Source organism: Scleropages formosus, chromosome 2 (assembly GCF_900964775.1).
Source record: "Scleropages formosus chromosome 2, fSclFor1.1, whole genome shotgun sequence".
Lineage (NCBI taxonomy): Eukaryota > Metazoa > Chordata > Actinopteri > Osteoglossiformes > Osteoglossidae > Scleropages > Scleropages formosus.
In genome coordinates, this window is record NC_041807.1 from 9,852,144 (window position 1) to 9,972,426 (window position 120,283).

The 120,283-nt window shown below is 40.6% G+C and overlaps 5 protein-coding genes across 5 annotated transcripts; 4 read left to right on the top strand and 1 right to left on the bottom strand.

Annotated features, from left to right (window-relative positions):
* The first annotated feature begins 44,111 nt into the window (after positions 1–44,111).
* On the top strand, positions 44,112–48,969 carry commd3 (COMM domain containing 3). Its single transcript, XM_018762852.1, has 8 exons — positions 44,112–44,512; positions 46,358–46,469; positions 46,631–46,694; positions 46,787–46,821; positions 47,139–47,199; positions 47,283–47,339; positions 47,419–47,478; positions 48,766–48,969. Exons 1-8 carry the CDS (start codon positions 44,374–44,376, stop codon positions 48,823–48,825), a joined length of 588 nt encoding a protein of 195 aa, XP_018618368.1. The 5' UTR covers positions 44,112–44,373; the 3' UTR covers positions 48,826–48,969.
* A 723-nt stretch (positions 48,970–49,692) lies between these two features.
* LOC108940586 (polycomb complex protein BMI-1-like) lies at positions 49,693–57,274 on the top strand. Its single transcript, XM_029249853.1, has 10 exons — positions 49,693–50,264; positions 53,321–53,452; positions 53,679–53,775; positions 54,142–54,197; positions 54,293–54,343; positions 54,600–54,708; positions 54,921–54,966; positions 55,061–55,159; positions 55,762–55,842; positions 56,109–57,274. Exons 2-10 carry the CDS (start codon positions 53,335–53,337, stop codon positions 56,436–56,438), a joined length of 987 nt encoding a protein of 328 aa, XP_029105686.1. The 5' UTR covers positions 49,693–50,264; positions 53,321–53,334; the 3' UTR covers positions 56,439–57,274.
* Positions 57,275–63,224: 5,950 nt separating this feature from the next.
* Positions 63,225–74,145, top strand: spag6 (sperm associated antigen 6). Its single transcript, XM_018760957.1, has 11 exons — positions 63,225–63,361; positions 63,582–63,677; positions 64,920–65,086; positions 66,415–66,598; positions 67,238–67,443; positions 67,688–67,861; positions 69,546–69,698; positions 71,576–71,767; positions 73,202–73,318; positions 73,542–73,687; positions 73,788–74,145. The coding sequence occupies exons 1-11, from the start codon at positions 63,337–63,339 to the stop codon at positions 73,849–73,851; spliced, it is 1,524 nt and encodes a 507-aa protein (XP_018616473.1). The 5' UTR covers positions 63,225–63,336; the 3' UTR covers positions 73,852–74,145.
* A 5,526-nt stretch (positions 74,146–79,671) lies between these two features.
* Positions 79,672–101,474, bottom strand: LOC108940432 (phosphatidylinositol 5-phosphate 4-kinase type-2 alpha-like). The gene is made up of 10 exons (XM_018762597.2): positions 100,985–101,474; positions 90,719–90,816; positions 90,299–90,395; positions 86,131–86,283; positions 85,735–85,881; positions 85,030–85,068; positions 81,354–81,467; positions 81,023–81,263; positions 80,743–80,846; positions 79,672–80,652 (listed from the first exon to the last, which is right to left on the bottom strand). The coding sequence occupies exons 1-10, from the start codon at positions 101,141–101,143 to the stop codon at positions 80,572–80,574; spliced, it is 1,233 nt and encodes a 410-aa protein (XP_018618113.1). The 5' UTR covers positions 101,144–101,474; the 3' UTR covers positions 79,672–80,571.
* Positions 101,475–102,786: 1,312 nt separating this feature from the next.
* armc3 (armadillo repeat containing 3) lies at positions 102,787–119,441 on the top strand. Its single transcript, XM_018760900.2, has 18 exons — positions 102,787–102,859; positions 104,066–104,114; positions 104,325–104,442; positions 106,777–106,902; positions 107,190–107,258; positions 107,439–107,614; positions 108,026–108,220; positions 108,446–108,629; positions 109,673–109,825; positions 110,256–110,364; positions 112,950–113,199; positions 113,815–113,951; positions 114,661–114,829; positions 114,923–115,023; positions 116,951–117,046; positions 117,469–117,669; positions 118,776–118,938; positions 119,197–119,441. Exons 2-18 carry the CDS (start codon positions 104,067–104,069, stop codon positions 119,383–119,385), a joined length of 2,484 nt encoding a protein of 827 aa, XP_018616416.1. The 5' UTR covers positions 102,787–102,859; position 104,066; the 3' UTR covers positions 119,386–119,441.
* Positions 119,442–120,283: the final 842 nt, after the last annotated feature.

The window sequence follows — 120,283 nt, forward strand, 5'->3', positions numbered from 1 at the left end:
TCAGTTTTGGCTTCAATGTAGTAGAATGAACTCCGTCCCTCAGAGCTGCTGATTCCCTTACAATACTCAAAAGAGGTATCAAAATCCATTCATCATTTAATCTCCTGAAAACTCCATAAACTTGCATCACACCATTCATCACAATAATCTTTGAATTTCCTATGAATTCCATATGCTGCTACTTGTGTAGTCTGTACCGTAAATGGTGGTATTGGACACACTATTTGTTTTTCAGCAATTGCATGTCCGTATCTAAAGCTCTGTCTGTTGGTGAAATCTGCTTTTGTTTATTCAGAGTTTAATGTCACTTTGGTAAAAAGCATCTGGTAAATGACCACATATAAATGTAAATGAGAGCTGCATTCAGTCCTTCTTCCATTGTCTTTGCTCACCCTCCCCTTGTAGTGTACCTGTAATTAGCGAGAACCGGAGCTCACCAAGCACAGATTGATCAAGGGACTTCGTAGTGTTGTGTCCTATATGTTGCTGGTTATGAACTGGGCTGATGCTCCACTGCTGAACCTTTATTTTTATGCACTTTAACCTGCACAGAGTAATCAAGAAGTCCAAAAGGCTTGCAAGGCCACCAACTTCACTTAGCCACCCAAGTGGTCGATTAGCAGTGGCCTGACCCCTACTGGTCTTTCTCTTACATTGCAGCTGGAGTGAGTGGGACAGGGTTTCATTTTAGCGACTGAGGTGTGTAGCCATGGCCAGCAAGACTCATATTTCTAGGCTCACTGTCTCAACAATACAAAGACTGACTCTGTTACTCATAAAAAAGCTTCAGTGCATGGCCTGCAAATAAGCAAAACTTTTACATATTCATGTTCCTAGTGCCCAGAAAAAAAGGTTAATGCAGGAAGTGGTTTAATGCTGCACTAGTAAGGAGGATTGGGATGACATTTTTCAGATGACTGCAAAACTGTGGTTCTGGATGACTGTCCAGACTTAAGACCCTGAAACTATTGTCTTGGGCTGAGGATGATCTCTGCTTTGCTTTGGCCTGACACCCAATCTGACACATAGCTCTATCATTGATTCATGTCCTAGCTAGGCCAGCTAATGAGAATCTGTTATATGAGCACTGAATGACACTATGGCAGTGTTATGAGCTCCACTGGTCTATTGTCTGGTGACAACCCCAATAGATGGGAGTTACACATCTAATATGGAGAAGTTCTGTATCTGAGTAGCTCAATGAGCTGTATGACAAGAATTAAAGGGCAGCAGGTGGTGTAGTGTTTAGAGCTGCCTCCTTAAAGTTGGAAAACTGAGGTGCAAATCCCACCTTCTGGTGTAGTACCCCTGATCTTGATACTTACTCAGAATGGATACAGTAAAAATTGTTCCTGCAAAATGGAATTGTTCGCAAAACTAAAAGGGCTCTAAAATCTAGGATAATTGAACACAAGTGCTCCACTGGAAACAATGAAGTACCTTTGGCCAGAAATTTCAGTATGCTGGGACATGATATGGGTGCTCTCTAGTTTATGGGTACTACTATAAGTATTAAAGTTATCCAGGAGAGATGGTGACAGGGACACACTTTTGCTTTGACAGGAAGCCTGGTAAATTAATTCTTTAAACACAGTGTCATCAAATGGGTGCAATGATGAGATGTCTTTACAGTGTTTTTTGTAACCCACTCTTTAATGAATTCTGTAACTCTGTTTTTCACCAATGTTTCTTCTGCCTTATCTCTTTCAAGACTACTCTTTGTTGGCTCTTCTTCAATCACTGCTCCTTCCTAATATTTAGATGATCACTATACTCAAAAAATAGTTTATATTATTTGTGCTAACTTTACCTGCTCCTAGTTCGTGAATGACAACATCACATTATATACGTCATTGTTTATGTAACATACATAGAATGCTGAAGACAACAGTTCTCTGTAATGTCTGTGCGGTACAAGTTAAAACATTCATTTTGCTAAAGTGTAAACCCCTTCTTTTTTTCAGATTTGCAGTAAAAAAAACACAGCTGTATAAATGGGTAAATACAGGTAAGTCACTTTGGAGAAAAGCAGGAACTAAATAAACAAATAAACTTTCACAGATGTAGGAAGTTGCTTAGGATTCTTGCCAAAACAGTAAATTTCAACATATTCCATTCCAAACAAAAACTCAGCTTTTTCATTTCCTATTAAATGGGCAGATTTTCTACTGAGAGGCAGGACAAGTGAAAAAAAAAATGTAACATGCTGTATAACATATTGTTACAGGATAGGAAGTACAACAGTGGTCAAGAAGGTGGACTTGAAGAAGAGTGTAGCATCAGTTTTCAAGTGAATATTATTGCTGTACTCTTGAAATACTTAATCCGAACTGGTCCAGTAAAATGTGTTCCTTTTTCAAGGGGCAAAATTAAAGGGTTCTGTCAGCAGAAGTGTCTGTTGAGCAACGTCACAATAATAAAGTTCTATTTTATGAAAATGTTGGTCAGGTAGTGAAACAAGGCCTGGCAATGAAATAATAACTTAAAAAGCAACAATTACTGTTGTTTTTCTTCATTAATTAGCATCACAGCCAGTCTCAGTGGAAATATACAAGTGATAAATAACTCCAGTTAAAACTGAAAGCAAATGCATGTGCCGTGTAGCCCTCAACTGCCTTTTCTCTGCACAAACATACACACAGGGACACAAAACCCTGCCGACACCCTGCTAGTCAATCCATCCATCTGCTTTCATTGGGCAACCCATTGCTAGGCAACCATGTCAACACTGGCGTTTCAGCCCCTCCCCCACCCTTAGCCAGGATGAGCTGTAGGGCAAGTTCTGCCATAGTGCATCACATTTCCCTCTTATTTTCCTTTCTTCTTTCTTTTAATGGAGCTCTGTCTGTGCTCCACATTCGTCTTCCGCCCCTCCAGCACCTGTTGCTGTCCTTTTGTGGGTTTTAACATTTTGCCAGCAGCATAGGAGCCCAGTGTCTCTTCCACACTGCCGCTTGGGCTATGTTTTGACGGATGACCATTTTATCATGCCAGGTCGCACAACCATTATTAAAAGCAAACAATCATCTTAGTGGGGAGGGAGTCATGAACCATCATGCTGCAATTTCTCTAAGGGGCAATATGTCTCATGCTGGAAGAGAAAAGTTTAAATGAGTTTTGTTAGTACACATCACCAGACATTTATTCCTTTAGCTGATCCTTTTCCTGAATGTATGTTGCAATAATTTACCCATTCATAGAGTTAGATAATTTTTGCTACCTGGCTCAAGGATATTATAGCAAAAGATGGGATTTGAACCTTCATGTCCAGAGGAAGCCATTGCAATATGAAACATTTATGTTAACCAATAATGGCATACTTTCATCATTTTGGGCCATTTTAAATGTCTCTATAGTTAAAATTAATGAAATATATTAAAATACTGAATCTTCTATCTATATGCTTGTATCTACTTGTGAAACCATAAAAATGGGTTTGCAAAAAATTGGCAACAAATTTTAAAAAATAAATTTTCAGTTTTTCCATCAAGGGGTACTGTGTGTCAGTTGATGGCAAAAAAATCAGTTCATTCCATTTTGAAGCGTCTACGTCCAACAAAGTGTTGAAAAAGAGAAGAGGTCTAATTCTGGCTTTTTTACCTTCATACTGAAGATTTTTGTCATTATTGCTAATGATGTATCGTGATTCCTGTTGCTTACATTCCAGCAAATTCCTGACTCTCAATCTGAAGTGATCTCACGTCATGTGGTGTGTCTTTTCTAATGTTATGAAGCCATTATTTTTATCAAGAGTTTTACCCAAACATTGATGGTTGGGTGTTGCTGCATAGTTCAGCATCTTGCACAGAGTGAGGAATAAAAAGATGGTGAAGGTTACATTTTCTGTTGTTCTAAATTGTTTTTTTTTTCCAGACTGCTATTGTGCCAGACGTTTGGTCTTCGTGTGTGACAGATTCCAGCAAATGATGTTTCTCCTACGGTTAGAATTCTCTTTCACTTGGAATTACTGTTTTATGGAATCTCTTGAGTCTTTGCATTAAGATTTCACATAAAATATCTAATTTTAAAAGGGGAGCGTGGTGGCGCAGTGGGTTGGACCGGGTCCTGCTCTCCAGTGAGTCTGGGGTTTGAGTCCTGCTTGGGGTGCCTTGCGGCGGACTGGCGTCCCGTCCTGGGTGTGTCCCCTCTCCCTCCAGCCTCACGCCCTGAGTTGCCGGGTTAGGCTCCGGTTCCCCGTGACCCCGTATGGGACGAGCGGTTCCGAAAGTGTGTGTGTGTGTGTGTGTGTGTATCTATCTAATTTTAGATTCAGCATAAATTACAGACTTGCAACTGAGATATGGACATTGAAATGCTACAATTCTTTTTGGAAAATTGACAAAGGAGTTACTGCTTGAGGAGCTATTCCCACCAAAACTGAAGATTATTATTACTTGTTTATTAATACTTTATTATGGTTATGTTTTAGTGCTTTCACTAATCTCTAATGTTCAAAAGATATGCGGAATACCACAGAGTGTTTTTCCTTGAAGCATCCCATATATTTAGTAATACCACGCAGCTTAACGTAGCCAGGCAGGTTGGGCGCTGTTAGCGAGACAGCAGCATGTTGGCAGGGCAGCCCATGATCTGAGAGATGTCCACTCCTTGTCCTTGCAGTCCGCTGTAGAAGCTGAAAGGAAGGCTGAGGGAGTTGCTTGAGTGGGGGAAGGGACTGTTGTATAGAGCAGAATGTGACCAAAGGGGAGTAGGGGATACTTCACTTCTTTCACAAAACGGAAGAGAGCTTTTGTTGAAATGAAAGAGGAAGACAGGAAAAAATGCAGGCAGCCAGAGCTGGACTCTTCCCAACTCCTCCCAGGAGCTCCATCTTGACTGTATTAAAGAAGAAAAGGGACCACCAAACCACTTCTGTGTCGTAGACAAGAGAAACATCATATAAATCAGCTCCTCTAAATTCAGAGGTGATGTGATATCAATTTCTCCATGAGCACTCTGATTACTTGCTGTGATGTGGCATGAAGATACATGTGGAATTTGTGGTGACATAAAAGAGAGCAAGGTTTTCTGTGTTTAGGACAAGTAAATGTTCTTAGATGGTATCTTTTTGCTTCGACCTTCAAACCACGTGGAAATTTACTAAAAAGCCATTGCCTAAGGGTAATGTGCACAAGAACCAAGTGATTATTGTTATCATTTTAATTAATTTATCTGACACTATTTTTCTCCACAGTGACTTATGATGCAAGGTTTTTACACTAAACAACTTACACTGATTTACCCATTTACAGAGCTAGATAATCAATTAAGGGTAAGTGCCTTGCTCAAGAGTACTACAACAGGAGCAAGGGATCAAACCCATGTCCTTTGGCTGCAAGGCAGTGTCTGTAAGCATTGGATGGTCATTAACACTCTGGAAACACAGGCCCTGAAAAAAAACACATGTCCAGAGCTGAGGTGTGTTGCAGTGCTCAGTTATGTAACAGATAATGGATCACTGCATATCATGTTGGTGTTACCCTGCAGACTCAGTGTGGTATTGCTGGCAGGTGTTCCAGGTAGGATTGGGGGGGTGCATGGAGGGTTTCTGATGAAGGAAAGAAGAAAGACCTCATATACTGCCTCTCTCTCCTTTACATAAACACACAAGGCACGAGTTTTCAAACTTAAAGCACCTAGGTTTGAATCCCATCTCCTGCTGTAGGACTCTTGAGCAATGTACTGACCCCAAATTGCTCCAGTAATAACTTTAAAAATGAGTAAATTGGTGTAAAGTGGCTTAAAATTGTAAGCTGCTTCGGGGAAAAGCATGTAAATTAACCCCTAGCGGGGGAGATGGAATAAGGTGAGGCACCAAGAAGTCACTGGGCAGGTTAAGCCCAATGGACTGCCTTGTTGTGTTAAACACCAGATGTTTGTCTGACAGATGCCATCTCATTCTGTAGACTCTCCCCTCCAACATACCACAGCCACACCACTTACACTTATTGAGGAAATAGTCTAACTGGATTAAACAAGTGCAGGCAGTTACCATCTGTGCTGCTAGGTGCCTTCTGCTGACACTTTGCAAAAAGGGAATGGCTCACCAGGGTACAATTCTGAGTGACCTTTGATGAATCACTGAGCACTACTTGAATTGGCGACTTTAGAAGATAACTGCGGAAGTCCGCACATACCTCACAAAACTTTTAACTCATACTCTTTACATCTTAAATATTGTAGGCATGAGAGACCGTCATGTTTTTACTGTTAAAAATAGTGTATGTTACTTAGTTAAGCTACGGCAGTTTCTACTCTGTGTAGTCCTGGTACCAATGCCTTCATACACTGAAATAGTTCATCACTTTACTCCATTACAAATGTTTTAACGTATTCTTATTTTTTATTATAACTGTATTGCTCTGTACAGCAACAGCTGTATTGTGGCAGACATGGAGCACTACAAGTGCTTTGTATAAATATTCATATGTCTGTCAGCAAGTTACTATATTGATCTGACGCTTTTTTTCATTGCACTGCAATAAAATGATTTACCACTCATACAGCAGGGTAACTTCTACTCTGCCAATTTATAGTAACGACTCTGATCCGATGTACTACAACTGGCAGTGAGATTTGAATCTGGGTCCTTCAGGTACAAGGGCTAACCACTTCACCACCTGTTGTGGGATTTACCAGCCCATTACTCCACTAATGTTTGCTGCACAAACCTTATAACAAAATTTGTGGAGTTGACGTGGACTCCCTTGCTGTCTCCTACTTTATTGTAAGAGACATTGTTCTAGATAGGACCCATGTGATGAGTAAGGAAGCTGAGTTACTTGATTGGTGTTTGCAAAAAGGGTTTCATAATAAAATTAGTCATTGGCAGATTATGACCACAGGTTTGTCCCAGTGGGGGATCTAAGGGGGCGCTGCTAGCCCTGTCCCTGTGGAAACGGACGTGGAGACAGCTTCCTAGACTCAGAGGCCTGTCACCCAGGGGCCCCCAGAGGTCAACTTGAAAAGAGGGTGAAGTTCTAGCAATATGTCCTACATGATGCTGGGGGATGGTTGTGCAGGTGGGCGGAGATAGAAAACATTAAAACAGAAAAGAGCAGAGAGTGAGCTTGGATTGGCTGTCTTTGCCAAGTGTGTGTGTGTGTGAATGTGAGTGTGAGTGTGAGTGTGGGAGGAAGGGATGTTTTGCTGGCTGCATGTGTGACTCATTACTTTCACTGCAGAGAATGGAAAAGAAGGGGCCCAGGGGGCCGGGAATGGGGCCTCTTTATAGAAGGAAGGCGGAGGCTCTGTTTTTTAAAGAGAACAGGGAAGGTGTGCAAAAACACAGAAGGGACTCAGTGCGCAAACAGCTGCCAAAGATGACACTCAAAGTCCAAGATGGATTTGTCTTGGTGGAGGAAGCCAGGGGGTCCGCAACCTGTAGCCCCTGGCTGGAGACAGCACTCTGATGCATCCACCCTGGTTCAAGGGTCTACCTGCGGCGGAGATGCCTCCTGAGTCAATGCTCTAGAGCTCATCCTGAGACAACTGGCCAAGAAGAGGCTCGGGTGAGTGCTCTTCATATGTCACTTCCGGAAGATTCCCTGCCACCCTGCCCCATGCACTCCTCTAAAGTCTGACCTCTTATGCAGCTGCATTGTTGAGAAGTTGCTTCTCTCAACATATTTATTACTGCCGTTTTTGAAGTCCTTTTAGTTAAAGTTTTATTTTAGCTGTTGATCTTTCAAACGACTGACATTTTCTCATTTAAGATCAATAAATATGTATATGTAAGTGCTTTACATATATATTACCTCTTATTTATGCGTCCATGTCTTTTGATGGAGAATTATAGGCAGCCAGAGTGTGACATTTATATATGCTGATGAACAAATCTTTGTCAAAATGTACAGTAAGCCACTATAATATCCCATGTAATTGCATTTTAGAAATTCTGGAGTGTTTTTCACCACTTTATGAGAAATGTTTGTCTCCAATTAATTAGCTGGCAAAGATTTTTTGGTACTGATAAATGTAAAGTTGATAGCTTCCAAGCGAGCACTTTATATCGCATGATATTCTGCATATACACTGTACTGAAAATGTTGTACTGCAGTCATATGCAAATAAGCTTTTATTTTAAAATGTATCAGTTTGACATGTGATTGTAGAATCAATTACTTACAGAAATGTTTTTTTTATTGTAATATTTTTGTAATTAAAGACAGTATACTAATTTTACTGTATTGAAACAATAGAGATGTACAGTTGCGTGTTTTTCCATTACTAAGTAAGAGCATTATTGAAGAGTTGGCAGTCATTTCTTGTTAAATTATTGCATACAATGCAAAAAATGGAAATGTATATATTGTTCTTTAAGCCAATGCGCTTCCTTTTTTTTGGTGCTTTTGTACTTTTGCCTGGGGTCAGCTGGTAGCATAGTGGTTAGAGGTGCTACCTTCAGAACCAAAGGTTGCAGGTTTGGCTCTCACCTCTCGCTGTAGTACCCTTGCGCAAGGTACTTACCCTGGATTGCTCCAGTAAAATAACCTAGCTGCATAAATGGGTAATAGTTGAAAAGTCAGCTGAATGAATGAATGTACTAGAAGAAACAAACTTCAGTAATGAAACTGAAATATCCACAGAAAGGGTAAACTGTGTAAAGATGTAGGTCACTGTGGATAGAATTAAGTAGGTAAGTATATTTAAAAAATGAAGACGTAAGAGCATTAATGTGCTGCATAGTACTGTAGTGTTTGACTGATGAATATTGCCGTGATCCAGCATAAATCCCAAGAAGGCACAATAGATTAAACATGAGCACCCCAATATTCTTCTGTTGTCTTTATTTCCATGCCTTAACCCATAAACCAAAAGCTGTGCACTGTCTTTTTTCATCTACTGGAGGGCAGAAAGGGGTATGACTGGTGCCCAGCTGACATGAATACAGATCCAGCAGAGCTTTTGGAGATGAATGCCTGGTCTGGGGTAATTACTGTGGAAATGGGTCCACACACGCTTTCTGTATCAATGCGGTATCTGAAGCCGGACACATTCATAACAACACAAAACCGGACCTGTCCAAACAAGGATATGGGGGAGATTTACCATCGCTGAGCTCCCCCCTCCTTCCATAAGTGCCTTTTCATTTGTCTCTGGAAATGTATACAGTGAAGGGCCAAAGTGCATGCTGGGAATTATTCATTTTTGACACCACTATGTAATGTGTCACTGCACTGCCTCTGACATTGTCTTGCCTGTATTTTACTTCACATTTGAAATATCCGTTGGCCTAAGAGAACTTTTTCAGACATTGAAAGAAAATGTGGTACAGTATTCAAATGACAAATGTCTTGCAGGATCCTGAGAATAACAATAGTCTCAAACGACTGCATACCCTGAACAGGACTAAGTAGGACGTGTATTTTATAGCCTAGTTTAGTGGTTATGCAATGCTGTTACTTGTTTTTCTAAATTTTAAATGTTATTACTTCTGCTTGTTTGAGAAGCACACACACACACACACACACACACACACTGTCTGAACCACTTGTCCCATACGGGATCATGGGGAGCCGGAGCCTAACCCAGCAACACAGGGTGAAAGGCTGGAGGGGGAGGGGACACACCCAGGACAGGATGCCAGTCCATTGCAAGGCACCCCAAGTGGGACTTGAACCCCAGACCCACCGGAGAGCAGGACCCAGTCCAACCCACTGCACCACTGCACCACCATGCCCCTCCTTTAAGAAGTACTAAAGTAGAAAAAAAGCAGTTTGGTAACATTTAATTTGCCTCTATGATTTTCCAAAATAAGGTTAAGGGCAGCTGATTACTGTTTCTTTAATTTAATCTTTTCATTTACACTTCTCAAATTTTAAGCTATTTTTAAATTTCATAGCCTCCACTCAAACTCTCCTGTGGTTGCCTCTCTCACTCACTTGGCCTTGCTGTCCAGCTCACTGTTTCTGATGGCCAGACTGTCTTTTTACAAGAGGGACAAGTTGCTCTCCATTCCTAGGACACACTCTTAGGCACCTTCTGATCCTCTTTGATACTGGAACCCCACCCCTGTGCTGTTGAGGTGTCTCACACTCCTACTGCAAATGCTGTAAAAACCATGTACTGTACATTGTCCTCCTGGGACAGGTTTCTGCATTCCTCTCAGTCCTCGGGGTAATTTAACACTGCACCGTCTAGCTGCTCACCACCGATCATGGTCAAATGAAGTGAACGTATTTACTTTATGGGGCAAGCGGTTCTGAAAGTTTGTGTGTGTGTATTTACTTTAAATAAATGTCGGTTTAGTTATTTTAGTTGTGCAAGCTGAAATTCAACAAATCTTAGTCTTGTCACGTCCGGACCGGAATCTGACACGGATGTGTGTTGTTGTCATGTCCGGACACAGATATTAAGTATAATGACCCCGTGTGCAGAGTGTATTTTTAAGTGTACAGTGCAAACTGTTACGTACAGTGTAGAGGAGAAACAATGAACATGGGACAAAGAGACACACAGTGTTTTCTCACAAAAATGAAAAGTGAAACATGAAGGTGTGATGAAATACTGGACTGGAATTCTGGACCTGGAACACAAAAGACAGGCTTAGACAGGACAGGCACTTGGGACTGGAACATAACACCTGTGGAACAAGACTTTGGAAATAAGTTGCATAAGCAAGGTTCACAACAGACCGCCGATTAAGAATCCACAACCTTGCTCCATTTATCTGTGACTGATTTTCAAATTGTGAACAGGTGTACGGTTCTGGATTAGTGGAACTGAGTGGCGCCTCCTTTGGTCACTGGGGGTATTGCCCCCATAAGTCACGACAAGCCTTTTAAATGAATTTTTAAATTGCTAGCTGGTCATAAATCAAATGGCATACTATGTCAAGAAGTCCAGGAAAATTACTTCATTCTCAAAAAACATATTTCATTTATTGTGATGTGGAATCATTTACGATTATGTGTGTGGATTTTCTATAAACTGTATTAAATAATTATGCAAGCTGAAATACCAAGGCAATTATGCAGTTCTTTTAATTGAGTCACTGGGGAAGCAGATAGCAAAATGATTAACAGTAATGGTTTTTCCATTTAAATGTTATGAATTTAATACATTTTGAATCAATAATTGAATAATGTATTATTTTTATTATAATGTAAAGATGTATTATTTATTTTTTAGAATTACACATTCTGATAATGATTTATTTTACCCTGGAGCAAAACACATATCCTGAATACCTTCAGTTAAATAGCAATCAGTATAAATGGTTAAGAATTGTGAGATTCTTTGGATAAAAATGTTGCCTCACTGGTGAAATTGTGTAACTATGGTACTTTTTCATTTAAAGATGTTATGTTCATTTCATATCAGATAAATTAAACAGAAACAAGGTCTTGTAAGAAGGTCCAGAAACAAGAAAGAGACCCTTGCCTTGTTATTTCACTGTCCTAGAAGCACACATTTAATCCTCTTTTTTATTGTGAATTACAAATATTGTAATTGTATAACAGTATAGCTGCTTTATGCAATTGATATGTTGTGTCTTATACAAAAAGTATGGTTAATTAAAGTCTTGATCCCCCAGATGACACATTAATAATGGCAGCTCTCTCTGCCCTGGAGCTACTGAATGTTACATTGATGTGTACGTGATGGAGATCAGAGGACTTGAAAGACATTGGAAGACTTGTGACTGTCCTAATTTCCCACAAACCACCCACTGACAGCATTTCCCTGTGCACTGAAGTGCTGTCGGAATCTGGAGGGCCGCCTTTCCAGCTACATAATGGAATGCAGATGTTTGCTCAGAATACCAATGCACTGTGCGGGAGGTCAGAGAGTGGATCAGAGACGAAGGACATCTGCTAGACGTCACCCAGTCCTTCGAAGCCTTTCACGAGGCCCTGTGACATAAGCAAATGCACCATCAGCACAGCTGCACTACTCAAAGAGCCCAAGATGTTCTCATAAGATACAGTCAGTCAGTTAGGTGTGAATACAGTTGTTTAATTACTGTTCGGCTTTCCTATAATATTGAGTTTTTTGTCTCTGTGAAGTCTCCCTTTTAACACTCTCCAGTATTGAAGAAACTGTGGAATATCATATTTGGCACATCTATACAGTGCTGCTTGAAAATACAGTATGTGAATAGTTTTACCATGAAATGGTTATCTAATGAGAAGCAGTTTTTCTCGTGTGACATAATAGGTATATAATGACCAATTCCATATGTTGCTTTAGAGGAAATCATGTGTGTCCTAGAAACATGGAAGTAAAAGGTGTTAAAATGTAAGTAAAGCATTAAACAAATTGTTACACCATTTGTAGTAATAACTATGATGATTTACATGCAATTGAGTCAAGCCCCCATTCATAGCAACCACTCGCATGGTTTTAAAGGCAAGAGAGGAACAGATGTGCTTTTAATTGATTGATTGATTCATTCATTCATTCATTCATTTTCCTAACCGCTTATCCAACTAGGGTTGCGGTGGCAATAGGGAGAGCAGAGAAGCCCAGACGTCTCTGTCTCTTGCAACTTCCTCCAGCTCAGTCCAAGGGATCTCCAGCCACATAATCTCTCCATCGGGTCCTGGGCTGACCTCGGGGCCTCGTTCCAGTTGGCTGTGCCTGGTATACCTCCAAAGGGAGGCGCCCAGGGGGCATCCTTACCAGATGCCTGAGCCACCACAACTGGCTCTTTTCAGTGCGGAGGAGTAACGGCTCTCCTGTCATGGACAGTGAGTCCCACCACCCTCTGGAGAAAACTCATTTCAGCCACTTATATGCTATCTTATTCTTTTGGTCATTACCCAGAGTTCATGACCATAGGTGAGGGTAGGGACATAGACCAACCGGTAAATAGAGAGCTTTGCGTTATGGCTCAGCTCCCTCTTCACTGCTACAGTCCAATACAGCGACCGCATTACTGCTGCTGCTGCTGCTCTCAGTCTGCAACCGATCTCACGCTCCCTTCTCCACTCAATTGTGAACAAGACCCCAAGATACTTAAACTCCTCCACCTGGGGCAAATTCTCTCCCCTTACCTGAAGGGGGCATGCCATCCTTTTCTGTGAAAAAACTATGGACTCAGACTTTAAGGTGCTTATCCTTCACACTTGGCTGCAGACCGTTCCAGTGCGTGCTGGAGGCATCATTGTGACGGTGCCAAAAGGACAACATCACCTGCAAAAAGCAGATACATCACTTTCCAGCCCCCATATAGAATGCCCTCCTAACATTGGCTGTGCTTTTATATCCTGTCCATGAAAACCACAAACAGCAGTGGGGACAAGGCACAACCTTAGCGGAGTCCAAAACCCACATCGAATGGGCTTGACTTAATGCCGAGTATGCGGACACAGCTCTTGCTCCATGCGTACAGAGACCAAATGGCCCACAGAAGTAGCCCTGGCACCCCATACTCCCTAAGCACCTCCCACAGAATTTCTTGGGGACAGTCGTAGGCCTTCTCCAAGTCCACAAAACACATGAAGACTGGATTAGCGAACTCCCATGCCCCCTCAATTATTTGTGAGAGGGTGAAAAGCTGGTCCACTGTTCCACCACCAGGACGGAATCTGCATTTTTCCTCTTCAATCCGAGGTTCAACTATCGGCCGAAGCCTCCTTTCCAGTACCCTGGCATAGACTTTCCCAGGGAGGATGAGAAGTGTGATACCCCAATAGTTGGCACACAGTCTCCAGTCCCCTTTCCTAAAGATAGGGACCAGCACCCTAGTTTGCCTATCCAAAGGCACTGTCCCCAAGGTTTATGCAACATTGCAGCAACGTGTCAGCCATGACAGCTCCACAACATCCAGGGCCTTAAGCAGTTCCAAGCAAATCTTATCCACCCCCAGTGCTTTGCCAATGTGGAGTTTTCCAAACTATCTCAGTGTGACTTCCTCCAGGAAAATGAACTCTGATACCCTGGAATCCTCTGGCCCTGACTCCTGTAAGGGAGGCATGTCTCTCAGGTTTAGGAGTTCCTGAAAGTGCTCCTTCTACCTATCGACAATGTCCTCATTTGAGGTCGGAGTTTCTCCACCTTTGCTAAGCACAGCTTGAGCGAAGCTCCTCCGACCCCTCCTGAGCTGCTGGATGGTTCTCCAGAACCTGTCTGAGGCTGACCGAAAGTAATTTTCCATGGCCTGTCCAAACTCCTCCCATGCTCCGGTTTTTGCTTCTGCAACCGCAGCCACAGCTGCCGTTTTTTGCCTGCTGAGTCAGGAGTCCTCAGAGCCAACCAGTCCCTAAAGACCTCCTTATTCAGTTTGATGGCTTCCCTCACCACCAGTGTCCACCAATGGGCTCTTGCGTTGCTGCCCTGGCTGGCACCAACAAGCTTTTTGCCACAGCTGTGCCTGGCTGCTTCCACAATGGAGGTTTTGAACAGAACCCTACCCACTCCGCTGTTGGGAGCATAAGCACACACCACAGTCAGAGTTTCCTCTCTGCGACCTTAAGTTGCATTGAGGCGACCCTCTCGTCCACCGGGACAAACTCCAACTGTATGGCAGCCAGCTGGCGGCTTGTGAGTATCCCCACACCTGCCCAGCACCTCTCATCCTGTGTAACTCCTGAGTAGGAGAGAGACCACCCCCTATCGAGGAGTTTGGTTCCAGAGCCGACACTGTGAGTGGAGGTGAGCCCAACTATATCTAATTGGTGTTTCTTTACCTTCTGCACCAGTTCCAACTCCTTCCCCCACCTAGTGAGATGACATTCCATGTGCCAAGAGCCAGTTTCTGCCGCGAGGATCCATGATGCCATGCACCACCTTGTCCATGCTGCCTGAAAGGCATTGAACCCAACCCCCACATTGGACCTTGCGGATGGTGGGCCCACGCGGCACCCCAACGTTTCCTTTTTAGGCTGAGCCCAGCCAGGTTATGTGGGCTGCCCAGTCACCAGGCGCTCGCCCAGGAACACGACCCCCAGGCCTGGCTCCAGGGGTAGGTCCCAGTGACCCTATTCTGGGCAGGGTACACATTGTACTCAATATCATTTTTTGTAGAATTATTTCTAATACATTGAAAAACTGTTCCATCAAATGAAATCACAAGGAAAACCATAATCTTATCTTAACTACAATAACAATAACAATAATACACATTTCTGATACTAAAATATTCTGCACCAGTGACAAAAAATTCATGAAATTAGACCTTCTTGTCACATAATAATTACTCTTATTATTGTATAACTGTGACAAAGACACACACACACTTTCAGAACCGCTTGTCCCGTACGGGGTCACGGGGAACCGGAGCCTACCCGGCAACACAGGGCGTAAGGCCGGAGGGGGAAGGGGACACACCCAGGACGGGACGCCAGTCCATCACAAGGCACCCCAAGCAGGACTTGAACCCCAGACCCACCGGAGAGCAGGACTGCGGTCCAACCCACTGCGCCACCGCACCCCTTGTGACAAAAACAATACACTCAAATAAGCCTTCATAATCATTAACATCCTTTCCTCACCTCTCACCATCCAGTCTCCGTTTTTCCTCCATCTTGCTCCCATTTACACACTAACAATTTCACTGTCGAGATTCTTCATTGTCGGTTTTTCACATTTCTGTGTAACCTATCCAACCTTTTCCTCATTACCTTCAACATTTATACTATATAATACACAGATTTATGTCCTTTTCTTATCTGTTTTCCAATTTTTTGTTTTTATTTTCATTGTATTTGTTTGGGGGGGGTGTGCAGTGGTGCAGCTGGTTTGGTCGAAGCCTGTTTTCTGGTGGGTCTGGGGTTGGAGTCCTGCTTGAGGTGCCTTGCTATGGACTGGCATCCCGTCCTGGGTGTGTCCCCTCCCCCTCCAGCCTTGCGCTCTGTGCTGCCAGGTTAGGCTCCGACTCACCACAATGCCGCTTGGGACAAGCGGTTTCAGATGATGTGTGTGTGTGTGTGTATTTGTTTGAAATTAAGACATAACTATACTTACTTTTATTGTAGTTTCTGTTGTATCTATTTTTGCTCTTTTTTTCCAATTTGCCAAAAAAATGCTATTTATTTACTTCCAATGTGATTCCCAGTCTTTCCAGTCATTTTTCATTTCAATTTCTGTGAGCAAATTGTTGTATGTACATGGCTGTATCACAGTGCAATGTCTTTCGGGATCCATAAACTTCTCATTCATCTTTTCATTCACTCTTTACAGGAAGTCACTCTTCATTTAGTCATTCTCTGGCTGCTTGAACATTTTTGTCCACTAATATTGTTTTGATCTGGAATTTCGCAGGGTAAGTAAAAAATTTTGTTTATTACAAAAATAAAACATTACAAATAATGTTTATTAAATAAAGTATTTTTTATATTGTTGGCTGCAGCAGTAGTTGCGTGTGAACTGTTTGTGTAGGTTGCTGTGACTCTGGTCAGTTTTTGGTCTCTTACACTGTTGTTGGCATGGCTGCTCCCATTTTTGTACTAAGCAAAGAACAACAACATGCTGTTATCTTTTTTCATGGAATGAAGACATACCTGGACCACAGATCCACTGTCGACTTTCAAGAGGTTTTGGAATCATCATTCTACCTCAGTGGAGTGACTACAAGTCGATTGAAAAGTTCAGGAATGGCCGTACAAGAGTGTCACAGTTGAAGGATAATCAGATCACTCCTCTTTATCTATTGCTGCTGACAATATTGAAGATGTCCATGACATGGTTCTGGCAAACAGACATGTAACCACTGATAAGGCAGTGACTGCAAACCAGTCACAATTTCATTTATAAAATTGCCCAAAACAATGTTGGTTTTCATAATGTTTGTGCACATTTGGTTCCAAAAGCCAAAAGAAAGATGCTCAACTGAATTCTGTGTTCCTTCTTCATTCATTTCATTAATATAGTGGGGATACTTTTTAACTTACACTCGTATTTCCATGAGCAGAATTTAAGAATTAGCTTTAGTGGCCTTTAACCGCTTGGTTTCTGGCTGGGAATGCAGCAGTCTCGGGCAGGCGTCCCTTTACCCTCCATGTCCCTCATCTACAACCTCTGAGCTCATCTCTTTATCGCTCTTGTCTCGCACACTGAGGCAGTTTAAACAGGTGCCCTAGCCGCTGTCCTACCCTAACCCCATCCCACTCCAGTTCAGTGCAGCTTTGTCCTGCTGCCCTCCTTCTCTTCATGCCTTTCATTCACATGCCGAGTTTGGACACACTCCTTTCACCCACCAATTCAGCTATGGAAGCCGCAATATTCCCTCATTGGCTTGGAAAGCCCCCCAGGGAATTGCCCCCCTGACTGAAGACCTCCGCCAGGGTACTGATGGGAAACTGGCACAAAGGCAGCCAAGTTTTAATTTTACACTGAAGGAAAACCTTGGAGGAGACAGTGATGCAGGAAGGCTAAAAGGAAACATGGGCAGGAAAAATTCTCTGATGAGGACAAGCTATTACTCAAAGCAACTGCCCGGACATCACCACCGAGACAACTAAGTTATCCCAACAACTGTGTGCAGTCAGGCAAACCACAATAAACAGGCAAGTGGATGCATTATTCACGATAAAGTCAAAACTGACACTGACAGCAGCTGGGCAGCATTGCAGACAAGACAGGAATTTTTACCACTGCTACAAAGATTGCACTGTGCTATGCTGACATATGTGCAGACAGTAATCGCCACATATTTCTTTTGGAAAATAATTTCACTATCACTAACTGTTCCCACTTGCTTAATTTTAATTAGTATTATTACACACACACACACACACATTTTCAGAACCGCTCGTCCCATACGGGGTCACGGGGAACCGGAGCCTACCCTGCAACACAGAGCGTAAGGCCAGAGGGGGAAGGGGACACACCCAGTACAGGACGCCAGTCCGCCGCAAGGCACCCCAAGCGGGACTCAAACCCCAGACCCACCGGAGAGCAGGACTGTGGTCCAACCCACTGCGCCACCGCACCCCCACATCAGTATTATTACATCAAAGGCTTAATTTACCATTCCTGCTTAAATGACTTCTATAATTACGAAAACAGCTTGATGTGGTAACATACAGGGCCTGCTATTGTTAAGTGAGACCGACACAGACGTGTATTACTGTAATGTCTAAACACAGATGTAAAGTACAATGACCCTACATGCACAGTGTATTTGTAAGTGCACAGTGCAAATGGAAAATATTGTGCAGATGTGATATAACATAGACAAAGGCATGATATTTGTGCAAGTTACTAAATGAATCAGGAATATGTGATTAGAACATAGAGGCATCACGAAATACAGGACTGGAACATGGGGACCAGACACCTGTACGGAATGGCTCGGAATGGACAGAACTTGGGACTCGAACACAAACATCCATGGGACAGAACTTGGAAAACAGTGAGTAAACAAGGATCGCTAGGCTGTGACAAGAAAGGCAGTAGAGCTCTGATCAACAATCCACAACCTTGTATATGTTCCTTTTTTATGTTCCTCGTATTGTTCCTTTTGTAGCTGTTGATTCTTGACTACCATATTATAAACAGGTGTGTGGGTTTGGGCTGATGAGACAGAATTAAGCCCCCTGTTGTCGCAGAGGTTACTACTCGTCAGATGAGACAACACTAGTTTTATGCAAAAGTTTGGGCGCCCCCTAGACAAATTACATATTTAGTCAATTTTGTAAGTGAAACGTATTAACTGCTGCAGAAAACCGTGTATTAAAAACAACAAATTTGCACATTTTATTGCAGTTACTTTTTATTTCATGAACTTTGTAACATAAGAGCAAAGAAAATAGTAGTTGTGGCATGTACAAAAGTTTAGATACCCTGATAATCAGTATTTAGTAAGACCCCCTTTGGTAGGACACAAAGACATCATCCATTACGAACATTTATATAGAACACCAGCACACAATATGAGGAATAGGCGCAAACACAAGGAAATAATGCTCTTGGTCCGAGGACCCCTTTTCCTCTAGGACCTGCACCTCAAGCCAGCTTTCCCACCCTTTTTATCCTTTTTCAAATTTTTTAAAATCTCCTCACACTGTCCAAAAGGCACTCACCCCGTTGTAATCCTTATCAACTGCCACAGCAGTTGGACATTTATTTTACATTTTTCCCACAGTATCCAACTACATACAATAAACATCTGTTCCTGCTCCAACATGACACCCCTCAGTAATGAGGGTCGCTACAATGTATATTTTTTAATTTAATTAAAAATAACAAACATAAAACTAGTTAGTTTAGAGGAGTCCAGCAACCACTTCCCAAATGGATTCTTCCTGGTGGGATCTAAATGACTCAAATTCCCATAATTTCCCCTTATGCCATCCTGGCCATCATGCACTCATTTTACCTAAAAAGGAGGTGTGGGTTGTTTCATGTTCTCTGTTCCATAACACCAAACACATTTTCTATAAATATTACTCACCATCTCTCTGTGCATATTATTATTCCTTCCGTTTACATAATGCACTTATTCTATTTTTCTCTGAAATGTTCGTTGCTTTGCAGAAGAGCATCTGCTAAATTAATAACTATAAGTGTATTATAAATATATCCATTAGATTTTTTTATAAATGTTTACAGTCACTACAAACAGTATGTATGTTGTATGGAAGAGCATTAGCTCCATCACAAGCAGAAATCCAGCAGCTTGCTTGTTATTGATGGATGCCTTCACAGCATATTTGAGCAGGATCAGCTGAGGTATTCCCATGAGAATACCATGTTGGATGCGGAAGGGCAAACCCCCAGCTGAAGCTTCACTACACCAGACTTCAACCCTTGACTCTCCAAGAGAACCCAGCATGAGGGAAAACAGATCAATTGCTCAGAACCGTGGGCTTTGTTGCCTGTTTCACAAAAGTCTTCATGACCAAGCAGCAGAGATATGAGCAGCACTGTGGCTCAGGGTGACACAGGAAAACGCGAGGGTTCTCAGTGGTGACCCTGCATGCTGAGATGCCCAATTTGATGTGGCACAAACCCCCATTGCCACAGACCCCCTGCAGCAGGGGAAGTTTGGTCAGAACTCAGCTGAAACTTGACACCAAGGTCAAAGAGCGGGGCGCAGAGAGCCATCTTCAAAAAAGGCACTGAGCAGATTTTAATTTATTATGGTACAGACAGCAACTCAAGCCTGTCCCTTTCCAAGTGCTAGTAACATGACACCAGAAGGGCCCGAAGCCTGCAGCTTGTAGCCTGCCTAAAGAATCTTCCCTTCCGTATTCATACTGCTGCAGTGTGCGCTTTTTCACAATACTTTCATCCAGATACATAAATTGTGTTTTTTTTTTTTCTTAAAAAAAAAAATTTATTTGTGTAAAGAATGAATATCCATTGATGGTCATTTGTTTCAATTTTTACATTTACATTTATTCATTTAGCAAATACTTTTCTCCAAATGAACGCACAGTGGTTGTTACCTAATATTTCGCTGATGACTTTTTCATGTAACAGTGTTCGATATTGCACTGAATTCTTAATGCATGCATGTTTTTCTGTTTTGCTACAGTCCTGAACTTCCAGTTTGATTATGGAAGATTTGAGAAGTTCATAGGGAGGAGTGTAAGATTGCAAACAATTTCTCCTTCCCTATTTGGAATATGTTGGCCAAATCGGAATTATTTTGAAGATTTTTCTTTCTTTAAAATACTTCTGTACTTGTGAGGATCTTGCAGATCATTGCCAGCCATTTGCTCAAGGTTGGACGACACACTATAAATTAACTCAGTTCAATAAGATAGTTAAAAAACAGCAAGAAAATACCAATGTCCTTTAAACTGGGATATCCCTGTCCAGCAAGATGATCAAGTGAGTCATTTTCTGGGTCTGGCCCAGCCTGGTTCAGATTAACCAGCGACAGGAACAAAGGAAGACATATGAGGTGATTAATGACGGCCCCCGGGGGAAGGGTGTGTAAAGGAATGGATGGCAGTTTACACAGTCACCCAAAGTCCTCAGATGGCACTAATCCACCCTGTTCTCACTCCCTCTCATACATGCGCTCAAATCCATACAGTTCAAAAGCAAGTTTTAAAATATTCTGGTCCTTACAGTTCTTTCACTACAGCTTTCAGTACATAAAATACAGACATCCACAGGTGCGTAAAGTTGGTTTCTATTAAAAAAGCTAACTATTTTATTAACTAGTGTACTTGTCCCTCACATATCTATGTTAATTTGTTCTGTGAAATGACACCATTAGGCAAATTCTCATTTCAAGGAGGTTGAATTGCTTTTATTTCTTGTGGAAAAAAAGGTTATTGAACAAAAAAATTGAAACATGAATATCTATTAAATGAGAGGAGTCCAGCTACCACTATTCAAATCAAACTTCTATAATAATAGTCACTGTTTCCAGGGTATTTTAGAGATTAATACTGTAGATTTAGCTAGAAAGTAGCAAGACTGACACCACTGATGAACAAAAACTTTAACATTTCAGTGTATGTATCTGTTCCAAAACATCTGACATAAGCCATTGGAAAGAACATGCCTGCCAAGGAAGTAAAATGACTACAAAAATTCAGTTGTACTGAATAATAAGCCTATTGTATGAAAAATGGTATATATTTTCATTAACTGTTGTAAAGGTTTTTCATCATGCTGGGCCCTATTATATGAGAGATATGTGTACTTAGCTGGCATCTCTGTCCAAGGTGACTTACAATATTCAGTGTACAGTACGACTCATAATCATTTACCCATTTATACAACTGACTAATATGGCACACAGACTAAGGAAAGAAAATGTAATGATTACAAACTGTTTATTTATATGTGCAAATATTTTAGGGTTCTGTTTTTTAGTTTTCTTAGAAGAATCTAAATGAGGTAATTAGGGATATAATTTTGGGATGAGTATGAGTGTGAAAATACCATCTTTTCAAGAATAAAAGCAAAAATGCATTGCAGTGTAAATTGATTACATATTTTGAGGCTGTTAATGGATTTAGGCCAAAATATAAAAGCTGAAAATTTTTATTTAGTCTAAGAAAAAAAATTTCTATAGCATACATTCCTCATACCAAATTTAAAAAATAATATCCCAAAGGCCCCATCAAAATGGTCAAAATTTGACCCGACAATGGCTATGGTCAGCCCTGACTGCAGCACTCCAGGAAAAGTGTCCTGGGGAAAACTGTGGAATAGAAACATGCTTCTTAGGGTTGCAACTCAGAAGGGTAAGGGGCATGCACCCTTCTAATGTTTCTGAGACATGTAGATGTGAAGCAAGGTGGCTGATGCACATGTGGCATGGAAAGCACAGAATCATAATACCACACTGCTTCCTATAAGCTTATGCCTCTACCTCTCTCTCCAATGCCACAAATTTTTTAAACAGTAGTCAGGTTTGTGAGCGGAACATTTACATTTTACAACCATATGTTTTGGAGAAGGGGGGCATGGTGGTACAGCGGGTTTCGCCAGGTCCTGCTTTCTGGTGGGTCTGAGGTTTGAGTCCTACTTGGGGTGCCTCGCAATGGACTGGCATCCTGTCCTGGGTGTGTCTCCTCCCCCTCTGGCCCTGTGCCTTGTGTTGCCAGGTTAGGCTCCGGTTCCCCGCGACCACACTTGGGACGAGCAGTTTCAGACTGTGTGTGCTTTTGTGTGTGTGTGTGTGTTTGTGTGTGTGTGTGTGTGTGTGTGTGTGATGTGTGACATGATTCTTGAGCACAATCAATTTGTCACATACCACAGTATAAGCCAGTATACATTAACCAAGTGGCTACATATAAGCTTTTCTGTTGTTAAAGAAATTGTTATTAAAAATTATGAAACATAACAAATGTGTACACGATTATTAACCACTTAAACGATCAAGGAAGAAGTGAGTCCAAAAAAGTGATTTCTGAAAGCATGTTGGAGAAATGTGAAAACTGATGGGGAAGGAACCAGTGGCAAGAGTTGGCTGAACCCAAGCCAAGATTAGGAGCAGCTGTCTGCTCAGTTTCAATGGGTGGCAGGCTCAGTGACCACTGCTGAAGATAGGAAAAGGACCACATCAGCATCTGAAAGGTTGAACCATGGCCTAATTTCATAAGAAATCATTAGAAAATATCCCTACCAGTACTGAATTCATGAAAGAAAGATTCCAACACAAAGTGAACTTTTATGACAAACAGGTGCAAAAATTCAACGACTTGCATTCTTTCTGATTTTTTTTTTTTTGCACATACAACACTGTTGGCACATTCTGGAAACCATGCATGTTACAGTACTGATCTCCAGTCCTGTAGACACAGGGAAGAGGAGATAGCCATGCTTCAGTGGCAGCCAGATAGATGAGGGCAGTCCTCTTCATCTCAGCTACTGACTGCTAGGATGGGGCAACCTTTCACTTTATTTATTTCAAAATCCAAACTCAAATGATATAACCATGACTGATCAAACACAGAAGCACTGATTATTGGAAGTTTTACACTGACTGCAGGTATGGTCTCTGTTTCCAGTTTCCTCATAAGCAGGGTTCTCCTTCTTCATTCCTTTTACCCGGCTGAATTTAGAAGTGAATTAGCTGCACTTAGCAGACAAAGTGTGAAGCAACATTATTTTTTTTTGCAAAAATGAGCAAGCTGTTATCTAGTTATCTCTTGTTCTTACACTTTCTTCTATGTTTCAACTCTTAAGCTGTTTTATGAATGTTTTCCATCACTCTCCTTATTGTCTTTTCTCAACAGTCCATCTGCGGCCTAGAAAATCAAATAACTGTTTTTAGCTCGCAGAAAGGCAGAACTCGTATGCAGCCTCCATCTAAAAATAATAGCTGCACTGTTTTCATTTTGCAGGAAAGTGTGCGAAGACAATCGGCCCTGAATGCGGTATATGCAAATTGAATCCATCAACAGCTCAAAATGAAGAGGAATTGTGCTCTCAAAATTGTGAGATCTGTTGCCATGGTTTCCCACTTTCACTTTGCACATGACCAGAGAGAACATTATATGGAGAAGATCTGTATATTTCCACAGCCTGCGAGATACCTTACTAACCTATCGCTCACCATGGCAACGTCATCATTCTATGTCCAAGAGGAACTTCAGAAATGTCATACTCGATGTTTAAAAATAAGTATGTTTTCAAAGTGCGAGACAAACATGAAGAAGAGGTTTGCTTTTCAAAACAAGTGTTTTCATTTTAACAGATCTGACACTGCTAATAGAATAGTAATTTCTTTAGGGTCTTCATCAGGAATCAGAATCTACTGAATGTGTTCTTTATTAAAATATGCCATTGGAGACATTTAAGCACAGCTATTGTCCAGGGTGACTCATCGCAAGAAAGTTCTTCATCTTTCCAAGTTCCCTACACAATATGAAGGTTGACCCTGGGTGATACTGTGGAAACGTAGCACAGATTACCGCACAAGAACATGCATGATGTTAGCGAAGACCTGGAAGAACACTGTGCCAAATTTAAGTGGACAAAGTCATATCAGTTAATGTGAGGAAACTACAACATTATTTATTGCAATCTAATGATACTAACGGGCAACCTTTGTGCGAAAAGCCAGCCATATCATTTTTAAATATCACTATTTTGGAATGCTGAACATACATTCCAATGCAATAATTAGCTTTTGAATTAGCTCATCAGTAAGTGGTGCATGAGTGAACCTGAGGAAGTGTCCAATAAATCTTCATTCAGGAGCCTCACTGCCTTCCTCAGGCTGAAAAGATGCAGGAAGACGTAACACACTTCACCCAATCTCTAGAACGCAAGGAATAAAAATGACTTTGTAAAATTCCCCTCCACTCAAATCCCATTTGAAGCTTCCATTTCAGCCCCCTGAGCATCTTATGCATTTGTGAGTGGGAAATGAATGTGGTACTTAATGGTTCTTTCACTGTCCTGTTAGTGGAAATTAACATGACTTGGGCTGTTATTTGCTTATAATAAAATAAAGATATGCGTGACAGTCCAGGATACGAAAAACTATTGCAAACTTTAAATCCAGTTGAAAAATTTCATGTACTGAGTGTCCTCAAGTTATAGTTAATACAGTTACGGGGCAGCTGGTAGCATAGAGGCTAGAACTACTGCCTTTGGATCCAAAGGTTACAGGTTTGCTCCCTAGCTCTAGTACCCTTGCTCCAGTAAAATTATCCAGCTGTATAAATATACAATATAATTGTTACCTTAGCATTGTAAGTTGCTTTGGAGAAACATGTCCACTACATGAATAAATGTAGATTGTTCTCATACAGAGTATGAGACATAGTACTGTCTATTTAGTTATACTGCGGACACTGACAATAAATGTTCCTGTAGAGCAATTTCCCACAAAGCCTGTGCCTGTGCACTACGGGACAGTATTCCTTCCTTCAAAAAATAAAACAGTTCCCCAAGAAAGTCTGAAGCTATTTAGCAAGTTTAATGAATAGTGTCAACTTTCTCTTCTGCATCACGGATTATATATTTCCTCTGGAAAGTGTCCTCTGAGCACCATTTTTGACAATATACTTTAATAGCAGAGAAATAAAGGGCAGCACAACAGGTGACTACCGGGTTCAGAACCTCTGTATTTTTGTCTATGACTTACTATTTTCTTTTGTTTTTTAGTGTTTCATATTTACTTCATAATGTCTTCTTGCTGTATGTATGTTTTTTATGACGTCTTGCAACAAATGCAGTTTTTTGCTATGATTAATAAAGTTTTTTTGCTGAATACATATATCCATAGACCTCATCTACAGTTGTAAATTACTTCTACAGTCCTTCCACTTTTTCAGAACTACTGATATGAAAGGCCTTTCACCTGTGGCTTTACTTATATTGGTGAAAGACATTCATTTTTTCATTGCCCATTTTCAGCACTGATTTGTTGCACATGCAGGAGAAACCAGGCTACCAGCAGCCGTACCTAGAGCTCTTGCATTTTACCATGTCACTTTTGAACTCTTCTTCTATCTGGACCTGTGATCAAAGTTATTTGCACTGTCAACAAGGTGAAGCAGTTGTGGGGCAGAAGTGGTGACCACAAATGAGACAGGTGAAGCACCTGGCACTATTATCACTCTCAAACTTGGTCCCCGAAGCCAAGATCACTCTGAGTCCTCAATCAGAGAGACGGGATGGCACCTTGGGTTGGAATGCGTGCGTACTGAACCTTTCACTGTTCTCTCACTTTGTTGTGGGCCCTGTGTTTTCACTCTGATATCTTCATCCAATTCCAAGTGATGCAACAATAACTGGGAGGTGTTCCAACTTATTTACTTATTAGGGGGAATCTTGTGCAGCTCTGAAGCCTCACACAGGCAAGGTGAGATGATCAGTATGACCTAACCGTGAATCTTGTTCATATTAGCATATTCTGCAATTTGCACCATGACAGAAATAATACTGCTGCTGTTGGAATCAAGTTGTTAAATGCAATATAGCAGGAACCTCAAACAAGGGGCTCTCCTACATATGCAGTCACCTTACAGCCAGTGATGGGTCTCATTTCTGGGAGGTTATGTGCGCAACAAACATAGCTGAAAATATGTACCATGATGTGACTCTGGTTATAACCTAGAAGACAGTTAAAGGATCTGTTCTCTAATACTTATTGGACCCAATCACTCTCTACACCCCAGCAAGAGCACCATTGTCCTCCTCTTCTGGATGCTTTATTGTCCTGCTCATGAGGGGTGCAAAATCAAAAGTCTGAAGGTTTTCAGTTTTTGCCCATAATATGGTGAAATGCACTTCCTCTGTCCCTCAGAGCTGCTGAACTGAACTCAGAATCTAAGAAGGGTCTCATGCATCACTTGTCAAAGCATCTCTTTCAGACCCACCTCTTCCCTTTTTCCCTAACTGCTTCATAAACTTGTAACTGAAATATTTGCATAGATCTTTCTATTTTCATTATACACATCCTCTCCATCACAAAGGGTAAAGAACTTCTCCTTACAGGCTTTTGAAGATGAAGAGAAAGAGAAATGAACAATCTGACATGTCAGAAATATTGTCACGTTGACAGATGACGAAATTTGAGTGTTGGATTGTAAGAAACACCATGTTTAATTATCAAGTACATTGTGCATAAAGCAAGGCTTCACTCCTTAATTTTCTGGTTTATGTGAGCCACATCATTGTGTGTATGTATTATTGCTTCTAATCTACTCAGTTTCGTTATACAATGGAGAAGCTTTCCAAACTGGCGAGAACACGTTTATATTTTTCATTTAACATTACGTATATTCAAAAGTAAAAAATACTGGAAGAGCAGTTGTTTCAAAATGCAGTAAACAATTTCTTTGATTTGTCTCTGTATTTTGGAACATCCCCCTTTATCTGTCTGCAAAAAAGGCATGAGCACGTTAGAAACACATCGAAGAGTGTGTTACACTGTGCACAGTGAGCCTTGTTGTCGCCTTTGTTCATGTGGGGATTTGAAGGCAGGAGGAGCTCACAGCAGAGCCTCTTGGTGTGTTGAAGAGGCACTGTGAGACAAAGCCCCTCCTTGGGCCACTCTGTTCATCCATCAGGAGGGGCTGCTGGGTAACCTGAGAAGGGGAGGTTGCCGCTCACTCTTCCATCTTCCGAGAAAAATTGAGAGGCTTCCATGACTTACTAAACAGGTCACAAAATTATTCATACTTTTTCATCTGTTATTACAGACAGTGCATAAATAAATGCAAAGGATCCATAAAAATATAACTTAATGACTATAAAACACAAAGAATTAGTATAAGAAATGGGATGATCACATATTTGTATTATGCATATTCTGGTAGATTTTACCGCATTACCTCCTGAGTCAACCCAGTAACCAGAACTGACATGTAAAGGATTGTGAGTTGGCATAATCTCTAGTAAAGGTTTCTCAGTGACAAAGGCTGTGAAGAAAAACAGAGACGACTGTTTGCTTCAAAGGTATGATGCCACACTGAAAAAAATGGAAAGTAGCTCTACTGAAAATACTAAAACAATACATTTACAATCAACTTAATACATATATGTTTGAGATGAGAACTTAATTATATTGCATAAAGTCCAAGTGAAATTCAGCACAGTCATCAAAAAGTGATATGATCACGGTGCAATAAAATGTTCCAATCTATTTAGACTTCTAACAGACGGTGTTCACTCAACATGATTGTTACTGCTTGTTGAATTTACTGAATTAAAATTAGTTAATGCAACACTATTCTTTTGCATTTTGTCTCAAATTAATTTCATTGTGTACAATCCATCTACGTTTACTTAATCCAATTGTGTTGAGACTATGTTGGGTCAGTGTATTGCTGAAATTGAATTGAAAAAGGGAGGCTCTATTAAAAATATATATATGTTTATTTAGTATATTGTATTATATATAGTTATCATTTATTATATAGTTTAAAATTCTGTCACTTTATTAAATATAAATGAATGACACGTAATTAATAATATAATTAATAATGTTATGCCGATGACATAGGGATACATGTTTTTTTCTGTCTTGTTTTCTCGAAAAAAAGAGAAAACCTCAAGCTTCTTTTCGAGATGATAAAAACAAGACAGAAACTGTTGGCTTCAGTGCTTCCGGGTCTGAACTGTTTGCGAATGCGATGCCGCGTGTTTCCACTAAGGTTTATCGCAGCTTCATTTTTATGGGGAAAAAAATTAGATGGATTTCTGTTAAAACGCTGTCCATATATTTAGCCTGTATTCAAGAAATATCAAGTTTATTCCTCACATATTTTTATCTCTGCCTTCTGCGAGTTTTTTTTTTTTTTTCCCGTTTGCGCGGGAGCAACTTCGAAGTAAGCGAACGCGCGTGCGTTGGACAATCGCGATCGCGAGCGCGCTAGTCGCGACAGTGACGTCATAGTCGCGACAGTTGATCACGATCGCGATCGCAGTGGTCGTGATAGTCGTGACATTCGCGATAGTGGTCGTCGCGGGGAGGTTGGCGTGTAGTCGTGGGAGTGGTCGTCGCGGGAGGGGCCGCTCGCTGCTGGTGTTCCAATGAGAGCAAATGGGTCATGTGTCCATGTCTCCATACCACACCGTTTATTAAAGAATATATTCTGTATTTAATCATTTACTGTTTCTCATGGAAAATGCTCATTTTCAAAAAGTCACCTAAAATTTAAATCTTACTTGAATTCAGTTTTCTTGTTTCATTCCCATAGCATCGTTTATTGAGTTTTATGCAGCTACTCGTGTGATGACGATTTGTGCATAAAGTGGAACGAAATAAACTAACATTACTTAAGAATCACACGTCTGCAACTGTCGCTCTCTTTATACTGTAATACACAAATTGTATTCTCTGAGATGTACGTCACCTTGGAGAAAAGCATCTGCTAAATGAATAAATGTAAACGTAAATGATGGCAGGTGAAAGGAAGCATAAATAAATACAACAAATTGTAGGCAGTTCCAAAATATTTGTGTATTTTTATTATTTTCCCGTTGATGATGGATTCTGTTGTGCATTACCAGACTATGATGTTGCTTTACTTATAGGATTTAATGACCACATTTACAGAAAATATTACAAAATATTCAGTTACTTAATTTATCATAAACATCATGCCAAGACTTCTATTACAAGGTCTGCCAGTATTTAGACATAAACATTATATTGAGGTCTGCGGTCACAAAAAATAACATTTCGCTACTTCCATGAATATCAGTTTTTTTTTTTTTTTCTGATAGTCTCAGTCCATGTATTAAATAAGATGAAAGAGGTATTCCAGCACCACAGGACATCATTCTGAGGAATCATGTACACCACAGGATCCTTTCATCCTGGAGAGATTCTTCCGGAATCTCTGTCTGTAGGGGCCCTTCTCTCAATAAGTTGTTGAGGGACTAACCATCTTTCATGACCTTCTCAACAACCAGACCAAAATCCCATCATGCACTTGTACAACTGGATAAGAGGCAACAGACACAATTTTCAGTTCCTTCAACGCTTAGGAGAAGAAGGCTAGATTTTGGACATACCTTTCTGCATTTTTTTTCTGATTGTTTTCATGACTTAAATACAACCAATTATATAGGAGGAATGTGAGAAACAGCTTGAGTTACTGTCTTTTCCACAATGGTCTGCAGTGAAGAGCAGTGTTGCTTCTCAATACAGTCATCCAACAACCTGTAGGTAAGTGGCACAAGTTGCTTAAATCCTGCAACTGGCATCATAAAAATGGCACTTACATTTCACATCTGTGGAATTCCTCGCAACAGTTAGCAGGAAGCAAGAGCAAATTGGAACTGCATCCTCAGACATCTCATCAGTTACTTTCTTTTCATGTCCAGGATATAGCCTTCATTGTTGTTATGTTAATGACATTTGGTCCATCCCCACTGTATACAACAGTTACTGTTCAAATTGAAGTAGTAATGTATTACATTCCAACTGACATTTTGGCCACTAAGGGATTGCCCTGGAGTCCAAATGTTTCAAAAATAATTCTATGCATTAATTGTTTTTATCTTTGATGTCATGTTGTAATATTATTAACAGTGGCCTAATGAGTGATCCGGTCTGTCATCATTACCTAACATTTTGGGTTTTCAGCAGTTATTCTATAAGGCATCAGACTTGTGAATATTGGAATTAATGATGGATTTGACCCCAGGATAAAATGGGTTAATACAATGTGCAGCTGTCACTCAAGGACTGAAAATATTGCAGGGTAAACTACTAATTTGAATATTTGGTATTTTTATTTGTTTTTCAGTATGATTTGCACCTTACTGTTTTCTGCCATGTATGATTAGCATGTAAGACTTTACTTAAAATGACTAATAATGAAGAACTACTTAACCTTAGTAGAAGTATTATATAGTGAAATAGTATATAGTGATATTTGAAAACCATCAAAAAATGTCTCCATATACAATCTTTTAGCAAAATAATCCTGTAAGTAATAATTATTCTGAGCCATTCAGTTTTACTGAAGATACACCATGCCAAAAGTGGAGAGCACAATGTAGACCTGGGTGTCCAACTGCAGCCTGCAAAAACATTTGTAAAATTATACACTATGCCTACAATAAATATTACACATTCTGTAGAATCACATGGTAACACAATTATAACACAGTTGTTGTTAAACACAATTAAACATTAATAATAATGTTTTTGTTTCTTTTCAGCATAGACATTAAAGATTCAGTATGTCACTTACTATGATTTTTACACATATGGCCCTCTGAACAGTTTACAGTAAAGATCCTTGGCCAAGAAAGGATGGACATTGCTGATGCGGACCGTGTGACGTTTGAAGACAAAAGCCATACCATTATTTTTGGGTCTTTTTATACTACTGCAAACCTCCTCGTCCCGCTCGAATCCTTTCTCATGATGGACACGCCAAGTTTTAAAAAGCAGAACCAGTTTTCTTAGATGTCCTTAATCACAAAAAAAGGGTCTAAATGCGGGGGGTCTGATTTGTTACTCCTACGGACCCCCCGCACTCCTTCCGCAGCACTGCCATCCAGTGGCCAAGTGCGCGTGGGCGTGTGGGGACCCCCTCCGCGCGCCTCTCCTGAGGGGCCACGTGCCCCTCTAATATTAGCGATCACACACAGATACACACACCCACACACTGTTTTTCTTTCTCCTGCCTCAGGAACACACCTGCAGACAGCAAACACAGTATTATACCGAGGACTTGTTGCTTTGTTACTTCCCGAATAATTTTTTATGTATGTTTCAATGAACATGATTTACGCGATCATTATTTCGTAAAACTGGGTGTCGCATATAAAAATCAACGATAAAAATTAACGATAAAATGGGACACAGTTAGTTTTCTTTACATCACTATGGTAACATAACCTACACTTTTCATTTTGTTTTCTCTGTGATCTTCTTCACGATGCCTGACAGACAAAGAATAAAATGTTTTTTGAAAAACTGGACTTTTAACTCAATTCACTTTAACACTAAAGGATATGAGCGTGGACGTTTACTTGTTGTTTGCTTGATTCTACAAAATCAGGGAAATTCGTTTTGGGGCATATTTTGCATTAAATCTGGCACATAATAGATTGCATTAAGCTAAGGAAGCGCAGGAGGCAAAGGTAAGTAGGGTACACCATGGATGGGACTCCAGTCCATTGCAGTTGATCGTAATGTCCTGTATGTATGTACGTGTCTGTTACTGATTGCATTGCGTTATTATTTGCCGTTGTTCTGCTTTATGGGGAACAGTTTATAATAGCCAACACCTCTTCTGTATAAAATATTGGTGTATATTTGTTACGATTTATTCAGTCAGGCCAGTTAGCAGCATAGTGTGTTTGAGTGACAGAGAGAGTGTGTTCCACCGATGTATGGATGAGTGACCCAGTCTAAGTAGTGTATCTAGCAGTGTAAATCACTTTGGTAAATAAGGTGTGTGGGCTGATAACACTACGTAGAGTTCACTGGAAGTCGCTTTGCAGAAAAGCGTCTGCTGAATAAATAAATGTAAATGTAAATGTAGTGGTCAGAGCTGCTGCCTTTAAACCCAGCGGTGGCAGGTTTGAATCCCATCTCCACCTATACTACTTGCGAAAGACAGTTACCTTAAAATCATCCACCTATACAAGAGGATAAATAAGTGTAAGTAAGTAGCTAAACATTGTAGGTCGCTTTTGGAAAAGCGTCAACTAAATGTTATTTATTTCTTAAATATCAATTTATTATTTATCTGCACTGAAAAAGATACAGTGAATAACACAAAATCGGTTACACGTGTTTTACGACTTCCATGATAAACATTCTGTAAAGATTTAATCGCGAACTGAAAGGATTTCAGATTTTTAAAAAAATCAAAAGACAGATACACAATTTTCACAATTACAAGCATAATGAAAATGGAACTTTTACTAATATAGGAATACCAACTAAGTCACTTTTATTTTTTCCCACTCGTTAATCAGAGTTACACGTATTCATTAAAATGACGATTTACTTCCCTAAATCCTTCTTGTTGGAGCCATTCAGAGTAACTACCATGATTTATGGTACTATAGCCTGCAGGATATGAGATTTTATTTAAGGCTTTACATTAGATTTAGTCGACGCTTTTCTCCAAAGCGACTTACAATCTTACATATAGCTCAGTAATTTTACTAATTTAACTTCGGGTACCTTGCTAATGTGGGACTCGAACCCGTGCTCTTTAGGTCCAAAGGCAGTAGCGCTAACTATTACGCTACCCGCTCGCTGGCAGCCTTTTACCCTCCACTGTTTCACTTCCTTCCTCTTAGAAGACACTTTAAGCGTATACACAACGAACGAAATGTGATGCATATGGGATGTTAAAAGAAATAAAGTCATAGGAGAAGTTACGTATGAAGTCAGCTTTTCCGTTCCACACATTTTTGTATTAGACAATACTGTGTCCTATGTGGTCGCCGCACTTATAGAAAAACAATAACCCGCTTTACAAATGTCATAATTCTAAATTACGAATTTAATTTCTGCTCGATTTAAGTGACATTTCCGATTATTTAAATTGAGTTCACAGTATATAAGAAAAGCCAGATATGTTTCATTTCGTTTAATTTCATTTAACTTACTCTTGATACGTGGCCACATGAAAAAACAGAACGAGCGCTTACTTTCAAAATAGCTTTCGGTTTCGTTACAGACATTCTGTCATTAAGTATTTTAAAAATCATTTAGATTTGTTCGTTCGATTGTTTGTATTTAAATTAAATGTTTGCTTGTAAATTAGTAACGAAATTAGACCGTTTTGTTGAAAACACCGTACTGAGTTTGGGCAGAAACAAGAAATTATTTGCAGCTTTTCTACTTTCTCTCAACCGAAAACGCAAACTTTCTCTCAAACGTTAGACGCTAACAGCACATCATTCATTCATTCATTCATTCATTCGTCATTTTTGTCTGTTTATCTGTTCGCTTTTTTTTCGTTATTACAAATAGAAACACTGAAAAAACATTAGGGTTCCTACAGAGAGACCACACATACTTCCATATATATAAGAGCAATGACAAAAAACTGTAATATTTTGAAAGTGTGATCAAGACCATTGTCCAGAAAGATAATTTGTATGAACTGTCATACAAATTAAATTTTATTTCATTTGAAACATAAAAATTTCTTATATTTATTCGGCACAGCAGTCTTCAGAAACAGACTTTTTAACCACATCTCTCATATCATACTTACTTCTCGAAATGCCAATGGCTGGAGATGCATCATCTGGAACCGTTCGCCCCATACGGGATCGCGAGGAGCCGGAGCCTAGCCCGGCAACTCAGGGCGTAAGGTTGGAGGGGGAGGGGACACACCCAGGACGGGAAGCCAGTCCGTCGCAAGGCGCCCCAAGCGGGACTCAAACCCCAGACCTACCGGAGAGCAGGACCCGGTCCCACCGGGTCCAACCCGGTCCAACTCACTGCGCCACTTCGCCCCCCTGCGTGGAAATACATGTATGCATCTGTATTATAAGAAAGCCTTGTCTTATTCCGCATTGGGAAGTGCGCTCCCACTATTCCCCAAAACTTCCAAACCTTCGTTTGTCCGCTCACATACAGAGGAACACATCCATTAATTAACATAAATTAAGCACAGTTTATAGCCCTTATACTTTATTCCCGCTCGCAAGTAACCGGCACAAAATGTATTTTTACAATAATTTAAAATTAAAGTCTTTTCCGTTTGTATCATTTACAATATGCTGCGCATTCAGATGTAACTCTGCATTTAAAGTATTAAACTGGAGCTGACACTGAAAACACGGTTATTTTATGCATAAAAAAATGTATTAACCTTACAAGTGTAAAATAGGCGTACGGATTTGGGCTCACAAAAATAACGTTACTATATAACAACTATAATGTAAATTTAAATATATTAATGCAAATATATGATCGTTGTATTCTTCTTCGTGGGTCACTGTGCACAGAGAGGAAAAAAAACACGAGCGCTAGCCTTTAATAAAAGAAAAATAACAGAATAGATTGCCAGAACAGTATATTTTAATACTAAGAGACGCCAATCATATGTTCCATAACTAAACATATTACAAGCTATACATTTTTCTCTTTAAGGTACAATATGTGAAAACGGTTTTTTTTTTTTTTTTTAATTCAAGGCGCCCAATAATAAAAAAAAAGAGAATAACACATATGCTGTGAATCAGAGCTACATTGAGAGACAGAGTCGTGAAGTGCTGAAACCCTCAAACGTAGCACTGAACAGCTTTTATCCTACAGATTTTGCTTTGCAATGTGCAAGATCTCGTAGCAAACCACTGTATGGCACCCTTTGGACTTATTTTCATTCTTACCAAGTAATTAAAAACCGATCGGAAAGGGGCCAGCAGGAGGCGCAGTGGTTAAAGTCGCCCCTTGTGATTTGAATGTCCCAATGTGCTTAATCGATACAGTGAAAATACCCTGCTGGATAAACGGGTACTTTGCTGTAGGAAGCTCGAACAGTGTAAATAGATGGATACAAAGGAGTAGGCTAAATAAAAACAAAATCACATGGAGGCATACTTAAAATAATTAATATTCAATGTAACAGTGAATTCCTCACAATTCTTGACTGATCATTTAAGTGAAAGGCATATTGTAGTGTATGAGGAAAATACAGGTATCTGACTGCTAAAACTTTCCGAAATGGGTTGAACGTCCCTAAATGCCACCGGGATTCAGCATAAAAATCGTTGTTTCATTCAATGAATCACTGCACGTACTTTCACATACTGTAAAATTGAACAATTAAAAAAACAATATACTATCTCTTCATCAGTTCGCTCTTATATTTTGCTGCTGGTAACTGACTTTTACACTTATTAACGCTTGTTTCCGTCCTTGACACAAATTCACAGTAAAATCACCGGGGAGGTAATACCCAGACATCCAAATATGTGACATTTAAATTTTACTTACTGAGCGTATTAACAATATATGGGGCAGCTGGTAGTATAGTGGTTAGAGCTACTACTTGTGGACCCATAAGTTCAAATTCTATCTCCAGCTGTAGGACCCTTGATCAAGGTGCTAACCTTAAATTGCTGCATTTAAATAAATAACTAAAAAAACAGCTGTATAAGACAAAAACAATCCAGTGGGTTAAGAGAAAAACATCAGGTAAACATGCAGGCCTTTTTCAGAACATGGCAACTGACCGACAAAGTCCTTTTTAAAACACATTTATTAAGACTACCAACTTTTACAAAACATGAACACTGAACATTGCCAGTGAAAACAATGGAAAAAATAAATGTACATACATACATAGAAAGATAGATAGATAGATAGAATTATTCATCACAAATGTGGTAATATACCAACAGAAGCTTTTGGGGGGTTTCTGATGTTCAGATAGTATTGTTATAATGTCTTACTATTTTTACAAAAGTGCTTTCTGTCTTTTCTCTCTTATGGTCATAAAATGTCTTTTACATGGCCATGAAAAAGATTAAGACAAATGGAAGTTTTTGCTGAGTTACAAAGATCTGGCCCAGACTTTGTGTGTGTGGTTGCAGAACCAGGCCAGATGAAGAGCTATTTCTGAGGGACCTTTGCAGAATGACCACCTACTGTCAATATCATTTTCCATAGGAAACTTTGCTCACATAATTCGTCAAAAGATCCTTCAGTGCTAAAGTATGTACCTTCTCCCAAGAGATATTGTGAACAACTCCATTCCAATGCAAGACCACACTAGCACAGTCCTTACTGAGGAAACCAGATTGATGTCCCTGAAAAGTGTCAAAATATATAAAGCACTGTATTATTAAAACAATAGCAGAGGCCTAGACAAGCCCTTTGAAATATTAGCAAAAGTATCCTATTCTTCCTGGTAAATCCAGGGTTAAAACACATATACGAAGGGTATTCAAACACAGTACTGCCAGAAAAGGCCTACCACATCTTTATTGGACATCAGTGATAAAATTAAACATGAGACAAAATAACACGTTAATGCTCTTACTAGAAAAATACACAGGAGTTATTCAGTTATCACTGAGCATTTGAAATTTGCTGCCTGAAATGAACACTTCGTAACTTGAAATTCTTAAGGAAATCCATAGCTCCATAAAAGGGTATTAAAATTATTTTTATAATTGTTGATATTTAAAACCTTGTTGAGAATCTTGTGATTTTTATTTAGTAACATCTGGTATGAATTCCATTTTGATGTTTTTAAATTCATTAATAATATTGACAAAATTTGGATGAATTGTACCGACCTTCAGAGTCCAGAAGATTTTTAATCTCTAACACAATTAAATTTGGTTAATTTAATCTGTTTTAGGGTTTGTAAATGATGTGGTTTTATATTCTGTTACATATGACCATGAGGTTTGGTTTTTACATTTCCAGTTGTGCTTTATGCAAAGTGCTTTTTATATGAGTCCTTAAAAGGGCATGAATAATATTTGCAATTTTTAAATCGAGTATCAGAATTTGATGCGTTTGATCTGAATTTTTGAGTTCTATTTTTGTTGCTGTCTTTTGGTAACTTTAAACCAATAATATTCTGAACAATGATTCGGTAAAGGAAAAAAGTAAATGGGTGCTCTGTAAAAAGAATTCCTGTAGCTCTTTGGATAAAATGTTTCATAAAAAAGAGGAGATAAGACAGTATGCTAAAAGTATAATATGCAATAGATTATTTTTGATCGTCATAATAAGTTTATCATATGTAGTGGACACACAGCACTTCTTCCACTTTTGTTATTATTTATTTGGATTTCACAGCTTTTCCGCTGGTAATACAACTATACCCACTAAAGACTCTCTTAGTCTTGAGAAAGAGAAGAGCTGAATATTTTGGATAGGAGGCAAATTCCAGGATTGCGGTCAAATTAGGGTTCGGGTGGGCTACACTTGGTTAGCCCAAAAGGAAAGGATATTATATGTAATCCCTACAAACGGTGCCGAGAGCTCTGCTAACTGTGGATGCTGCGCAAATCGCTGCTTCTTTCGGTAAAACAGAGATGTTAATGACGGGCGAGAGCTTTTATCGCTGTATGGATTTAGCGACAACGGCAGGAACACCTGATGGCATGAATTACTTTACCATCGCATCTGTTTTCCGGAGTCCAGTTTTAATCTTATGCTGGGGTTGATGACACTGAGTGATCTAATTTATGATGCTCTTGGACTAATCTAATGCCTGACTTCGTCGACACTGAAAAGTCTGCTATTATTACTATTATTATTCGGTGGTATGCATTTTTAGGTTGTGAATTGTATTGCTATGCTTAATGTTATTTGTGTTTTCGTATCCCACAGACGCGCTAGCTGCTTGTGCTCCCGAGCGCCCGTCTCTCCATTTTGTGGAGGTCACGTTCTCCGCGCTATTTACATACCCAAGATGGCGGCCGGCGGCGCCTCGCTATTCAGTGGGCTGTACCCCGGGTGCGTCGCCCCCCACGTGATTTTTACCCTTAACACCTTCATCTTGAATGCGGAATGTGAAAAAACGCGGTTCTTTTTCGCTTATACAGCGAATGTTTATATATAGGGAGACGGAGCAGAGGGGGCAAAGCAGCTGAAGAAGAATCGCTGTCGGTGCGCAGCTACACTCAACACATGTTGAGGGGAAGAGGGAAAAAAAAAAAACCCACACAACATGTCGGATTTTTTCCGATTGTTGTCCATAAGCGCATCAGTGACTCCGCATCCTTAAGTCACTTCTGGCCCGAACTCTTTCACTGGAGAACAGAACCGTTAAGACTCCATTTTCACTACTACATCGATTCATCTCGTTTGCTTAAAGTGATTCAAACTGCATTCATTTGAAGTTCTCGGCCCAGCAAAGACTTCATGATTTAGGTTTCATGTAAACGTAACAAGACAAAAGCCAGGATGAAGATGCGCAATCGTGTTAATTTATATGGTGTGTGTATATATATATATATATATATATATATATATATATATATATATAGTGTATACATACGTGTGTGCGCACGTGCCGGAGCATTATTATTTTAATCGTGTACTTGTAGAAAGACAAATTTAAACGTATGCCTCATAATTAATACAGTTTATAATATACACCTGAATAAATTTTGAAGTCTAAAAATATTCAGAATGCATTAACATTTCAGTAACTTTTTTTGAAAGTAATGCAATATCTACATCCATATGTATATTATTTGGAAGACAGAAGGATCAGTTCTGCGATCAACTGTAAAAGATAAGAGGTGTAGCGTTTAGGGACTTAATATAAAGGTTCCCGTTGCAAATTTCTGCTCCTTCCTCGTTAAAGTGGGATACCCTGGACTGATATAGTAAATGCGCCATGCAATATAAATCGGTGTAGAATTGAATGTCTGGCACTGCAAATCACTTAAACAAAAATAATACACATTTAGATGTCCAGTTTAATGAGGTAGCCAGTATGTAATCAGTATAAAAGTCGAATGGTACACTTTTTTCTTATAGATCAGAATGGATTACCAAGCCCAAAGTGTCTGGTTCCACACGCTGTCCAACTAGACAGGTAAAAATTTCGCCATTCATCATTTCCGATGAGTAAAATCTTTATTCAATAAATAAATCCTAAAACCTGTCATGTCAATAATAATCAAATAAAACAATAAAAAAAATCAATAAGACCAATTAATATAAAGACTGCATGACAGAACCTTCAAAAACACTAAAAACATACTCCAAGGCTTAAAACCATAAATAATTAATTAAAAAGGTACTTACCCGGTAAATCCACCTCTCAAGAGAGGCAGTCCCCTGGCCTGTTACCAGGGTGTTACCATACACCTTACCTACACGTACTGTCCACCAATTCTTTTGTATAAGTGTGGAAACCCATGGATGTAACACTGAAGCCCAGTACGAGCAGCAAACACTAAAGTCGTGTATGGTTAAAAAAAAAAAAATCAATGTTCAATTAAAGCCTACAATCAACTCTGAATTTTAAAATCTGCTCTGAAGAAATTTTAGTTTGCATATTTAACAGGCTAATAAACCTAGAGCTAAAGCGAGGTATTACTGATGTAATAGTGCATGTTTATAAATAATACCGCATAGAATATTATTTCTTCTTATATTTGCGGGAAAATGTCAATTTAAATAAAAATAAGAGATTAGGGTTATCGTGGCCCGAGTAATGCTAAAAATGGATTAAATTAAAATCTCCAGAAATGTATATTTGAGTGCAAGACCCCATTTGCTTTCTCCCCCCCCCCCAAAAGAGTTTGTTTGTTCGCACTAAAGAGGTGATTTTGATATTCCGTTGGAGCTGGGATTAAAATACAAATTTAAATTCATTTTAAAAGTCAAAACTAAGGAAATTAAAAAGTTTATTCAATTAAACTGTTGCCCCGTGTTTTTAATAGAATCGAGACTAAACTCCAGAACATCAGTTGTATCAAAAGGCTATACTGAATTACCTTTAAAATTAAATTTAATAAAATGTAAAACTAAAAACCTCTTGCACTGACACACACACAAAAAAAAAAAAAAAAAAAAAAAAAAAAAAAAATTCTACATAACCATATATAACGAAACCATATGTGAAATATCAGAGAAAACAGAGCGACGGTTTAATATATGCATGAATTCCTCGGGAAAATTTGAATATTACAGTGACCATTTTATCAGTTTTCGTTGTTGTTACATTGTGTATAAGCGGTACATCGTTCATCATACATTCTTTTTAAATTTTCCTTAGAACTGGATCGACTAGTCTCAAGGCAATGATATTTAGTCAAAATACTTTGATTTATCATCACATACTTAAATATTAATTTGAATGGTCCTTTCTTTATATTTTCAGTTATAATTTTTCACGACCAAAGAAATCGTTTATTACAGGTTCGTGAGCACAGTAAGTTGCCACACAAGTCAATGTAATACTATTGAAAATATCATAATCGGTGTGCAGTATTGTACCGTCCATGGTGAGCCCACCCTACGTTGTTTTTAATCGCTTCACATATATTAATTCCTTAGTATTTGTTTGTATCTAAGTACACATCTGGTGGTAGGTATAAGGATAGATTCCATTTACAAATTAGTAAAAGAGGAATATTATTCGTTTTAAAAGAGTGTTTGTGTAATGCAAACATTCATTGTCTATAGGAAACGGAGTTTTAAGAGTTATGTAAATGTTATTGCATAAATAACATAGCAAACAGTATTGTTTAACATTCGTCTGTGTTTAGACACACATAGAAAACAAAATATTGTTGTGCATATATCTATTCCATTCCTATTATTGAATTAATACAGTATATTAATAAATTTGAGTTTACCTCATCAGTCAGGTATTAATTTAAATAATTAAGAGAACCAGGTATGTTATCAAAGCAAAACAGCTTTGACAATCCACTATGATCAGGTTTAATGATTTTTAGGAGGAGTCTCTCCAGTCTATAGCCAGAATTTTGATTACAGTTTTAAAATCCACATTAAGACAACTAATATGTCAGAAGGAAGATTTTAAAAAGTCTTTCTTTAAATTAAAAGTAATACAGGCTATATTCTAAGTATGGGATGTGACCCATCTGTATGCATATTGTTAATTCCCAGCTTTAACACAGGGCATATCTTAGGCTACAATTTCTTATAAAAATTCCACAGTAAAGCCACCAGGCCCTCTACCTTTCCCCAAAAGCATTGATGGGAGTGTCCCAGATCTCCTCAGCAATAATTTGGGCATTTCAGGAAGACCTATCCTCAACGGAGACATTCAGCGGTGTCTATCTTTCCAAATACGATTGCATTTCATCAGTCGATGATTGCCCTTGATGGGCATAAAGATTTGATTCTGGAAAATTTATAAACACAGAAGGAGGGAAAAAAAAAAAAAAAAGCCACCTTGTTAAATTTTTAGCAGACAATGAACACTATGTACTATTATCAACCCACACCTTATTCAAACAGGCTGACTTACAATACTAGATACACTAATTACAATGAGTCACTCCCACTATGGGTGATTTTCCACAGACATGGAAAGAACATGAAAAATCCTCACAGGTTGAACAGGGACTCCACCCATGTCCTCTCACACCACTCAGAGCAGTGCTACTCGCTGTGCTATCCATGCAAATTCAGTACTTAAACACAACTGAGACCAAATGGTTAAATATAAAGATACATTAGATTTTCAGGTAAACCAAGGGTCATGGTTGTGTTTTTTTCTGTTAGGTTACCTACACCGTCAACTTATATTTTAAGTGTCGTAGGAAGATTATTTCATTCTGATTTTTTTTAATCAATCAGATGTTGCCCAACGTATTATAGAAATTTGCACCACATCCCAGTTCCGTGAGAAAAACAAAGGAGTTACAACTATTGCTGGTGTCCACAAGTGAGAGAGCCTTTGTTTTTAACTTTGCTGAGACACACAAAATCACATCTGAAGCATTTATAATATACAGCACTAATTCAGATACCCCATCAGTATTAGCTCTCAAATTACAACAGAAATATCAGCCTATAAAACATCTTTCACATTTAAACAAACACTTTCTTCTACTTTTTGGAGGAAATGTGATACTAATGGATCCTGTTTCTAAACCCTTGGTTACAGCAGACTCCTCCGTATGCTTTCTCTTCATTCAGAATATCTCGTAATTATGTATCATTTATCAACTGCGTCAAATCAAGTATGTGTTATACGTGGAATCTAATGAAAAAAAAATCAACAGTTCAGTGGTTACTAAATGTATTTCAACAATTTAGAGATTAAGTAATCATCGTTTGTCTTCCAATAATTAAGCAATGATTAATTTTACTGAGAATCCATACTAATTTATTCTATTTTGCTTAGGAGATAGTAGCAAATGTCAAATATTTTAAATGCACAAGAAATGCTCACAATTTTCTCAGACCATCACCAATTGTTTTCTCATGTGGCGAGTTGTTTCCATTCAAACAACTCAATTCAGCACACAGCCCCAAGAAATGCCAGGATAACACAGTGGCATCAGTCCACAAAATAAATTCCCTATGACAACACAATTTACATTTACTCATGTAGCTGACATTTTTCTCCAGAGTGATGTTATGCACATAATTGCAGGTGCTCTCTTTTTTTTTTTTTTTTTTTTTAAATTGGAGCAATCCAGACTAAGTACCTTACTGAATGGTAATACAGGAGGAGGTGGGATTTTAACCTTATTAGGTGCAAAGGCAGCAATTCACCACTATGCCCCAAAATCCTGTACATTCAGAAACATATGAACACATTCATTTTTTGAATATTTGCAAGAAAACATTAAATAGAAACAGTACATTAAAATAAAGAGAACGTTTGTCAAGTTCATTGTATGACAGCAAGCACTACAGACTTTCTAGGTCAAGCTCCACTCCTTGCTCTTGCTGTAGGACCGTTGAGCAACATACCATACCTACCATAGCCTGTTACATTGAAATTCAAAACTGTATAAATGGTTCACATAGTGTTAGTCGCTAAAGAGAAAACTACAAAAAAAATGTAATAATCATTACCATAACAAATATAATGCGTTTATTTGGTTATATATTACATTCTTGACTTAACCTACATCTAGTCTCATATAAAAAAAAAAATTTCTAATAGACAAGATGTATATTTATTTTGTAGTTAGGATACATTACATAATTGCACTTTCAGTAGTCACTACTTGGGCTTGTACTGTAAGAGTCCAAAGAAAAGGGGGAGGGAAACAGATAAAATTACTGCTTTTAAAGATTCAATGATATAGCAAAGACAACTTACAGTAACACAGCAGTTAAGATCTAAAAGAGACCTTGGATGATACGCACAAAATACACCTTAATTGTAGTAGTACTGTTTCAATAAAATGGCTCAAATTATGGCCTTCATTATGATCGCATGACTATTTTTGAAGAAATCAATCATTAATGATTACAAGATCAAGAACCATTTACACACACAGTGGATTACAAATCTTGCAGTTTGTCTCAGTCAAAATGCTTAACGTTACAAATAAGTAGTAACAGACTATAATGCATATACCACAACAGAGCTGCACTCACTGCATAATGAACTCCATACATACGCTGTACTCACCTGTATACACAGTACACACTATGCTATATAATACACCAAGCAAACACTACAAAAAGAATGTACAAACTATTCATGAATAAACAGCTGTCGCACTGAAATTTAACAGTTACTGTCAGCATCATCATCATAGTGATGATGATTGATAATTATCCTACCACCAGTCAGAGACACCTCTGCCCAAGGTAACTTGTAAGAGAAATAGCTTTTTGCAATGACATACAGCATATTTTTACCGGAGAAATTTGGGGTATCAAGGGTTCTACTGCAGTGTAAAATATAGAACATTAGAAATAGAATGAATAGCACAATTTCCATTTCAATCCATGGCGTATACACATACAATCAAAACTCCGGGACTGCGCCTAGGATTTGTCAACCAATCACATCATTTCATCCGGGATCCGGGATTTCTTTTACCCAATCATATCATCCGATCTGGGATTTTTCGTCCAATCACATTAGCGGATGCACCATCACATGACGAGGAACTGCTCGTTTGTTGTCGACCATCATGGAGCTGTCGGAGTTTGTGTTGAAAGGTCTGCAGTACCTGGCAGATCCGGTGCATTTCAGCGACAGCGCTTTTTCAACTCTGGTAGAGGCGTCTTTCCACAGCTTGCTACACTCCGACTCCAGCCACACAGTTTTAGGTGAGCGCTTTCCTCCTCTCGTTGTGTATATGGCGTTTCCGGCCTCTGCACACTGACAAGCAAGGCTTTTCAGGTGGCACGGAACACACTAGCCTAGCTTCCTGGTCCGAGATGAGTTTTTTTTAGAACAAAGACTTAAAGTATAGCTTACCCTAAACGCGAGGTTTGCGAACTAAACGTGCTAGCCGTGGCCCGGTTCGTTTTTGCTACAGTTAATCGTAGAGCAGCACGCGAGACGCAGGCCCACTCAGTGATTTATCACCGCAAACTGCTCGCTCTACACCCGCTTTCACAGTTACCTGCGCCGCTCCTCCGTCTACTAGGTCCGCTTCCGTGTGCTACGTGCTCTCAGCCGGGTTACGTCACTGCGCGTGAGAAGCGGCGAAGAACGTGGTCCTCGCGCGCACCCGATGACACAGTTGTGAACAGCGCTTGGCTACAGTATCACACGTTGTCCTAACCGCTTAACGGTGGACATCTGAATCTATGACTAGAATTAAAATTTAAACATGTGGGGAATTTTTGATCGCGCCCGGAGCCCACAGATAGAAAGGGATGTACCGTGTTTCCCCCACCACCCACCACCAAATTTTAGCGGATTCGGCTTTAAACACTTCATGCTATCTAGTATCTCGGTATAATACTATCATAGTCAACGCAATTTTTTTTTTTTTTTAAAAATTTACAAATACTCTGGTATCTTTCTCCTATCAGGAAGAGTTTTGCGTTTGGTATAGCTGCAGGGAACAAAACATTAAATATAACTTGCGATTGTAATATAGCAGCAGATACATCTCATTGTTACACTTTACGAATTACGTCAACCAGTAACTTATAACGGTCATGTTCGCTGTACAGTCACGACCGGTCGACCACATTACCTGGCTGTGTTTACGCATTCAGCTGTAGTTATAGGACTAAATGTTTGGCAACTCTGCCGTGAGAAACAAAAATCATTAGGGACATCCATTACAGTTACTGCTTTTGGATCCAAAGGTCGCAGCTTCGATCCGCACCTCTGGCTGTAGCAGCCTTAAGCAATGTACTTACCCTAAATTGCTCCAGTAAAAAAGTTACCCAGCTCTCTAAATGGGTAAATTATAACCTTAACCTTGTAAGTCACTTTGGAGAAAAGCGTCAGCTAAATGAATAAATGTTGTAAAAAAAAAATTTTTTTTTTTTAATCCATGCTCCCCTATGAAAATAGCCACAGTCCACTAGTGAAAGGGTGAAGTTTGATTTTTGGTGTGAAATACGAGCTCATTCTCAGCATCATATACAAGAACTGATCGCTCCGAGCGCCTCTAATAATAACGGAATGAATTAAAAGTCACGGCTTACTGCTCCTCTTAGAGTCCGGCCGAAAAAGGGAAAATCGTGGTTCATGGTCACATCCATAGCCGTTTTACGAGTCAGCTCGCGTTCTTCGCCTTTCTCTCCTCCTGTATTCATTTGCGTCTTTCTTCGGGAACTTTCAGTGTTGCGTTTAATTGGAACGTATTCCACATCAGATCTTCATTAACCGCATAATGGATGGCAGGTGGCCCAGTGTTTAGGAGCTGGACATGTGGCCACGAGGCTGTGCGATCAAATCCCTGGAGGTTTGTTGCTATTGTGCGGTACGGAAATGCACTTACAGCTACAACGTGATGGGAGTCTCTCATCAATGTGATGAGAAATAATATGGGGTGGAATGATTTTTATTGTTTAATAGAGAACATTCCACTCGCGGTTTCTTAGCTCCGCATGCGAGTCATATGGAGTTTAATAAACTGTATGAGTGCCTGAATAAGAACAAGCTGTTCTTTCTGCTCACTCTTAAATAAATGTTGGTTTTCACTTCAGACAATGTGGACCTGGAGCGGATCGATCAGGCTTTGCTGAAGCACTGTCACGGCGCCCTCACCACATGCACGCTGGAGTGTGTCAAACAGAATGCTGACAGAGCCACTATTAGGTAGTTTTTTTGTTTTTTTTGTTTTTTCCTTCTTCTTCTCCCACGCTTCTGCCATGGTTCACATAGAAAGAGAGCTTGCATGACACAGTCTGACATGGTATCTTTAGTTTTTGTACGTCTCAGCATCTTTTGTTTTCCTTTCTTTTTAACATATGTTGCAGCACCTGTCTTGAAGATCTTAAATTTGATTCAGAGCGAATAGATGTCTTTTACAGTTTGTACCAGGTATGGGGACATTTTCCCATTTCTCATTGGGGAAATTAGTGTATATGACTTATAGGCTAAGTAAATTATGCTTTTTTTCTTTTGTTTTCTAGAAAAATAAAAGTGATCTGGAAAACATAATGTCAAGGTGAGTTCTGATTTATGTCTGCAGGTTTGGAGAAAAAATATGCAAAGGTCATTAGGAGAAGGACCTTTGATAATAAAGTAAATTCCATTAATACTATACAAGATGTTTAATGGAGACATGTATTTTCTTCTGATTTTCTAGTTATGCTTGTCTGTATTAAGTGCAATATTTTTATGTGTAAAAAAAAAAAAAGTCAGTATTACATTTTTTAAATGCTAATTGTCATTAGATGAATTATTCTTTTGAATTGATAATGGTAGAACTTTATTTAGTGATCATAATTGATTTTACATTGCTGTATTTTTCATGTACTCTAGTATAGGTAGATGCCCTCCTCATATAATTGATGCTTCCTGGCGTCTGGAATATCAGATAAAGGTATTTTGAATAAGAATTTCATTAAATAAACCAGTTACCTGATTTAGCAGTAGCACTCAGATATTTTTTTTTTTTTTTAATAGAACAGTCACCTCCACAAAGTCAACCAGCCTTCCTATTTGATCACCTTGAACCTTGAGGTATGAATATGTCTGTATTTTCTCAACGTACATTGTTGTTGTGTGCCACTTCTAATATATATCTTTTTCGTTGTTCCAGAATGGTGGGACAAGATCAACAGAGGAACTAAGTTTCAGCTGCACAATGGAACAACTTCAGGTACTGGCATAATTGGGTTTGAATGCTAAGCAAAATTAAATATAAACTGCCCAGAGTGTGTTTCTGTTCTTCTGCAGTTATTTCCTTAAAATTACTTTATTTAAAAGATTTATTCTTCTTTAATCCTCTTTGCCTTAAGTTTCGAGGATACAGATGTCATGTTTTTTTTTTTTTTTTTTTTTTTTTAAGAATCTGATAGGTATGTCTGCAATACTGTAGATAAAGTTGGGTTTATGTTCAATAGACATGCTGCTGGGTAATTTAAAATGAGTCTGTCAAATGTTTTAATTACTGTTTCTTTAGCATATTTACTGCATGATCTTGGCTGTGCATTTTGTTGGTTAATGGTTAATCCAGAGTTCAGAGTTGATTTCAAATGCAAGATCATATCTTACTTGCAAGCTCTCTGCAACATGTTCCTGTTTATTTAGATATCTTAAGGCTTGGCTGGGACTGTGTTTATAAAAGATAAGGACGGATGCTGTTTCTGAACAGGAGAAAAAAGTTGAAAGTGTGTGTAGTTATGCAAAATACTTGGTTGTAGAAAACCGACATAAAATCATGTAATATATTTACAGGTGTCTTAACATTTCTTTATGGCGTTTTACGGCGACATTAAATTAGGACCTAGTGCTTCAGTTTTAAATATTTAAAATATTTCCATTAAAATTCATTCAGTCATATCACTAATTTTACTTGTTTTCTAAACAAAGCACGGGTGTTTTACTTAGGGGTTCATGGTTTATACTGCATTAACTTGAAAAAAAATTACGTTCTTTTAAAATTTTCTTCTACGTTTGTTCGGCTTCTATGCTGCTTATATTCGCATAATTGCCCTTCTATTGTAACTGAAGTTATAGGCACATGTATATTTTTACTCAATACATATTCGCATACATTTTTTTCTTTACGTCTGCACGTTTCATCACAGATAATTTACAATTAGTTTTGGATTTAATCAGCAAGTTATACGTGTTTTTTGTTTGAATTATTTTTAAAAAATCTTCACTTCTGTGCTAAAAACAGACCACGAGTTTTCAGTGTCCATACCCTATTAAAGAAATTAACACAAATTACGTAGTTATTCACATCGTGATGGAGCTGTCTTTAAGAAATATATTTTTCAAATATTTACATTATTTGCTTTTTATTGTTATAATACAGTTTGTTTTATGAGTATGAGGTGCCTCGCGGAAAAGGGCCGTGATGTGTAAGAACGATGGGGTTTGACTCTAGGTGGGTGTGTGCTGTGTGTGCATTTTACAGCACATGTTGCCTTTTGTGCAGGATCTCGTGGGAAAGATGAAGGATGCGGCCAAGAGCCTGGAGAAAGCCACGCAGCTGTGAAGATCATCAAGAACTCGCTTCTTCTCTCTCCATTTTTCTCTTCATAAGAAGTAATAAGGCACGGCTGTCAAATAGTAGCAACTGCTAAAGACTGTAGACAGAGTAAGCAGTGTGCGTGTATAAATAAAATCAGTGTTAATTGACCGTGTCATGGGTGCTCAAATCGTGTAAACGGCTCTCAAGGTGCTTTGCGGGTGTTAATGTTGCACTACATGAACGTGTGTGTGGAGTCAGAAATCACTGCTACAACCGATTATTCCCATCCGTTAATAGACTCATGAAACTCATTTCTTCACTCCCTTCAGTAAAATAACAGCCACAGCTTATAGGTCAACAAAACATGATCCGGTGAATTCCAAATATGGAAAGTAATATTAAATTTAGTTGAGTAAGTTTTACTGAAAGCAGTTTTTTTCAATATAAATGCTTCTTTCCATAGTAAAAATTGTGATATAAATATTTAAACATGATGAACTCCGTCCTTGGACACTGCACGTTTTCCCGCAGCCGTCATCGCGCGGTTACCGACATAAACTCGCAAACTCTTGTATTCTTATTTTGGAGGCACTTAAGATATTTAAATATGTGTAACGAAGTTTTCCCGAACACCCTTTCACCGAGCACTTCTTAGGCTCGTGGCCTGGAGACCCCCGTCTCTGGATGGGCCGCGTCGCGCGTACATAGAAGCGCCCTTTCAAAGGGGGCTCGCGACACCTCGCGCATCAGAGTCAAAAACCCCCTCTGTTCATTGTAGGTGTGTGTTGCATCGGTTTTCCTTTGCTTAGGTGTGTGACACGCCATAGATATATTGCAGAAGCACCTAGCTCACATCGTCGAGCCGTAGGTAACGCGCAATACGCGCGCGCTCCATTGTCTGCTCTGCCGCGCGCCCGTGTGCGCGCCGCGACGGCTATGAGATACTGCTACGCCTGTCTAGCAAATGAAGAGGACCGCCGTGTTAGGGCTTTTTGGCGTACACGCGCATTTATTTGTTTATTTGTCTGCGCAATAGGGGAGATCACCGGCGTTCGGCTACACCGACAGTAATTCCCAGGCCACCCTTAAGGAATGAGACCACGTGACGGCGCGGGGCGGTCGGACCACAAGCCATTTTGGGGACGGTGTCAGTTTGCGCGGAGCCACCAGCGATGCGTCTTTCGAGCGCCTCGCACTAAGGACGCTTAGGCGGCGGACGGCGATCGCGCCTCGGGAGTCGTACGGCCACCAGTGGGCTCTCCGGGGGGCCCTCGCGGCTCGGCTAGGCGCGGGGCCCACGCGTGGAGCGGAGCTCGCGCGGCGGCGCGTTCACTGCCACTGACAGCGTCTGCAGCTCCATTCAAGATGGCCGCTCGGCTCGCGGTCGCTCGGCGCTGATCCGCGGCCAACTTTCATTGTCCGCCCGCGCGCTCCCTTTCGGACTCGACCCCGCGGACCCGCCGGTGAGTTCCACCCTGGGGCCTCGCTCTGCTGACCGGCTGGGCTGAGTGACGAGGGGCTGCTGCGTGCTCCTGCATATTTTTTGCCTTCACCGGGAAAGAGCGTTGCCGTCCGATCTCTCGATGCGCGCCCCTGACACACGGCTCTCCCGCACCCACCCGGCTGTGCTGCCGCGCGCGCGACGCGGCTCTCAAATTCAGTTCCTTTCTCCGGCAAACTTCGCTCGTGTGCCTCGCGGATCCTCGCGTCGCCTGCACCAGCGTCCAGGCCAACGTTTCCATTTCTTTCTGGCCCATAGTTGTTTATTTGAACGATTCGGACCCGCGGCGAAGTGGCGGTCGGCGGCGAATCCGGAGCCGAAACAGCCCCGTGTTTTCGGGAGCTCCCGCACAAACCGCTCGTCTCGTGTGTGTGTCTTCACACACAGCCACCATTTCATACACATGCTTTCGGCGAGAATTTGCCAGTTGGGCCACGCGTTCGTTTTCAGCGTAACACGTGGGAATTGGATTTTATGAACTTAAGTTGTGCCGGAGGAGCGCGATCCCCCCCATGCCGGTTCCGCGGCGTCTCGAGCAGCAGCTCTGCCGCGTCCATCAAATAGATACTTTGTTGTTGCTACAGATCATTTCAATACCTGCCGTTCGGGTATTTGCACCGGTGGGGTAATTTTTCTCGATTCGGGTCCATCGCTGCGCCTCAGGTACTTTGCGGTAAAAATGTTTTGCAGGGATGATGAGGTGAAAACTGAGCTTGGCGTGTTTTGTGCTTTTTGTTTGCAACTCGTGTCCCGTATTTTGAGGGGACTGTCAGTCAGTGTCCCGCTGTCCCTGTCAAACAATGGACCCCGTCCGCTGTGTTAGGAATTTTACTGTGGTACTGTGGCATCCTCACGTGTTCCCCGAGTAAGTGGTGCTCGGAAGCTCCTGGAAACAGCGTGTACGGTTTATTCTTTTAGCAGACGTACATCTCAGCGAAAATACAATTTGTGTATTACATTAGGAGAAAAGAGACATAACTGCGGACGTGATTCTTCTTGTGTCCGGCCTCATGTGCTGCTGCTGCCGCTGAGCTCCCCCAAATTTGGGAGCAGCAGAGCAGCGAAAAGGCCTTTGCCCTCCTTTTGGGGGGAATCCGCTGCACCACTTACTCCTGCACTTCTTCTCTCAGAAACCACCCTGTTACCATAAAGCAGCTTATTTCACGCTGTGCGAAATTCTCAGTCATAACAGCCAGCGTCAACAGGTCATCATTTTAAGAAAGATGTGGTTAAGTTCTCTGCGACCAAAAAGTGTTTTGTAGAGTGATTTCTAAAGGTCAGCCAGGCAGTTACTGGTTTTGTTGTCGTCAGGTAATACAGGCCTTTGTGTGCGCGTGTGTGCCCCCGTGACACAGTGCTGAAGAATAAATTCTGATTTGCCCTCACTTGAGGTTTTTGCTCGTAAGTCTGATCCTGTTGTCACTCGCTGTGCACGTGGAACTAAGCGCCCATTGTGCTGCAGCGGCACAAATGACTGATGCGCTATATAAATCAGGAGTGAGAGGAACCAGTAGCCGGTTGATGATCGCGAGGCCCTGCTTTTTGTAGGCGGACAGTGAATGATAAGGCGATACCCTTTTTGACAGAAGTGCCAAATGCAGCGGTCACTGCTGGTCAGTCGCACTGTGTTTATACAGGCACGGGCCAGTTGTGCAAACATCTCCCCCCCTTGCTTCATCATCATCATCATGTGCTCTTGAAGGAACGTCTCGGAGATGAATGTATGGAATGGATTCAGCAGCTCTTGTGTCAAACGATGACCACGTACATGTCATTATTAAAATCTGCTCATCAGGCAGTAAGAAAGAAAGAAAGAAAGAAAAAAAAAAAAAACAACACATGGAAAGCAAACTAAAAATTTCTCGTCGCCTTTGACTTATTTTGCATTGTTTAAAAGCTGTAATGCGCAAGTGGTCATCTTTAAAATCGGATGTAATTCATTGCGCTTTATTGCTTTTTTTTTTTTTTTTTTTTTTGTTCCGTCTTGTAACCTAGAGCTTTTTAATTTGGCTGCCAATAACGGAGTTAGAGCTATGTGTAAAATGAATATTACAGCGTCTGTTTGTAAGTTTAAAAAAGGGAAAAAAAAATGAACTATTTCGCGGCCCAAATGTAAACAACGCGAACGATGATCATGTGTTAATCATGGAAACCCGGATTGTTATTCGTCACCCGACCTGCAGTGTTTGTTTAAAGTCGTCTTGTACAGCGTTTCGTGCTCGGCCTCCCTTCGCGTTTACTGCTGTACTAGAAACTTTGTAGCCTTGCGCAGTTGATGTTTTTGTTTGATTACTTTGCTTGTTTAATTCAGTAGCGCGTCGGTATTTTAGGACGGAAACGTAAGATGAAAGCGCTGATCTCCCGTCAATAAGTATGATTTTTTTTTTTCTTTTTCCCCCGTTTGTGTGGCAGTCAAAAGGTGCTACGGTTTCCACACCTCCACAGCCCAAGTTTGTGTACATTTGCTGTAAATTTACTGTACATTAAGTGTACATGCCGCGGCGGCACGCGCTGCTTAGTACTCCGTCGTGGGCGCGATGCCAAGTATAACCCAAGTTGCTATAGCAACAGTGAGGATGTCGCGGTCGCGAACGAAAGTAACTGTAGTCTAGTTATGTTGGAATGATAAAATAAACACAAGTGTATGATCGTTAAACCTCATTACCGAAGGTGTCCAAATAAAGCTGCACCCAAGCACTGCCTCCATTCTGACAGTACCTTTTGTTACCCTATTTATATAGTTTTTACTGTCGTTATGGAATATTCAGTGCCAAAAATTAAAATTGTAGGCATCTCTTGGCTGAAAGTGTTTTCCATTGTTTCTTTGCATAATAATAATAATAAAGCAAATTGCATCTATAGTGATTTAAGTGGTGTAACGTTTGAATTGGTCTTTCAAGGTGTTGCACGGAAAATCCCTGCAAAACCCAGTTAACACCACTCATTGAAAAGTAGGGTATTTACCTTATTACGGTTTCGTTTGTAGCTTGCAGAATTTTCTCCTTCATTTCCTTGCAGGGGTTTGCTTTCCCATGACGATGCATCGGACAACAAGGATTAAAATCACGGATTTAAATCCACATCTGATGTGTGTGTTGTGTGGTGGATATTTCATTGACGCAACAACCATTGTAGAGTGTTTGCACTCATGTAAGTATTAAGGGTTTTGGAAATGGCATCCTGCAGTTGTCCATCCTCACCGTTGTTAAGGGTTATGTTCTAAAATGTTTTGCTTGCCCTGAAAGAGCTAAATCTGTTATCTTGTGGATAAGAATGAAGGTTTATTTTTATGTCAAGGACACATGAATTACTGCATGCTTGCTTACTTCACATTTGACCACCTGAGTCATTGTTTGTTTCTGAAATTGATTCGCAGTTTGTAAAATGTGCATTGTCCGCTATCTGGAGACCAGCAAGTACTGTCCGATTTGTGATGTCCAGGTTCACAAAACCAAACCTCTTCTAAATATTAGGTAGGACTATTGCTTATTTCTTTCTCTACAAGAACACATGCAAAAATGAGTGTAAAAATGTTGTTGTGAATAATTTGTATTGTTGTTCTTCTGCTTGAGTAAAAATTAAACTAAAAAGCACCTGTTTACATGGGATTTTTAGGCCTTTCTGGAAAGACAAGTTTTATACTTTTTGAAAACAGGGAAAAATGTAGCTATACAATGTTTCAAAGTGTAGAAAAGATGGGTATAATAGCATTGAATTAGAAATCAGAATTATTCTAATTACCATATTTTGAAACAAATCTGATTTTGAATGCTGCATGTGTTTTAAACATCACTCTGTCAAAACAAAAGTTTTTAATGATGGACTTTAAAACACTACAGGTCTGACAAGACTCTTCAAGATATTGTGTATAAGTTGGTACCTGGTCTCTTCAAAAGTATGTGTCATTTAATACTTTATTTATTCTTTTTAAGTTGGTTTACTGCCCATATTGAGGTATGAGTGAGTATCCTCATTTTTTTTCCCTTCCAGATGAAATGAAACGGAGGAGAGACTTCTATGCAGAACATCCTTCAGACGATGGTAATGTTATGTTGCAAGGAAGGAAACACTGAAACTAATTTTGCTCTAAGGTGTTATATGGTGTGAGAAGAAATTTAAGTTTTGTGTTGAAGTATCAAAGAAAACAAATCACAAGCTTTGTTCAGTACTCCCTTGACTCACCACATTAATATAAGCTTGATTCTATAAATGCTGAAAATGAACTCAATCTCTATTTTTGAAGAAAAATCTGGAAGGAATCTTGTGTTAATGGAATGTTTTTTTTTTTTTTTTAAAGCTGCTAATGGTTCAAATGAAGACCGTGGGGAGGTGGCTGATGAAGACAAAAGAATCATTACAGATGATGAGATAATCAGCCTTTCCATTGAATTCTTTGAACAGAGCAAGTAAGCTAAGTTTTACCTTTTGCTTTGTTTCACATTTTAATGTGCGAGAAACTGTTTTTTTTTTTTTTTTTTAATTCCAGTTAGCTGCATTTCTAGCAAATTTCTTTGCAGGAGTAACAGTAATATTAGAAATGGGGCCTTTAGTACATTAAAAAGCATTACAAGTAACTTAACTTGAGTAGCAAAAACAAATTTTCTTTTACGTGTTTCAGGGCAGAAAAATTAGGAAGTACAGAAGACAGTAAAACAAGAGAAGAGGTACTGTTCTATTGTGCAACAGTATAAAATAACTTTTTCTTACACTTACATAATGTAGCCATTTGAAAATGTGTGCGTTTTTCTTCCGCTTTAGGGTAATAGTAAACGCTATTTGCAATGTCCTGCCGCGATGACGGTGATGCATTTGAGGAAATTCTTGAGAAGTAAAATGGATATTCCATGCACGTTTCAGGTAAGCAAATGTACCGTGAAATTGTGTGTGTGTGTGTTAAGCATAGTCAGCACAGCATAAAATATTTAAAGACCATGTTCAGCATATTTTTGCTTTGTTAGCTACTTAGGCATGCAAGGTATGCCACATTAAGGTAAAATTATTTGACGGACATCTTGAATTACTCTAAATAATCAATTGTATGCAGCAGAAGTAAGAAGTTTTATGTTTCTACTTTTGCAGTGAAATTACAGCTATTTATTTTAACATTGCAATCAGTACAATAATAGAGAATTTAAGAGGGTAGTATTTAGTTCAGATGGGAATTTTGAGTGGGTGTACTGTAAAATTGTATTAATACATAATTGTATTAATTTACAGTAACATTTGTTTTGCTGACAGTTGTCTCCAAAGCAACTTGGCAACTCCAAGGAATTGTTAAGCTTCTTATAATCATTTCCACTCATACTGCAGGGTAATTTTTACTGAATTTGTAGTAGTTAGAAGAGCACACTCAACCTTACCGAAGGCTTCCTGACAAAATGCGTGCCTCCCGAAAAATAAAAACGTTTAAGTTACGGTATGATAACCCACTAAACTTAAATCGTATCGTTTTCTTTCAGATTGAAGTCATGTACGAAGATGAGCCCTTAAAAGATTACTACACGTTAATGGACATTGCTTACATCTACACCTGGAGAAGGGTAAAACCAGCATACTTTTCAGTAGTGTGTCCATTTTTCTCTTAACAGCTGCACGGTACTTTTACAACAAATACTGTGAAATTTTTCCAAAGAATTAAGTAGTTGCTGCTGTATGTATTAAACATTTTAAGATATGCTTGTAAGCATAAAGAAGGTTTGCAAGGCAACTGCTGTAACCATCACCCCACCTGCTGCCTACACAGCTGTCATAAGAACGATGATAAATTGGGTGTATCGGATAAAAATGGCGTGTTGTTTTTTTCCAGAATGGCCCTTTACCTCTGAAGTACAGAGTACGTCCGAACTGCAAAAAAATGAAAATAAGCCACTCGGAGGGAGGACACAACAATGCCAGCCGGTCGGAGGTGGAGAGCGACTCAGCCAGCGACAAGGCCAGCAGTCCAGCCGGGGTGCCTTCCACGTCCTCGTCCCTGCCAAGCCCCACAACCCCAGTGCAGTCTCCCCATCCGCATTTCCCTCACATCTCCAGCACGGTGAACGGGAGTGCCAAGGGCCCAGGGCCCACCCCAAGCTCCCCGTTATCCAGCAAAGCGCACAAGGCCCCGGTACTGGGCTCCTCCACGTCTTCGGGATGATTCCCGCCAAGGCCAAACCACCCAGCTCCATACATGCCAACTTTGCTCTGTTGTATACAGGCTTTCTTTTTATTGTTGTTGTCATTCTGTATGTGCAACTTTATTGGACATATTTCAGTAGCTGTGCCAGGGAAGGAGGATGTCCACTAAAGTAAAGTCAGTCATTTCAAAAGGGTGTAAATGAGGGTATTGGACAAAAATGTACTGAAACTCCGTTATATTTACTTAGGAGACTGAAGATGACTGTAGATTTAAATTTTGGCCTGTTAAACTAGACAGTGTTACCTGTTTGCCATTTTAAATTGTATTTTTTGCAGGTTTTTCCATTAAAAGACTGGTTGTCATTATATGAAGTAATACTGGCCTACAGTTATCTAGGCTGTAAATGGTGCCCATTATCTAACATTGGAAAGGTACACAAGTGAAAATGGGATATTTGCAAAATGAAGAAGAAAACATGTAAAGTTAAATGTAAATGTGGGAAAGCAGCTTTTAACTCGTCCTGTTAGGGCCAGTGCTTACTGTATTTAAAGAGTGCTGCAGAATATATAAAAATTCGGAGTTCACACGTTAAGGTTCCCATGTTAGCTTCTAATAAGTATTGTTTCTGTTGAACAATAAATGGTTTGTTGAATATGTAGCAGTTTGATTTGAACATAGCTAACCAGGAAGCTAGGTTTGTGGTAAACAAATGTTTATAGGAAGTTATACGGGCCTATTTTTATTTCTATACAGAGGAATAATGAATCAAGGCTTATTCAGCGTAGCCTCTGTATAATGATCCTTTCCTGTTATGAGACTTTTTTTTTTTTTTTTTCCTTTTTTTTTCTCTACCCCCCCCCCACGCTCTTCTGGAATATTTGTATTGGTTGATTGTATGTAAAGCTATTGTATTGTTACTGTTGCACAGTATAAAATAAACATTTTACATTTTGATTACTTCATTATTGGCCAGCCAATTGTCTGTGTGGTAAAAGTAATGTAAACATGTTACCGAAACCACGCCCTTTGAGAACTTCATATCCGTTGGGTGATAATAAATGTCTTTTGCCTCACTCGCCTCTAAACACATCGAGGTTTTTCTACACTGATGCACGCAGTTACAGACATGTCCTTAGAGCAATAAGAGAATGAATGGAGTCTTCGTTCATCCCCGACTCTGCTGGAAGCCAGTACCGCTACACAATGTATTTACTGCCTAATGTGAGTTTTAACACTTCCCTAAATAAAATACAAAAAAAACCCCTGAAACTAACTTTGATCAGCATGTGATACAATACAAATAATTTGAAACCCGTTAGTTGAAAAATCATGTGTGATGATGGTCGTGAAGAAGTGATTTTTTTTTTTTTTTTTGTTACTTTTTTTGCTTCGCACTATTTGCAGTCGCACACAAAAGGAAAGCGGCTGATCCCAGCGCTTGAAAGTATCCGGATAAACATCTGTCACATTTGAATGCTTTTGTCTGAAAGTCTAACAATCGTACACATGATTCACGAAACTACGCTTCCCTCCAGTTTAAGCTATGTAATATTGTACTTTTTTTTCTAATACTATCGGATAGAAAACACGCGTATAAACATGAAAAAGAATAGCATAGCCTGTGCCAATAACCATGTATATAATTATGTAACTGAAATAGCTTAAGTATTCCTACCGCAAAATAGAACGAGTTCCACAACATCTCCATGGAAAGAAAAACAAGATTTTAACAGCGCAAACAATCCGCGTGTATTTTTTATATATACTGTACATGTATCTACTGTACTCGACCATGTATGTAATTATAAAACACTGTCCTGCGAACGATGCTTAGCGTGACACAAGAATAATAGATAAGATAAGAGATAAGATAGGATAAGATGAGATAAAACAAGATAAGATGATAATAAGATGAATGCTTAATTGATTCCAGGGGGAAGTTCAATTGCAGTTGATAGAGACAGTAGACAATATGCAAACACGAAGAACAAAGACTCGCGACAAGCTGCACAGACATGCAAATAATAATAATAATAATAATAATTAGAAGAATAACCTAGAACGTTTGTCAAAACCGACTTATGTCATGTTAGTCCACACTAAAACAGCTTACTAATAAGATGTTATATAATTATATTATTAATTATGGTGACATATTATTGCGCTGCAGCTAATAGAATACCATCCCAGAAGAGGAATAGGTGGTCGAGAAGAAGACAGCAGAAGCAGGGTTGACGGACGCTGCGATGGTCTGAGGAGGACCGGGAGAGACATGAGAGAGACACGAGAGAGACCTCTACCTGCGAAGCGCACGTGTCTAGGCCGCCAGCCCACTCTCTCTCTCTCTCTCGCTCTCTCTTTCTCTCTCTCTCTCTCTCTCTCTCTCTCTCGATCGAGAAGCTTCTGCGATCAGTCCAGCTGACTTATTGAAATTGTATGTGAAACTGTTGGAAAACAGTGATGTACAGTATTCTGTGACCCGCGAGCTCCGCCTGAAGCTGACAGACACGTGCAGCACATGTTCTTGTTACTGACTTTGCTTTGAAGAACTGGAATAGAAGGACCGGCATAATAGGTGAGACCAGTAGAGCCCGGGGATCACCGTGTTGTACACCTTTTCTGTACAGTATGTCTGTCTACTCTATATCTACTAAAACACAAACTTAACCTAATACTAATAGAGGCAATAGGCAGCAAGCCGTCATACATACATTTTGTTTTCTTTTACCATTTCATGGGGTAACAGTCCATTTGATTTGGCACTGACTAACATTTTTTCCCCAAGGAGGAATGTTGTTTTGGTTGTGTATTATTGATAACTTTATTAAATAAAGTTTAAATTAAAAAAAATGAGGAAACTAAATAAACACGACATTTGGTATTGCGTTTCTACTACGCACAGTAAATGGAGCAAAACACATGACCATTTTAAAATGGATTTTTTTTTTTTAGCATTTAGAAGTGAACCCTTACGGTTCTTTATATGAAAAGCGGATAGTACATATATATAAACTTAAAGGAACAGTGTAGATTTACTATACAGGCTTTTTTTTAACTCTCCGGCCGGACATTCTAACAACCAGCACATAAGCGGACTGCTCTCACATAGTTTAAAATAACATTTTAAATACATCAGTATTAACAATGTCAAGGATCTACGTAATTCTTCTTAAAATAAGCGCGATTATATCTCTCTCTCCCTCCCCCACCCCCCGCCTATATATATGTATATATCCTATGAGTCGCACTATTACACTCGTCATGTGTAAAGCATTAAATAACGCAAGTTTTTTGAAAGTACGTAGCCACTTCGATTTCTTCACAGGCTTGACAATTTTTTTCTCTAAACCAATCTTGCATTTTTCACTTTTGTTCTGATTTGGGAGTTCTCGTTTTTTTTTTTTTTTTTTTTCCCTCAGGGCTACAGAATCTTATTTATACGGCTTTTTGTACTTTTAATTTGCCCCCAACACACACAAACAAACAATCACACACACACACACACACAGACGCTACATTCCATTTTTGAACCTGAGACTGCTTGAAAGTGCCCCGAATACATTTTAAGTGTGTTGCATCGGTTCATCGATTTTTATTTAATAGAAATACATAAAATATACAGAGAAGAAATGTAAAAGAATAACTGATCAGTATAATACTTAACTTGACATCTGTGACTGGTGTTGTGAATGTCATTAACGGTGTAAAATTTTGTCATTGTTCCCACACTTTCTGCTTTATGTTATGTATGTTTAATACAATATAAGGACAAAGCAACAGGATTCTAATTTAAATTTCAGGACCATCATGCGTGTCTTGTTCTGAACACGAGCTAAAAGAGAGAACTACAAAATCTTTTAATTTCATACTCGCAAAATTCAGGGGTAGCGGGACGTGTGTGGGTTTGTATTCAAGGCTGTTACCGCAATCGGAAGGTTCCCAGCTCCAATCTCATTTTTTGTAATCTCACAACCTCTTGTAATCTTGCAGTCTCATCTCAAACAAGTACTTGCCTCGATCTGATACAGTAAAGCAAAATACCTTACTGCTTTCAGGAGTAAAAAAATATTAGCACTGCACTGCTTTGGGACAGAAAAAGATGTCATCTTCATTTTTAATATTTCTGCGTGTGATCAACAATGTTTCTCTTCCTAGAATCCAATCGATATAAGTAGGCCTACGTAATTTGTATTTATTATAAAAATCTGTTGAGTGAAAAGATAAGCAGTTACTAATCAATCAACTAATGAGCCGCTGCGCAGCTCCGTGTTTGTGCGCGTGGTGTGTTCTATGTTTTACGCACATCTCCACCTCTCTTGCAGTATTCGCACAGATGTGCAGGTTTGCGCGCGCATGGTCTGCGTTTGCAGCGGAGTTTATACGCAAAAAGTGTGTGTGTGACACGAGAAGCAGCAGTGCCCTTTCCAACCTAGAGGGATAAGAAACGACGAGAGACATAACGCGCACGAGCCGGATGCAATAAAGAAATACAGCGTTATGAATGATTGACTCTACGGGCTATTTGAATGGGTCGCATCCCAGTGTGTGGAACCGAAATGTTACCACTGGAGTCCCAGAGGGGACCGACTGCTGCAGTAAAATATCCAGCTGTTAAACTGACTTAAATGAGCCACCGATCTCAACTCAAATAGTACGAATAAAAAAAGTTTCTAACCACCAAGGAACATTTACGCGATTTTATACGAAGTTGCTTTACATTTATTTAATTAGCAGACGCTTTTTCTCCAAAGCAACTTCCAATGAACTCTATGTAGTGTTATCAGCCCACACACCTTATTCAAAGTGACTTAGACTGCTAGATACACTACTTACAATGGGTCCATACATCAGTGGAACACACTCTCTCTGTCACTCACACTCTGTGGGTGAACCTAAGCATGTGTTTGGACTGTGGGAGGAAACCGGAGCACCCGGAGGAAACCCACGCAGACACGGGAAGAGCATGCAAACGCCACACAGACTGAGCGGGGATCCGATTGAACCCATATCCTCTCGCACCACCCATGCGTTCTGAGACATTGCTTTACATTTCTAGTCTACGTGTCGCCGCGCTACTTACAGTCTACGGCTAAATTTATATAAAAGTATCGATCAGCATCTAATAAGAGCCCTCACGCATCAGGATTAGTTTACCGCAACCGCACTGTGTTGCACGAACCGCTGGAAATGTTTCATAGCCTAGGACACAAATGAACGGTAACGGTAATGTGCACTATCGTACGTAAAGGAATTAGCCGAAGTGGACATAAATATTTTGTAAAATCACTCCTCATGAATATAACCCAGAAGCTCTGTCACACTGAAACGCGGCATAACGAACGGGTAAAATAACTGCTTCTGCAGACAGTGTCTCTTTTTTTTCAAAAATCATTGTTAGTGCTTTGCTACGCTGTAACGATTGTGAAAATGTAACATTTCACCAGGGTTAAAACAGACTAAAGCCGTGTTCATAACTTCAGTTTGTGAGGTTAGGATAAAAAGTACAGAAGTTACGCGACAGCTAGTAGCATAGCGGTTATCGCGGTTGCCTTTGACCCAAAAGGTCATAGGTTCAAGTCCCACCTCTAGCTTTAGTACTCTATAACACGGTCATTGGCCGTAACTACTGCAGTAAAAAGAACTACCGCGCTGTATAGATCATTAATGATAGGAATACTAACGGTGTAAGTCGCTTTGGTGAAAAAGCGTTGGAAGAAATAAATGTAAAGTGAAAATTGCTCTAATGAGCTCCAACGTTACATGATTTAGCTGATACCTTTCTCCAAAGCGACTTAACAATGTTGAGGTTAAGATTATTTACCTATTCCTACAGCTGTGTAATTTTACTGGAATAATTTAGGGTAAATACATTGCTCAAGAGTACTATAGGCAGAGGTGAGGCCTGCAATCTTTGGGTCCAAAGACAGTAGCGCTAACCACTACACTACCAGCAATCACTGTATATAACTAAATCGTGCGTTGTACAACTGCGTGTGAAGCCTTGCATAAACAGTGACTAAGTGATCTATTTTTTTCTAATAATATATCGTATATGAAGCGTTTAACATGATATTGTTAGACCTTTGTACTGTTGATGCCTTTGAATAGCACTTAGCGAGGTTATCAGGAAAGGCATCGCTCAGTATAAGACCAAGAACCCCCCCGTTTTCTTTAAATTATATCTACACGTCTATCCAGCCTTTCTACAATCGCCACCAGGTGCGCACCCTCTTATTGCCTCTCACAGTTCATGCACAACTATTTTTGCATTTTCCACAATTCCAGTGATTTACAACTATTGCAATCACTAGTATCTCATATATGACCATCTTACATTTATTCCTTTAACAGGTCAGATGCTTTTCTCCAAAACGACGTACATCTCACAGAAAAATACAATGAGTGAGTGAATTACATCAAGAGAAAGAGACACAGATACAGACGCGTGACTCAAAAGCAGTTCAGTTACTTTCCACCACATGAACAACTGCATCACACGAGTAGCTGCTTATGTTTATATAATTCATCGACGATTTCTAATCACTGTATTTATAAAACACACATTAAAAACACAAATTACTTCTGAAAATTTGGTAACTCCATATGCAAACACTGAAGGGCACAATGCGAAGAAATACTAAAGAGGTCACTTAGCAGATCGCACAAATCGCTTTCTACAGATTTATTGTCTCTGTGGAAAGGCCAAGGTGGAGGTGGCGCGCGAGACTCCACCCCTCGTGCACGCGCTGTTTCCAAATTCACTTCCGGTTTGTTGCCATGGCAGCCTCACAATGAAATCAAACTTCGCGTTGCTATGGGAGAGCCCCACTAAGCGTCGCAGTTCCTCAAGTGGCCGAACGGCTTCATGCTTGTAATTTATTAATAATAATAGTATGTTGAATTGCTGTTTGTCGCGATGAGCCAGCGTCAGGTTTTGCAAGGTAAGAACATGGTAAACTGAGTGCATTTCGACAGAAAGCCTTCATTACCTCATCTGCTGCGGTACTGTACTGTGTTAGAGCTCGGATATTCGCACGGTCAGAGTCAATAAAGTGATATAATGCAGGGTTACATTCCCAAATGACAATAATAATATTTTGGAAACTTTTTCTGTATTGTTTCTTTGTTGTATGTGAAATATAAAAATATACTTTTCTTCAGTTTTTGAGCAGTACCAGAAATCAAGAATGCAGTTTGTGCAAACTGTTGCTGAACTGGCATCAAGGCCACAAAATATTGAAACTTTACAAAATGCAGGTAAGTGGGGAAGTGTTAATAGTTTCACTGTAATGCTTAATCTTTACCTTTATTGAACATACGATACGGTATATATTTTATTTTTGTCAAATGTAGTTACTTTCACTGAATTTTCTTTACTGGAATGCTTGTTTTGGAGTGGTTACATTACCTCACATAATTACATTGGCATATTTAAAATGGGGTCAGCTTGTGTCTGACATTTTTCTCCAAAGTGACTTCCATGTAAGGCTACTCATATGATTTACACAATTGTGCAGTCAGGTAATTTTCACTGTATTAATTCAGAGTAAGCACCTCAATCAAGGGTAATACAGCTGGAGGTGGGATTCAGACCTCAGTCCTTGGAGCTCTAATCACTACATCACATGCTGTCCCCATCACGTTACACGTACATTTACATTTATTCATTTATCGGACATTTTTCTCCAAAGCAACCGAGAAACTCGAAGTAAACAGCAGTGTATCGACAGCAGATGACAAGATCTGGACACAGAGACAGGATTATTAAAGCACGGCTTATTTTTCAATTTTTTTAACATTCGAAAATTCAGAACACAAAAACACATCTACATCATACATCAGCAAAATCTTTCTCATGGGTCCAGTGTGTTTTGAGCCACTGCGTGCAGTTTTTACCATTCTGAGGAGTGCTACTGCACCGTGAACATGCCAATGGGTTTCATAGCTTCATGTGTGGCACATGGTTCTGATTATGATGATGCACTAGGAATAATAAGCAAAATGCCATTGTCATCTGTAATAAGCAGTCAGAATTGCATGCAAAACAGTATTTAATAAATTAAAAAATTGTCCTTGTTTCAGTAGCATTCCTTTTTACTGGAAATTAGTGTTCATGTGTAACAAATCACACTTTGAAAGTGAATTATTGTCTGCTACAGTAAACATTCCAGCTATACTAAAATAACCAAATCTAAACTGGAATAATGAATATTTAAACTTTATTTTTAAAGTTTATTAAATTCTACACTCACCTGTTGGACAAATGTGAGAACATAATGTCAGAAAATGTAATTGTTTCGTATTTTGAACATACTGACTATTGAATAGTTACTTTAAGAAATTATGGTCTACATGTATTTTGATCAGCCCGCTGTTTAGGGTCTCAGTGATCTGAAATTGCTGGAGAAATTAAAAGTATTTTAAACTGATTACCAGCAGTCAACATTTCAGGTTCTGGATTTTAACTAGCTTGAACATGGAATTGCTTTTACTACATAGGTGTCATGTCCCTGCTGAGGCCCCTTCTTCTGGACGTCGTCCCAACCATCCAGCAAACGGCAGCCTTGGCGCTGGGGAGGCTTGCCAGCTACAACGATGACCTGGCTGAGGCTGTGGTGAAGGGTGAAATTCTTCCTCAGCTTGTGTATTCCTTGGCGGAACAGAACGTAAGAGTGCTCTCTTTCTTCGGCAAGTAAATGTTTCAGTATCAAACCAGCTCATAGGCCTTTTTTGTAGGATTGTAGAAAACTAAGCTGTCTGCAACATTATGGCAGATTCAATGTTGTGAAAAAGAATTTTCTCTTTTCCAGTTGTCAATTCTGTTAATACATGAATGAAGAAGAGAAAAAAATGACACCAGTATGGTTTTATGTCATTGTCTATGATGCGGAAGATAAATTTACATTGACAGGTGTGTAAAAGTAATCGCCCCCTGTCTTTAATCAGCCTTATTAAGGGTGTAATGAGCCAGGTGTTTGTACAGACCTGATTTGGGATGTCCTGTCCAATATCATTTTCAGCTCCTTAAAACCGTGCCATCAAAAGTCAAGTTGGCAAAACAGAATTTCAGAGAGGCATGTCATCCCACACATGTTATCGGTCTTGACAGAGTTATGCAACCATTTCTAAGGTTCTCAATCTCTAGCAAACCACAAACAGAGCCGTGCTCATCAAACTGAACAGAAAAGCAAGAATCCAGGGGGCTGGAAACCGCTCTGGCCGCAGTTCAAGTCAGTGTTCATAACTGGTATATAAGAAAGACACTCCGCAAAAGTGGGATACACAAGAGAGCGCAAAACACTACCCACGAAAAAGAACTTGTCTTCAGTTTACTAAAACCCAAACGTGGAAGTAAGTCAACAGCAGAAAAGCTGAAAAAACTAAATTAAAGCTATGGAATGGCCTTATCAAAGCTCTAACTTGAATGTAGCAAAACGATGCAGGAAAAGGAGCTGTTGATGCTCCAAAACCTGTAAAAGTTGCAGAGCTAAAGCAGCGCAGTATGGAATAATGAAAGTATGTTAGGAGTGATGTGAGACCCTTGTCAGCATGTACAGGAAGTATATAGTTTCAGTCAGTGCTGCTAAAGGCGGCACAACCAGTTATTTAAGTGCAATTACTTTGTCACACCTATGAATTGCACATTTCTTTTTTTTTAACACCAACGAATGATGTAAAACAACACTGGTGTCATGTTTTCTGTCTCATTCATGTACTTGTAAAAAAAAAATGTGTGTTAAAAAGCTGCACATTGGCTGCTACAGTAGGTTTGAAATGCATATTCAGTCTCAGTATAACTTTAATGCTTAGATATAGTATGTGATATATAGCAGTATTTTAGCTTTGCCAATTGACTGTACTAGATTGTTTACTTAAGTGCTTTGATTTTTATAGTTTATATTGCATGAGTGTTGTTGTAATTGGTGTTAGCCATGAAGATGTGGTTTGTGTGTGTGTGTGTGTGTGTGTGTGCATGCACGTGCCTGCTACCCAGCGGTTTTACAAGAAGGCGGCAGCATTTGTACTTCGGGCCGTGGCCAAGCATTCGCCTCAGCTGGCACAGGCAGTGGTGGACTGTGGTGCCCTCGATGCTCTGGTTGTCTCTCTGGAGGACTTTGACCCAGGGGTGAAAGAGGCTGCGGCCTGGGCGCTGGACTACATTGCCTGCCACAATGGAGGTGCGCACAGAAATGTACCTACCCATACAAGCCGTGACCTTTCTAGTTATGTGCACTTCAGAGTCTGATACGGATGAGAAATATATTTTAAAACATTATCTTAAAAAGCAGGATATCATCTCTGTTATGGATTATTTGGGGAAAAGGGGTCAGAGATAAACTGGACTAACGCCATAAAACGAAAAATTACATTATGATCATGAAGACATTTTCAAGAGTAACTGAACATAGTTGCAAGCATGCATTTCAAACACAGCACAGCAATATAAAATGTGGAAAGTTTGAATGAACCATCAGTGTTTGGAATGATTCTGTCACGACTTTTCTGCTTGAAACGAGTTGAGGAGACTTGTAGAACGACATGCCAAACGTATCTTCTTGTTTTCCCCAATGTTGAACTATACATTGTTCACACACAGACACACACACAACACAAGGACACACTTTTCCAGCCTCCAACACCTACTCTTTCTCCTTTTTCCTTCATATTACTCTCTCCACTGCCCTCTCGAACCCACAGTGCTGTTTCATTGAACGTGAAGAATGGCTCACGGATAAGGGTCAAACCACCCTGATACACACACGCACACACCTTGCAGGTGACATGCCTAGAGACCCTGTCTTCTATCTAACCAACAGAGCTGTCCCAGGCGGTGGTCGATGCGGGGGCCGTGCCGCTCCTCGTACTCTGCATCCAGGAGCCAGAACTGGCTGTGAAACGGATTGCTGCCTCCGCCCTCAACGACATCGCTAAACATTCCCCCGAGCTGGCACAGACCGTGGTGGATGCTGGGGCCATTGCCCACCTTGCGCAGATGATCCTGAACCCTGATGCTAAGCTCAAGGTGAAGACCAGCATCAAGCATTAGGATGCTGCTACAAAACATGACAAATAGACACAGATGTGTTCCATATGTTATTGCACCACAAGTGTGGAACTGCTTCCTTCTTCTCTATCCTTGAATTGAGTAAGGTTCTTCTGTGAAGAATGGTTTCGATGTGTCCAGATCCCTGTAAGTTTTACCAGTGTCTCAAGCAGCAGGTGGACCACCGTGAGGATGAGTCACAAGTCCACTTGTTCCCCCGCAGCGTCAGGTCTTCTCAGCCCTCAGCCAGATTTCCAAACACTCGGTAGACCTGGCCGAGATGGTGGTGGAGGCGGAAGTCTTCCCTGCTGTATTGACCTCCCTCAAGGATCCAGATGAGCATGTGAGGAAGAACGCGACCACGCTGATACGTGAGATTGCCAAACACACACCTGAGGTAACTTTCACTTTGTCGTTCAGTGAGGGATGCCAATTTGTCATCAGACTTGTGGTGCCTCCCTCACTCTCCGTGAGCACGTACAAAGCTTCCTTATGTGTTTGACTTAAGTTTCCAGAAGACTGCCGGTAGTGCCTGTCCTCGCCCAAATAGTTCACTGAGTCCTTGTGCTAAGATTGTGTGAGTTATGGATTTTCAAAGGCACAAACATTTTTTTCGTCTATTTTTATCTGTTTTTTCATTTTCATTTTATGCGCTGCATAGGGTGAAAACAGCATTCACACAGACAGTCCACATACATAAAGCAAGGACCCAGGGTCAAACGGTTCGAATTTATCGCATCTATGATCATGCAGCGCTTTCACATAACTTCCAGATGAGTGTCCAGATATTCCAGAATTCATTGGAGTTGTCATGCAGATCAAATTTTCAAGTGAGAGAGATTTAAATACTTTTGTCATCCACATGTTTACAGAGGGAGTATTAGGTGTAGACCACCTAATCTCTGTTGCTATGCTTTCATTGACTTGATTATATGAATACTTACCAATGTATGAATTTTAAGTATATTTCTGGTTTCAGGTTATGAATTTTTATGATTTTTGTGACTCATTTCTATGACTTATGTGAATTTTTAAAATATTTTTATTGCTCAGTTACAGTGGATGAGACTGGATGACACACTAATAACAGTAATATGAACACAAGTATCAATTACATTTATGCAGGTGCTTTTCCCTAAAGTGACATGCAGTGATTACAATATTATGCAAACTCCTAAGAAGGGATTAAACAGGGTAACCTACATCCGATTGCACAGCATGGGCACAGTGAGGAATCAGCATTATCGGCTGTACTACATATAATTACTTCGTGTAGGTGTACTGAAATATTTTACCGTTGTATGGAGAACATTGTAGAATATTATAATATACTGGAAACTTATTGCAGCTTTTCGTATACTACACGGCAATTTTTACTAAGTGGTATCCTTCCAGATCCAAATATATTATTCGGTACTATACAGGAACAGTCCAAAGTGTGATCGCACAATATGGAAAGAACTGGACAGAATAATCCAAGCAAACCAAGACACAGATATTCCCCATCTGTGAGAATTTCTACAGAAAACCTCCTCATAAAAATGAACCAAACTATTTTTCGGGAAAATGTATTCAGACTTTTGGCTGGTGCTGCGTATTAGAATATATGACATCTGTTTTATAAGGGTACACCGGAGGTGTAAGATTTTGAGTGTGCTGCTGTCTTACTCTTTGGAGGACTAGATCACTGCCTGCATGTGCTTGGAGTCACAGCTTGTGCCTGAGCTACGTGTCAACCTTGATATGCACATGGCCCTTTTTGTATTCTTTCACTTCATCCTGTTGGTCAGATTGGTTCTTTTTCATGCTGATCTTTATTTTTAACATTATTTTTTTTTCCCCACCAGGCTTTCCTTAGAGCAACTGGCAGTATTTTATTTCAGCCGATTTTTAATCACGTTTGCCTTTCAAGTCTTTTTAAGATATTTAAAAGCTTTTATTTATCTTTACTTTTGTAGTGCTTTTTGATAATTTTGTAATGATGGTATTTTTAGATTATGTATTTGGATGTGCTCATCTGCAAATTAGTGTGTCTATTCTGCAAATGCTAATAATAATTAGGATTTTCTATGTGTTCCCAGCTGTCTCAGATGATAGTAAATGCCGGCGGCGTTGCTGCGGTGATTGATTACCTTGGTGACTCGCGAGGAAATGTCCGGTTGTCTGGGATCATGATGCTGGGCTATGTGGCGGCACACTCAGAGAATCTGGCAATGGCAGTCATTGTCTCAAAGGTTTGTCCCTGTCCTGAATTCTATGCACAATTCAGATATGTGTTTCCTGCTTCAGCTTCAAGACATAGGATTTTTCTAGTTTGACTGCATTTTTAGCACTTTGCTGAGCAATGAATAGAGGGATTTGCTTCCAGGATGTCTTACCGCTGTGGTAGACAAATGTCTAGTGAAATTATACATCACAGTCATAGAAAAGCTTGACTAAAAAGAGAAACAATGTGTGCATTATAAAAATGACCAGAGCAGGTACTGTGTTTATTTTCAGCACAGCGAAGTTTATTCTATGAATCTTGTCTGTTTTCACTGTGTAATTCATTAAGCCTGATGAATCCACTGTTACTACTACAACACGGCCTTACTCGAAATTAAGATTAGCGATCCAATAAACATATCCAACTGGGGGTGCAGTGGCGCAGTGGGTTCGACCAGGTCCTGTTCTCTGGTGGGTCTGGGGTTTGAGTCCTGCTTGGGGTGCCTTGCGACGGACTGGCGTCCTGTCCTGGGTGTGTCCCCTCCCCCCCTGGCCTTACGCCCTGTGTTACCGGGTAGGCTCCGGTTCCCCGCGACCCCGTATGGGACAAGCGGTTCAGAAAATGTGTGTGTGTGTGAACATATCCAACACTGACAAACCATGGTCATTGTTTTTTGTTGTACTCTCTTCTTTAACAAGACTCAAGACTAAAATTTTAAAACCTACTGAAATGTGAAGCCTTCTTTAACTTTACACTATTAAACTTTAATCACATGTCCACAACGCTAATTGTGCCATACATATGTTGGCATCATACAGTTCATATCAAGAAAGACGTACACTTGTACCTTGTCTTACGAACCCAGCTGGCACCAGAAGTCTGTTCGTAAATCAAATAGTTTGTAATTCAAAAAAAGCTTAATAATGCGGCTTAGGTTCACGGTTTAGGTTCTGAAAAAAAATCAGGTAAATGAATTTTAAAAATTACTCAGTTTTTATAAGCAACATTGTACGATCTCTGTATTCTCCTATACTGGAAACACTGGGGTGAGGCAGGGTACTGTGAGGAGAGGACACCAGTTTGATTTATTGCTTTTAACACAAAGCAACATTTAAACTGTCTGCTTTGAAATAACAGAAACTAAGCATATATATTATCTCCCCACCTTCATGTGCAGTGTGTGTTCTGCTTTATACATATGAGACGGTGCCACGTTCTACATGCACACCGAGTGACACAGTGGTAGAGAAGTTAGAGTTAAGTTGGAGTGTAATGGAGCACCGTGTGGGGAGAAAGTTTTAAAAAGTGTTCGCCCTTCAGTATTGACTGCATGCCTCATGGTAAACTCTAACAAACCTAGCCAGAAGGAGGTGACGGATGCTTTTTCGTAAACATTTGGTCATTTTATTCAGTGACCAGTCAAAAAGGTGTAGTATTAGACACATGCCTTTATTAATACACAGGGCAGCTATTCAGTGTAAGTTAAAAAAAATACTCTGAATGAAATCACAGCTCTCAAATGCTTCCCCACTCCCGCCGTAGCATCATTTCAATTTTTGTCCTACCTCAATGTGTTTTTCAGCAATCCAATGAAGGAAATGGGAAGTGTTGACTATTTTGCTCTGGAATGCAAAAATATTAGAAGTTATGTTGGTGAAGAAAATGCAATTAAAAATCAATGAATAAGCTGGGAAATATTTGTATCTTTGAAGATTTGTAAGTTGAATGTTCGTAACACGAGGTACAAGTGTACAACTGTCTGTCCGAAACCAGGAATATATATGTGGTGTGCTTTTGCATTGTGACATTCTACTCTTGCTCCGCACCGCATCACTGATCCTTCTCTCTTCTTGTGTCAATTGTACCCCATGCACTCGCTCCTGTATTGCCGAACTTCTGCTCCAGGGCGTGCCTCAGCTGGCCATCTGCCTGGCGGAGGAAACTGAAGATCACATTCGTTCGGCCACGGCGTGGGCCCTGGGGCAAATCGGGCGCCACTCGCCAGAGCATGCCCGTGCTGTGGCCATGGCCAATGTGCTGCCACGCCTCTTAGCTTTCTACATGGATGCCCAGAGCTCTGATGACCTCCAGGCCAAGGTGGGCAAGCTATTCTCATACTCTACTTTATCACAAAGCAATTTCACTGGAAATAATCTAATGAATAATATTCTCAAAATATTATAAGGAAACTGATTTGCACATGTCTTAATGTATAAAAACATATTCAAGTCAATAAGAATATATGTTTTTGGCTACTCAGTATTTATCAAGAGTTTTTTTATTGCCTTCACTGGCAAGTTCTTTTATGATTTACTGGGTCCTCATCTTACAAACACAACTGGGACCAGAACTCGATTAGTTTGCACATCCAATCTCTGCATCTTAATCTGTAAAAGCTTAATAATACAGGCATTGATCTAGTTATTTGTAAGCTGAGTCCTGTAAAGCCTTAGCTAAAGACCTGATAAGTTTAAAATTTGCTGTAAGACTTTACTCTCTCAGTGACTACCATTAACCATTCCAAAGGCTAAGTAGGACAACTGGTAGCATAGTGGTTAGACCTGCTGCCTTTAGATCCTAAAGTTACAGGTTCAGTCCCCTTTCTGGCTGTAATACCATTGAGCAAGGTATGTACCCTGAGCTCTTCTAGTAAAATTACCCAGCTGTGTAAATGGGTAACTGATTGTAAGCTTGTAATAATTGCTATTATAAGTTGCTTTGGAGGAACACATCAGCTAAATGTATGTTAGTATTTCAGTTGACCAGAGCCTATTTTGAAAACATAAAGCAGGGCCAAAGCAAGATACACTGTAGGTGGACACCAACTTTGTTTATAGCGTCTACTTTAAAATGATTGAAAAAATATATAATCTCTACAACCTACTATTCCATGTCGATCGATTCATCACATAAGAATGTGGAGTGTTTGTGAGCATCTGCTCAGTTTGGTTTGCTTTATTATCAGTAAAATCAATAAAATATTAACAGAGATGCACCCCAGGTTATTTGCTGGGTAGATTCTTTGAAAGTCTTAAATATATAACTATATATATTATACATTGTGGGGATGCAGTGGCGCAGTGGGTTGGACCACAGTCCTGCTCTCCGGTGGGTCTGGGGTTCGAGTCCCGCTTAGGGTGCCTTGCGACGGACTGGCGTCCCGTCCTGGGTGTGTCCCCTCCCCCTCCGGCCTTACGCCCTGTGTTGCCGGGTAGGCTCCGGTTCCCCGTGACCCCGTATGGGACAGGTGGTTCTGAAAATGTGTGTGTGTGTGTGTGTGTGTGTGTGTGTGTATTATACATTGTTTAAATCTTATTTTTTTTTTTTTGAAAAAAAAATATAAAAAAATATAAGTCTTAAGTCTTATATATAGAGCAATAATTAAAAAAATATGCAGATACCCTGAAGTTGTTTATTTGAACTTTTTTATTTAAAGTTCATGGTTCATTAAGAGTAATTTTACATGACTTAACATATAAATAAATGTTGTCCCTGCAAACTCATATTTAGTGACAAGTGTACCTCTCACAGGCCAAGAAGGCTCTCAAGAGCATTCTGCAGAAGTGCACATATGTCCCGGCGCTGGAGCCCCTGCTGCACGAGGCACCCAGCAATATCCTCAAACATGTCATCTGCCAGTTCAGCAAGGTCAGCAGTGCATGACGATAATGAACCTTTTATTAAGTACTCAGTTTTTTTTTTCTTTACCTGGCTAGTTATGCAAAGTGTTGTATTATTTTACATAGAAATTTGATTTGATGTCTTGTTGGAGAAGCTGAGATGAAGTGCCTGGCTCATGCATACCTTTTAGTTCCGGAGCTGTCATTTCACATCCGTGTCCTCAGCTGCTGCGCCATTTATTGGTGTTTAGGTTCTCCTGCATGACAGCAAGGCTCGGCGACTCTTTGTTACCAGTGGGGGGCTGAAGAAGGTGCAAGAGATCAAGGCAGAGCCTGGCTCACTTTTGCAGGAGTATATCAACTCCATCAACAACTGCTTTCCCGAGGAAATAGTCAGGTGCAGAGCTGTGTGCGTGCGTGCGTGCATGCTTGTGTGTGTGTGTGTGTGTGTGTGTGTGTGTGTGTGTGTGTTTGACCTATTGCCCTTGTACCTGCAGATACTACTCCCCAGGGTACTCGGAGACTCTCCTGGAGCAGCTGGAGAAATACCAGCCAATATGAACTCTTGGATCTTCTACATGACTGGCAGTTTTTAGACAAACTATACATGTTTGGTCAGTGAACTAAATCACTTCCACATGCATTTTGCCTTATTATCGCTAATTATACTGGTAGTGATGAGTAGACAGTTACTGAGCTGTGTAGGTTTTATTAACCATAATGAATACATCTACATATGTTCTCATTGACCTGTAGCACTAAGGTGACAAATAAATAGAGTATCTGAAGAACATGGTGGAATATTTCAGCACTTTGGGCCAAGAGAAATGGATAATAAACCCTAACAATATCAGAAGGAGGAAAACCTGTCATTGTTTGTTCACTTATATCAAAGTGTTCTTATTTGTGTTTCCTGTTTGCTCTAGAACAGCTTAGCTGTTTTCAGACTTTACCCTCAAATCAGCAAGAGTGCTTCTGACAGTCCTACTGGGACAGTGGTCCGACTGGGAAAGCAGTCCTAACGGGTTAATGGTTCTGCTGGGACAGTCCTACGAAGAAAGCCTTCCTATCATGTTAGCTGTGGTACTGGGACAGTGAAGCTTTTGGGGAAACAGTTCTAGAGGGACAGCGGTCCTCCTGGGAAAATGGTCCTATCAGGCCAACGGTTATACTGGGACAGCGGTCAATTTGGGAAGGCAAGATCAGAGTCACTGGTCAAACGAGCTCATGTGCAGAGATTAAACAATGAAAATCCAAACACATACAACTGACAGACACACAGATCAAGTTCCTGTAGTGATCATGTAGATATCCAAATTTCCATTTAGCTGAGAAGCAACTTATGATGTTAAGACTACATCATTACAAGCTTGAAATGTTTAACTCATTTACAGAGCTGAGTAATTTTACTGGAGGAATTTAGGGTAAGTACCTTGCTTGAGGGTACTACAGCCACAGGGGGAAGTGAACCTGCAATCTTTAGACACAAAGGTAGGCACTTTAACTACTACACTACCGGTTGTCCTACTCTAAATCCTTAAACTACTATTTAACTTTAACAGTTAAATGTGCCATGTGCACGTAATCTTCATGTTTAATTCTTATATATCAGGACTGATGCTTGAATGAAGCTATGAGTGTCATACAGCTATTAATAATAAGTGGTGTACAGTGATGTATACAGTTTTTGCTCCCTACAGGTCACAGGTATCCATCCACACGTGACACCACTGACGTCTACGTAAACAAACACTTTTATTCCATAAAGTATTGAACACCATGTCACTGTGGCAGTTCTTATTAAAATAGCATAGTACATTAAATGGAGAAGGTCCTGTATGGACACAATGTTAAACTGCATCAAGTGATGATGTGTCGCACCGCAGTCCAGCTCTGCTTGTCGGCTACACGCTCGGCTTCAGACGAGACTCTGCGCTATGGCGCCCCCTTTCGGTCATTCTCGGTGTTACACCATCGTGTTACTGCGATAGGGACAACCGTCTTGTGATTCGCATATTTCATTTATGAAGACATTGTGTTTACTGATTTAGTATCTGGACAAATCTTGAGTGTATTCACAACATATTTATATTGTAACTACATTATTAATTTTTCTTTAGCTGGTGCTTTTATCCAAGTCGGTTGGAAAGCAAAACTACAATGACACATGAAATTGATCAAGATAGCTCTTGTATGCATGACAACACACACACACACATTTTCTGAACCGCTTGTCCCATACGGGGTCGCGGGGAGCCGGAGCCTACCCGGCAACGCAGGGCGTAAGGCCGGAGGGGGAGGGAACACACCCAGGACGGGACGCCTGTCCATCGCAAGGCATCCCAAGCGGGACTCGAACCCCAGACCCACTGGAGAGCAGGGCCCGGTCCAAGCATGACAGCATCATTCAATTATTATCAATAAGCTCTAAACCAATGCAACATCCCTAAAACCAGTCTACGAAGGTGGATCACACCATGGAAAGAGACATTCATACTTTTTTTTTGTTTAGCTGATGCTTTTTTTACAAAGCAACTTAGTTATTCACCCAGTTGTACAGCTGTGTAATTTTAGGGTATGTGCTTTACTCAAGGGTACTGCATCTGGGGTGAGAATCAAACCTACAACCTTTGCATCCCAAGGTTGCAGCACTAACCACTACATTACCTGCAGTCTCACATAACTCTATTTCTCACTGTGCCAAGCACAGGGAGAGTGCTGTTAGAGGTACCGCACAGAGCTACTGACAAATGACACTGGATGACCATCACAATTGCCAGATTAAGGCTTTATTCCCGGTAATAGAAGTGTTCATGTTATAAAAGCTGTTTATAGTAAGTAATGAGCTGAGCTGCATGTTTATGAGGGTTAGAACCATCACATTGCAATATGATACAAATGAACCATGTTAGATTTCTCTGAAATCTGTTGTGCGTAGTTAGCAGCTCTGTCCTTCAGGACAATGACATGTTACAGAACAGGGCAGCACACAAGGACAGTAGAGAAGAGAAAACAAATATGAAGAAAGCAGGAAATAAAATAATGAAAAGTAGATTAGTAAATGTGTAACTTGTCTCAAAGACAGGTTATATATTGAAAGTTTTGGTTCATTTTTTTGTTATAAATTCCTTTCATTTGAGTTTGGTTAGTTTTTCAAAGTATTAAAATGTAATAAATACTGTATGATATTAAGAATGTAACTCTTTAAAAATGGGTTGTTAAATGCAGAGTTTAATCGGTCATGTGAGCTGAGTTTAATTGAGAGAGGGAATGTTTGTGGGTAAAGTGTTATGGATGCAGAGGAAGGACGTGCAGCTGTGAAACAACTTCTGAAACGAAATTTTCTGCATAAGGTTCAAAGGGCGCGCACGTTTTCACGGTGTCTGTCAGAGAGAGCGGGAGATAAATAAATGGTAGAAGACACCAGTATGAGGCATGGCTATCCTTTAATTGAACCAGTGCTGCTATAAAATGAATGAATAAATAATACACAGTGATTTTCCAAATTAAATGCACTTTAATCAGGACATCAAGACAACATGCAAAACGCATTGCAATGTTCAGTGTGTTGTGCAGCCAGATTGTGCTCCAAGAATATTGCGGAACTATTACACTATTTGTTTTGACCCACACAGTTGTTTTTGTGGACTAGACTGCTTTAACCCGAGTAGTCTAATTTAGGAAAGTGCGAAACTGTGTGAACCCCAAGTTATATTGGTTAAAGGTGTATGGCATTCTTCTCCATCTCTTCTACTCGTTTCTCTGCACTGGCTTCCTATAACTGCCTGGATTAAATTTAAGACCCTGGTCATGGCCTACAGATGAATCAATAGAACTGCTCACAGCTATTTACAAGACTTGATCATCTGCTACACAAGGTGTAAATGTCCATGTACCTTAACTTTATGATCATGCCTGGCTATCGATAAGCCTTCACACAGCTACTCCTGCAATATATATGTTTGTGTATTTCAAAAAAAAAAAAAAAAAAAAAAAAAAAAAAAGTAGAAAGGTGATCAGGCATCATTGATATTGAGTCGTCGTCCATATTGTTGACTGAGTTTTATACACCTACTCATGTGATGAACATTGGTGTATATGGGAAAAAACTATTTAAGAATCACATCTGCAACTGTCTTCTAATGTAATGCACAAGTTGTATTCTTAGAGATCCATGTTGATTTACAGAATAGTTTATGCTAAATTAACATGTAAACACAGTAGGTAAGTAGAATCAGGTGTGGAAATTAGTAATTTATTCATAAATTCACTTTATTTAGATAAGTAACGTATTATACAAGAATAATGATCATGCTTATAGGGTTTGCATACTTTTAAGGACCGCAACTTGCACAGATATCTGCATATCAGTTCTTTAAAAAGAAAAATTATATATATAATTTGTGTTTACCAAGCACGGAGATCAAGGGAGATGCAAGTCTGTAAGAACCTAAGTTTTGAGATCCTCTCTCAGTAAGAATCTATAAATCAATACCCTCAGAAACTGATCCTCGGAACTAGGAATTGCAGCTCTCAACAAATATTTTAAGGTACATCAAGGAACAATGATGAAGTGCAGTGAATGGGGGAAGAAAAAATTGTTATAGATACACAAAGAGACAAGGCCATGCAGACAAAGTGCTTTGTTTTATTGAGCTTTGCTTATGGGACTGGGGTGGATTATATTAGTATTACAGGACACAACAGGCAGCCTCACCATTAGGAGCATACATAACAATGACTTGCAGAGCAAGATCCATATGCATTGTTATTTAAAACAAGTTACCCACAGCATCATTAGGTTTTCAAAAACATTTCAAATACAACATACCTGCCACAGGTGGAGCAATTTTCTCAAACTTTATGAAAACATTTGTTTTTATAATCTAATCAAACATCAACTCAGTAATTAGGATTAAAACAGATCCCAATATAGTTAAATAACCTGTACATTATTTTCAAGTTTTTTTTTCTATCACTGAGCACAAAAGACAATGAGTGATACTGACTGTTGTTGGGAAGTAATATCTGTTTGGCAAAACGAAAGGTTCTGCATACAAAGGCCTGCTGAAAAGTAGAGGACAACCGGTGCTTTCATCGTGTACTGTTAGCTTTACACAGTAGATCGTACAATACCATCCAGAAGTCACTGATGTCAGCAGGGTAAGTAAACACTGTAATACATGTTAAAAAAATCTCCTTTAGACCTCAACTGACCTTTTGCATTTCACTCAAGATAAAACATTTTTTCCCCAGATAAGCATGTCCAGTAAACAGAAAATCCAGAGAGCCCTTGTTTGACAATTTGGGTTTGAGGACCTGGGAATAAAAAAAGGGCTGTAAAAATGACAAACACCACAAAAGAAAATACCTTATTGAGCCTGTTGGCATTGCTGAAATGAAGAGGAAATGTAACACTGATTTCTATACATGGCAAAAGGTGTTTAGAGTAAACATGACCATACCTGGCACCACCGTTTTATGGACATTGTAACACACTGTAAGTGACTGTCACAGATAAGCATGAGTTATTCAACGTTTACACTTAAACGTTTCACTGATGTTTTTAAACAGCTGCATGGTATAGGTTGAATAGAGCCATATATCCACTTTGACAAAACAACCTCAGCTTTTAAAGGGACCCAAAAAAAAAAAAAAAAAAAACCATCACACAACATTTAGAGAAAAAGGCACACCTCTCACACAGTGTATACACTGAAAACAGTAGAAAGCATATGATTATTTTGGACCCTATAGTCAGACTGTCCAGCTGTATACAGTTGTAATACTCATGGCTTCTGGAAATGACCAAACAAAAAGTTTATTTAAAAAGAGGGGAGAGAAAAAAAAAAAAAAACCCCACACACACCCCAAAAGCATATTTAGGCAATGTAACCCTTAACAGTACTTAAAATTTGGACAAACAAACAGTATCATCCTTCACTTGGCAGAACATTTTTACCACATGGTACTTTAAAAGTTTAATAGTTTTTGTTTAAAATCTAATGCTGAAACATATGTGCATTTAATGTATATAGTATTCAGACAAACACACCTACCACATGGAAGCATTTGCCTCGGATTAAAAAGCATTGCTCCACTACTTTCTTAAACCAAAGACACTCCGTTACTGGTATTGCAGTTCCCTTGTAAAGACAAGACAACTGGGACTTGTTTGCATAATTAAGTTTGGTACATTTTATTGTGTGCAAAATATACAAATACTTGTTTCAGGTAACTTTTTTTTTTTTAGGATGGCCCAATCTAAAATGAAACTGACAGGCCAAGATGACCAACAAGAAGTGCTGCCACTGATATCATGGATTACGCCCTCCTAGAGGCCATAGAACAAACACCTCTTTAAAAAAAAAAAATAAAAAAAAAATAAAAATAAAAAAGCCAGAGAAAGTGAACTTTGTCTGCTGGGGTTTCTATTTGTTCATTCAATTTGCCCAGAGTTCTGCGACACATCTTGCAACATCTCACAGAAAGCTGGGGTCAACATAACAAGCCTCACACCTCAAGAGTACGACTGCTATTCCGATTGAAAAATCCCTGTTTATCTAGCTTGATTCCTCCGGGTGCATATAAAAGATTTACATTATGCTGGCAATGGTTTTCCCACTTGTAGACACTAGCCCAAAGTAAACAACTCTCTGACAAACCAGGTGGACTGCAGAGGCCCTTATGGACAAGATGATCTCCAGGCTGACTAAAGTTGTGGGTCTTTATGTCCAGAGGCGGTGATCTGAGGAGAGGAGCCACCAGCTGGGAACAAGTGGTTGGAGTTGCCCAATGATGTCTCCTGCCCCCTCCAGTTCTACCCCCAGAAACAGCAACCGCCCCAATGCCTTCCATTAAAAGTGAGATGCTAAGTCCACTGTGAAGGTTAGTCTCTTCAGTGCCAGTATGTCCTATAAACCCCACAAACCTTCTCTCTTCCAGGTACCCATCACCACCCCCAAATCCTTTCACTTTACATCATCAGACTGTTGAAGCATAACAAAAGTAGCAAGACTGAATTCACAAATGCAAGCAAAGAGGACATACTTCAGGCAAGAAAAGCCAAATACCAAAAAGACGAACACAGAGACCCTTTGTGATCCCATTAAAAAAGAAACTAAAGCAAAATGTAAATGTGAACAAATGTAAACAAACGGTGACCCAAGCTGGTGAGAGAATCCCCACTGGTGCAGTAAACACGTGTTGCTCGAACCTCTCGCTTGGCTTCAGCTCCCTTAAGCTCTCCTCCTCTCCTCAACCTTATTCACCCTGCCAAGGCTATGACAGGATGGTGGCAATGAAGTCATAGAACCTCTTGGAATATTGCTCGGGGTTCACCGTGGAGATTTCAGCCCCAGCCTGGAAATAAAGGAACGTCGATAAGGAACATGATTGACAGCCTGACCTTTGACCGACACTTTGACCCAGTCCCACTTTCCTCACACTTACCCCATGTTTCACCGTTTTTGCTGCATGAGCAGCCTTCTTCTTGGCATCGTAATGTGTCAGGATGTCAATGATAGCCATGAAATAGACCTCCTTCCTTGGTGCATCTTTCAGAAGAGACAGTGCATAGGAATTAAAGGCAGATCCCACCAAAATGGAACCCATAGTGGTGTTACTGCTAAACCATGAAGATAAACCTATGATGAGAATACTGCTAAACCACGAAGTTGAACCTTCAATGGAGGTTACTTTCCTAGCCTAATGATTTACAAATCACACTCACTTTCATGGCTCTTGATGGCAAACACATCTATGGCAGAGTCAAATTCCCCCGCGCCAAAGGGCTTGTTGTTGTCCAGGGTGTTGCTGGGACTGTCGGGTGGGGTGCCAACAATGCCACCGTCACTCTCGCCCTCCTCATCACCCTCATTGTCCTCGCTCTCCACCTCCTCCTGCTCAGCACGCTCCACATCATGGATGCCCACCAGCAGGCTATAGTCCATCAGTTTGAGCTGGGCTAGAAACTAGAAACAGGGTAAGAACATGGAACCAGGGGGAAAAAACTGCGTGTGCGTGTGTGTGCGTGTGTGTCTATACATGCATGTACTACTCACCTCAACATCCCTCTTCAGTTTCTCCAGGAACACTTTCTTGTTGTTCTCATCAATATAGACCTTCTGTCCATCATTAATGAAGTCATTGTCCTTATAGGTTGGGAGCTCCTTAGCCTGTGAAAGAGCAGGGAATAAGAAGATGCTATGAAAAATCTTTTCATGTGAAACACTGAAAGGGAACACACATTTCTGAACTGTTCTCTATTCTTGTCTTTTCACATACAAGGAATACAAACTTCCTGCAATACCTCCCACTAAGCAGAGGGGGCAGACTCGAGGAACTTAGCTGGCTGCGTGCTATATGATGACAAGCATCCTTGGTGCTGCAGGATGCGTCGGATCAGTGGCACTGACACTACCCAGCTTCTCCGTGTGACAAACTAAGAAATACTACGCAGTTCTGAACTAGCACAGGCACACTTTGCAAACACATGGAGACAAGTACAGTTCACACACTTCTGAATTTGTCATGTATGCTGCTAAAATCTTGGGCCATTTTTCCTAGATCAAGAAAGTAGCTATCAATCGTTCTGATGAAGGTTAATTGTGCAGTTATACACACGTGGCTCAACATGAACTTAGACATTCAACACATTATGCTTACACATCCTTCGTCAAATTGATGAAACCGATGAGCTACTATGGATACAGACACCTGACAGATGGGAGTAATTTCCCACCCTTCTCAAATGTCATCTTAATTTGAATGCACCCAAAAAAAATAATAAAAAAAAATAATCTCCCAAGAAATTTTAAAAAATCCTATTTATTCAGTTACCAACAGGCATAAATGAGCCCTTTCAGCTCTGTGTTCATGTCACAAAACACAGTTTGCCCAAACGCATGTGAAAAACATTTTATGAAATTTTGGGCCTCACTGCAAAGTACTGTTTGGTTCAATACTCCACTCCTTCGGAGCTGGGTTCCTGAAAGACTGTGGACACAAGCTCTGGTCCTAAACCACTACGGTACTAGCTGTAAACATGGCGGAACCTCGAGCAGTCTGTTGAAAATGAGCTCAACACCTGGATTCTGTGTGAAAAACAAAGTTTTCACTGAAGTCATAGCCAAAATATATGAAAACAATCACTATGTCAGCCCTCCAGTCAAAGGCATATATAACTTATTTCAATACTGATACTTCCCACATAACACCTGTGGCAATGTACAAAACTGTAGTCAAACGCTCAAATGGTCTGAAGTGGTCATGTTGGTTGCAACTGTGTCATAAAAGCATGCTGCTTTAAGAGTACACTAAAATAAAACTGTGCTCTGCAAAAAACAGACACCTCAGCTCTTACTTCCTCCCAAGTTGGTCGTGTTCTATGCCATGACCTCCAAACTTTTCTACAGCTGAACTCTTACCACTGGCCCATCACCATATTGAGTGTTCATAATGTTTACATGCTTAGGGTCAAATAAATGGCATTGATTGGAGCCTACCTGTGCAGCTGAGGTGTTTCATGTGATTTCAGAATACACTCACCTGTGCCTGAGAGACACCTGACTTGGCACATTTTGAAAGAGTATCTACACCATAAAGATCAAGGTACATTCCAAGCAGATCCAAGACAAGGTTCTTGACAATTACCAGTCAAGAGAAGAACATATGTAAATTTCCAATGCACTGAAAATACCTGAAAGCACAGTGAAGTGTTCAGGTAAGTGAGCGAGCCATCAGGAGGCCTACAGCAACTCTAATGGACTGTGAATAAAACAGCAGCAGCACACACACTTCTGGCTTTTACAAAAGGGAGCCAGGAAGAAAGCCTTTAATGAAACTCATAGCACATCTTGGCTGGAGTTTGATCAGATGCATGTGAGAAATTCTATGAACTTCTGCACTTCAGTGCATGTTGAGTACAAACCTAGCAACACATCATACAGAGAACACCCTCTGTGCAGTAAAGCACGGTGGTGGCAGTATCATGCTTTGGCGATGCTTCTCTGCTGCAGGGACTTAAAGACAGAGGGGAAAAATAGATGGGGATGAATAAAGAAAAATGCTGTAGGAAAAGCAGGGGTGCAGCGGATCTAACCAGGGCCTGCTGTGGGGTGGGTCTGGGGTTCAAGTCCTGCTTGGGGTGCCTTGCGGTGGACTGGCATCCCATCCTGGGTGTGTCCCCCCCCCCAGCCTTGCGCCTTGTGTTGCCGGGTTAGTCTCCGGTTTGTCGCGACCCCACTTGGGACATGCGGTTATAGACATTGTGTGTGTGTGTGCTGTAGGAAAATGAAGCAATCTGCAATAGCAATATAACCTGAAAAATGATTCACTTTCCCACAGGACAGTGACCTGAAACATACAGCAATTGTCACACTGGAATGGATCAAAACCAAAAATTACCCACTCAATGCCTAGACCTCAGTACAACTGAGCATCTGTTGAATGACATTTCTATTCGCAAACCCAAAGAGATTCTTCTGTAATTGCGGCCAAAGGTGGACCCCTTCAAGTATCAACTCTGGGTGAGGTGACTTACTTAGGCATGCAGTTACTTTCCCATTTATTTTCAATTAATTTGAAAAAAATGCTGGATTCCCCCAACTTTGACATAGAGCACTTTGTGTTGATTGGCAAAATTTTTAAATACATCATGGTTCCATGCTGTAACACAAGCGCAGAAAAGTCCAACGAGAGCAAATACTTTTTTATAGGCACTGTATATCTAGGCAAGACGGAAGCCTCGGACAAATATATCAACCAATGAAGTCACTGCCATCAATATGAACAGCTGTAGTGTTAGCGGGCTCTTTCCATTTCCTGTTAGCCAGCCTCATAGGTAACGAAAAGCAGATTAAATTTACCCCAAATTCAGACACCATCTGTGGTTACCTTCTATCTGATGCTATCTGAACAGCAGCAGATTATATATATTTTTCATATGCTACACTGAACACACCACGTTTTGTACTGCAATGTTGCATTTTAAGGTCACCCATTCATATTGCAACCACAATCATTTCAAACTCACACCAGATGGAATTTCATGCCTAGGCACTCATACAGAAAGTCACTTATTAATGTTTCAGACCGTCACAGTGTATAACATTGACTAATTCAGTAGGACTTGTGTTTTCAGGGAACAAGACTGCAGAAGATGAACTGACCCACTGGCAAGGCAATACCTCCTATACTACTGATGGGACTGTAAATTTCAGGAGGGATGCTAATCATACTTGTGTGTATGGATGGGAGGGAAAAGGCTTGTAAATGTAAAAATTTGAAAATGCCAGTGTTTTCTAGAGCTGACATTTTTGACAAAGAAAGTGTTATTGAAAAGCTTGATTTTGAACGCTTGTAAACAGCCACATTTCCTTTGTTTGTAGTTTTCTGAAGTACTTTGAGGAAACAAGTGGGGAAAAAAAGACCAATGGAATGTCAGAGTAGCATATAACTGTCGATGCATAAAACTTACAGCTAAATACACAGAACAGATAAAACACAAAAGCTGAACGAATGGAAAATAACGATCAGTCTTTAAGACAAAGGCTGTCAGACATTTAAAAGAGTAGACGGATTTCAAAGACGGCGTCTTCGTTTTGGAAATTCCAGCGGCCGGAATGGATGGTGTCATAAAGAAAACCTCACCATGTAAATATTAATACAATAAAAATTCCACCTTGCTGCTCAAAGTTTGACATTGAAACAAGGGTTACCCCAAGATACACAGATTACCTTCTCCTTGTCGCTTGCTTCTCGGGCTACTGTGGAGCCCTGAAACAAAAAAGCAGACAATAAAGCATTAATTGGACAATTTGTAATTGGTCATTATAGCCTGGTCAGCTTTTAACAAAGCATTACAAGCCAGCCATGTTCTCAAGGGTGCTTCATTCTTAAACAGCAGAGACAAAGCAGCATGCTGAGACTATGCTTCTTGTGCCAGCTGGTGTACAGTTACCAATATGGACCATGGTTCCAACAGGTTTTTTTATTTATTTTTTAAATTTTTTTTAGGGCTAGACTAATTGTATTCCTTCTCAGCAGAAACTAGTATTAATGTTCAATATTTTTAACCAGCATGAAAATAGTAAATACACACTTAGCCGTTTAGTTCTAAAAATGACTTTAAGACTGCCTATGTTTTCATTAAATGAAACAAAACTATCCATGTGATGATGCCTCAGATGCCTTATTAGGGTTTCTAGTGTTGTCAAAAAATTTCATTACACAAAAAGCATAAAGCTCAAACGATCTGACCCAGTCAAAAACAAAATGCAACAAAGCTCCCGCTAATAATGATACATGTATTTACAACTTTTAAAATTCCAGCTGATACTAGAACCTAAACTAAGGTAAAAGCATGGAGGAGGGGAAGAAAGGATGGGGGGGGGGGGGGGGGGGAATAAATAAATAAAAACCTTCTCTCCTCTGGAAACTTACCTTCAGATCATACTTCTTGTAGACGACTAGTCGGTGGCTGAAGACGTTCCGCGTGACGATCATATAGGTCTCATCCCCGTCCACTGTGAGGCGGTACATACCAAGAAACTGGGGCAGCAATGTGTTGCCATGGCACTCCACAATAAACTGTTGGGTCACAGATTGACAGTGAGGGTACGTCTTTCTATGCCACAAAAGTGGGTTCAGCTTACTGCGAGGACCCCGGTAAGTTCCAATCATTTTAACTCTGCTCATTATATCTGGTCTCTACATTTCAAAGTGGAGCTACACTCCAACTACAGATGTCAGTTACGCACTATACTGCAGTAAAGCTGCTCAACAACTGTCGCATCGAGCGCTGACTGGCTACTCAGAACACAGTGGCCGAAGTGGCACCTGGTGGTACTTCTTAAGGATGTTGTGCATCTCCGCCACATCCTCACTGCTGATGGCTTTGATGACGTAACGCTTGTCGTAGGAGGTGTGGAAGCGCGCCCCGCTGCGGCCCTGCGTGTCACTGGGGATAGGTGCACTGCGGGTCAGGGAATTCTGGGGAAAAAGAAGAAGGGAGGTCAATAGCAGTGACAACTGTAACCAGCTAAGGTCATTCATAGTCTAAACCTCTTTAGACTCAAAGGCAAAGCATCCGAGAGTACCGATTTCTTAGAGGCTACTGCTGGAATATTCAAAAATATTCATACCAATTCAAGGCCATAAATAGAAACAGGCACTAGTTTAGATCAAGACAAAGAAAACATTTCTTTGTGCAAAAGGTGGTGAAAGTCTGAGAAGCTTCCCTTGCAGCATAGTTGAGCAATGTATAAAGTTATACAGAACACTGAGTATGACATTTATTCATTTAGCAGATGCTTTTCTCCAAAGCGACATATATCTCATAGAAAATGTGTGCATTATATTAACAGGAAGAGACATAGCTGCAGACGCACAATTCTTGTGCAGTTAGTTTCTTCCCACCATATGAACCAATGTTCATCACACAAGTAGATGCATAAAACTATCAGAATATCGGAGACTCCTGATCACCTTCCTAGTCATTTTTTTTCTGGAGATACACAAACATTTACATTACATTACAGGAGTAGCTGCGTAAAGGTTTATCTGAGCATGATCTTAAATTTATGATGCATGAACATTTACACCTTACATGAATTTAAGAGATTATGGGCAAAGTGAGTCTGGAAGAGGTGAGTTTTCAGACCCTTTTTAAACACGGACAGATGCAGACTTATCCAAACAAGCAAGACAGGCTCCAAGCCCTCCTCAGGCTTGTAATATGTTTTCTAAGTAAAGCACAGAGTAATAAATCTGTCTTTTTGGATTTACTACAGTTACCATTTCAAATAGTCATCCAAGGTGTATACAATTTGTATAACTGTGCGTTATTCTCATGAATTCATGTCAAAAGCACTGTCCATTTTTACCCATACTTTTACCCTTTATGTACATTCCTGCCGCTGCAGGCCAAGCAACTACATATATGAACACATCTCAGCATGTTGATTAAGCAAGTAGCTACTGATATGACACCATCTTCCTGTACACTAGATGTGTAGGTGATATTGCTGAAGACAGTTCTTCAGCAGAACTTCTCCTCGACCCACAGCAGTCCTGAGGCCAGAAGATGCACAACCTTGCTTGTACAGGTCTGTGGAGACAGCTGCTACATGGCACATCCCTCTTGCCCCATGCCCTCCTGCCTTACTGTTACCGGGAACGTCGAGACAGGGTTTAACAGAAGAAGCTGGCAGGTGGTGAGGGTGGGGGGAGGGGTCGGTCACTTCGGACCCAATCACCTACAGTAACAAGAGCGTGTGCCCTGACAGCATGCAAGCTTAGAGCGCTTTCAAAATTCTTAGCAGAGTGTTACCTAACAGGATGTGAAAGCCACTTGATGAGACTGATTGATTTAGACATACTTGGGAGAACCTGCCCAAGGGCCAGAGAAAAGCCAAGAAGCTCAGCACTGTACGAAGTGTCCATGGGAGAGCACAGACAAATCCCTGCACTGACCCACAGAGAAGGCTGAGACTTGGTGGTGGGTTTAAATGAAATGTAACGTCAACGTTTTCACGTAACGTCATATCCTCTTATGTGGGAGGTGACTGTTGGACACTACTGCCCTTGAGGCACCTGTGACAGCAGTGCCCATGAGGGACAAGCTAGACTACGCAGGGCCTTTAGCGGCCGCTTTCTAGAGACATCCTCAACAGCACAGCGAACATCTGCATCACTTGAACAGCATGCACGGCACACTCGCAGTTCGGATATACAGTACAATTTGAAATAATTTTGAACATTGTTCATCTGGTGAAGAAAAAAAAAAATGACCTTAAAGGGTTCTAATTATTCATATATGTGTAATTTGTAAAATAAGAATCTTAAAGACATCTACCTAGAATCACTCACTGATTTGTTAGATGAGCTCATATTAATCCAAAGGAACGCATCTGTAACAGAACAAATTTATCACACTGGGTTTAATCAAAATAAATGAATAAATAATAAAAAGCCAACTTCAATAAGTTATCAATATGTGTATTTTTACAGATGAAAGCAGCCATACTCATGTTTCAAAGTTCCTCAATAACGATTTCCTTGATTCTACGAATTTTTCCAAATTTTAATGACTTGAAAATCAATGCGTCTTACAATTGCTGTTACCTTAGAATCTCTGACACAATCAAGTGTATTACACCGCTTACCAGAAAAACTTGTTAGATCCATGGCTAATCTACTTCAATTTTGCAGAGTGGACAATACTTTGTGAGGGGGGGAAAAAAAAAGAACAAACTGATGTCAGCGGTACTGAATCCAAGCATAATTCAGAAGAATTTATGTAATTTAAAAGTTTGAATAATAAATTGTTAGGCACCAATTTAAATTTAATAACTTCCTGCATGTGTTTCAAGTAGTACTGGCAATTTTTTTCTTGCAAAGATTCATCTTTAAATCTAGGAGGCATCTTACAATTGATGGCTTCTTAAAATCCCGAAATTCGTATATGTGCAACAGCCCATGGATGAGGCCCTCACTGCCACACTAGAGGTCTTCTGCACATGTGCCCGTTAAGCTTTCAGATGACCCACAACTGTCAGAGGCTACTGATCCCTTTTGTGCCATGCTGCTCTTCAGCCGCAGGATGGGAACAGAACGAGTCCCAATGCAACGAAGGCCTTTTCCGTCAGTTCACAACATCTGTCATCAGTGACAATTGGCTGAGCCCGTTTCCTACATATATATGTCTGGCTGCTGGTGCAAAGCACGGGCTCTTATTTTACATGCATGGTATCTTTATGCCTGCTCTTTCAAAGCATTACGCTAAAAGGGTAACCCTTGGGTCATGCAATCCCAACCTCCAACAACGATAAACATGCATGGGTAACTTCCCAAGCAAATCTGCAGTTTCCTAATGTCATCTGTTCATACAATTTTGCATCATTTATAGATAATGAATACCGACTCTTCATGAGTTCGAAGTTGCGTGTTATGGACTGGAACTACACAGGACACCACCCCGTTTAGCAGTGCTTGCTTGTCATCGTCGTCGTCATCAGGAACGCAAACGCTGAAGCAATGACTGGAAGGTGCAGACCAGATAAGAGCACCACTCGCATCCTGCTCTGCTTTGTGCTCGCCCCCATTTGGAGGAAGGGTAATGAAAGCGCCGTAGACATCAAGCGTGGCTGCAGCAAGCAAGTCTGCAATCAAATGTGGCAGGATGGTACAAGGCAATGTCAGCTGAGCTGGCAGGAAACCACAGAGTGAATTCCACCCTGCAATGCTACTTACTGCGAAAGGATACACAGGTTCTGTCACACACACACACAGACCTACAAGGGAGATCTTGTTCTCTTCTGAACTCTTAACTTATAGTTAAACATACATCTGTGTTATCACCATTAACATCTCGACACGTTCAATTTTATTCCATCCATCCAATTTTAAAAGCCATTTGTACCAAGCAGGATCACCTAACTGGAGCCTATTCTGTAGGAACTGGGAACAAAGCTGAGGGAGTAGACCCTGAACAGGATTTAAATCCATCGCAGGGTAGTCACACATGCGCACACATTTGCTCACACCCTACGAGAAATTTACCACTACCAATTCACCTGGCCTGCATGTCTTTGGACTGTGGGAGAAAACCCATGCAGACACATGGAACCAACAGAGACTGAGTGGGGACTGAACCCATGTCCTCTCACACCACCCAGGAGCTAGCTGCAAAACAGCAGTGCTACTCGCTGCTGTTCAGGTTTATTAGTTAAACCTGAAAACTGACCGAATATTACTACTTCCTATGGGGAAAAATTCCAGTTAACTCCAACTTCATCCCAAATTCACCCCAAAATGATGCCTATTATCACAAGGAGAAAGCAGCGTAATGTAGAACAATTAACATATAATGTAACATTTATTTTTTTTTTTTAATTCAATCTCATCTACAAAACTTTTTTAGTAGCAAACATAGGCCTGTATATAAAAGCTTCTGTAGGCTTCTATATCTTTTTTTTTGCTATTCTCTGTTTGCTTCCCTACATACCTGAAAGTCATGCTCATCGATGCCAAACTTTTCTCTGAGATTTCGGAAGACAAGTGGACAATACTCCTTGAATTTGAAATGGCTTGGCATGTTTTCCCTGCAAAAAAAAAAAAAAAAAAAAAAACATTAAGAGATCTAAGAAACAGTGGTGGTCTTGCAGTACAACAAGTGTTACAATTTTAATGGGAAATGATAGAAATTACTAATAACCAAAGTGACACAATTGAAACATCCATAGCTATACATTCCCAGTCAATTACTAATATCCAAAGTAACAGACATTTCAGGACATATGAAATTCTTATACTGGAAACAAAACAATGTTCATAAATACATCAGCATTATTTCAAGCAGGATTCAAAACCTTTAAGCCCTCAAACCCTTAGCCTTATCACAATATAACTCATACAGGAGACTCACTTGTTAAAGAGGTGGTTGTCCACCCTGATCTTGGAGTAGGCTTTGAAATCATCGGGCATCAACATTATTGGGATCGGGATGTGGCTCAGTTCAATTATCTGTAGGAACAAAGAACAATCTTAGTCACATCAAACAGCAGAACATAACTTGGGGGGGATGTGCATTGGTTCATACTGAAAAACCTACACAAAATTTAAATACTCTTCTAGTAGCATGCCAGCAAAGGTCTGTGTGTCAATCACTGAAAATTCAAAATTAAAATATAATAGCAGTTTATGTACATGTATTAATTTACCTGTCTTCTCCAAGGCAACTTTCCATGCTTAGCTACTTAGTGATTTACCCATTTATACAGCTAGGTAACGCCACCTGGAGCAACTGTGGGTAAATACTTTAAGGGTACAAAAAGCAGGTGGTTTGTTTTGAACATGTAACATGTGAATCCAGACACAGCAGCAGCTCTAACCACTGCACCACCTGCTGCACTATGTATTCAAGGTACAGTAAAGTCTCTGTGGGGGGGGGGGGACCAACACTGGGAAAAAATACAGCAAATTAATGAAGGAATAAAAATTAAAATCTACTTTTCCCGCTCTTCATTATTGCACAATGACAGCGTTCATGTTGCATTTTAAAGAAAAATGCTCTCAGACATTAGATGGGCCATGAGAGTCTCAACATAACGACACTGCTCTGGTCAAGACGTCACTCCCACCCCCCCATGTAACCGATTTGAAGAAGCGCAGTCAGATTAGCAAGTTCAACGCCCCGTCCAGTCCAGGGAATCGTCAGCACCACCAAAGGGCCCAACAGTGCCGCTCTAGTGGCGTTACAGCTTATATGCTCGCCCCGTGTTAAAGCACGGTTTGCGCTGCCCTCCATCAGCTCCCGAGGTGCCCCAAATGACCCCGCTCCAAGCACAGCAGGAAAAAGAAACCAGGTTTCCTTCCAGCTGCTGTCCATGTTTTCATTCTCCAGTGAAAACTCTTGACCTTCATGACATTTAAACGTAGCGTTTCCAGTGGCGCCTGCTGCAGACTCACTGCTTCACATACAAACGAGCCGAGCTGTCCAGTCGCTCTCTCTCTCTCTCTCTCTCTCTCTCACACACACACACACACACACACACACACACACACACACACACACAGTGGGAGGAAATCAGGAGGAAAGCCACACAACCCCAGGGAGAGGGGGGGGGGGGCTGTGTGGGGAAAGAGGCTGCTGATTTTCTCCAAAGTGACTTAAACTACATACAACTATTTGCAAATTTACACAGCTGAGTAATTTTACTGCATCAGTTTAGTGCAAGTACCTTTCTCGAGGGTACTACAGCTGGAGGTTGGATTCGAACCGGTGACCTTTAGGTCCGAAGGTCTTGCATCTGCTTCAGGCCAAAGCTGCTGTATCATATTTCATGCGTTGTCCAAGATCCATATACTGTTTCAAACAAAACCAGTCTATTCCTGCTGTCCCAAGTATCAGCCACAGCACACGCACGGCTACGTTTCCAGACACAACGCAATCAAACATGTAGACCTGAGTTAATGCACATTCTGGAAAGCCACCATAAAAAGACTAATGCAAATAAATCATTTTAATTCATACTTAAAAGTCAAGGCGTTTTTGTCATTCCTCCATATAGCTTGTATACAGTGGAACGAAATGTCATTTCTGCGGAGACCATGGTGCAACACAGAACAGTATGCAAGACTACATAAAGTGCAAATACACAACAGTGTGAGATGAGTACAGGACAATACTTGTCCGCGCGTGCGTACCTATCCTTCGAAAACAGCATGAAGAACGGAAACACCATGCAACAAATCCACAAGAGGACAAGTGAAACCTGGAGGAAATCTCTATCCTCCTGGCCCCCCCATCAGTACCTCCCAACTCTCAAAGCCATATCAGCAGTTGCGTTGTAATCGAAAACTACATTTACACTTATTCATTTGACTGGCACTTTTCTCCAAACTGACTGACTTAGTGATTTACAAATTTGTAGAGCTGGGTATTTTTTAACTTTATCAATTCAGGCTAAGTACCTTGCTCCAGGGCACTACAGCAGGCGGTGGGATTCAAACCTGCACAGATTTCGCCATTGTTGGTTACAGCTACATCCTTCCTCGCAAATTCTTCACAGATTTTGATTAATCTACATGTGTCTTTTCCTCTTGGTCTCCAGCAATGGCTGGAGTGCGATTCATATTGTGTGAAAGGGTTGTCGCCAATACCCGTACAAGTATGATCTTAAAACAAACTGCTTTTTGCGACGTCTGTTCACCAAGTACTGTACGTATTGTGGAGCTCATGATATACCTAGATATTCTTGGAATACTTGTGCGGGTTCAATAATGATCATTTGTGTAATGATTTTTTTTTTTTTTTTTTTAAGTTTATATTGTTGATAAGGGGAGAAAATAAATATCCAATTCATCTTATTACACTTAATCCTATCACATCAGATTAATCTTTGTCATATTCATAAGACTACATCAAGTAGCAGAAAACCCTGTTTTACTGCATAAAGACTGATGTACTGCCTAATTCATCTTATCCTCCAGTAACTGTAAAACATTAAAAACCATTGCATTATATACAATTAAGTTTTTGTGCAACATCCATTAGCTTCCCATTTGAATTGCTTCGTTTTGTGTTCGTCTTGTTTTAGAAAAGAAAAAAAAAGGATAGGCTATTTATTTCTAATCGCTCTAGTCACTGCGTATTGGCCAAGCATATATATGATGCATTCTGCATTATCAGTTGTGAAAGGTCCTAGAAATGTCTCGTGTTTTTTCCTTTTGTTAATTCTGCAGGCGACTCGGTCATACACTTTTCTCTAACATTTTTCTTATCATGCAACTTTTCATGCCACCACTTCCTGGTGGTCTCCATGGTAGCAGGGTCTAGCTTTCCGCTCGTGTGCGTTCTGGACAGGAAGCACGGCTCACACAATGTGGTCAATCTTTATAAAACGTGCTTACGGCCCTCCTGAAGTCAAGCGCTCAGCTCTCCTCACTAGTTAACAACTCCTGAGGAGAGATAAAATGAATAAGAACAACAATAAAAAAACAAAATATGTATTCCGTAGGAACACAAGTACCATCGAACATTAAAAGGGGAGCAAATGGGGCTGTTTTGGCCAAGGCAGCTCACAGGTTTAGTGAAGCAGCACTTACTATGACACCTCGAACGAAACCAACCCCCTTCCTTCCAAAGCGCGAGTGCCCAACTTGGGTATTCTTTACGAAAGTTACTCTGATGCTTGAAACAATCCAATGCATTAAATATAACACATAAGCAAGGCCCCAGCCTGTGCAAGAGCTCCTGCTGCTGAGGTGAAGAGTCAGCATTCTCCTGGCCCTCGAGGGTCTGCACCATCTATAATGAATCCCGGACCTCCACAGCCAGAGGACAGTTCGTCTCATCCTGGGATGGGGTTCCCTTAACCTCCCTGGAACCCACAGCCAAGCAAAAGGGCTGAACCGCTATCAGGTGCTGATGTACGTCTGGGGCAGCATCACAAAAAAAGTAAAAAAAAAAAAAAAGTAATTTGATCATTCTTCCTTTAAATCCTCATTGCGAGACAAATTCCAGATAACCCATAACCCCTTCCTTGTAAATACTTTCACCATGAGGGGGGAAAAAAAAAAGGGTGCTCATTACAACACATATGGCAGCAATTTACAAAGGAGCCCATGTATTCAATCATTTTGTCTTAAGCTACATGCCAACATTAACATTTGGTACAAAGCACAATTAAGTAACCAGACTACAAACTAAATTTTTCCTCTATGTTCACGGCATCAGGGAGGGAGAAAAACATCTTTGTATTGCCAACACATCACCCATTGACAACACCAGCACCTGGTTGCCATAGCTCCCTAACACATTCAACTAGTTACAGTAAACAACCCTGGCATTGTCATGGTTTCCAATTTTACCCCATTTAAACCCCTGTCTCATGGTGACGTGATGACACTTACATGGAGAGATAAAGGAAGTGACCAATAACCACAGCTCTGAATGCTGACCTCATTTTCCCCCTTTATTTGGCTTCTTCCTGAGATCACATTCAAGTCTTGTGCTCATGAAAATAAAACCTGCTATTGAGTTCAGCTAGCCTGAGCACCATCATTTGAGAAGAATCAAGCATACTATGCTGCCATTTAATAGAGAGCAACTTTAAATGCTGAACAGCAACAGTTGTTGTGCCTGTGAGGGCCATACTTGATAACTGCCATATCCAGCTGAAGAAATAAGCCATCAAAAGGTACATACAAGTCAAAGACCCTGCTCCAACAAACTAGAATTGTTAACTGTTCTTTGATGGGATTAAATACTACATAAATGAAATGGGGATGTGGTCAAGTGGAAAACAATTTCAAACATCTGCTTAAGTATAATTAGAAAAAATATAAAGACTACTGGAACTGTTTATCCATTTATTACAGGAAAAAAAAACATGGTGATGGCATTTTGCAGCTCAGCACAAAGTGTCATTTGTGAAGGTAGATATTTTAACGGAACAATTTTTTATATGGAACACAGGTAACACATCAGAGACACTCCTGAGATCATTACTGCTTGTTTAGCTGATACGTTTACCTAAGGCGTCTTACAAGGTTAGATCTGCACAACTTACCTTGCTGTAAAAATAGGTAAATCAGTGTATTTCTTACTATATTTACATTTATTCATTTAGCTGACGCTTTTCTCGAAAGCATCTTACAGTGTCGAGGTTACAATTATTTATCCATTTATACAGATGGGTAATTTTTACTGGAACAATCTAGGGTTAATACCTTGCTCAAGGGTACTACAGCCAGAGGTGAGGCTTGAACTTGCAACCTTTGGGTCCAAAGGCAGTAGCTCTAACCACTACACTACCAGCTGTACTATATAAATTCAGGCTGAGAACCTTGACTAAGGGTGCCACAGAAGATGAGATTTGTGCATGGAACCTTCAGAAGCAAAATGATGGACTAACCTCTGCATCTCACACTGTCTAAGAGCTGAACCAACAACCTGGCTATTCAAGCTGTAAACACTGCTGTAAAATTCACAACAATGATCAGAACTTGTTTCACAGTCACACTAGTGCTTCACCCAGCTATCGTACACGTTACAAAGAGCAAAGAGCAAGAAAAAAAAAATGTTACTTTATAGACCATATTATTTCTTTACTATATACAGAATAATCCCTCCTCCAATAGCAGTACAGTGCAGGTTATGATAGGGTCCCCACTCGCCCACTAATGCTCTGCTGCATGCACCATTTGCATTTCCACACTCATCACTTTTTACATAAGGACAACTGGGAACACCTTTCAGAAAAGATACTTGACTGATTTAAATTATGGTAAAATAAATGTTTAATTTCGCACATGCTTTTGTCTAGTGCAAGACTACAATTTACACATATTCACCACATGATTTGAACCTTCAGTCTTCTGGGGCCCATAGCAACAGAAGGCATTTCATTTATTTTTCAGCACACCGTATGACTCACCTGTTAACTGCTTTTTTTTCACTAGTCAACATTTGGCAGGAACTAAGCTTCATGTATGGCACGTCCTAAATTAATAGGAATTCAAAAAGCTGTGGAGAACACAATACTCAGAACAGTATTATATAGTCATGAGAACTCACACCTGTACATTATACACCAAGAGCAAGGGACAATTCTTTTCTGGTTCTGTCATCAATCCAACAAACAATGGTAACCCAACATGTCTAAGATGATACTGAGATGCCTTTAAAAGCCCTTGACAGCTGTTTTTGGTCTACTTCAGTGTGCCTCTACACTTCTTTTGCTGCATCTTCGCTGTTCTCTTATAACACTCTCAAGGTAAAACAACTTCTTGGAAGAGAAAGACACCGAGTGACAGCGAGGAAACTTAAAAGTGACAGGAGGTCAACAATTAGGCCGCTTATTTTATTCTATTCAAATAAGTATTATGCCATCAGCGTACGTTTTTAATTAGCACCTTTACTGCGGGCACAGTTTCTTGGACCACACAGAAATAGGAGATCCATTTCAATTTTGAAACATGTCACAAAAAATATATACACTTGTCCCTCATAATTCAGAGTCCCATAAACAGGGCAGCTACAATGACTTATGCAAATATAGACCATTTGTCATACGATGGGTTTATTATTGATCACACCAGCACTTTTGGCTGGGCACACAGTCACTTTACTTGGACAGCACCTATTTTATTTACTGCCCACTATGCCTTTCACTCTGCACAGACACTATACTTCTATAAAACTGTATATATTTCCTAACGCATTGACTATCAATCACAACACTCAGTTAAGGCAAATATCACAACAGGACTCAGTAAAATTAATTCAACTGAAACAACTAAGTATTATAATTACTTGCCCATCGACACAGTATCATGGTTTTTGGTTCACTTCAGAGTAAATACCTTGATCACAGGTACAATAGTAGGAGGTGGGATTTAAACCTTGTGGAATCAAAAGAGATTGAAATATACTCCAAAAAATGAGATCAAGTTATTTAAATCATAACAGGAAAAAAACCTTGCAGTATTATCAATAATGCCTTAATCACATCAAATGACCTTCTAGCATCAAATATTTCTTAATGCTACACAGAACTGCCTCACAGGCTTTGAAGAGTAAGGGTGACAGTGATCCTGGGGACATCATTTCTTCATATCAAACATCTGCGCACCAAATCATGAAGACTGGAGAAAAAAGTTGGAGGAAAAAAGGGGAAGTTGTTTAAATGCTACCTGGGACATTTTATGTCATTTCATTTAGCAGACACTTTTCTCCAAAACAACGTACAACTCAAAACTTCAGTGCTACAAATGGCCACAGGCAGCAGAACCAGTTAACTGGTGACTCAAAAACCATCTGAGGCCATTTCATGCAGAGTACATAACATTGAGGACGACAATTATTCCACCAGGATGTGCGCAAAAGGGCCATCTTTATACAGGAGATCTCATGATGAGCTGGAAGGTCTCACACTGCATACAGCAGCACACACCTCTGGGGTTCAACTATATGCCATGATGTGCGAGCAGCTTGTCTGAACTTCTCGCTGGTATGAGACTGCTGAGAGCAAACGAAAGAGTGTTATATCACTTGCGGCACTAGTGTGCCGGTCAAGGCTGCAGTGTGCAGGAACGGTAATCAAAGCAAATACTTCCAAATTCAATTAAGCGCATAATCCTGCTGCAGGTGTATTGAGCCGTAAAGCTGCGCTGCCAGCAACCGTGCTGCCACACACTCTAGCACAATCACACCTTTCCACTTCACGCACAAAACACAGCATGCAAAAATAGGCAACAGCACAAGAGTGCTTGAGAACTGCCATTCGGGGGGACATCGAACGTCTTGGGAGTCAAAGGCACGAGGGTAACACACCGATGCAACACAACGCTGTGGCCAGCTTGTGGGACATGTAGATGACATTCTTATCACACTGGAGCACCCAACGCCACGTGGGAGTGCCACATGTACATCGTTCCTCTTTAAACACGAAGTGGACATTCAACTCAAGAACTTTACCCACAGCATTAATTTTTAAAAAAGTACTAATACTAATGTATTTATTTGTAATATTATATTTACGGGGGGGCGCGGTGAGTTGGACCGGGTCCTGCTCTCCGGTGGGTCTGGGGTTCGAGTCCCGCTTGGGGTGCCTTGCGACAGACTGGCGTCCCGTCCCGGGTATGTCCCCTCATGGTGTGTGTGTGTCAAATGTAACAGGGCAGTCAGTAGTACAGTGGTTTGAGCTGTTGTCTTTGACCACCGGTTCGAATCTCACCTCCAGCTAAATTACTCCAGTAAAAGTTACCCAGCTGTATAAATGAGTAAATAACTAAGTAGTTTAACACTAAGTTGCACTTTACCTTAAAGTGCCATCCCTTTTGACATTCTTTTTAGAGCCCTTAATCAGTATAATTCAGTAGATTCATAACTAATGAAATTCTAAAAAAATTGACAAATACAGCAATATATTTGGGGTGAATGAGATTTGTGCAGTAAAACTGAAAGGCAAAAACTTTATGCTCTTCACCTGGAGAAAGCAAAAACTATTATGTACTTTCAAGTAAAAAATCTCTTTGCAAACATTAATGGCATGCACTTATCACCTGTTCACTGATCCTGATTAATTCTTTAAAATCCAAATATTAAAAATCCAGAAAATGAAATTCCTTAGCCCACTATTTCACTATTTTTTGGGGAAAAACCCCTTATACTTTCCAGTCCTATACCATTTTCACTGCAAACACATCCTAAATGACACCTAATACAAGAAAATGTAGTATCACATTAAAATGTTGACATTTTACTTTTTAGCTGTTTGTTCCAGCTATTTTTTTTAATTTTAATTCCATCACCTGTGTCACATTTTTTAAACTTTCATGTGGGCTGGTATATAAAAAAAGTTCCTCATTGTTCTACATGTGAGTTTTTAAAAATATAAATTTTGAATACAGGAAAATTTATTTTCAAAGCATAATGGTGCAAAACAGAGGGTGCAAACACGTAGACAAGTAAACTGAAAGACTAGAGTGTGTCAGAATGCAACAGAGCATGGGTACACTTTTCCCACGATGCACTGCATCTCAGTCTCTCTCGCACAGGTGCCAGGCACAGTTTTTAAATGCGGGCTCACATTTACTGTGACAGACCAAATGTCATAACCCGACCTGGTATCGCAGACAGGACATATACACCAGTAAAAGACAACTGATATTAGTTAGGCCATAATTAATAATATGCATTAAATGGAGTTTGCACGCTCTCCCCGTGTCTGCGTGGGTTTCCTCCGGGAGCTCTGGTTTCCTCCCACAGTCCAAAGACATACTGGTTAGGTTCCCCCATAGTGTGTGAGTGACAGAGAGAATGTGTTCCACTGATGTATGGATGAGTGAGCCAGTGTAAGTACTGTATCTAGCAGTGTAAGTCACCTTGGTGAATAAGGTGTGTGGGCTAATAACACTACACAGTATCCATTGAAAGTCGCTTTGGAGCAAAGCATCTGCTGAATAAATAAAATGTAAGTTATCTTGGATAAGAGGCATAACTAATCAGATATCAGGAAACAAGGTAGCGCAAGATGAGTGTACTTTGGAGACATTTTTTACAGAAGAGTCCTTAAAAAGTGGGAAATAAAATGAGTTACCTGCACGTATGCATGGACTGGGATGTTTCTTCACACACACACACACACACACACACACACACACACACACACACACACACACACACAAAGCGAAGGCCGAAGGCTTGCAGACACACCAGCTGACACTAAAAATACGCAAAGCGAAATTGATCTACTGCAGTCGCTGGGGCCCAAAAATACCTGTGTGCACAGGCAGAACTCAGGGCCTGGAGACAGAACACATAGGAGCCACACATGTTCACCTCACTGACCATCATCCAAGCGGGGCTTTTACCACATGTGAGCTGGACATGTGGAGCACAAATTGAGAGATATTTCTATGCTTTTATCATTGCGGGTAAGTACCTTGACACAGTACAGCACTACACCAGGAGGTGAGACTGGACCCAGGTCCTTCGAGTGCAAGCCGACAGCTCTGACCACCACGCCACCTGTTGTCCCTTTTGCATGCTACATTGATCTTGAGCACCTGAAGGTAGTGGTTAGAAGGGTGACCCTGCCATCAGGAGGTTCCTGGTTTGAATCCCACTTGATCACAAACTAAGTACTCATCCTGAACTGATAGAGTAAAAGTTCCCAGCTGTACAAAACGGGTAAATCAGTGTAAAGCTGACTTCAGCTCGTGCCTTCACCGTTACACAATCAACAACAACAACAAACGTGTCACTAACACACTGGAGCAGAGCTACACGTTGCTGTGTCGCGTTCGCGGTGCAGCGCCACTGACACGGGCAATGCCGCGCGCGCGTGTCGACTGTCGCGGCAGAACTCACACTCTCACACCCCCAATACCGCATAACCGATGATTTCTCCTTTTTTTTAAAAAAAAATACCACCCCTGTTTTATAATACCACCAGTGACAAATTACATGCTAATTATTATAATCAAATGCAACAGGCAGTGTTTTCCTCAGTGACAGGTTGGTTCGGAGTCCCCCGCAGTGATCAGATCAGACATGTGCGCGCGCTCATGATGCGATGGGGTATGCGTGACACCATCACGCGCGTGTTATCCAGCAGAATGTTATGCAGGAGCGCGTACGATGCGAGACGATGTATGATATGCGTGTGCGCGCGCGACTCACCGAGTGGTTCACGCCCCACATGAGCACGCTGAGCAGCGGCTCGCTCGCGCGAAACAGCTTCACCTTCTGCGCCACGAAGTGCTTCTTTTTCGTTTTTGTCTTGCTGCCCAGGGAGGCGATGGCGCCGCCGGTGGCGGAGGAGGATGCGGACGAGGCCATGTCGGCGCACCACACACAGCGAGAGCAGGTAACGCGCAGCGCGCACTCTGTTCTTCTCCTCCGTCCGCTAACAGCGCTGCATGGCGGCGCCACCCGCTAGAGAGGAACGCGGGACGGGGCCGACGCCAAGCACCGGTCGGTGACTAAGCCCTTCCTTCGCCTTCGCTTCGGTATCGGAGGCCACGACTACCGATTCATTACAGAGAGGGTGCCCCCGACGTCGTTTAGTCGCTTTTGTTCGACCCGCGCGCAATTACATTGAGGGAGAAAGTGGAGGATCGCTGCGTTTAAAGCCCGCAGCGCGACGCGGAGCTTCCGCCTGCCTGGTCGCCGCTCTGCTTGCTGACTGCCTCCGTGCGGGAGGGGGCGGCGCGTTGTCACGGTGGTTCACGTCAGAAAACTTCTGAAAATCCACTCGGTAGGGCGTCTATAGTCGACACAGTGGTTTCCCCCACGTCATTATTACTGCGTTTTATTTAGTTCACCATGTTTTTTTTGTGGTAGAATACAGCCTTTTATAAAGAATTTTACAATGGTTTATACATTTATAGGCCAAGCCAAGGTAATTTTTACTTCAGGGAAGGTACCGGGTACTAAAGCGGAAGCAGGGATTCGAAGCGGGAACTTTAAAAATGCAGCTGATCAAATAAGTACCGTTGCAAACACACAGATCGGATAATACGGAGCACCAGTTGTAGCGAGAGGCGGTTTTCGTTTTGGTTATGTGACTCGATTGTCGATTTGGAAAAGCCTGTCAGGAACGAAAACCAAACAATTAGTAGCTTTAGTGACGTAATATTGTGGGTGTGGCTGAGGGAACCCGTGACGTGTCCAATCACAGGCACGCGCCATCCTCCACAGCAATCCGATGGTTATTGTGGGTTCAATAAACTTCCAAACCTCCGGCTTTGTCAATAAGAGAAATTGTAATGGAAGTTCAACTTCAAGTTGGAGCACAATCTTTTGAATCCAGCCCCAGGGAAAAGATGTGGATTCTTTTCTTTTTCGATGTTTGTCTAATTATTACGCTGATATTATTAAAGTATACAGACAGAGTCACTCTGAGAGTGCTGCTGTAGCAGTACCCACGCAACTGCTCCACCAGTGTGTTCCCCAGCTGCTATGTCATTGTAGCTATCTTATTGTAAGTCACTCTGGAGAAAAGCGTGAGTGAAATTAATAAATGTTGTGAATGTGTTCAGAAAGGATGGGGATACGATAAAACAGTGGCACTGCAATGCAAATCACGCTGTTACTATCATCATTTGGGGTCCCCTCTCGGGTTGTATTATTTAGCACGCGTCGCTGGTCTCTAAAGCGACTTCCAATGAACTCTATGTAGTGTTATCAGCCCCACGCGCCTTATTGGTGACTTACACTGCTAGATACACTACTTACAATGGGTCACTCATCCACATCGGTGGAACACACTCTGTCACTCACACGATATATATGATCATATGTAATACTCTTCTGACAAGCAACACTCTGATAACACTACACCATCTCGATTATTTCTTGTTCTTTTTCATTTGCCCTTTCATTACTGAAAATGCCCAGTAAGAGGATGTTGCCGTCTCCTAACTCGAGCTTACAAAAAAGTGTCGTTCGTTTCTTAGCAACCGGTGTCAACAAAAGGCAAACAGAAACAGCGAGCGAGCGCAAAAACGAATAGGACGCCCGCCCTCAGAGAGCAGCTATAGCGAACGAAGCAAGGTGAGACATAGTGGGCCATCTTCGAACTTCTGCGTGCATTTCTGTCTTAGTTTGAAATCTGAAATATTTGTCTTTTATCGTGCATTTTTGTCATAGTTTGAATGATTATCATGTCGTCCTCATCAGAGTTCCAGAAGTTTTACCCCACAGAATCGCTTAAAATCTCAATCTGACCCTTTTTGATTTTGTTCCAGTAACTGAAATAATTTCTGGTGTGCGTTTTGTCTCATTATTTAACAACTGCAGCAGTATGATATCATTAGGACTAGCATTACCATTTGAACCTATTTGACTCAATCAATGTGGACCTGCTCCCACGTGGGTCCCCCCATACTAGCACTGAAAACAATTCTCTGGGAGCCTGTGAGAATCCTGGAATTCCTTGCCTTGAATGACACCGACTGCTTTCTATTTTTTGTTCAATTTTTCTATACGTGTATTTGACAGTAAAAATGATAATTGATCAAATCATACCTAAGGTCAAACAGGCTGCAAGATCTCAACAGCCTTGCAATACTATCCACAGAATACAACAGCAGAAAAATTAAGCTGACACCATTTTTAAAGTCTGCAAGATGGAAAGCAAGAAAGATTTCTTTAGAAGAATATTTTGATTCATACAATTTTTGTAAAAATATAAGCTAAAAAGTATAATTTTGCTTTCAGTACAATGTACTAGCATATGATCCTGTTGCCTAAAGTGAAACAATCTTAAATCCAGAAGGCCCCACCAAAATAGTCTAAATTGGGCCCTGCGATTCTTAGGCTGGTCCTTGTCACCATCTTCTAATTCATCTTAAAAGATGTAGTTTGTTCCTTAGCAACCAGTGTCAACAGCGGCCATACAGGCACTGAGCACAAAAATACACCGGGTTGCCTTCACTTAGCTGCTAAAGTGGTTTAAACATATAGTCACTCATTTTTCAAACATCTTATTTTAAAACTTTTCCGTAACTGTCGTGTTGTTCCAAAACAGTGATGCTATTCTTCTCAAACAGTTGGTCTGATCCATATTATAACATGGTGCATAATATGACTCAACGAGTATTAGTTACTAACCTCAATATATTTATGTTGGTATTAATAAATCCAATTGCAAAAGTCTTCAGTGGTTTCCTTTTCCGAAAGGGAATCAGATGAATATGATTTTGCTACTTGCCATCACTTTCAAGTGAAATGTGCACCCTTTTGTTTAAATTACTTCAGGATGGGGAAGAAAGTGAAGAAAGAAGCTGAGATCCCTTCTAAAGATGTGGTAAGACTGTAGTAGGACAGAACAGGGTTGGCTGTTCATTATGCCAATGAAATGATCAGCACATCTGGGTATTTGTTCGAATCCATGATACAAGGTGGTACAAACAGCACCTGCGATGATGAAATATATGGCTTATACACCTTCTATACTATTTTGCCTGTCTTGTCATCACACCACATGGCCTCGTTTACCCAGTTATTTTCCCACTAGTTTGACCCCATATCAATTGAGAGCAAGAAGGCGGACACTGTGGTGCTAATGCTGAACTCAGCAGAAGAGGAGGTCTTGACCAAAGCCTGTGAGGCCATTCACAAATATGCAGAAAAGGGTAAGAGCTCACAGCAGCAGTCCTGAACAGTGCTTTTATAGCAACTTTATGTTTAAAAACTGCCTTCGGTTAAAAACTGCAATTATAGTAAAGAGTATAAGTAAAGAAATATGTAATTTTTTCATGTAATTTATGGGTGTTGACATATTGCGTTTATTCATTCTGCTGGTTCAGGTCAGAATTCTTGATATGAATCTGTACACTGAAATATAAAACAATTCAGCAAAAAAGGAAACACAACATCACTTTGGTTAAACTTGGTTTTCCTGAAAACTATCAATGAGAAATGCAACCAAACTAAGCCCTGTGAACTTGGGACTTTGTGAGGACAAATTGCATTCTTACCCTGTATGTATTTTGTGAAGGAACCCCAGGGTTGTGCCTTTGTTACTATTTGCACTCTTTCTGCCTGGTGTCACACCGAGATCTTGCTGGTGCCTCAGCACTTGGGGTGTGCGTTTGGATGGGGGTTTGAATCCGTCTCAATCTGCGGGGAGTTTGTATGTTCCCTCTGTGTCCCTGTGGGGTTTCTCTCACAGTCCAAAGACAGGTCAGAGGTCAGTTGTGGTAGAGTAGCTCTCTCTAGCAACTATCCTTCATGAGTGCAGTTAACACTGATGACCCAAGATACTTGGCTCCCTTAACATTTTCTTAGATTCTTCGGCAAAGTGTTTTTTTTTCTTTTCTTTTCTTTGATTTCATATGCTGTGGTTTTCTCTATACAGAATTTCCATAATTTTCACATTTCTTCTCTTTGCAACAGTGCAGCAGCATCTGGAAAATCAGCCCCTTCCTCAGCAACTCAAGTTTTTCCTCTCTGGCCCATTGAAATTAATGCTGCTTGGCTAGTATTTAATGTACCTCATGATGCTCACCACTGTTCTGCTTCAATGTCTCCACTGGATTCCCATTACTGCTAACCTTAGTCCTAACCCTAACCCTGCATGGTCCTCCATGGCTGAGCTTCTTACTGCCTCCAGTCTCTCACTTTACCCCACTGTCCTTCATGTAACCTCCTCTCTGCCTCTGCTGCCTTTTCCATGTACCGCCCATCCCCAAGATCACATGAAGGGGTTGCTCATTCTCTCTTCTTGCTCCCAAGTTGTGGAATGAGCTTCCACAAACTATCGGGAGTGCTGCCAGTCTTCTGACCTTCTGCCACCTTGTGAAGACCATTTTCTTCACCTATCGCCTTGGAACCATCCAGCATCTGCTCTGCTGTGTTACTCACTGCCCTTCTTATAGTATCTTATTGTGCTCTTAACCTTAGTTTATCTCTTTAATGGTTTTGATCTGTGAATAATAATTGGCTGGTTCCTGACAAAATTGCCTGAGCTTGTAATCGTTCCATTTTGTTTCATTGTGACATCTGGTTCTTTGTTGATCTTGAACTACTGGCCACACAGTTCTTCCTCTCCTAGACTGTTGTCATATGATTGTTACCCTGTAATCTGTTAACCACCTGTGATTTACAGTTATTCATTTAGCAGATTTTTTTCAGCCAACTTTATTAAAGTTATCAATAATGCTTTTCGCCAAAGCGATGTACATCTCAGAGAAATAAAATTAGTGCATTACATTAACAGAAACAGACAGATGCAGTCGCGTGATTCTAAAACAGTTATTTTATTGCATTCCACCAAATGAACCCATGTACATCATAAGAGTAGCTGCTTAAAGGTTCATCCATTAATCGACAATTAAATTATAAATTATTCTATAATTCTATCATTATTATGAATCTTGTAATAGTTTTACATGAATCATCTTATTTTTATAGACAAAATGAAGCAGGACATTTTTTGAAAAAAGTGATCCCATTGTCCAGTTTGTTGGATTCATCGGCAGGAGAATGAGAGAGACATGGGACTTTTCTAAATACACCAAACATAAAAATGTGAATTTAAAAAAAAAAAAAAACAAACTTTTTTTGTATTTGTTTCAACCAATAACAGTATATAGGTCCATGATTTATGATTGGGTTATGTTCCCCGAAACCTATCATAAGTCAAAAATGCATTTAATACACCTAATACACACCTCTGCGTGACAGAATGGGAGATGTGAATCGCTGTCAGTGCCCAGCATCGCGAGAGAGTATCGCTCTGCATATGACTTGCCTGGGAAAAAAAATCAAACTTTAGTATTCGAAGTACGGTTTCTACTGAATATCTATTGCCAGCTCACCATTGTAAAGCTGAACAAAAATCACAAGTTGAACCATCATAAATCAGGGACCACCTGTACAGTGATGTAGGATCTGTGTTCGTCAATGATGTTAAAACTCAGAACTTGAATTAGCCTGACCCCCCCCCCCCGCTTTACCCACAACAGGTGATGAGAGTAAGGGAACCCTGGTGAGTCTTGGCGTGCTGGAACCCCTGTCCCGTCTCATCTGTCACGAAGACAAGTTGGTGCGTCGGAACGCCTTCATGGCTTTGGGGGTACTGGCTTGCAATGGTGAGGATACAGTTCATCGGGGTCTCAGCTGTCAGTTTTAACACAGAATTATAGAGACCGTTTGATGTTTAGCTGATGCAGCCAATTAGTTGACACAAAACACCCTGTGTCGCCTTCCGTGTACTACTTCATTCTTTTCAGCATGGTCAATGAATCTGTCGAGCCAAAGTACCTTGCTCTGAAAACAGGAGAGCATGGAGCCTTCTTAGAATAGGCACAGGTTCTCTGTGCCTTACAGCCAGTTTCACACTTCATTGATTCATTCCTTGCCTTTTTGCCTTTGACAGATGATGTAAAAAAACAACTCAAGAAAATGGACATCATACCGTCAATTATAAGCAAATTATCACCTGATGGTATGTTTCAGCTTTAGTACACAGTATATGCAACAGATGATAAATTATTTATGTACCCATGCAGCAGGCCAGTGCTTAAGTGAAAAATTATATCATTAATTGTTTTAATACCCCAACAGTGGATTAACAACTCTAACAACAGGGTTATTACTGTTTTTCTTTTAACTTTTGTACCTTCAGAGGATGTTTTAATTCATGAATTCGCCACATTGTGTCTGGCGTCCTTGTCCATCGAGTTTACCAACAAGGTCCACATCTTTGACAATGATGGCTTAGACCCACTGATCCATCTGCTCTCCAGCCCTGATCCTGATGTTCAGAAGAATTCTGCAGAGTGCATCTACAACCTCGTTCAGGTACAACAGTAATTCATCTTTCATACGTTTATCTCATGTGTTACTTCCAGGAATATTCTAAGAGCTTTTTGTGTTTCTCACTCTCCCACTCACTCACTTTCTTTAGCAACTTGTCTAAGTCAGGGTCACAGTGGTCCGGAGCCTATCCCAGATTAGTGGGGCACAAGAGTGGGGGATATACCCTGGGTGGGACATCAGTCCGTCGTAGTTTTATGTTTCTCATTTCTTTAATACATCTAGAATGATTAGCAAAGAATGTAAACCATACCAATAAATGAAATTTTTTTCTAAAATATTTTGTCATAATCACTCATAGTGCTTTAAAACTTGATTATCAAGTACTGCACAGAATACCCCATGATAGATTGCGACAATTGAGTACACGTGTAACCGTATGCTATGTGCACACAGGACCTCCAGTGCAGGGTGGCTGTGTGCAAGATGGATGGCATTCCACCACTCCTGGAGCTGGTGCACTCTGAATTCCCAGTCATCCAGCAGCTGGCCCTGCGCACGCTGGACAGCATCACCCTGGAGGCTGAGGCATGGGACGCTTTCCGCGAAGAGCAAGGCCTGCCCCGCCTGCTGGACTTCCTGGCAGCCAAAGTATTGCATCTTACCTTTGTTCTGAAACGGATTCAACTGATTCAATAATCGTACAGTTAGAAAAACCTGATGTTTTCCGCCCACTCGTGTTTAGTGTGTTACGTCTTCATCCTGAAAAATCATAGGAAATTTAGCTGTTGTGGTGCCATCTTTCCATGTAATGTTTCTGCAAGTTTTAACTTGCATGCCTTGTCTTTGTGCTCTGTGGCATCTTTCACCCATCAGGAGTTCAATGACTTGCACGTGGAAGCGCTGCATGTGCTCTCTAACTGCCTGGATGACCCCAGCACCATGCAGCTCTTTCGGGATGCCGGTGGGGTAAACAGACTTCTTCAGTTCATGACTGCTGCCACTCTACCCGAAGTGCAGATGAGCACAGCCAAAGTCATCTCCAAAGTGGCACAAAGCAGTACGGCAACTCGACCCTCCAGTGTGCGTGCATGCGTGTGTGTGTGTGTGTGTGTGTGTGTGTGTGTGTGTGTGTGTGTGTGTGTGAGAGACACTGTGCATGTGACCAAGTGTGAATTGGCTTGTCAAGAAACTGCGAAGTGAATGAATGAGTGTGCTTTTACGTTTATCAGACAAGTTCATTTAAGCCCCCTGTGATACACTCAGTGGTCACTTTATTAGGTACACCTGCTCTTTCACTCTTAACAGCAACTCATGTGGCTGTAACTAGGTACATACATATAATGCGTGTGGACAAGGTCAAGTGTTTTAGTTACCGTTGCTTTAAACAGTTCAGTGGGAAAGAAGCATGATTTAAGCGACGTGAGTTTGCTATGGCTGTTGATGGTTCCAGCGTCTCAGAAATGACTCCGCATTTGGGATTAAGTTTTTTAATGCTAACTGAGCATCATTTGATGGATACCTAACACATTGCTGCCTACCAGGTGCATCCCTTTCATGGCTGATCTAATCTCTTTCAAAATGATACTTCCAGCAAGATAAAGTGCCATGTCACAAAGCACAGATCATCTCAAGGTGGTTCCAGGAACATTAAAACTGAGTATGGTTTATTTCACTGGCCTTCACAGTCTCCATATCTCAACCCAAAGCAGCCCTTTTGGAATGAGGTGAGACATGAGGTTTGTAGCATGAGTGCACGTCTGAAAAATCTACGGGAACGGCATGATGCTATCATATCAGTATGGATCAAAGTCTATAAGGAATTTTTTCAGGACCTCACTGAATCCATTCCTTAAAGATTTCATCCTGTTTTAGATGTGAGAGGGTCATCTACCTTGTATTAGGTAGGTAGATCGAACGAAGTGGCCACTGAGTGTACGGCCAGTTCCTCCCGTCTGTCGCTTCATGGACTTGAGTTGTTTAGATCAGTTAATTCGAGTAATGATATCAGTTATTTCAATTATTTTAGATATGTCATTTCGACATGCATGTTAGTAAATGTTGAGTGCACAGTAAATGTCCCCATTGTGTTGTGTGGAGCAGGTGAAGACAGGAAACTCCTTCATGAGCATGGAGTAGAGAAAGTTCTGATTCATCTGCTGGCCACCGACCACGATGGCCTGCGGACTGCAGTGTGCCAGGCTGTGGCTGCTATGAGTGAGAACCTGGCCAGCAGAGACACGGTTAGAGATCTGGGTAAGACCTACCTGGAAAAGATTTAAATTGAATGTTTCTTCTAAAACAAAAAAATCCAAAGCATAGCTTAGAGTTAGATCTGCAGAAATACAGAAGTATACTGCTAGCTAGTAAATGGAAAAATGGTGATTGGATGTATTTCTAGTATTAGCCCACGCAAAATGTGATGGCATAGATCATGTAAATGTAAAAGTGTAGAATTTTCACTATAAGGTATGCTATAACTCAGTATTGTAATATGTACAGTTTGGAAAATGCACTTAAAATGTGTTCTCTTGTGGAATTATATACAGTAACATGGCTATTTCTCTATATCTAAATACAAAATGAGGTGTGTTAATATACCACTCTTTGAAGCTTTTATTTTTGTGAACTGACTGATGGTAAAAGAGCAGTAACTGAAATTTTATGCACATGCCATTGAGGACAGAAGGGATCGAGGCTGTTGTCCAGCTGCTATCCAGTGAGAGTGGGGAGGTGAGAATGGCAGCTACCTTTGCCTTGTCACGCCTCACCTGTGGCAGTCAGCTCAACACCCAGTGAGTGACATTTCAGTGTGATCGCTCGTGCTTTGCGCTCTCATTAACGTTTGTCCACATGTTCTATAACGTTGGCTGTCACTTCACCCGAGTTTTCCTTTATTTTGGTTAGAACTCATAATAGGAATGTGTGCTTTGTGTGTCTGCATTAAGCGCCATTCAATCCAGTGTTAGGTATCAGGAAGGAGACAGACACTCTATGCAAGAGGTGTTTTCTATGTAAGACCAACAAGAAATTGCTGTGTGTGGTGTTGGAGAGGGGTGGTGATGATCTGTTGAGCAAGACATGTTGGGCAGTGCTGTGATTTAGTGCTTGTCCTCAGAATGAGCTTAGCTTTCAATGTATGAAGTTGTGAAAGTTTTTTTGCCTCAATTCCTTGGCATATTTTTTACAGCTTTCAAAAAATCTAGTGAATTTATATATTTTAATGTTTTTTTCTAGAGGGGGGTGCGGTGGCGCAGTGGGTTGAACCACAGTCCTGCTCTCCGGTGGGTCTGGGGTTTGAGTCCCGCTTGGGGTGCCTTGCGACGGACTGGCGTCCCGTCCTGGGTGTGTCCCCTCCCCCTCCGGCCTTACGCCGTGTGTTGCCGGGTAGGCTCCGGTTCCCCGTGACCCCGTATGGGACAAGCGGTTCTGAAACTGTGTGTGTGTGTGTGTGTGTGTGTTTTTTTTTCTTTGGAATTGCATCTATTGGAATTAATACAGTTTTTATTTTATATGATGGCAGTTGTGTTGTAAGTACTGGTGTCCTATAAATAGGACGTTGGGTCGTAAAACCTGGTTTTTTCATACTTCCGTATCTACTGTGAAGCTGATGAAAATTTTTTCAGAATTCTTTGAAGAAAATGCAAATAAAAAGTACTCAGCGATTGAAGAAATTGAGGAGTATGTACACTGAGAACAAATAGAGAGAGACATAGTTGCAGTAGAGATGTGGTAAATTAAAATGAGTAAAATGACTCTCACTGTACTTATTTTCATTTATATCATTTTAGTACTCATGACTTTCACCAAAAAATTGTCTGGAAGTCCAGTGTTTAAACTGAAGCATTTTTACGATGTATCTTATAAAAAATACCAAAATATACAACCCCAATTCCAAAAAAGTTGGGATGCTGTGTAAAATGTAAATAAAAACATAATGCAATGATTTGCAAATCTCATAAACCCATATGTTATTCACAATAGAACATAGAAAACATATCAAATGTTTAAACTGAGAAAATGTACCATTTTAAGAAAAAAAGGTTCTCCAATCTGCATCTACAAATTGTGGAACAATTTCAGAATAATGTTCCTCAACGTAAAATTGTGAAGACTGAATATCTCATCATCTAAAGTACATAATATCATCAAAAGATTCTGAGAATCTGGAGAAATGTCTGTGCGCAAGGGACAAGGGCGAAAATCGATATCGGATGCCCGTGATCTTCGGGCCCTCAGGTGGCACTGCATTAAAAACAGGCATGATTCTGTAATGGAAATCATTGCATGGGCTTAGAAAAACCTCCAGAAATCTTTGTCTGTGAACACAGTTCGCTGTGCCACCCACAAATGCAGGTTAAAGCTCTATCGTGCGAAGGAGAAGTCATATGTGAACATGATCCAGAAACGCCGCCGTCTTCTCTGGGCCAAAGCTCATTTAAAATGGACTGAGGCAAAGTGGAAAACTGTTCTGTGGTCAGACGAATAAAAATTTGAAATTCTTTTTGGAAACCATGGACGCCGTGTCCTCCGGACTGAAGAGGAGAGGCACCATCCGGCTTGTTATCAGCGTTCAGTTCAAAAGCCTGCATCTCTGATGGTGTGGGGGTGCATTAGTGCCTATGGAATGGGCAGCTTTCACATCTGGAAAGACAACATCAATGCTGAAAGGTATATACAGGTTTTAGAGCAACATATGCTTCCTTCCAGACGACGACTTCTTCAGGGAAGGCCTTGCATATTTCAGCAAGACAATGCTAAACGGCATACTGCACCTATTACAACAGCATGGCTTCGTAGTAGAAGAGTCTGGGTGCTGAACTGGCCTGCCTGCAGTCCAGACCTTTCACCGATTGAAAACGCTTGGCACATCATGAAACGAAAAATACGACAAAGACCCCGGACTGTTGAGCAGCTAGAATCCTGTATCAGACACGAATGGGACAATATTCCTCTCCTAAAACTCCAGCAACCGGTCTCCTCAGTTCCCAGACGTATACGGACTGTTGTTAAAAGAAGAGGGGATGCTACACAGTGGTAAACGTGGCCCCGTCCCAACTTTTTTGAGACGTGTTGCTGCCATCAAAGTCAAAATGACCTTATTTTTTCCTTAAAATGGTACATTTCCCCAGTTTAAACATTTGATATGTTTTCTATGTTCTATTGTGAATAAATATGGGTTTATGAGATTTGCAAATCACTGCATTCTGTTTTTAGTTACATTTTACACAGCATCCCAACTTTTTTGGAATTGGGGTTGTAGCATGCATATGAATATAATAAAGAAAGAATTTTTTTTTTATTAATGGGTTAACAAATCTCTGATTACTGCACCGGTGACTGATTTAGAACTTTCCACCCCTTCGACCTCCCATGGCAGTGCGGTGTATGAGGCACAGGGCAATGAGCCCCTGTTGCAGCTGATACAGCGTGGCAAGGCTGAGGAAGTAGTTCATGCTGCGGCTGTCATCACCAACATGGCAGCCCACGAGCGCCTGCGTGCCGACATCCTGGTCCACGGCGGCATGCAGTCCTTTGCCGGGCTCCTGCAGTCCGCCGATCCGTGCGTGCTGGCCGCAGCATCCCTGGCTGTGGCGGCTCTGGCCTGCGATTCTGATGGCAGGACACAAGTAAGGGCCCTCCCAGCCTAAAATATACTTAAGAAAGTAAAACATGGGGCATAAAATTGTACAGAAATTGCAGCAATCAGTTTTTACTTTGTACTGTTCACACCTTTACACACTACCTTGTCTGGTTGGTGAAGAACTAGTATCTTCCAGTGCGTTCCCACAACATGATTACAAACAAATGGGAATAACATAATTGTTGAAGTTTAAATGATCTTTTTTCAGTTTGAGCAGGAACAATGGAAAAACTAGTAATTCGGGATATCGCGTAGCTTTTCATCTAAAGGAATTTTTGTATAGTTTTTGTTTTTGTGAGGATGCCAAGATGCTTAATTCAATAAATTAAAAAAAGCCTTATTTGACATTTTAGAGAAAACATTTCTATATAGCGCTTGCTGGACGTGGTGAGAGGTTTATTCAGTTGTGGTCAGGTTGAAATTTGTAATTATCTAATATAATAATACAGCACATGGTAAGACCATGCATTAATTTTCAGTGCCGTCATGGCTTTGATATTTTTAAACTGGTGATGCATATTAAGACACTGACCATCATATGGCATAGAGCAGCTCATCGTATTTCAGGGACTGAAGGCTAAGCTGTTTCTCTGACCTGCAGTTCCGGAATACGGGAGGACTAGTGTCTCTGGTCAAGCTGCTGAGCTCCAACAGCACCGAGGTCCGTCGCAATGCATGCTGGGCTGCTCGTGTCTGTGCCAACGACGAGCTGACAGCCACAGAGATGTGCAAGCTGGGGTGAATTATCATCATTATATTCTCCTTATATTATGGTGTCATGGGATACAACACCGCTTTAAATAATTTAAAACACCTAAACCTATTTTACATTACATTTATTTATTTAGCTGACACTTTTTTTCCAAAGTGATTTACAAATCAGTTATTACCATTATTTACCCATTTATACAGCTGGGCAAGTTTACTGGTGCAATTTTAGGTTAAGTATCTTGCTCAAGGGTACTACAGCTGGAAGTAGGACTCGTACCTGCAACTTTTAGATCTAACGTCAGAGACTCTAGTCACTACACTCCTAGCTGTCCCAATATTTTTTAGAATTTTTTCTCTCTCTCTGCTTACAACATTAGGTAATCCACACTTATTTTGAGCTTTGCAAAGCAAGTCATTTAAGAAAGTGACGCACGCACGCGCGCACAGTCTGAAACCGCTTGTCCCAAGCGGGGTTGCGGCAAACTGGAGCCTAACCCGGCAACACGGGGCGCAAGGCTGGAGGGGGAGGGGACACACCCAGGACAGGACCCCAGTCCGTCACAAGGCACCCCAAGCGGGACTCGAACCCCAGACCCGTCAGAGAGCGGGACCTGGCCAAACCAACTGCGCCACCACACCTCCCTCGTGAAAGTCAGTTCCAGTTAATTTCCAAGCTCTGTGTTGCTAACATTATAGTTACATTTGTCTTAAAAAAAGATTTTCCTTTGTTGAACAGTGCCCTGGAAATTCTGCAAGACATCAACCTGTCAACAAACCGGCGCAACAAGTTCAGCCAGGCAGCATTTCAGCAGTTGCTGGACAGCAACCTTTCGGTTAAATACAGCCTGACTGGGTACCTCTCCTGCACAAACATCACCAAGGATGGCTTCTATGACCCTGGACAGGTGACCTGTGTGTGACTCCTTCAGTAGCAGAGGGAAGCCCAAAGTCCTTGTGGTACATGCTCTTTAGCTTCTCTGTCCTGGGTTCCTCTGCAGGTGAAGATGGGCCACCGAGTTCTCCTCCTGGAGGAGTTCTCCAAACAGCCAGTCCACCAGCATCGGCCTGTCATCGCTGTTAATGGAAAACCACATGAATTGTAAGTCAGCATTTTTTTGCACATTTTTTTCATTCCCAAGCAGGCACCATGTGCAACTACGGCAAGTGATTGTTTGAAACTTTCACTGGTCTTTAGCTGGGCATCTGATAATTCATTCGAATGTAGTGTTTCATAATTAGCAAAAACGAAATCGAATGTAGGGGGTGCGGTGGCGCAGTGGGTTGGACCGAGTCCTACTCTCTGGTGGGTCTGGGGTTCGAGTCCCGCTTGGGGTGCCTTGCGATGGACTGGCGTCCCGTCCTGGGTGTGTCCCCTCCCCCTCCGGCCTTACGCCCTGAGTTGCCGGGTTAGGCTCCGGTTCCCTGCGACCCCATATGGGACAAGCGGTTCAGAAAGTGAGTGAGTGAGTGAAATCGAATGTTTCATTGTAGTTTTTATTTTTTTGCTTTATTTTTAACCAGCATAGAGGTTTGGAAATTTTCCACAGACCAGGGACAGGAAGCTTAAAAGGCTTGACTTGCTGTTATTTTGAGAACAAACTGATAAGAAGTAAGTTTCGAGAAGATTTAAAAATGACACAGAAGTGCTTAGGGGGGTGAGCACACACAGGAAGCACGCAGGAGACAGGCACATTCATATCAGCGTAGCCATACATCTTTTGTAAGTGTGCATATGTAATGGATAGACCATTTTTTAAGCTTTACGGTGCCTCATCACTGACATTGCGGAGAACTGGTTTGAGAGAAATGATCTGAAAAAAGATCAGTTCCGACACACATTACACTTGGAGGTATGTGTGCTTTATGAAGTATTTGAATGTGATGTAATGCATTATAGGTGCAGTAATTACATGTTGTGTGACAAATAAGCGATACATAATCGTGATTTTAATGATTTTTTTACATAACTGCTCTCCATTGTCTGCAGTATGGTCAGTCTTTCTATTGCTGCCTAATTTAGTGGAAATAATGTGCTGAAATGAACCAGCTCTTTGTCTGAGATAATGGCTTGCACAGCTGTCTCTTTAAACCTGGTACTTCTGCATCATTAAACCCTCCGCTAGAACGCTACCTCCTGAATGTTAAAAGGCAGTGCTGCTCTCTCCCATTCTTACATTAACTGTGGTGCAAGCTGTGTAAACAGTGTTGGATCCTACTAAGCCTTGCGCACCACATGACATCAAGGTATATGGAGACTAATTCAGTTCACTGTATGTACCATGTGTATAATGTTGTGATTTTTTTTCAAAGGAAACTAGCTGTGGCATCCCAAGCAGTGTCGCTGTGATGTATCTAAGAAACCTTACTTAATTACTCCCGAGTTTTTTGTCCTGTTTTTTGGTTTCTTTCTTCCTTTTCAAAAATCAATTTATTACAAGCCGTGGAAGTAAGGTGTAGAGTTCAGCCATCCATAGTCAGCAGGGTTATGTACGGTACTGTAAGCGTTACATGAGCGATGTGTAGCAGCACCTGAGCTGTCTGGGCACAGGCTATAATCGGGCTGTCTGTGTGTAATTTGTATGTTCTCCCCATGTTTACGTGGGCTTCCTCTGGGTTCCCTGGTTTCCTGCTACAGTCCAAAGACATGGAGTTCAGGTGAACTGGTGATGCTAAACTGCCCGTAGTGTGTGAATGGGTGAGTAAGTGTGTGTGCGTGGCAACCCACTGATAGACTGGTGTCCCGTCCAGGGTGTACCTCCTTCAGCACTGCACCCAGTGATTCCAGGATAGGCTCTGGACCACCTTGACCCTGATCAGGGCATATGGTTATTATGGATGGATGGATGGATGGATGGATGGATGGGTGAATGTGTTGATTTGGTGAGGAGTTAAAAGTTCTTCTTCCTACATGTTTGCCACATAACTCTACGTTGCATAATGATCTACGTCGCTTTGGAGAAAAGTGCCTGCTAAATGAATAAATAAATGTAAATTCCGATGTTTGCTTTCTTGCCCATGTTTTCCAGAGAGTCGTCAGAGCTTACCGATGACAAACACCACGACAGCCCCAGTGTTATCCGCTCCTCATCCGTCATGAGCAAATGCAGTGGGAAAACACCGAGGTGGGCAAACATATTTGGCGGCTTGAAAACCTCCACCCTCTTTCTAAACGGTTCTCAAAAATGACTTCATGAATCGAGTGTCCGTTAGAAGACAAGTAGAATTTAATTGTCAAACTACTTAAAAGTGGGTCAGTGACACAGGACCTGAGTTTTTTATTTTCACTAGTTTTATAATGCAAAGTTCCTAGTGCTCAAATGCCATACCCCAAGCTGTTGTCCTTATATCCACAATGTTTCCATCAGTAGACTCAGGTGTGTTTGATCAAGACTGAAAGTGAAATATTTCTATGAACAGCCTTGAACATAATTTATTTTTGTGTCGTGCACCAACAGTTCTTTAGCAGCCTTTGTTTTATTAGCTTTTGCACATTTTTTTCAATTTCTTCTGACCATTTATGGCAATCTCCCCATTGACCACACAGCAAAGGGAGAGGCAAAGGTCGGAAGGAAGATGAGAAGCAAAAGGATGAGGATGACAGCAAGTCCCAACAGCAGGAGATAGCAGCAGTGGAGAAGCCGTTTGTCCTGCCATATGATGCAACGTTTCATGACCTGGCCATCAAGGCCACCGCATGCGTGTTACCCCTGCGTGACGAGAGGGAGCAGCATGCTGCATTGGCTACGTGAGTGACCGTCCCTTCAGCTGTTAGTGGGTTAGTTACGTAGGGTTCTAGAAACACATGGAAGAAATGTATATTTTAAAACATGGTTAGGTTGCCTGGACAAGAGTGTCTTGTGATGCACCTGGACACATAATCAGCAATGTATAACCTGGAATCACTGGATGTTTTGAGTCTTTCAACATTAGAAAAAAGCGGTCGATTGAACGCTAGCCTGTAACCAAGCACTTTCAGTTGTTTTATCATTCCTGGCACCCGTTCATGCCAAAATATCACCAAATCCCATTTAAATGGAGAAAATTATTTCATTAATTAACATTAGTTATCGCATAACATGGCAGTTTCTCTACATTAATTACTTTATTATGGCTTTTTTAGTACTGTTTTACTGTTTATCTGCGCTGGTTCAGCTCTTTACGAGTTACTACATACCGTGCAGGCATAGGGATATTCAGTGTTTCATAACTTGAACAAAAGGAGAACGTTAAAGAGAAAATGAACAAATTAAAACAATGCAAGTTCACTGAACAAACAAAATGGTGTCTCATGACACCTGATCTGTGCGTTTCAACATGAGTTCGATCCCTACTCGTCGTATGTCGAGTTTGGGTGTTCTTCCCATGTTAGCGTAGGTTTCTGCCCAAAGACGGGATATGCTTGTACATGTGTCCATGTATGTTGCATTGCTCTGCTTTACGAATGGGTGAATGACTAGGGAGTTTACTGTTCCTAAACACTTGAAGTCACCTTGGATAAAGCGATCAGTTGAATGCTGTTGGTAGGTGCACAAATTCCAGACTTGGCCCTCATAAATGTGAAGAAATGCCTCATAAGTCGAAGTAGGCTTATGAAACTAAACTTTTCATAAAATTAAATTTTTGTAACTCGAATGGGTATATCTTGGGATGGCTGCATGATGGAATGATCGCACACTCTTTGTCAGCACTGATACGAATGAAATAATACTAATTTGATGGTAAAGATTTGTTTATTTAAAGGCAGAAGATCAAAGACCATCAAATTAATTTTTTTAATTGTTGACTGGGACAAGTATGCTGTTAATCCAAGTCTTTAGTAACTTGTGGTCTTGGTAAATGTGTGTCATGTAGTCTTGTGAGTGAAGCCATGGGGGGTGCTGTGGACCGGGACAATCTGCACGAATTCTCATGGGAGTTGCAGCTGAGTGAGTTGAAGTTCGAGGTTCAGTCCAACATCATTCCCATTGGAAAGATCAAAAAGGGCACCTTCTACCACAGGGCCCTACTCTACAAGGTACCTCCTTCTGGTTTTCCTTTTCCTCCTCTGCATAAAATGAACCCAGATGAAACCCAAATATTTCCAGAGATGTAGACAAGCCCTAAGGCTCAAAAGTATTCAGTCTTTATCCTGCCACAGAGTACATTCCTGTATTAGCCATTATAGAATAATTATTGTTCCATTACATGAGTTAAAACAGACAGAGAAAGGGTAGCTAAATAGAGTGCTCTCTCTGCAACTTATCATCCCACTATGCCCCCCCTACTTTTCCAGACACTAGCAGACAGGATTGGGTTAAGCTGCAGCTTGGTGCGGGGAGAGTACAATCGGGCCTGGAATGAAGTCCGACTCATCGAGGGCCCCTCTAAGACGCCCGAGTACTACATACTGGACCTGATGCACAGCCCAGGCCTCCTCCTGAAGAGCAATTCACCAGAAGCTGTTCAGTATCAGACCATCTGACAATGTGTGCAATATACACACATGACCACAGAAAATGTGTCATCATCATATTTTGTATTAGAGTTTCCAAGAAACTCATGAAATGTTATGAAATTAAACTCTTAAAAAGCCATTAAATTGGTAAATCTATGTGAGCGGTATTACATTTTTGATTTTTAAATGGAAAAACAAGTTTCATATCAGATTAATAAAGTGGTGATATTATGCCTTGATTCCCTTGATGGACCTGTTAATTAATTTGGATTTTTCTGTCATAATCCTTCAAATGGGGGTCTTCTCATTTTAGGGGTGGCCTTGCCAGTCTTCCTTTCATGTTCCTCAAAACCAGTTAGTGACCCTCATTGTCCATCTATTGTATTTCATTCTTGCAATAAGTAGCGCTGCCGTCTAACAGTGCCTGCACTGTTTGGCTGTAGGTTCATATCCAGCTCAATCTGTGTGAAGCTGGCATGTTCTCCATGTATCTGTGTGGGTTTTCTGAGTGCTCTGGTTTCTTCCCACAGTCCAAAGACATGCACTTCAGGTGGACTGGTGATGCTAAATTGCCCATAGTGTGTGAATGGGCGAGTGTGTGTTGTGTGTGTGTGTGTGTGTGTGTGTGTGTGTGTCTGGTGCTACTGTGTGATGGACTGGTGTCCCTCTCTCAGTCTTGGGGCCAGTGACTGCGGGATAGGCTGGAGACTGCTGCGACTCTGATCAGGACAACCGATTAATGAAAATGTATGGGTGCATGTATGACCTGTCAATTCTTTTATCTTAAAATTTATTATATTTCAATATCACATTTTTAGAGCTTTTTCGTTGCTGTTTTTCTCCTTATTTCTGAGTATATGTTTCCATTTTGTTTATTACAACTTTTTCTCTGTTGCTCTGTGTTTAAATTTGCATTTACATTTTT

Excerpts from the sequence above, each read along its gene's own strand:
- commd3 (XM_018762852.1), top strand. The coding sequence starts at position 44,374 with ATGGAGCTGTCGGAGTTTGTGTTGAAAGGTCTGCAGTACCTGGCAGAT. Across the intron at positions 46,822-47,138 it reads CTGGAAAACATAATGTCAAG|TATAGGTAGATGCCCTCCTC; the intron begins GTGAGTTCTGAT and ends CATGTACTCTAG. Across the intron at positions 47,340-47,418 it reads TGATCACCTTGAACCTTGAG|AATGGTGGGACAAGATCAAC; the intron begins GTATGAATATGT and ends TCGTTGTTCCAG.
- spag6 (XM_018760957.1), top strand. The coding sequence starts at position 63,337 with ATGAGCCAGCGTCAGGTTTTGCAAG. Across the intron at positions 63,678-64,919 it reads TGAAACTTTACAAAATGCAG|GTGTCATGTCCCTGCTGAGG; the intron begins GTAAGTGGGGAA and ends TTTACTACATAG. Across the intron at positions 65,087-66,414 it reads ATTCCTTGGCGGAACAGAAC|CGGTTTTACAAGAAGGCGGC; the intron begins GTAAGAGTGCTC and ends CCTGCTACCCAG.
- LOC108940432 (XM_018762597.2), bottom strand. The coding sequence starts at position 101,143 with ATGGCCTCGTCCGCATCCTCCTCCGCCACCGGCGGCGCCATCGCCTCC. Across the intron at positions 81,468-85,029 it reads AAGCAAGCGACAAGGAGAAG|GCTAAGGAGCTCCCAACCTA; the intron begins GTAATCTGTGTA and ends GCTCTTTCACAG. Across the intron at positions 80,653-80,742 it reads CAAAAACGGTGAAACATGGG|GCTGGGGCTGAAATCTCCAC; the intron begins GTAAGTGTGAGG and ends CTTTATTTCCAG.
- armc3 (XM_018760900.2), top strand. The coding sequence starts at position 104,067 with ATGGGGAAGAAAGTGAAGAAAGAAGCTGAGATCCCTTCTAAAGATGTG. Across the intron at positions 107,259-107,438 it reads AAGCAAATTATCACCTGATG|AGGATGTTTTAATTCATGAA; the intron begins GTATGTTTCAGC and ends TTGTACCTTCAG. Across the intron at positions 113,952-114,660 it reads ACAGAGATGTGCAAGCTGGG|TGCCCTGGAAATTCTGCAAG; the intron begins GTGAATTATCAT and ends TTTGTTGAACAG.
- LOC108940586 (XM_029249853.1), top strand. The coding sequence starts at position 53,335 with ATGACGATGCATCGGACAACAAGGATTAAAATCACGGATTTAAATCCA. Across the intron at positions 54,198-54,292 it reads GGTACCTGGTCTCTTCAAAA|ATGAAATGAAACGGAGGAGA; the intron begins GTATGTGTCATT and ends TTTCCCTTCCAG. Across the intron at positions 55,160-55,761 it reads ATATTCCATGCACGTTTCAG|ATTGAAGTCATGTACGAAGA; the intron begins GTAAGCAAATGT and ends GTTTTCTTTCAG.